The sequence below is a fragment of the Salvelinus fontinalis genome, chromosome 2 (assembly GCF_029448725.1).
Source record: "Salvelinus fontinalis isolate EN_2023a chromosome 2, ASM2944872v1, whole genome shotgun sequence".
Taxonomy (NCBI): Eukaryota; Metazoa; Chordata; class Actinopteri; order Salmoniformes; family Salmonidae; genus Salvelinus; species Salvelinus fontinalis.
The window spans coordinates 65815305-65958149 of NC_074666.1; the positions used below are offsets into that span (position 1 = coordinate 65815305).

The 142845-nt window shown below is 41.5% G+C and overlaps 10 protein-coding genes, 1 long non-coding RNA gene and 2 pseudogenes across 11 annotated transcripts; 6 read left to right on the forward strand and 7 right to left on the reverse strand.

The window, feature by feature from the left end:
• Positions 1–4902: 4902 nt before the first annotated feature.
• Positions 4903–6837, reverse strand: LOC129823575 (ferritin, middle subunit-like). Its single transcript, XM_055882418.1, has 4 exons — positions 6518–6837; positions 5967–6113; positions 5610–5735; positions 4903–5152 (listed from the first exon to the last, which is right to left on the reverse strand). The coding sequence occupies exons 1-4, from the start codon at positions 6617–6619 to the stop codon at positions 4997–4999; spliced, it is 531 nt and encodes a 176-aa protein (XP_055738393.1). The 5' UTR covers positions 6620–6837; the 3' UTR covers positions 4903–4996.
• Positions 6838–15378: 8541 nt separating this feature from the next.
• Positions 15379–17243, reverse strand: LOC129823560 (ferritin, middle subunit-like). Its single transcript, XM_055882392.1, has 4 exons — positions 16972–17243; positions 16432–16578; positions 16085–16210; positions 15379–15628 (listed from the first exon to the last, which is right to left on the reverse strand). The coding sequence occupies exons 1-4, from the start codon at positions 17071–17073 to the stop codon at positions 15473–15475; spliced, it is 531 nt and encodes a 176-aa protein (XP_055738367.1). The 5' UTR covers positions 17074–17243; the 3' UTR covers positions 15379–15472.
• Positions 17244–26034: 8791 nt separating this feature from the next.
• On the reverse strand, positions 26035–28080 carry LOC129823583 (ferritin, middle subunit-like). The gene is made up of 4 exons (XM_055882430.1): positions 27789–28080; positions 27229–27375; positions 26875–27000; positions 26035–26401 (listed from the first exon to the last, which is right to left on the reverse strand). Exons 1-4 carry the CDS (start codon positions 27888–27890, stop codon positions 26246–26248), a joined length of 531 nt encoding a protein of 176 aa, XP_055738405.1. The 5' UTR covers positions 27891–28080; the 3' UTR covers positions 26035–26245.
• A 2360-nt stretch (positions 28081–30440) lies between these two features.
• LOC129823589 (uncharacterized) lies at positions 30441–33760 on the forward strand. The gene is made up of 2 exons (XR_008754652.1): positions 30441–32626; positions 32955–33760. It is a non-coding gene; the product is annotated as an uncharacterized LOC129823589 (long non-coding RNA).
• A 2787-nt stretch (positions 33761–36547) lies between these two features.
• LOC129823548 (ferritin, middle subunit-like) lies at positions 36548–39442 on the forward strand (annotated as a pseudogene).
• A 19104-nt stretch (positions 39443–58546) lies between these two features.
• LOC129823554 (ferritin, middle subunit-like) lies at positions 58547–61768 on the reverse strand. Its single transcript, XM_055882381.1, has 4 exons — positions 61508–61768; positions 61065–61211; positions 59098–59223; positions 58547–58802 (listed from the first exon to the last, which is right to left on the reverse strand). The coding sequence occupies exons 1-4, from the start codon at positions 61613–61615 to the stop codon at positions 58647–58649; spliced, it is 537 nt and encodes a 178-aa protein (XP_055738356.1). The 5' UTR covers positions 61616–61768; the 3' UTR covers positions 58547–58646.
• A 9382-nt stretch (positions 61769–71150) lies between these two features.
• On the forward strand, positions 71151–73073 carry LOC129823568 (ferritin, middle subunit-like). The gene is made up of 4 exons (XM_055882404.1): positions 71151–71429; positions 71840–71986; positions 72218–72343; positions 72821–73073. The coding sequence occupies exons 1-4, from the start codon at positions 71328–71330 to the stop codon at positions 72974–72976; spliced, it is 531 nt and encodes a 176-aa protein (XP_055738379.1). The 5' UTR covers positions 71151–71327; the 3' UTR covers positions 72977–73073.
• Positions 73074–81300: 8227 nt separating this feature from the next.
• LOC129823611 (ferritin, middle subunit-like) lies at positions 81301–83214 on the reverse strand (annotated as a pseudogene).
• An 8830-nt stretch (positions 83215–92044) lies between these two features.
• On the forward strand, positions 92045–93855 carry LOC129823595 (ferritin, middle subunit-like). Its single transcript, XM_055882449.1, has 4 exons — positions 92045–92329; positions 92629–92775; positions 92999–93124; positions 93599–93855. The coding sequence occupies exons 1-4, from the start codon at positions 92222–92224 to the stop codon at positions 93752–93754; spliced, it is 537 nt and encodes a 178-aa protein (XP_055738424.1). The 5' UTR covers positions 92045–92221; the 3' UTR covers positions 93755–93855.
• Positions 93856–101095: 7240 nt separating this feature from the next.
• LOC129823601 (ferritin, middle subunit-like) lies at positions 101096–103120 on the forward strand. Its single transcript, XM_055882460.1, has 4 exons — positions 101096–101415; positions 101798–101944; positions 102174–102299; positions 102770–103120. The coding sequence occupies exons 1-4, from the start codon at positions 101314–101316 to the stop codon at positions 102923–102925; spliced, it is 531 nt and encodes a 176-aa protein (XP_055738435.1). The 5' UTR covers positions 101096–101313; the 3' UTR covers positions 102926–103120.
• A 15987-nt stretch (positions 103121–119107) lies between these two features.
• On the reverse strand, positions 119108–121864 carry LOC129823620 (ferritin, middle subunit-like). Its single transcript, XM_055882481.1, has 4 exons — positions 121564–121864; positions 121118–121264; positions 119646–119771; positions 119108–119352 (listed from the first exon to the last, which is right to left on the reverse strand). The coding sequence occupies exons 1-4, from the start codon at positions 121669–121671 to the stop codon at positions 119197–119199; spliced, it is 537 nt and encodes a 178-aa protein (XP_055738456.1). The 5' UTR covers positions 121672–121864; the 3' UTR covers positions 119108–119196.
• A 6400-nt stretch (positions 121865–128264) lies between these two features.
• LOC129823631 (ferritin, middle subunit-like) lies at positions 128265–130197 on the forward strand. Its single transcript, XM_055882492.1, has 4 exons — positions 128265–128586; positions 128980–129126; positions 129352–129477; positions 129952–130197. The coding sequence occupies exons 1-4, from the start codon at positions 128485–128487 to the stop codon at positions 130105–130107; spliced, it is 531 nt and encodes a 176-aa protein (XP_055738467.1). The 5' UTR covers positions 128265–128484; the 3' UTR covers positions 130108–130197.
• An 8901-nt stretch (positions 130198–139098) lies between these two features.
• LOC129823639 (ferritin, middle subunit-like) lies at positions 139099–140967 on the reverse strand. The gene is made up of 4 exons (XM_055882505.1): positions 140686–140967; positions 140147–140293; positions 139800–139925; positions 139099–139343 (listed from the first exon to the last, which is right to left on the reverse strand). Exons 1-4 carry the CDS (start codon positions 140785–140787, stop codon positions 139188–139190), a joined length of 531 nt encoding a protein of 176 aa, XP_055738480.1. The 5' UTR covers positions 140788–140967; the 3' UTR covers positions 139099–139187.
• Between the last annotated feature and the right edge of the window lie 1878 nt (positions 140968–142845).

Here is a 142845-nt window from a genome sequence, read left to right on the forward strand (position 1 = left end):
ACAATGGGTAGGCACTTGCTTTTTGATTTGTTTTTCAATAAAAGGTAGGCCTATGGCATACCCTCTCATACACCCTCAATTCCAGTACTGGTTTACACTTAATTAACAGTCCTTCACTGACTTGGAGGGAGGATATTTAAAGAGTGCATGGTGGGTGGAGGAATTGAACCACAAATCTATGGATATAGCAGCCTATAGTCTAATTCTGTCTGTCAAACAGGTAGAGCCACCTCTTATTTATGAAATAGAAAAGAATTAATAGGCTCCAACACAAAGCCCTCTTGTTGTTAGTGAAGTCTAATTAAAATGAAGATGGTTTAAATGATATATTCCTTCTACAATTTGCCTATTTTCAGCACCATCAGTTGTCCATTTCCAATTGATTGTGCCGCGACTGCTGCTTCAAGTTTCAGCACCACAATGTAAGTAACTAAAATCTGGCTTATTGTGATGTCAATAACTCAGATAAATACATAATGGCAAGAAACATATTGTTTTTCTTCAAATCAATTATAGTAGTAGCAAGCTATCAAAGTTGACCTCCGGTCCTCATCTTCACGCTCTCCTTCTCAAACTGAACAGAACATAGGCTATAGGTGAGTCCACGTGCAAGATATTGCATTTTTTTGGACTAGGAGGAATTATTTGACTCTCCTCCTGAACTGCCACTGTAGGCCTACACAGCACAGCATTGGTTAGCCTGCACAAAAAAACGGTTTTGATCAGCAAGGGCAGAGCAGGCCTCAGGCTTGGAATATCATTTGCAGTGAGTAATGCAGTCCAGTTTTATTTACGCAATCCCAGCAGCTATCTTAGAAATATAACTTTGCTCTGTGCTTCTCTGAGCATGCACTTCGTAGCCTATAGCCTACAGGCTATGAATCATTTGATTGAGACCACACTAAATAGCCTATAGGCACATTTCATATTTCACGCCCAGCAGAGAATCAGGTGGAATCGGGCACCGATATATAGCCTAAAAAGCAACTAATTCTTAAACACTGAGAAATATTGACATTTCATACATTTCAAATTACATGACCCTCCCCTGCACTAGATTTTAAAAATAGTAAACCCTCCTCTTGACTGAAATTGAAAAAGCATGACCCTCCCCTATTTTCCTCCAGGTACCCACCCTGTACATTTTTATCCATCTCTTAGCATTACAAATTAATCGTACTATAACTAAGAATGTTCTTAAGTTAAAGTTATAAACAGAAGTGATAGTAATACTGTAAATGATTAACCGTTGCAGAACTCTTTCGTTTGAAGTTCTGAAGGGTGACACAGCGTTTTTAGTCTGTACTCTTTCCCCTTCCCCCTCTATTTCTCTCCCTCCTTCCCACTCTTTCTCCTGTCATAACCTCCTGTTGGTTGTACTACAGTATGGACTGACTCAGGCTCTGCCCTGGCTGTATTTCTGCCTTGTCATTGTGACTCAGCATTCTGAGTCTCAAGCAGAGACGGAAGAGGAAGCAAGATGTTCACTCCCTCAATGGAAGTCAAGGACTAAGCAGACAGCTATCATCACCAAACCCCTTTGGTTTTCACACTCAATAGTTTCCCGTGTGTATCAAGAATGATCCACCTCCCATAGGGACATCCAGCCAATTTAACACAACTGTGGGAAGCATCCCTGTAGAACGCTGTCGACACCCTGTAGATCGAGTCCTTGCCCCAACGAGTTGAGGCTGTTCTGAGGGAAAAAGGGGAGTTTGCAACTCAATATTAAGAAGGTATTCTTAATGTTTTATACACTCAGTGTATATATACAGTGCCATAAAAAAGTATTTCCACCTTTCTGATTTTCTCTATTTTTGCATATTTTTGATACTGAATGTTATCAGATCTTCAACCAAAACCTAATATTAGATAAAGGGAACATGAGTTTACAAATAACAAAAAAAATGATACTTATTTTATTTATTTAATTAACCAAGTTACATGACACCTAATTCCCCTGTGTGAAAAAGTAACTTCCTCCTTACACTCAATAACTGGTATTGCCACCTTTAGCTGCAATGACTAAAAACAAATGCTCAATAACCATATGGATCCATATTATCAGGTAGGTGTGTTATTTAGCAATAAGCATGATATCCTGTATTATGGGGTTGTATGGGGTTGCACATCTACAATAACCCCAGTGTGCTAATCATTAGCTAGATCACTGGTTCTCAATCCTGGTCCTGGGGACCCAAAGGGGTGCACATTTTGAGTTTTTTCCCAAGCACTACACAGCTGATTCAAATCATCAAAGCCTTTTGATGAGTTGATCATTTGAATCAGCTGTGTAGAGATAGGGCAAAAACAAAAATGTGCACCCCTCAGGGCCAGGTTTGAGAACCAGTGAGCTTGATCATAAACTCAAAACATTATCTTGTTGCTAGCAACATAGGCTATTGCTGACTTGAATGTCCCAAACTTTCCACTGGTAGTCAGCCAAGGATGTATAAACACTGAATAATGTAGGCCTATCTGTTACAACGGAATCCTGTTACTGCCTACCATGCTATGTTGTTGTCTTAGGTCTCTCTTGTCGTGAAAGGCCTTTTGCCTTTTGGTAGGCCGTCATTATAACTAAGAATGTGTTCTTAACTGACTTGCCTAGTTAAATAAAGATTACAAATAAATAAAGCACTTCTTTGCAGCTTTTGACATTATTGATCATAATCCGCTGCTGGAAAAAGCGTAAGTGTTATGGCTTTACGTCACACAGGGTGTTCTTCAATGGAATCTTCTCCAACATAATCTAGTTAGAGTCAGGCATTCCCCAGAACAGCTGTCTAGGCCCCTTACTTTTTCAATCTTTACTAATGACTTGCCACTGGTGCTGAGTGAAGCCTGTGTGTCTATGTATGCTGATAACTCAACACCATACACATCAGCTACCACAGCAGGTGAAATCACTGCAACACTTAAGAGCTGCAGTCAGTTTCAGAATGGGTGGCAAGAAATAAGTTAGTCCTAAATACATGAATTTCAAAAACTAAAGGCATTGTATTTGGGACATAAAATTAAAACACGAAACCCTAAACCTCAACAACATCTTGTAATGGATAATGTGGAAATGTAACAAGTTGAGACTAAACTTCTGTCATGGTCAAAACATATTGATACAACAGTAGCTAAGATTGGGATAGGTCTGTCCATAATAAAGCACTGCTCTGCCTTCTTAACAACGCTATCAACAGGGTAGGTTCTACAGGCCCTTGTTTTGTTGCACCTGGACTACTGTCCAGTCGTGTGGTCAGATGCAACAAAAAAGGACTTATGAAAATTACAATTGGCCCAGAACTGGGCAGCACAGCTCACTCTTAAATGTACACAGAGAGCTAACATTAACATTATGAACGTCAATCTCTCATGGCTCAGAGTAGAGGAGAGATTGACTTCATCACTACTTGTATTTGTGAGAAGTATTGACATGTTGAATGCACTGAGCTGTCAGTTTAAACTACTAGCACACAACTCAGACACCAGTGCCTACCCCACAAGACATGCCACCAGGTCTCTTCACAGTCCCCAAGTCCAGGACAGACTATGGGGGGTGCACAGTACTACAGAGAGCCATGACATGGCTACTTTTCCACATCAAGTAACTCATGCAAGCAGTAAAATAAGATTTAAAAGAGATAAAAATACAACTTACAGGACAGCGGGGACTGTGAAGAGACACATATGCACTACAGACATAAACACATGGATTTTGTGTTGTAGATATATGGTAGTAGACTAGTGACCTGAGTGCAAACCCTTAATGTGTTGTGAAATTTGTTTATTAATGTAATGTTAGTTTTATTGTATAGAACTGCCTTTAATTTGTCAGACCCCATGAAGAGTAACTGCTGCCTTGACAGCAGCTAATTGGGACCCATAACAAATACAAATGTTGGTAAATTAAGGAATATGCAAATTAATCAGATGCCATCTAGTGGGTTTTTTGGTTGTCAGATTATCACAAATCTCTGGCCCGGTGTGGCCTTGTAAAATATATTTTCAAATAGAATGACAAAGTTGTGAAACTTTAACCTAAATATAAACCAACTTAGTACCGTACAAATGTACTCTATTTTACCATGTCAATACTTCCTGGTTGTAAATATTGGTGGCAATTATGACAAGTTAGACCATTTTCCCCTTTAACCAAATGGTTTATCCACTAGAAACTCATTTACTATATTAAAAACATCAATATTTGTCAGGTAAAGTTTTAAAGTTAAGCTTCCCAGTTAATTACCAAAATGAAAGTGTTCAGTAATTTCAGTCAATTACCAGTAGCTTTGCAACCATATGACAGCTCCAGTAAGACACTTATGGTGAATGAGAGGCTTGTAGAATCATTACTATTTTAGTATTCCGTTCATAGTTTGCTGTAGGGGAACTATTGGGCATTAAACAAAATGAGTAAATTCTTAGTAAGAGCTGAACTTCCATCACTAGAGAAATGCGCCATAACAGCTGGCTAACGGTTTTGATTGACCTCTAGGCCGTCTAATAAACTTGGAGTAAAGGTCTACGTCAACTGTGGTCACCCATTTTACTTCTATGGACCTAGAGTTGAGCACTTAATTGACATGGCACTATAACAAGATACGGTAGAGGACAGGCTCTGGTCAGAGGTAATGTCCTTTATAAACCTCATGTTAAACTTTCCCTATTGTTATGACCCTCAGTCACTGGTAGGTCTACAATTGTCAGTATTCATCACTAGGAATTTGAGATGCTCAGTAAGATGGAGCAAATAACCCAAATAGACTGATACAATATCCATTACTACAGGTCAACAATTAGAATAGAAACTTGTGATATTTTTTATTGTTTTACAAAATGCCTCGACTCAAATACAGTAGTGTTGTCAACAAAAACACCTCAATGTTACAGCTGTGCACTGCACCCGTTTAACACTCCCCTCCCTATAAATGCAAAGCCAGTAGGATCTATCAGAGAATGCAGGAATCCTGATCTGAGGCTGTAGCCTGGGGATGGAAGTGGTTTAGCTCTGGCCTCCCAGTGTGTGCTTGTCAAACAGGTACTCTGCCATCTTGTTGTTGACAGCATCCATCTTGGTGAGGTTGGTGATGTGGTCTCCCAGCTTCTTAATGGCCTCCACCTGCTCATTCAGATAATGGGTCTCCAGGAAGTCACACAGCTAGAGGGAAAACACAGGTCAGACAAGAGAATGACTACAGACTATTGTAGATACAGTAACACAAGAGCCTGGTGGTAATGGCATAAGTGCCGATAATAGGTTTCCAGCTTTTTTTTAACTAGGCAAGTCATTTAACACTTTCTTATTTACAATGACATCCTAACGTGTAACAGTGGGTTAACTGCTTTGTTCAGGGGCAGAATATATTTTTACCTGGTCAGATAGGGGATTCAAACTAGCAACCTTTGTTACTGGCCCAACGCTCTAACCCCTAGGCAACCTGCCGCCCTTTATGAATTAGCTGCATTGTGTGTATAGTGTGCATCTGTGAACTATTGTGTGCGTGTGAAGCAGCAGGTCACACTGTCATTAATCAGAGCTACAACAACCTGATCATCTCCTGAGACAGTACCTGTCTATGTGATACATACATGTGATGTGCGGTTCCTCAACTTACATGGGGGTCAACCTTGCCAGAGGCAATCTTGTGCAGGTCCAGCAGGGCCTGGTTCACATTCTTCTCCAGCTGCAGAGCACACTGCATGGCCTCAAGCCCATTGCCCCACTCATCACGATCTGGCTTCTACACAGGACAGAGTGAACACAGAAGTGTTAGGGACAACTAGTAGACATTAAGGTTAGGATAAAGTGAACAGAGTTACACCCCTCACACTCAGTTCAGTGGTTAGAGGCAGTATGCTCAGGACTACTCCAGGTTCTCTAGATCAACTCTGTAGACACTCCCCTCCATGAAGTAAAGACATTTCTATCAGTCTACAAACTAAAATGGGGTTTTCGCTGCTCAGGGGCTCACCTTGATGTCCTGGAGTAAAATGCGTCCACCTCTCTTGTTCTGGAAAGAGAGTAGCTTGTCGGCGTGCTCACGCTCCTCGTCGCTGTTCTCCTTGAAGAAATGCGCGAAGCCAGGCAGAGCCACATCGTCACGGGAGAAATAGAAAGCCTGGGTGGATAAACAAGACAGTGTGGTTAGAGAGAAAAAAAACATCCCAAACATGCATTCTGTTGTGGCAACTAAACTTGATGACAAAAAGCATGAATCAGTCTCGTCCTAGTCCGTAGTCTATTTGGTAACCTGACAATGAACCTGTCAATGAGTTGTTACGCGCTCTGTCCAAGGTAGGATAGATTACACAGTAGGATAGATTACAGGCTTAATTTGAATGTTACATCTACCTGAAACCTCAATAACAAAGTAAAACTCAAATATGAACTTCTGGGAGTTACATTTCTTGGCTCTTTAATTGTCTAGGCCTGTAGAAAAGTCATTTGAAAAATGGCATTTAGGCTCAGGAATAATAATACACAAGTAGATACACAAAACGGTCATCATAGTAGACTCCTTACCATTGAAGTGTAGGTGTAGGAGGCAAACATCTCCATGTTGATCATCCGGTTGATTGCAGCTTCGCAATCGTTGTGATAGTTCTGGCGGATCTGAGACTCCATTTTGGCAGATTTCCTTTTATATCAAAATGAAATGTACAAAAATAAATTTCCTTGGACTACTTTGCTATTACAGTTCAAGTAAGTGTTACGTTATAAATCCGCAATGTTCTATAATGCGGGACGAAGGCAGAGGAGTTCCGTTCAATCACTGTTGAAGCAAGAACTTCTTCATGTGTCTTCTCAGAACTGTGAACTGGAAGGAGCCTTGTTCGCTCTATTTATTGTTCCAAACGGAACGCGTCAGTGAAATCCACCCTCACAGAGCGTAGCCAATCACATTTAGAATTACAACAGGAACTAGGCGGATCATTTGACGACGAGCCCACTCATACACATGACCTAAAGCAAAGTGTATTTATTATATTGACAAGAGAGCCGAGTGACAACTCTAACAATGGAAATACATGTGCTCAACGATTGAAGACAGGCAAGATTCTAACCAATGAGAGGGCAGGTACGCGTGTAAACAACATGCACAACTAAACGTCGTTTTTCTCAAAGTTGCCGGAATGCCACGTGCATCCACATATAATATATGTGTTGGCGTTTGTAAAAGCTTTTGTAAAAGCTTAAACATTACGAAACTTCTATTCGATCAAAATCCTTAAGTAATTTGACACTGTGTTATATACCTACACACATAAACGGCCTTATCTCACGCGGACAGATTTTTGGCGGAGTAAATGCTCTCGCCTTGACCTCTTCATCTCGATCTGTTTTTTATTTATTTTTTTAACTTTGTTTATTACAAAGTAACATTTTATTGGAAACAACTAAAGCAGGAGTATCAGCCAAAAGCAATGCTACAGTGCAGGTCTAACTACAGCTGTTATTGTTGAAAAATGTGTGTGTGTTATATCATTAGAAGAAAATAGTAAGAATTTGAACACTCATTTTAATATTAGGCTAATTGAGAAATAGTCTACGACTACATTTGATTTAGGATATAAAAGGAGTTGAACTTTGAGACGCAGTTCTGTATACTTCTGTTTCATTCTCTAACAGCACATGTTTCAATCGCATATGTAGCTTAATTATTGACCTTTTCCAGAATGCAGTCAAAAGAAAAACTGTAGGGTTATCACACTTTTTCATATAATCTCAATGTTCAATATGAGGTATGGGAATACAGTAGTGGACAGAGAAAGAAATGCTGGCTTTTGTAGAAATGGTATTTGATGATACACCTTTTGGTTTCAAATGACATATTGTAGTTGACAAATGGTATATCAAAGTTGATTACATTAGCCTAGAAATAACTACACAAAATCAGCAGCTACATACATCTAACCATACATAGGTTATTAAGCTAAAACTGTGAAGTGGAAAACTTTTTACAGCTAATGAAAATCACAGACTACAGTAATAAAGTAACCTTCCTAACAACTTCAGTTCACATGACCTGATCTTCCACAACTGTTGACAGGGTGCTTTCAGGGTGCTGGGTTATTGCTCAATACATCCATGTAGTTGAAACATCATTGGTATTCATAAGAACTAGAGCTGTGTTCGAATACTCATACTAACCGCACTAACCATACTATTTGTGATGTATGTGGTTATTGGTCATAGTATGGATATAGTTAGTATGCCAAAAGTTCCCGGATGTCATACTAAATTAGCCAAAATACGAAGTATACAAGCAGTGGACATTATTTCCGTGCTTTCAGGGCCCATAATACAATTCTTCAGAAAACGGGCGTGGCCACACAACGTTTTCAGATTTTAAGAAAATAGCGGAAAATATGCAGCCGAAGTCAGACGAGAGCGGATACAATTTCATTGCTTTAACTAATTATGCCAAATGTTAAGAAAATGTTCAGCGATGTAATGAATTTTTAAATAAGTTACGTTACAATTCTTTAGCTACACTATCCTTATGAACCGCATAGCATATCATTGCAGTAGTATGTACCGTTATGTTAGCTAGCTACCTAACATCAATTTAGTTGGCTATTAAGACATCAGGCTTAGTAAGTGGTATAGTCATTGTGCGTTCTCAATGGACATTGTTAATTCGCTCTGGCTATCTACTCCGTAACACCCATTGAAAATAACCGGTGTCAGTAAACGTCTGCAAAAAAAATGGTATTAAATTGTTGCCAGCACCATAGTTACAGTCACCAATGCTCTGGATAACATGAAACAGCCTAACCAGCTTTGCTAGGGCGAGTAAAATGGTCAGAGTGAGGTGTTCTCTCATTTGTGTCTGGAAGTATCTAGCAAGCTAGCCAAAGTTAGCCAGTTATCTTGGGCGCTTGACTGCCGTTGTGAGGTCAAAACCCTACTCCTCGGCCAGAGCGTCCAGTGTGGGCTCTGAATGCTCAGAGAGCAAAACACTTTGAATTTACGAACGGACAATCTGACAAAGCTCTGAATTTACGAACGCCCAGAGCGTACTCTGGCACTCCAGATTGAATTTACAAACACATCCGAAACCGTATGATGTCTAGCTAGTAATTAGATTTGCTAACAAGCTAGCAAGAGGTTGTATAGCAACAGCATCAGCTTCCGGTAGACAGTCGAAGCGCTAGTAGGCTCAACTAAAAGTTTACCGTTCTTTTACAGTATCCTCAAATGTAACCTTTATTTAACTAGGCAAGTCAGTTAAGAACAAATTCTTATTTTCAATGACGGCCTACTCCAGCCAAACCCCGACGACGCTGGGCCCAATCATAGCCCAATTACAGGAGTACTATAGTGACGCCGCTTGCACTGAGATGCAGTGCCTTAGACCGCTGAGCCACTCGGGAGCCCTATGAACTAATTGTATATAGTATGCAGTATGTACTCATTAAGTATGTAGTATACAGCATGTTAGTATGGATATTCAAACACTACTTAGGTCTTCTGGGGCAGTATGCATCAAGCCTCTCAGAGTAAGAGTGCCGATTTAGGATCAGTTTGGACTTTTAGATCACATTGAATAACATTACATGGATGGGGAAGCTCCTCGGCCCAGCCTCTACTGATTTCCATCAACGGATCTCCATCAACTTGGATAAATACATCATGGGCAAGAAACATATTTATTTTCTTCAAATCAATTATAGTAGTAGCAAGCTATCAAAGTTGACCTCCGATCTTCATCTTCACGCTCTCCTTCTCAAACTGAACAGAACATAGGCTATAGGCTAGTCCACGTGCAAGATATTTCATTTTTTGGACTAGGCCTGATCAATAATAATTTTCGGAGGAACTATTTGACTCTCCTCCTGAACTGCCACTGTAGGCCTACACAGGACAACGTTGGTTAGCCTGCACAAAAAAAAGTTTTTGATCAGCAAGGGCAGAGCAGGCCTCAGGGTTGGAATATCCATTGCAGTGTGTAATGCAGTCTAGTTTGATTTACGCAATCCCAGCAGCTATCTTAGAAATATAACTTTGCTCTGTGCTTCTCTGAGCATGCAATTCGTAGCCTATAGGCTATGAATCAATTGATTGAGACCACGCTATATAGCCTATAGGCACACTTCATATTGCATTTCCAGCAGAGAGTCGGGTGGAATCAGGCATCGATATATAGCCTAATAAGCAACGAATTCTAAAACATTGAGAAATACTGAAATTTCTTCAATTACAAACTACATGACCCTCCCCTGGACTAGATTTTAAAAATACTAATCCCTCCCCTTGACTGAAATTGAAAAGGCATGACCCTCCCCCATTTTCCTCCAGGTACCCACCCTGTACATTTTTATCCATCTCTTAGCATTACAATTTTATCGTAAAAACTAAGAATGTTCTCAAGTTAAAGTTATAAACAGAAGTGATAGTAACACTGTAAATGATTAACCGTTACAGAACTCTTTCGTTTGAAGTTCTGAAGGGTGACACAGCGTTTTTAGTCTGTACTCTTTCCCCTTCCCCCTCTATTTCTCTCCCTCCTTCCCACTCTTTCTCCTGTCATAACCTCCTGTTGGTTGTAATACAGTATGGAATGACTCAGGCTCTGCCATGGCTGTATTTCTGCCTTGTCATTGTGACTCAGCATTCGGGAGTCTCAAGCAGAGACGGAAGAGGAAGCGAGATGTTCCACTTCCTCAATGGCTCTGTTTCAATGGAAGTCAAGGACTAAGCCGACAGCTATCGCATTGGTGTCTATGGAGAGCACCCCCCCCCCCCCCGCCCCCCTTAAGCAGACAGTGGTAAATGCCTAAATTAACTACCTTCATTTATCCACCATCTTTGGCCTGAAGGCCATTCTTTCCCACTATCATCGTGACAATGGTGGAAGGAGACTGGGTCTCATGACTGTGGAAACAGACTTGAGCGGTGGTGAGTGGGCGAAAACATGCTGAGTTTAGGGAAAAAAAGGGAAGAAGGAGAGAACAGCAGTAACATATACTATGTAACTTACTAAGGCATTTTTAAACAAATAGCTGTAATATGGTTGTTTCTGATGAACGTTGGAGGGAAAATACACCAACAACTTTCCTGATAATTTGGACAATATACCCCAATCACAATTCAAATAACAATATTTTTCAATATTACTTTAAACTGTTGGTCTAACTAACAGCTTTGAAAATCATCACCAAACCCCTTGGTTTTTCACACTCAGTAGTTTCCCGTGTGTATCAAGAATGATCCACCTCACATAGGGACATTCAGCCAATTTAACACAACTATGGGAAACATTGGAGTCAACATGGGCCAACATCCCTGTAGAACGCTTTCGACACCATTTAGATCGGGTCCTTGCCCCAACAAATTGAGGCTGTTCTGAGGGAAAAGATGAGTTTGCAATTCAATTCAATATTAGGAAGTTGTTCTTAATGTTTTATACACTCAGTGTATATATACAGTGCCGTAAAAAAGTATTTCCCCCTTTCTGGTTTTCTCTATTTTTGTTATCAGATCTTCAACCAAAACCTAATATTAGAGAAAGGGAACATAGGTTTACAAATAACCCAAAAAATTATACTTATTTTATTTATTTAATTAACCAAGTTACGCAACACCTAATTCCCCTGTGTGAAAAAGTAATTTCCCCCTTACAGTCAATAACTGGTATTGCCACCTTTAGCTGCAATGACTAAAAACAAATGCTCAATAACCATATGGGTCCATATTATCAGGAAGGTGTGTTATTTAGCAATAAGCATGATATCCTGTATAATGGGGTTGTATGGGGTTGCCCATCTACATTTACCCCAGTGTGCTAATCATTAGCTAGATCACTGGTTCTCAATCCTGGTCCTGGGGACCCAAAGGGGTGCACATTTTAGTTTTTTCCCAAGCACTACACAGCTGATTCAAATCATCAAAGCCTTTTGATGAGTTGATCATTTGAATCAGCTGTGTAGAGATAGGGCAAAAACAAAACTGTGCACCTCTTTGGGTCCCCAGGACCAGGTTTGAGAACCAGTGAGCTAGATCATAAACTCAAAACATTATCTTGTTGCTAGCAACATAGGCTATTGCTGACTTGACTGTCCCAAACTTTCCACTGGTACTCAGCCAAGGATGTATAAACACTGAATAATGTAGGCCTATCTGTTACAACGGACTCATGTTACTGCCTACCATGCTATGTTGTTGTCTTAGGTCTCTCTTGTCGTGAAAGGCCTTTTGCCTTTTGGTAGGCCGTCACTGTAACTAAGAATTTGTTCTTAACTGACTAGTCTAGTTAAATAAAGGTTAAAAATAAATAAAGCACTTCTCTGCAGCTTTTGACATTATTGATCATAATCCGCTGCTGGAAAAAGCATACGTGTTATGGCTTTACGTCCTAGGGTAAATTGTGGATCTAGAGTTACCTGTCTAACAGAACACACAGGGTGTTCTTTAATGGAATCTTCTCCAACATAATCTCGTTAGAGTCAGGCATTCCCCAGAGCAGCTGTCTAGGCCCCTTACTTTTTCAATCTAACTAATGACTTGCCACAGGTGCTGAGTGAAGTCTGTGTGTCTATGTATGCTGATGACTCAACACTATACACATCAGCTACCACAGCAGGTGAAATCACTGCAACACTTAAGAGCTGCAGTCAGTTTCAGAATGGGTGGCAAGAAATAAGTTAGTTCTAAATACATGATTTTCAAAAACGAAAGGAATTGTATTTGGGACATAAAATTAAAACACTAAACCCTCAACCTCAACCTCAACAACATCTTGTAATGGATAATGTGGAAATGTAACAAGTTGGGACTAAACTTCTGTCATGCTCAAAACATATTGATACAACAGTAGCTAAGATTGGGATAGGTCTGTCCATAATAAAGCACTGCTCTGCCTTCGTAACAACGCTATCAACAAGGTAGGTTCTACAGGCCCTTGTTTTGTCGCACCTGGACTACTGTCCAGTCATGTGGTCAGATGCAACAAAAAATGACTTAGGAAAATTACAATTGGCCCAGAACTGGGCAGCACAGCTCACCCTTAAATGTACACAGAGAGCTAACATTAATATTATGAACGTCAATCTCTCATGGCTCAGAGTAGAGATTGACTTCATCACTACTTGTATTTGTGAGAAGTATTGACATGTTGAATGCACCGAGCTGTCAGTTTAAACTACTAGCACGCAACTCAGACACCAGTGCATACCCCACAAGACATGCGACCAGGTCTCTTCACAGTCCCCAAGTCCAGGCCAGACAATGGGAGGTGCACAGTACTACAGAGAGCCATTACATGGCAACTATTCCACATCAAGTAACTCTTGCAAGCAGTAAAATAAGATTTAAAAATAGATAAAAATAAAACTTATGGGACAGCGGGGACTGTGAAGAGACACATATGCACTATAGACACACACACATGGATTTTGTGTTGTAGATATGTGGTAGTAGAGTAGTGGCCTGAGTGCAAACCCTTAATGTGTTGTGAAATCTGTTTAGTAATGTAATGTTAGTTTTATTGTATAGAACTGCCTTTAATTTGTCAGACCCCATGAAGAGTAACTGCTGCCTTGACAGCAGCTAATTGGGATCCATAACAAATACAAATGTTGGAAAAATAAGGACTATGCAATTTAATCAGATGCCATCTAGTGGCCTTTTTGGGTACATCAGATTAAAAATCTCTGGCCCTCTGTGGCCTTATGTAAAATATACACTGCTCAAAAAAATAAAGGGAACACTTAAACAACACAATGTAACTCCAAGTCAATCACACTTCTGTGAAATCAAACTGTCCACTTAGGAAGCAACACTGATTGACAATAAATTTCACATGCTGTTGTGCAAATGGAATAGACAAAAGGTGGAAATTATAGGCAATTAGTAAGACACCCCAAAAAAGGAATGGTTCTGCAGGTGGTGACCACACACCACTTCTCAGTTCCTATGCTTCCTGGCTGATGTTTTGGTCACTTTTGAATGCTGGCGGTGCTTTCACTCTAGTGGTAGCATGAGACGGAGTCTACAACCCACACAAGTGTCTCAGGTAGTGCAGTTCATCCAGGATGGCACATCAATGCGAGCTGTGGCAAAAAGGTTTGCTGTGTCTGTCAGCGTAGTGTCCAGAGCATGGAGGCGCTACCAGGAGACAGGCCAGTACATCAGGAGACGTGGAGGAGGCTGTAGGAGGGCAACAACCCAGTAGCAGGACCGCTACCTCCGCCTTTGTGCAAGGAGGTGCACTGCCAGGGCCCTGCAAAAATGACCTCCAGCAGGCCACAAAAGAACCATTCCTTTTTTGGGGGTGTCTTACTAATTGCCTATAATTTCCACCTTTTGTCTATTCCATTTGCACAACAGCATGTGAAATTTGTCAATCAGTGTTGCTTCCTATGTGGACAGTTTGATTTCACAGAAGTGTGATTGACTTGGAGTTACATTGTGTTGTTTAAGTGTTCCCTTTATTTTTTTGAGCAGTGTACTTTCAAATAGAATAACAAAGCTGTGAAACTTTACCCTAAATTCAAACCAAGTTAGTGAATACCATACAACTGTACTCAATTTACCATGTCAATACTTCTTGGTTGTAAATGTTGGTGGCAGTAGTGAAAAGAGAATAGTTGCATTGTTAATGAAAATGCCATTGCTGATTAAACAGTTCTCATTAGGCCATTTTCCCCTTTAACCAAATGGTTTATCCACTAGAAACTCAATTAGAATATGGACGTTAACGGCATTTTTTTTCTTCAGTTAAAGTATAAGTTTAGCTTGACTTAATTACCAAAATGAAAGTGTTCAGTAAGTTACCAGTAGCTTTGCAACCATATGACAGCTCCAATAAGCCCCTCATGGTGAACGAGAGGCTTGTAGAATCATTACTATTTTAGTATGCAGTTCAGTTTGCTGAAGGGGAATTATTGGGAATTAACTGAAATAAACAAATTGATTAGATGAATTTTTCAGTTAGAGCACAAATTCCATCACTAGAGAAATGTGGCATGACAGCTGGATAACAGCTTTGATTGACCTCTAGGCCATCTAATAAACTTGTGATGCAGAGTAAAGGTCTACATCAACTGTAGTTACCCATTTTACTCCTATGGACCGAGTTAACCCTTAATTGACATGGCACTAGAACAAGATACAGGAGAGGACACTCTGTGGTCAGAGGTAATGTCCTTTATAAACCTCTCCTATTGTTAGGACCCTCAGTCACCAATTATCAGTATTTACCGCCAGGAAACAAAGATACTCAGTAAGACGGCGCAAAGAACATGAATAGACAAATACAACAATTACAAAATAAAAACATATGATATTTTTTATTGTTTTACAAGATGCCTTGCCTCCAAAATACAGTAGTGTTGTCAACAAAAACACCAATGTTACAGCTGTGTTGCACTGCACCAGTTTAACACTCCCCTCCCTATAAATACAAAGCCAGTAGAATCTATCAGAGAAGCCAGGAGTCCTGGACTGAGGCTGTAGCCTGGGTAAGTAAGTGGTTTAGCTCTGGCCTCCCAGGGTGTGCTTGTCAAACAGGTACTCTGCCATCTTGTTGTTGACAGCATCCATCTTGGTGAGGTTGGTGATGTGGTCTCCCAGCTTCTTAATGGCCTCCACCTGCTCGTTCAGGTAATGGGTCTCCAGGAAGTCACACAGCTAAAGAGGGAAAACACAGGTCAGACAAGAGAATGACTAGACTATTGTAGATACATTAACACAAGAGCATGGTGGTAACAGCATAAGTGCAGATAATGTGTTCACAGCTTTAGTAACTAGGAAAGTCAGTTAATAAAAAAATTATTATTTACAATGACATGGAACAGTGGGTTAACTGCCTTGTTCAGGGGCAGAACATATTTACCTTGTCAGCTAGGGGATTCAATCCAGCAACCTTTGTTACTAGCCCAACGTCCTGACCACTAGGCAACCTGCCGCCCTTTATGCAAACTTATTCATTAGCTGCATTGTCTGTATAGTGTGCATCTGTGGACTATTGTGTGCGTGTGAAGCAGCAGGTCACACAAACCTGTGTCATTAGTTATCAGAGCTACAACCTGATCATCTCCTGAGACGGTACCTGTCATCTATGTGATGTGCAGTTACTCAACTTACATGGGGGTCAACTTTGTCAGAGGCAATCTTGTGCAAGTCCAACAGGGCCTGGTTCACATTCTTCTCCAGCTGCAGAGCACACTGCATGGCCTCCAGCCCATTGCCCCACTCATCACGTTCTGGCTTCTACACAGGACAGAGTGAACACAGAAGTGTTAAGGACTACTAGTAGATGTTACGGTTAGGATAAAGTGAACAGACCCCTCACACTCAGTTGAGTGGTAAGAGGCAGTATGTTCAGGACTACTCCAGGTTCTTCACTTAACTCGGTAGACACTCCTCCATGAAGTAAATACATTTCTATCAGTCTACAATCTAAATAGGGTTTTCGATGCTCAGGGGCTCACCTTGATGTCCTGGAGTAAAATGCGTCCACCTCTCTTGTTCTGGAAAGAGAGTAGCTTGTCGGCATGCTCGCGCTCCTCGTCGCTGTTCTCCTTGAAGAAATGCGCGAAGCCAGACAGAGCCACATCGTCACGGGAGAAATAGAAAGCCTGGGTGGATAAACAAGACAGTGTGGTTAGAGAGAAAAAAAAACATGCCAAACATGTATTCTGTTGTGGCAACTAAACTTGATGACAAAAGCATGAATCATTCTCGTCCTAGTCCGTAGTCTACTTGGTCACCTGATAATGAATCTGTCAAGGAGTTGTTACTCGCTCTGGCCAAGTTAGGATAGATTCCCGGCTTCATTTGAATACTATATCTACCTGGAGGCTCTTAATAGCCTAGCCAAGTAAAACTCAAATATGTACTTCACGGAGTTGAGATTCTTGCATATTCATTTTCTAGGCCTACAGAAAAGGCATGTGAAAAAAGCCATTTAAGCCCAGGCATTACAATACACGGGTAGATACACAAAACGGTAATCTTGGTAGACTCGTTACCATTGACGTGTAGGTGTAGGAGGCAAACATCTCCAAGTTGATCATCCGGTTGATGGCAGTTTCGCAATCGTGGTGATAGTTCTGGCGGATCTGAGACTCCATCTTGACAGATTATTTTATATCTAAATGAATGTTACAAAAATAAAGTTTCTTAAACTATTTTGCTATTACAGTTCAAGTAAGTGTTATGTTATCCAATCCGGAATGTTCTATAATGCGGGAGGAAGGCAGAGAAGTTCCGTTCAATCACTGCTGAAGCAAGAACTTCTTCATGCTTCTTCTCAGACTTGTGAATTGGAAGGAGCCTTGTTCGCGCTATTTATTGTTCCGAACGGAACGCGTCGGTGAAATCCACCCTCACAGAGCGTAGCCAATCACCTTTAGAATTACAACAGAAACTAGGCGGATCATTTGACTACGATCCCCTCATACACATGACCTAAAGCAAAGAGTATTTATTAGATTGACAAGAGAGCCGAGTGACCAATCTAACAATGGAAATACATGTGGTCAACGACTGAAGACAGGCAAGATCAGGTGGGACCATTCTAGCCAATGAAAGTGCAGGTACGCGTGTGAACAACACACAGAAATAAACGTCGTTTTGCTCAAAGTTGCCGGAATGCCACGTGCATCCACATATATTGCTACATTTGTAAAGCTTAAACAATACGAAACTTCGATCAAAATCCTCAAATAATTTGACACTCTTGTTATATACCTCCACACAAAAACGGGTTTATCTCACGCGGACAGATTTTGGGCGGAGTAAATGCTCTCGCCTCGACCTCTTCATCTTAATCTGTTTTAAAAAATGTACCTTGTTCTATGACATGCTTGGCATTTCTTTTTAAAGGATACGTTTGGGTGAGCATATAACGCGACCGTCTAGCATTCCAAAGGTTGCTTGTTTGAAACTCATCACAGACGACTTTAGCATTTTTGCTAATTAGAAACTTTGCAACTATTTACAACTTTTTAGTTACTTTGCCACTACTTAGCACGTTAGCTAAACCTTCCCCTAACCGTAACCCTTTAACCTAACTCCTGACCGTAACCTTAGACCTAACCTTAACTCTTAACCCCTAGCCTAGCTAACTTTAGCCACCTAGCTAATATATTTTATTTTTGAGATTCTTCAAATAGCCACCCTTTGCCTTGATGACAGCTTTGCACACTCTTGGCATTCTCTCAACCAGCTTCACCTGGAATGCTTTTCCAACAGTCTTGAAGGAGTTCTCACATATGCTGAGCACTTGTTGGCTGCTTTTCCTTCACTCTGCGGTCCGACTCATTCCAAACCATCTCAATTTTGTTGAGATCGGGGGATTGTAGAAGCCAGGTCATCTGATGCAGCACTCCATCACCCTCCTTCTTGGTAAAATAGCCCTTACACAGCCTGAAGGTGTGTTGGGTCATTGTCCTTTTGAAAAACAAATGATAGTCCCAGTAAGCCCAAACCAGATGGGATGGTGTATCGCTGCATAATGCTGTGGTAGCCATTCTGGTTAAGTGTTACCAGCACCCCCACACCATAACACCTCCTCCTCCATGCTTTACGGTGGGAAATACACATGCAGAGATCATCCGTTCACTCACAAAGATACGGCTGTTGGAACCAAAAATCTCCAATTTGTCTTCACTATTATTCTACAATGTAGAAAATAGTAAAATCAAAGAAAACCCTTGAATGAGTAGGTGTTCATAAACTTTTGACCGGTAGTGTATACATATTTTTTGTCTAATAAACACTACAAACAGGCTACCCGACCGCTCGGAGGCTTCCGCATGGTCCTAAAACACACTGTTGCCTCGTTTTGTATCACATTCCAATGATAAAACTAGTGAGATGGACAAAAATGAATGTCCCCCTGTCCCCAGTGAAATTTGCACACCTGCTTATTCCTGTCATAACCTCCTGTTGGTTCTACTACAGTATGTACTGACTCAGGCTATGCCCTGGCTGTATTTCTGCATTGTCATTGTGACTCAGCATTCTGGAGACCCAAACAGAGACGGAAGAGGAAGCAAGATGTTCACTCCCTCAATGGTTCTGTTTCAATGGAAGTCAAGGACTAAGCAGACCGCTATCGCATTGGTGTCTATGGAGATCCCCCCCTTAAGCAGACAATGGTGAATGGCCTGAGTGAACAACCTTCATTTACCCACCATCTTTGGCCTGAAGGCCATTCTTTTCCACTATCACCGTGACAATGGTGGAAGGAGACAAGGTCTCGTGACTGTGGAAACAGACTTGAGCGGTGATGAGTGGGCGAAAACGTTCTGAGACTAGGAAAAAAAGGGAAGGAGGAGAGAACAGCAGTAACATATACTATGTAACTTACTAAGGCATTTTTAAACAAAAAGCTGTAATATGGTTGTTTCTGATGAATGTTGGAAGGAAAATACACCAACAACTTTCCTGATCATTTGGCCAATATGCCCCAATCACAACTCAAGTAACAATATTTTTCAATATTACTTTAAACTGTTGGTCTAACTAACAGTTTAGAAAATCACCACCAAACCCCTTGGTTTGTAGATCGAGTCCTTGCCCCAACGAATTGAGGCTGTTCTGAGGGAAAAAGGGAAGTTTGCAACTCAATATTAGGAAGTTGTTCTTGATGTTTTATACACTCAGTGTATATATACAGTGCCATAAAAAAGTATTTTCCCCTTTCTGATTTTCTCTATTTTTGCATATTTTTGATGTTTTTGATGTTGATAACTGAATGTTATCAGATCTTCAACCAAAACCTAATATTAGATAATGGGAACATGAGTTTACAAATAACAAAAAAATGATACTTATTTTATTTATTTATTTAACCAAGTTACATAACACCTAATTCCCCTGTGTGAAAAAGTAATTTCCCCCTTACACTCAATAACTGGTATTGCCATCTTTAGCTGCAATGACTAAAAACAAATGCTCAATAACCATATGGGTCCATATTATCAGGAAGGTGTGTTATTTGGCAATAAGCATGAAATCCTGTATTATGGGGTTGTATGGGGTTGCCCATCTACATTTACCCCAGTGTGCTAATCATTAGCTAGATCACTGGTTCTCAATCCTGGTCCTGGGGACCCAAAGGGGTGCACATTTTAGTTTTTTCCCAAGCACTACACAGCTGATTCAAATCATCAAAGCCTTTTGAAGAGTTGATCATTTGAATCAGCTGTGTAGAGATAGGGCAAAAACAAAAATGCCCCGCCTTTGGGTCCCCAGGACCAGGTTTGAGAACCAGTGAGCTAGATCATAAACTCAAAACATTATCTTGTTGCTAGCAACATAGGCTATTGCTGACTTGACTATCCCAAACTTTCCACTGGAACTCAGCCAAGGATTTATAAACACTGAATAATGTAGGCCTATCTGTTACAACGGAATCCTGTTACTGCCTACCATGCTATGTTGTTGTCTTAGGTCTCTCTTTATGTAGTGTTGTGTTGTCTCTCTTGTCGTGAAAGGCCTTTTGTCTTTTGGTAGGCCGTCATTGTAACTAAGAATTTGTTCTTAACTGACTTGCCTAGTTAAATAAAGATTACAAATAAATAAAGCACTTCTCTGTAGCTTTTGACATTATTGATCATAATCTGCTGCTGGAAAAAGCGTAAGTGTAATGGCTTTACATCCCCTGCTATATTGTGGATCTAGAATTACCTGTCTAACAGAACACACAGGGTGTTCTTTAATGGAAATCTTCTCCAACATAATCTCGTTAGAGTCAGGCATTCCCCAGAGCAGCTGTCTAGGCCCCTTACTTTTTCAATCTTTACTAATGACTTGCCACTGGTAAGATTTAAAAAAGAGATAAAAATACAACTTATGGGACAGCGGGGACTGTGAAGAGACACATATGCACTATAGACACACACACATGGATTTTGTGTTGTAGATTTGTGGAAGTAGAGTAGTGGCCTGAGTGCAAACCTTTAATGTGTTGTGAAATCTGTTTAGTAATGTCATGTTAGTTTTATTGTATAGAACTGCCTTTAATTTGTCAAATCCCATGAAGAGTAACTGTTGCCTTGACAGCAGCTAATAGGGATCCATAACAAATACACATTTTGGTCAATTATGGAATATGCAAATGAATCAGATGCCATCTAGTGGGCTTTTTGGTTGTCAGATTATCAGAAATCTCTGGGCATGTGTGGCCTTATGTAAAATATATTGTCAAATAGAATGACAAAGCTGTGAAACTTTACCCTAAATATAAACCAACTTAGTGAGTACCATACAAATGTACTCAATTATTTTACCATGTCAATACTTCTTGGTTGTGAATGTTGGTGGCAGTTGTGAAAAGAAAAGAGTTGCATAGTTATTGAAAATGTCATTTCCATTTTTTTATTTCATCTTTATTTAACCAGGTAGGCTAGTTGAGAACAAGTTCTCATTTGCAACTGCGACCTGGCCAAGATAAAGCAAAGCAGTGTGACACAGACAACAACACAGAGTTACACATGGAGTAAACAATAAACAAGCCAATAACACAATAAACAAGTCAATGACACAGTAGAAAAAAGAAGGTCTATCTACAGTGTGTGCAAAAGGCATGAGGAGGTAGGCAATAAATAGGCCATAGGAGCGAATAATTACAATTTAGCAGATTAACACTGGAGGGATAAATGAGCAGATGATGTGTAAGTAGAGATACTGGTGTGCAAAAGAGCAGAAAAGTAAATAAAATAAAACAGTATGGGGATGAGGTAGGTAGATTGGGTGGGCTATATACAGATGGACTATGTACAGCTGCAGCGATCGGTTAGCTGCTCAGTTGTTGTTTAAAGTTGGTGAGGGAAATAAAAGTCTCCAACTTCTGCGATTTTTGCAATTTGTTCCAGTCACTGGCAGCAGAGAACTGGAAGGCGGCCAAATGAGGTGTTGGCTTTGGGGATGATCAGTGAGATATACCTGCTGGAACGTGTGCAACTGGTGGGTGTTGTTATCGTGACCAGTGAACTGAGATAAGGCGGAGCTTTACCTAGCATAGACTTATAGATTTTTTTATTTTTTTTATTTAACCTTTATTTAACCAGGTAGGCAAATTGAGAACACGTTCTCATTTACAATTGCGACCTGGCCAAGATAAAGCAAAGCAGTTCGACACATACAACAACACATAGTTACACATGGAGTAAAAACAAACATATAGTCAATAATACAGTGAAAAAAATAAATAATAATAAGTCTATATACAATGTGAGCAAGTGAGGTGAGATAAGGGAGGTGAAGGCAAACAGATATATGTACAAATAAATAAAAATATAAAAAGGCCATGGAGGCGAAGTGAGTACAACACAGCAAGTAAAATAAAAACTAAAAAAAAACACTGGAATGGTTGGTTTGCATTGGAAGAAAGTGCAAAGTAGAGACAGAAATAATGGGGTGCAAAGGAGCAAAATAAATTAATAAATAAATACAGTAGGTAAAGAGGTAGTTGTTTGGGCTAAATTGTAGATGGGTTATGTACAGGTGCAGTAATCTATGAGCTGCTCTGACAGCTGGTGCTTAAAGCTAGTGAGGGAGATAGGTGTTTCCAGTTTCAGAGATTTTTGTAGTTCGTTCCAGTCATTGGCAGCAGAGAACTGGAAGGAGAGGCGTCCAAAGGAAGAATTGGTTTTGGGGGTGACTAGAGAGATATACCTGCTGGAGCGTGTGCTACAGGTAGGTGCTGCTATGGTGACCAGCGAGCTGAGATAAGGGGGGACTTTACCTAGCAGGGTCTTGTAGATGACCTGGAACCAGTGGGTTTGGCGACGAGTATGAAGCGAGGGCCAGCCAACGAGAGTGTACAGGTCGCAGTGGTGGGTAGTATATGGGGCTTTGGTGACAAAACGGATGGCACTGTGATAGACTGCATCCAATTTATTGAGTAGGGTTTTGGAGGCTATTTTGTAAATGACATCACCGAAGTCGAGGATTGGTAGGATGGTCAGTTTTACAAGGGTATGTTTGGCAGCATGAGTAAAGGATGCTTTGTTGCGGAATAGGAAGCCAATTCTAGATTTGACTTTGGATTGGAGATGTTTGATGTGGGTCTGGAAGGAGAGTTTACAGTCTAACCAGACACCTAGGTATTTGTAGTTGTCCACATATTCTAAGTCAGAGCCGTCCAAAGTAATGATGTTGGACAGGCGGGCAGGAGCAGGCAGCGATCGGTTGAAGAGCATGCATTTGGTTTTACTTGTATTTAAGAGCAGTTGGAGGCCACGGAAGGAGAGTTGTATGGCATTGAAGCTCGCCTGGAGGGTTGTTAACACAGTGTCAAAAGAAGGGCCAGAAGTATACAGAATAGTGTCGTCTGCGTAGAGGTGGATCAGAGAATCACCAGCAGCAAGAGCGACATCATTGATGTAAACAGAGAAGAGAGTCGGTCCAAGAATTGAACCCTGTGGCACCCCCATAGAGACTGCCAGAGGCCCGGACAACAGACCCTCCGATTTGACACACTGAACTCTATCAGAGAAGTAGTTGGTGAACCAGGCGAGGCAATCATTAGAGAAACCAAGGCTGTCGAGTCTGCCAATGAGGATGTGGTGATTGACAGAGTCAAAAGCCTTGGCCAGGTCAATGAATACGGCTGCACAGTATTGTTTCCTATCGATGGCGGTTACGATATCGTTTATGACCTTGAGCGTGGCTGAGGTGCACCCATGACCAGCTCTGAAACCAGATTGCATAGCGGAGAAGGTGTGGTGTGATTCGAAATGGTCGGTAATCTGTTTGTTGACTTGGCTTTCGAAGACCTTAGAAAGGCAGGGTAGGATAGATATAGGTCTGTAGCAGTTAGGGTCAAGGGTGTCCCCCCCTTTGAAGAGGGGGATAACCGCAGCTGCTTTCCAATCTTTGGGGATCTCAGACGACACGAAAGAGAGGTTGAAGAGGCTAGTAATAGGGGTGGCAACAATTTCAGCAGATAGTTTTAGAAAGAAAGGGTCCAGATTATCTAGCCCGGCTGATTTGTAAGGGTCCAGATTTTGCAGCTCATTAAGAACCTCAGCTGACTGTATTTGGGAGAAAGAGAAATGGGGAAGGCTTGGGCGAGTAGCAGAGGGGAGGGCAGTGCTGTTGTCCGGGGTAGGGGTAGCCAGGTGGAAAGCATGGCCAGCCGTAGAAAAATGCTTATTGAAATTCTCAATTATAGTGGATTTGTCGGTGGTGACAGTGTTTCCTATCTTCAGAGCGGTTGGAAGCTGGGAGGAGGTGTTCTTATTCTCCATGGACTTTACGGTGTCCCAGAACTTTTTTGAATTTGTGTTGCAGGAAGCAAATTTCTGCTTGAAAAAGCTAGCCTTGGCTGTTCTAACTGCCTGTGTATATTGGTTTCTGGCTTCCCTGAAAAGTTGCATATCACGGGGGCTGTTCGATGCTAATGTTGGTTAAGGACAGTCAGGTCAGGAGAGAACCAAGGGCTATATCTGTTCCTGGTTCTAAATTTCTTGAATGGGGCATGCTTATTCAAGATGGTGAGGAAGGCATTTAAAAAAAATGACCAGGCATCCTCTACTGACGGGATGAGATCAATATCCTTCCAGGATACCCCGGCCAGGTCGATTAGGAAGGCCTGCTCGCTGAAGTGTTTCAGGGAGCGTTTGACAGTGATGAGTGGAGGTCGTTTGACCGCTGACCCATTACGGATGCAGGCAATGAGGCAGTGATCGCTGAGATCTTGGTTGAAAACAGCAGAGGTGTATTTGGAGGGCAAGTTTGTTAGGATGATATCTATGAGGGTACCCGTGTTTACGGAATTGGGGTGGTGACCTGGAGCCAGTGGGTCTGGTGACGAATATGTAGCGAGGGCCAGCCGACTAGAGCATACAGGTCGCAGTGGTGTGCTATAAGGTGATTTGGTAACAAAAATGATGGCACTGTGATAGACTGCATCCAGTTTTCTGAGTAGAGTGTTGGAGGCTATTTTGAAGATGACATCGCCCAAGTCGAAGATCGGTAAGTTAGTCAGTTTTACTAGGGTAAGTTTGGCGGCGTGAGTGGAGGCTTTGTTGCGAAATAGAAAGCCCGATTCTAGATTTGATTTTGGATTGGAGATGTTTAATATGAGTCTGGAAGGAGAGTTTAGTCTAGCCAGACACCTAGGTATTTATAGTTGTCCACATATTCTAGGCCGGAACCGTCCAGGATGGTGATGCTAGTCGTGCGGGTAGCGAACGGTTGACAAGCATGCATTTGGTTTTACTAGCGTTTAAGAGCCGTTGGAGGCCACGGAAGGAGTGTTGTATGGCATTGAGGCTCGTTTGGAGGTTAGTTAGCACTGTGTCCAAGGAAGGGCCAGAAGTATACAGAATGGTGTCGTCTGCGTAGAGGTGGATCAGGGAATCGCCCGCAGCAAGAGCAACATTGCTGATTACATTTCTCATTAGGCCAATTTCCCCTTTAACCAAATGGTCTATCCACTAGAAACTCATTTACTATATGGACACATTAAAAATGTCAATATTTGTCAGTTTAAGTATCAAAGTTTAGCTTGCCTGTTAATTACCAAAATTAGCGTTCAGTAAATTACCAGTAGCTTTGCAACCATATGACAGGTCCAATGAACCCCTTATGGTGAACGAGAGGCTTGTAGAATCATTACTATTTTAGTATTCCGTTCATAGTTTACTGTAGGGGAATTGTTGGGCATTACCAACTGAAATAAACAATGATTATAGATCAATTTCTCAGTAAGAGCCGAACGTCCATCACTAGAAAAATATGCCATAACAGCTGACTAACGGCTTTGATTGACCTCTAAGCCGCCTAATAAACTTGTGATGCACAGAGTAAAGGTCTATATCAACTGTAGTTACCCATTTTACTTTTATGGACCGAGTTGACAGTTAGACCCTTAATTGACATGGCACTAGAACAAGATACGGTAGAGGACACGCTCTGTGGTCAGATGTAATGCCATTTATAAACCTCCCCTATTGTTATGACCCAAGGTCACTAGTAGGTCTACAATCATCAGTATTTATCACTAGGAAATTGCGATGCTCAGTAAGACAAATAGACTGATACAACATCCATTACTCAGGTCAACAATTTGAAAAGAAACTTGAATGATATTTTTTATTCTTTTACAACATTCCTTGCCTCATATACAGTAGTGTTGTCAACAAAAACATCTCAATATTACAGCTGTGTTGCACTGCACCAGTTTAACACTCTCCCCCCCTATAAATGCAAAGCCAGTAGGATCTATCAGAGAAGGCAGGAGTCCTGGACTGAGGCTGGAGGCGGTAGCCTGGGGATGGAAGTGGTTTAGCTCTGGCCTCCCAGGGTGTGCTTGTCAAACAGGTACTCTGCCATCTTGTTTTTGACAGCATCCATCTTGGTGAGGTTGGTGATGTGGTCTCCCAGCTTCTTAATGGCCTCCACCTGCTCGTTCAGGTAATGGGTCTCCAGGAAGTCACACAGCTAAAGAGGGAAAACACAGGTCAGACAAGAGAATGACTACAGACTATTGTAGATACAGTAACACAAGAGCCTGGTGGTAGTGGCATAAGGGCAATTAATGTGTTTCCAGGTTTTTTAACTAGGAAAGTCAGTTAAGAACAAATTCTAATTTACAATGACATCCTAACGTGGAACAGTGGGTTAACTGCCTTGTTCAGTGGCAGAACATATTTTGACCTTGTCAGCTAGGGGATTCAATCCAGCAACCTTCGTTACTGGCCCAACGCTCTAACCACTAGGCAACCTGCCGCCCTTCATGCAAAATTATGTATTAGCTGCATTGTGTGTATAGTGTGCATCTGGACTATCGTGTGCGTGTGAAGAAGCAGGTCACACAAGCCTGTGTCATTAGTTATCAGAGCTACAACCTGATCATCTCCTGAGACAGTACCTGTCTTCTATGTGATACATACATGTGATGTTCCTCAACTTACATGGGGGTCAACCTTGCCAGAGGCAATCTTGTGCAGGTCCAGCAGGGCCTGGTTCACATTCTTCTCCAGCTGCAGAGCACACTGCATGGCCTCCAGCCCATTGCCCCACTCATCACGTTCTGGCTTCTACACAGGACAGAGTGAACACAGAAGTGTTTGGGACTACTAACAGACATTAAGGTTTCGATAAAGTGAACAGAGTTACACCCCTCACACTCAATTCAGAGGTTAGAGGTATGTTCAGGACTCCAGGTTCTATATATCAACTTAACGCTGTAAACACTCTCCTCCAAGAAGTAAAGACATGTATATCAGTCTACAATCTAAATGTGGTTTCGATGCTCAGGGGCTCACCTTGATGTCCTGGAGTAAAATGCGTCCACCTCTTTTGTTCTGGAAAGAGAGTAGCTTGTCGGCGTGCTCGCGCTCCTCGTCGCTGTTCTCCTTGAAGAAATGCGCGAAGCCAGACAGAGCTACATCGTCACGGGAGAAATAGAAAGCCTGGGCGGATAAACAAGACAGTGTAGTTAATAAAAGAAATATTACATCCTGAACGTGACTCGGCATTCTGATCTTGTTGTTGCAACTAAGCTTGATGACAAAGGCATGAATCAGTCCGGTCTGTAGTCTACTTGGTAACATGCCAATTAACCTGTTAATGAGTTGTTACGCGCTCTGGCCAAGGTAGAATAGATTCCCAACATCATTTTAATGTTATCTACCTGAAGGCTGTTAATAGCCAAGCCAACTAAAATTCAAATGTATACTTAACGGAGTTGAGTTTATCGGCTATTAATTGTCTAGGACTACAGAAGTCAGGTGAAAAAAATAAATTAAAAAAAAATGGCATTTAGGCCCAGCCATAATAATAAACAGGTAGATCAACAAAACGGTCATCTTGGTAGACTCCTTACCATTGAAGTGTAGGTGTAGGAGGCAAACATCTCCATGTTGATCATCCGGTTGATGGCAGTTTCGCAATCGTGATGATAGTTCTGACGGATCTGAGACTCCATCTTGGCAGATTTTCTTTTATATCTAAATGAAAGGTACAAAAATAGAGTTTCTAAGACTATTTTGGTATTATAGTTCAAGTAAGTGTTATGTTATCAATCCAGAATGTACTATACTGCAGCACGAAGGCAGAGGTGTTCCGTTCAATCACTGTTGAAGCAAGAACTTGTTCATGCGTCTTCCCAGACTTGTGAACTGGAAGGAGCCTTGTTCGCTCTATTTATTGTTCCCGAACGGAACGCGTCAGTGAAATCCACCCTTATAGAGCGTAGCCAATCGTAGCCAATCACCTTTAGAATTTCAACAGGAACTAGGCGGATCAGTTGATGACGATCCCACTCCTCAGGAGTGAATGTAACATCATTATCATTATTCAATAATTGTTTAATCCAAATAATGTTGTTGTCAAACCAGTCTTGGAAAAATAAAGACTTGTTTTTGTGTTTTATGTCTTTATTTTTCCAGATTGTATACTTATGTTCTTATGTCAGAAGATGTTGGAGTGAGTTAGAAGATTTTATCTTAAAATAAACGACTATTAATGTTACTCTGAGAGACTATGAGATTACGTTTTATTTTGATCCAAATTATATGGACCCTGATTTAACTTTCATTGTTCATTTGTTTATCTTTCATGGAAGATTCTTTATGCATAAAATGAAGTGGGCAGAGAACAAAGCCTTCTTCACATTATTTAAGATAGAATTTAAATATTATTTTGAAAAGATCAGTAAATTTAAAAACAAAGAAGCAATATGCACCATAGAGAGACTCATATCTCCCTCACTAACTTTAATCATCAGCTGTCAGAGCAGGTCACAGGTCATTGCACCTGTACATAGCCCATTTGTAAGTAGCCCATCCAACTACCTCATCCCCATATTGTTACTTATTTTTTTGCTCCTTTGCACCCCAGTATCTCTACTTGCACATTCATCTTCTGCAAATCTATTACTCCAGTGTTTAATTGCTAAATTGTAATCACTTCGCCACTACGGCCAATGTATTTCCCTACCTCCCTAATCATACCTCATTTGCACACACGATGTATAGATTTTTTTCTATTGTGTTATTGACTGTATGTTTGTTTATTCCATGTGTAACTCTGTGTTATTGTTTGTGTTGCACTGTTTTGCTTTATCTTGACTAGGTCGCAGTTGTAAATGAGAACTTGTTCTCAACTGGCCTACCTGGTTAAATAAAGGTGAAGTAAAAACATTAAATATAAAGTGTTTAACAAATTGAAAAGGAATCTTGATATGTAATACTCCTCCCTGTCTGTTAGGTTTATCTACTCGTCTTTGTATATTTTTTTGTATTGTTGTGTTCATAATAATAAATAAATATATATAAATAATAAAAAAATGACGATCCCACTCATACACATGATTTGAAGCAAAGATTATTTATTATATTGACAAGAGAGCCGAGTGACCACAATGGAAATACATGTCCTCAGTGATTGAAGACAGGAACAGATGGGGACCATTCTAGCCAATGAGAGGGCAGGTACGTGTGTGAACAACATGCACAACTAAACGTTGTTTTTCTCAAAGTTGCCGAAATGCCACGTGCATCCACATATATCAGTACATTTGTAAAAGCTTAAACATTACGAAACTTCTATTCAATCAAAATCCACAAGTAATTAGAAAATAAAACTGGCTTATCTCACACGGACAGATTTTGGGCGAAGTAAAAGCTCTCGCCTTGACTTATTCATCTCGGTCTGTTCTTATTTATTTTTTTACTTTGTTTGTTACAAAGTAACATTTTATTGGTAACACCTAAAGCAGTAGTATCAGGCAAAATGCCACAGTGCAGGTCTAACTACAGCGGTTATTGTTGAAAAATGTGTGTGTGTTATATCCTTAGAAGAAAATAAGAATAATTGGAATATTCATTCTAATATTAGGCTAATTGAGAAATAATCTATGTCTACATTTGATTTAAGATATAAAAGGAAATTAACTTTGAGACGCAGTTCTGTAAACTTCTGTTTCATTCTCTAAGAGCACATGTTTCAATAGCACATGTAGCTTAATTATTTACCTTTTCCAGAATGCAGTCAAAAGAAAAACTGTAGGGCTATCACACTTTTTCATATAAACTCAATGTTCAATATGAGGTATGGGAATACAGTAGTGGACAGAGAAAGAAAGGCTGGCTTTTATAGAAATGGTGTTTGATGATACACCTTTCGGTTTCAAGTGACATATTGTAGTTGACAAACGGTATATCAAAGTTGATTACATTAGCCTAGAAATAACTACACAAAATCAGTAGCTACATACATCTGGGCGAAGTAAAAATTTACGAAAGGACAATCTGACAACGCTCTGAATTTACGAACGTCCAGGGCGTACTCTGGCACTCCAGATTAACAAGCTAGCAAGAGGTTGCATATCAACAGCATAAGCTTCTGGAAGACAGGCGATGCGCTATTAAACTAAAATTATACCGTTCTTTTACAGTAAACTAAAATGTAACCTTTGTTTAAGTAGGCAAGTCAGTTAATAACATTTTTTTTTTAAATTGACAGCCTATTCCAGATTACGCTAGGCCCAATCACAGCCCGGTGTGATACATGCTGGATTTGAACCAGGTAGTATAGTGACGCCGCTTGAGATGCAGTGCCTTAGACCACTGCACCACTCGGGAGCACTATGAACTAATAGTATATGTTATGCAGTATGTACTCATTAAGTATGTAGTATATAGTATGTTAGTATGGGTATTCGAACACAGCTTAGGTCTTTTGGGGCAGTATGCATCAAGCCTCTCAGAGTAAGAGTGACGATTTAGGATCAGTTTTGCCTTTTAGATCACATTGAATAACATTACATTTACGGGGAAGCTCCTCCCCCCAGCCTTCACTGATTTATACAGCCCCTGGTCTTTCCTGGCCAAGTATGTAAGGTAGTGCCTCTACTCCAATTGTTTGAGAACAGGACCCCCTTTTTCCTAAAGTGTAATCCAAAACAGACTATCTATCAGTTTGTCATAGCTACTATCTAGGTTCATTGTTTGTTGAGAAATTATGAAGCTGCTTCAAATGGGGGTAAGGGTCTTCAACATAGATAATCCTTGAAGTATGTGCCCTAATCTCTGTTACTTTGATCAACTCTTCTAGGCTGAACCTCCCTTCATAGCGTAATGTTTTCATTATGAGTGCAAACAAAGTTTTGGAGACAATGAGTGGAAGCCTCTTCAGACTGTTGGAAGTGACAGTAGACTTATGCTTAAACCGGTGCTACAAAAAGGGCTGTGACATACTTGGCATTCCTTTTTTTTTGCGAAAAGGGACATCACTTTTTGACTAAATGATGTGTCGTGCTTAAAGGATAAGTGTGGGTGAGCATATAAGGCGAACGTCTAGCATCCCAATGGTTGCTTGTAACTCATCACAGGCAACTTTAGCTTTTTTTCTTCTAATTATCAACTTCGCAATGATTTACACATTTTTATCTACTTTGAAACTACTTAGCATGTTAGCTAACCCTTCCCCTAACCCTAACCGTAACCCTTTAACCTAACTCCTAACCTTAACCTTAGACCTAACCTTAACCCTTAACCCCTAGCCTAGCTAACTTTAGCCACCTAGGTAATGATAGCACCTAGCTACCGAGCTAACGTTAGCCACAACAAATTGGAATTCGTAATATATCATATGTTTAGCAATTCGTAACATATTGTACGAATTACAATTCGTAAAATATAATATGAAATGGATGATGGACATGCACAAATTAATACATACAATACAAAACATATCATACTAATTGGAGTATCTCAAATTTACTTTTACTATGTTACGTCTACCCCTGAGTCCAGGTTGTTCTAAGTGACCTTATTTTAGCAGAAGGGAAAACATAGAATTACAATTGAAATTGACAAAGAATTGTCTTAATTTTTTAATGCAAATCTCTTCTGTAATGTTCAACCCCGAGAACCTGTGTTAAGTTGTAAAAGTCATGAACTGGTCCATCATGTGACCAGCCGCACAAAGTTATAAACAGTAAGTAATACTGTAAATGGTTAACCATTACATAACTCTTTCTATTGAAGTTCTGAAGGGTGACACAGTGTTTTTAGTCTGACATATATTTATATTTTGGGGGGTTTGAATAAACACTGCAAACAGCCTTCCCGACTGCTCGGAGGCATCCGCATGGTCCTAAAGCACACAATTGCCTCGTTTTGTATCACATTCCAATGATAAAACTGGGGGGGGGGGGGACAAAAATGCATGTCCCCAGGGAAATTTGCACCCCTGCTTATTCCTGTCATAACCTCCTGTTGGTTCTACTACAGTATGTACTGACTCAGGCTCTGCCCTGGCTGTGTTTCTGCCTTGTCATTGTGACTCGGCATTCTGAAGTCTCAAGCAGAGACGGAAGAGGAAGCAAGACAGCCCACTCCTTCACCCCCCCCCCCCCCCACAATGGAAGTCAATTAACTAAGCAGACCACTATCACATTGTTGTCTGCTTAAGGAGCCACCTCCTTAAGCAGATAGTGGTAAACGGCCTGAGTGAACTATCTTAATTTATCCACCATCTTTGGTCTCAATGTAGTTCTGTTCCGTTATCACAGTGCCAGTGGTGGAAGGAGGTGCAGTTTTGTGACTGCAGAAACAAACATGAGGGGTGATGAATGGGCGAAGACCGGCTGATACCAGATTTGAAGAAAAGGAAAAACGAAGAGGGATAGAACAGCAGGAACATATACTATACTATGTAACTTACATATACTGTGTAACTTACTGAGACATTTTTAAACAAATAGCTGTGAATGGTTGTTTCTGGTGGCTGTGCTTTGGCAAAGTGGGTGGGGTTATATCCTTCCTGTTTGGCCCTGTCCGGGGGTATCATCGGATGGGGCCACAGTGTCTCCTGACCCCTCCTGTCTCAGCCTCCAGTATTTATGCTGCAGTAGTTTGTGTCGGGGGGCTAGGGCCAGTTGGTTATATCTGGAGTACTTCTCCTGTCTTATCCAGTGTCCTGTGTGAATTTAAGTATGCTCTCTCTAATTCTCTCCTTCTCTCTTTCTTTCTCTCTCTCGGAGGAGGACCTGAGCCCTAGGACCATACGTCAGGACTACTGGGCATGATGACTCCTTGCTGTCCCCAGTCCACCTGGCCTTGCTGCTGTTCCAGTTTCAACTGTTCTGCCTGCAGTTATGGAACCCCTACCTGTCCCAGACCTGCTGTTTTCAACTCTGAATGATCGGCTATGAAAAGCCAACTGACATTTATTCCTGATTATTATTTGACCATGCTTGTCATTTATGAACATTTTGAACATCTTGGCTCTCTCTATTTCTCTCCTCTCTTTCTTTCTCTCTCTCGGAGGAACTGAGCCCTAGGACCATACGTCAGGACCACCGGGCATGATGACTCCTTGCTGTCCCCAGTCCACCTGGCCTTGCTGCTGTCCCAGTTTCAACTGTTCTGCCTGCGGTTATGGAACCCCTACCTGTCCCAGACCTGCTGTTTTCAACTCTTAATTATCGGCTATGAAAAGCCAACTGACATTTATTCCTGATTACTATTTGACCATGCTTGTCATTTATGAACATTTTGAACATCTTGGCCATGTTCTGTTATAATCTCCACCCGGCACAGCCAGAAGAGGACTGGCCACCCCTCATAGCCTGGTTCCTCTCTAGGTTTCTTCCTAGGTTTTGGCCTTTCTAGGGAGTTTTTCCTAGCTACCGTGCTTCTACACCTGCATTGCTTGCTGTTTGGGGTTTTAGGCTGGGATTCTGTACAGCACTTCGAGATATTAGCTGATGTATGAAGGGCAATATAAAATAAACTTGATTGATTGATTGATTGAATTTAAGGGAAAATACAACAACTTTTCTGAAAATGTTGTCAATGTAGTAAATCAGAACTCAAATACCAATATTTTTCTATATTACTTTAAGCTGTTGGTCTAACTATAACAGTTCAGAAAGTCACCACCAATGTCAAAACCCGTTATTCTATTTATGTTGCCTTCACCATGTCTGGGTAGTACATGGTCTTGAAATTACTAATTTCTTTATATATATATATTGGTATTTTCTCTTTCTTTATTGAGATATCAAGTTATGAATGAGAAGGGGGTGACAGAAAGGTAGAGGAATACAGATATGAAGGCGTAGGTTTGAATCCATGCCGCAAAGGGACATGTGTGGTCCAGAGTCAGCAGCATTACCACTAGACCAGCAGGTACATTTTTCTTCTGGACCTTCTTTGGACACTGTGTTAAACCTCTTTGGGGTACGTGGGACGCTACCGTCCCACCTGGCCAACATCCGGTGAAATTGCAGAGAGCGAATTTAAATTACAAAAATCGTAATATTAAACTTTCATGAAAATACAAGTGTCATACGTCTTTTAAAAGCTTAACTTCTTGTTAATCCAGCCGCTTTGTCCGATTTCAAAAAGGCTTTACGGCGAAAGCACAACATGCGATTATCTGAGGACAGCGCCCCGCGCACAAAAGCATTACATACATTTTCCAACCAAGCAGAGGTGTCACGAATGTCAGAAACAGCGATAAAATAAATCACTTACCTTTGAAGATCTTCATCTGGTTCTTTTGTTTGATAAAGTCCTTCTTTATATCCCAAAAAGTCAGTTTAGTTGGCGCGCTTGACTCAGTAATCCACAGGTTTCCCTCGTTCAAAATGCATACAAATGAATCCTGTAAGTTACCAATAAACCTCGTCCAAACAAGTCAAACAACGTTTCTAATCAATCCTCAGGTACCCAAATATGTTAATAAACGAAAAATTTAAAACAGAGAATAGTATGTTCATTACCGGAGATAAATAACGAAGTGCATGCTCTCATCCACGCACCCGTGAAAACACTACAGCCAAAATGGGAGCCACTTACAAAAACTAAAAATTCTTGGAAATTTAAAAAAAAACAAGCCTGAAACTCTTTCTAAAGACTGTTGACATCTAGTGGAAGCCCTAGGAACTGCAGTCTGGGAGGTATTCCTTTTATATTCACATAGAGAGCCATTATAATCAGTGGTGAGCTCAACAACAACAACAAAAATTCTGGATGGATTCTCCTCGGGTTTTTGCCATCCAAATCAGTTCTGTTATACTCACAGACATTATTTTAACAGTTTTATAAACTTTAGAGTGTTTTCTATCCAATACTACAAATTCTATGCATATCCTAGCTTCTTGGCCTGAGTAACCGGTAGTTTACTTTGGGAACCTCATTCATCCAAACTTCCGAATACTGCCCCCTACCCCGAAGAAGTTAACTAACCTCCAGACGAGCTTCAATGCCATACAACTCTCCTTCTGTGGCCTCCAACTGCTCTTAAATGCAAGTAAAACTAAATGCATGCTCTTCAACCGATCACTGCCCGCTGCAGTAGTTTATGTGTCGGGGGGCTAGGGTCAGTCTGTTATATCTGGAGTATTTCTCCTGTCTTATCCGGTGTCCTGTGTGAATTTAAGAATGCTCTCTCTAATTCTCTCTTTCTTTCTTTCTTTCTCGCTCGGAGGACATGAGCCCTAGGACCATGCCTCAGGACTACCTGGCCTGATGACTCCTTACTGTCCCCAGTCCACCTGGCCGTGCTGCTGCGCCAGTTTCAACTGTTCTGCCTGCGGCTATGGAACCCTGACCTGTTCACTGTGATTACTATTATTTGACCATGCTCGTCATTTATGAACATTTGAACATCTTGGCCATGTTCTGTTATAATCTCCACCCGGCACAGCCAGAAGCGGACTGGCCACCCCTTATAGCCGGGTTCCTCTCTAGGTTTCTTCCTAGGTTTTGGCGTTTCTAGGGCTTCTAGTTTTTCCTAGCCACCGTGCTTCTACAGCTGCATTGCTTGCTGTTTGGGGTTTTAGGCTGGGTTTCTGTACAGCACTTTAAAATATCAGCTGATGTAAGAAGGGCTATATAAATCAATTGGATTTGATTTGATTTATTTTAGGGGGTGCCCATGGAGCTGGGGATCAGAAATGTCCCGTGCGAGAGAAGCAGGTTGAGGTTTCCAGGGTTAGAGTAATGCAGAAGTTGTCATATGCTGAGGCAGTTAAGAAGTAGAGGAAGATGGGTCAAGGGGGAGAGATCCAAAGAGGAGGGGTGTGAGGAGTAGATCTGTACCAGTACAGAGGGATAACCCAACAAGTGATATATGTTTCAGTAAGATTGGATTTTTGTCATTTATAGTAATGGTTATCAACGGTACTGCAGGGATGGAACGTAAAGTCGCAGGAAATAGAGGTTGTGGTGGCAGCTGCAGAGAGGTATTTGGGTGTGCGAGTGTAACCGATGTGAAATGGCTAGCTAGTTAGCAGTGGTGCTGCTTTGATTTGACTTATTTTGAGTTGCAAGGTGTGTTAAGTGGTGGTGTCCCATCCTTTCATGCTGTTGGCCTGAAGTAGGACTAAAGAGATGTAAATAGTGGAGTATGGTAAAAAAAATAAAACATTGTAAGTGTAGTTTTAGATGGTAGGGTATTTGTTGTATTTTTTGTTGTTGTGGTTGTTGATATTTTTTTTTTTTAAGCAAAGTATAAGGGAGCTATACTCCAGTCTAGTAGGTATCGATAATGCAACATTTATTGGATGCCAACATGCCGTCAAATCTCATCGAAGAAGAGGGTCGATTTCACTGACGCGGTCCGCTCGGAACAATAAATAGAGCGAACAAGGCCCCTTCCAGTTCACAACTCTGGGAAGACTCATGAAGAACTTCTTGCTTCAACAGTGATTGAACGGAACTCTTCTGCCCGCCTCCCGCGCTATATAACATTCCGGATTGTTAAAGTAACACTTCCTTGAACTGTCTTAGTAAAATAATATAAGAATCTCTATTTTTGTACCGTTAATTTTAAATGAAAATGGAGTCTCAGGTCCGCCAGAATTATCACCACGATTGCGAAGTTGCAATCAACCGGATGATCAACATGGAGATGTTTGCCTCTTATACCTACACTTCAATGGTAAGGTGTATACCAAGATTACCGTTTTGTTCATCTACCTGTGTATTATTATGCCTGGGTTTAAATATTTTCTGTACGCCTAGGCAATTAACAGCCTTGAGGTAGACCTATCATTCAAATAAAGTTGATAAATATATCATTGGACAGAGCGTATCGCCTTGACAGGTCAATTGGTAGGTTACCAAGTAGGCTAATGATTTTCCGCATCATATTGCTGTGTCAATCATGCTTAGATCCCTCAATAATAGAACGAGTCACGTTTGACATGTGTTTCTAAACAATTTTTTCTGTCCACGCAGGCTTTTTATTTCTCCCGTGACGATGTGGCTCTGCCTGGCTTCGCGCATTTCTTCAAGGAGAACAGCGACGAGGAGCGGGAGCACGCCTACAAGCAACTCTCCTTCCAGAACGAGAGGTGGACGCATTTTACTCCAGGACATCAAGGTGAGCGCCTGAGGGTCGAAAAAATATTTGCATTGTTTTTGTTGCGCTGTATACAAACGTAAACTTCTTCATAGAGGGTTCTCTGGTTGAAATGGTTCTTGTCTCAGTTGAAAAGGTTCTACCTGAAACCAGGTGGTTTATCTAGAATCTATGGCAAGAAGTCTAAAGAAGCCTTTATATTCAATCTAGAGCCTTTTTTCCCTAATACTGTTAACTTCAATGGTTTTTGGATGAGTTGTCATTCATGTTAATACTGAGATCAGTGCAAGGCACGTCCTATGTGGCTGCCCTGGTATTAGAGCAAGGTGGCCAGAGGAGATAATGTCCTGACTACTTAGGCCTGAACACACTGCTTCCATTCCTTCATAACCACTGAAAGAGCACGAGGGGTTTAACTCCACTTAAACTCTCCCAATGTTAATATAATATATGCTCACTGGACTGTTTCAAATCAAATTTTATTGGTCACGTGCACTGACTACAACAGGTTTAGACTTTACGATGACCTGCAGAGTTGGTAACACGATGACCTGCAGTAAATGGTAACACAAAGAATAACAAGGCTATATACAAGTACTGAGACAATATGCAGGGGTACAAGGTAGTTGAGAGAATACAGTACATACATGTAGGTAAGGGGTTAAAGTGACTAGGCAATCAGGATGTGTGACTGGTGTCAATATGTGTGGGGGGGTGAAGCCTAGGGAGTGTAAAATAAGTGGTTAAACACATCTACTCAGACCCCTGTTTGCCTCCAGAACAGACGGAATTATTTGGGGCATTCTACAAGGTGTCTGAAACATTCCACAGGGATGTTGGTCCATGCTGACACAATGGCATCAGGCAGTTGCTGCAGATTGTACGGCGATATAGTCATGCTGTGACCAGCCTGTTCCATCTCATCCCAAAGATTCTCTATTGGTTGGAGGTCTGGGGACTGCGTAGTAAACTGAACTCGCTGTTCCAGGCAATGATTTCCACTCAATTGCCCACTGGAGGCACTTGTTTTTAGCTGATAGGAGTGTTACCCGGTGTGGTCGCGTGCTGCAATAGCCCATCAGTGAGAAGGATGGACGAGTTGTGTGTTCTGGAAATCTTTCACGTTGCAAGCGCTATGATCCGTTGAGTGAGCCACACCGGACCATGATATGTGCTTCATAATATCTAGCCTATGTGGTTCATAGTGACTGTTAAAATGACTATCTTGGTCTTTCTGCGTTGTTTCCAGTTTGTCAGATACTGATTTAACGGTTGACTTTTAATTATGTCTAGAAACATCTGCTAGTAGTCCCTAACCCTCCTGTGTTCACTCTGTCCTTTGTAGAAGCCAGAACGTGATGAGTGGGGCAATGGGCTGGAGGCCATGCAGTGTGCTCTACAGCTGGAGAAGAATGTGAACCAGGCCCTGCTGGACCTGCACAAGATTGCCTCTGACAAGGTTGACCCCCATGTAAGTTATGAGCAACCGCACGTCACATAGAATACAGGTACTGTCCCAGGAGATGATCAGGCTGTAACTCTGCTAACTAATTACACTGGATTGTGTGACCTGCCTCTACACACACACACACACACACACACACACACACACACACACACACACACACACACACTAGTCCACAGACGCACGGATGCTCACTATACACACAATGCCGCTCATGCAGGAGTTAGACAGCTGCAAACACCTCATTATCTGCACTTATGCCATTACCACCAGGCTCTTGTGTTACTGTATCTACATTAGTCTGTAGTCATTATCTTTTCTGACCTCTTTTCCCTCTTTAGCTGTGTGACTTCCTGGAGACCCATTACCTGAATGAGCAGGTGGAGGCCATTAAGAAGCTGGGAGACCACATCACCAACCTCACCAAGATGGATGCTGTCAACAACAAGATAGCAGAGTACCTGTTTGACAAGCACACCCTGGGAGGCCAGAGCTAAAACACTTCCATCCCCAGGCTATGGCCTCAGTCCAGGACTCCTGCCTTCTCTAATAGATCCTACTGGCTTTGCATTTATAGGGAGGGGAGAGTGTTAAACTGGTGCAGTGCAACACAGCTGTATCATTGAGATGTTTTGACAACACTACTCTATTTTGGAGGCATCTTGTAAAACAATTAAAATAATCTCACTAAAGTTTGATATTTTCTATGTGTTGACCTGTAGTAATGAATGTTGTATCAGTCTATTCAGGTTCTTTGCTCTGTCTTACTGAGCATCTCAATTTCCTGGTGATAAATACTGACAATTGTAACCTTACTAGTGACTGGTTCATAACAATAGGGAAAGTTTAACATGAGGTTTTTTAAAGGACATTACCTCTGACCACAGAGGGCACTATTCCAAGATATGTTATATACACCATGTCAATTAAGGGCCCAACTGTCAACTCTTTACTCATAAAAGTGAAATGGGTAACTACAGTCAATGTGGACCTTTTCTCTGCATCTCAAAAGGGTACATTAGATGGCCTAGAGGTCAATCAAACCCTTGCCTCCTGCTCAGTAAATTCACATGGTGCGTTTCTCCAGTGGTGTAAGTTCGGCTCTTACTGAGAAATTAATCTTTAATCATTTTGTTTTTCAGTTTAATGCCCAATAGTTCCCCTACAGCAAACTATGAACTGAATACTAAAATATTAATGATTCGACAAGCCTCTCGTTCACCATAAGGGTCATATGGTTGCAAAGATACTTGTAATTTACTGAAATTACTGAACACTTTAATTTTGGTAATTAACAGGCAAGCTGAACTAAAAAATAGATGTTATTAATATAGTAACTGAGTTTCTAGTGGATAGACTATTTGTTCAATTGGGAAAATGGTCTAATGAGAAGTCTAATCAGCAATACCATTTTTAATAACTGCAACTATTTTCTTTTCACAACTACCACCAAATTTCACAACCAAGAAGTATTGACATGGTAAAATAATTGAGTGCATTTGTATGGTACTCACTAAGTTGGTTTATATTTAGGGTAAAGTATCACAGCTTTGTCATTCTATTTGACATATTTTACATAAGGCCACACAGGCCCAGAGATTTCTGACTACCAAAAAGCCCACTAGATGGCATCTGATTCATTTGCATATTCCATAATTGACCAAAATGTGTATTTGTTATGGATCCCTATTAGCTGCTGTCAAGGCAACCGTTACTCTTCATGTGGTTTGACAAATTAAAGGCATTTCTGTACAATAAAACTAACATTACATTACTAAACAGATTTCACAACACATTAAGGGTTTGCACTCAGGCCACTACTCTACCACATATCTACAACACAAAATCCATGTGTGTGTGTCTATAGTGCATATGTGTCTCTTCACAGTCCCCGCTGTCCCATAAGTTGTATTTTTATCTCTTTTTAAATCTTACCAGTGACAAGTCATTAGTAAAGATTGAAAAAGTAAGGGGCCTAGACAGCAGCTCTGGGGAATGCCTGACTCTAACGAGATTATGTTGGAGAAGATTTCCATTAAAGAACACCCTGTGTGTTCTGTTAGACAGGTAACTCTAGATCCACAATATAGCAGGGGATGTAAAGCCATTACACTTATGCTTTTTCCAGCAGCAGATAGCCTATGTTGCTAGCAACAAGATAATGTTTTGAGTTTATGATCTAGCTCACTGGTTCTCAAACCTGGTCCTGGGGACCCAAAGGCGGGGCATTTTTGTTTTTGCCCTATCTCTACACAGCTGATTCAAATTATCAACTCTTCAAAAGGCTTTGATGATTTGAATCAGCTGTGTAGTGCTTGGGAAAAAACTAAAATGTGCACCCCTTTGGGTACCCTGGACCAGGATTGAGAACCTCTGATCTAGCTAATGATTAGCACACTGGGGTAAATGTAGATAGGCAACCCCATAATACAGGATTTCATGCTTATTGCCAAATAACACACCTGCCTGATAATATGGACCCATATGGTTATTGAGCATTTGTTTTTAGTCATTGCAGCTAAAGATGGCAATACCAGTTATTGAGTGCAAGGGGGAAATTACTTTTTCACACAGGGGAATTAGGTGTTATGTAACTTGGTTAAATAAATAAATAAAATAAGTATCATTTTTTTTGTTATTTGTAAACTCATGTTCCCTTTATCTAATATTAGGTTTTGGTTGAAGATCTGATAACAAAAATAGAGAAAACCAGAAAGGGGAAAATACTTTTTACGGCACTGTATATATACACTGAGTGTATAAAACATTAAGAACAACTTCCTAATATTGAATTGCAAACGCATCTTTTTCCCTCAGAACAGCCTCAATTCGTTGGGGCAAGGACTCGATCTACAAACCAAGGGGTTTGATGATGATTTTCTAAACTGTTAGTTAGACCAACAGTTTAAAGTAATATTGAAAAATATTGTTACTTGAGTTGTGATTGGGGTATATTGGCCAAATGATCAGGATAGTTGTTGGTGTATTTTCCCTCCAATTTTATCAGAAGCAACCATATTACAGCTATTTGTTTAAAATGCCTTAGTAAGTTTCATAGTATGTTACTGCTGTTCTCTCCTCCTTCCCTTTTTTTCCTAGTCTCAGAACGTTTTCGCCCACTCATCACCGCTCAAGTCTGTTTCCACAGTCATGAGACCTGGTCTCCTTCCACCATTGTCACGGTGATAGTGGAAAAGAATGGCCTTCAGGCCAAAGATGGTGGGTAAATGAAGGTTGTTCACTCAGGCCATTCACCATTGTCTGCTTAGGGGGGGGGGGGGGGGGGGGGGGGGTATCTTCATAGACACCAATGCAATAGCTGTCTGCATTGTCCTTGACTTCCATTGAAACAGAACCATTGAGGGAGTGAACATCTTGCTTCCTCTTCCGTCTCTGCTTGAGACTCAGAATGCTGAGTCACAATGACAAAGCAGAAATACAGCCAGGGCATAGCCTGAGTCAGTCCATACTGTATTACAACCAACAGGAGGTTATGACAGGAGAAAGAGTGGGAAGGAGGGAGAGAAATAAGAATAGATGGGAAAGGGGAAAGATTACAGATTAAAAACGCTGTGTCACCCTTCAGAACTTCAAAAGAAAGAGTTCTGCAACGGTTAATCATTTACAGTATTACTATCACTTCAGTTTATAACTTTAACTTGAGAACATTCTTAGTTTTTACGATGAAATTGTAATGCTAAAAGATGGATAAAAATGCACAGGGTGGGTACCTGGAGGAAAATAGGGGAGGGTCATGCTTTTTCAATTTCAGTCAAGAAGAGAGTTTACTATTTTTTTTAATCTAGTGCAGGGGGGGTCATGTCATTTGAAATGTATGGAATTCCAATATTTCTCAGTGTTTACGAATTAGTTGCTTTTTAGGCTATATATTGATGCTCGATTCCACCTGATTCTCTGCTGGGCGTGAAATATGAAGTGTGCCTATAGGCTATTTAGCGTGGTCTCAATGAAACGATTCATAGCCTATAGGCTATAGACTACGAAGTGCATGCTCAGAGAAGCACAGAGCAAAGTTATATTTCTAAGATAGCTGCTGGGATTCTGTAAATTAAGCTAAACTGCATTACACACTGCAATGGATATTCCAACCCTGAGGCCTGCTCTGCCCTTGCTGATCAAAACCTTTTTTTGTGCTGTGAAGGCCTACAGTGGCAGTTCAGGAGGAGAGTCAAATAATTCCTCCTAAAATTATTTTTGATCAGGCCTAATCCAAAAAATGCAATATCTTGCATGTGGACTAGCCTATAGCCTATGTTCTGTTCACTTTGAGAAGGAGAGCATTTGAGGACCGGAGGTCAACTTTGATAGCTTGCTACTACTATAATTGATTTGAAGAAAAACAATGTTTATGGCCCACGATGTATTTATCCAAGTTATTGACATCACAATAAGCCAGATTTAAGTTACTTACATTGTGGTGCTGAAACTTGAAGCAGCAGTCGCGGCACAATCAAGTGGAAATGGACAACTGATGGTGCTGAAAATTGGCAAATGAATAATTAATTTAAACGGTCTTCATTTTAATTAGACTTTACTAACAACAAGAGGGCTTTGTGTTGGAGCCTATTTCTTCTTTTCTATTTCAGAAATAAGAGGTGGCTCTACCTGTTTGACAGACAGAATTAGACTATAGGCTGCTATATCCATAGATTTGTGGTTCAATTCCTCCACCCACCATGCACTCTTTAAATAACAGCCCTTCACTGACTTGGAGGGAGGCTAAGTTAAAACCAGTACTGGAATTGAGAGGGTATGAGAGGGTATGCCATAGGCCTACCTTTTATTGAAAAAAATGTTAAAAAGCAAGTGCCTACCTATTGTTATCTTAAAATTTGGAATAAAATAAAACAGGTCCCATTACATACAGTGATCTATAACAGCACTTTGGTCCTTTATGCGTTATGCAAAAAAACAACCTGAAATTACCCTGGAAAGACATGACTTCGATCCAAATGGGAATATCATTGTTCTGTGTCGGTAGTCCTACTGTCTGGGGTGGAAAGGAAGGCCTAACTTTTGAAAGAAAGTACCATACTCAGATTCCTAACAGGGACAGTTCCGTTGCAAACAAGACACACTGATTTGGCATTGGAGAAATATGATAAGATCACTGGTGGGGCAAACTCCCCCCCCAAAATGTAGATGCATGCCAGCAAAGCACTAAACAATACATTCATTGCACTATAACGGTGACCAAACTGTTAGGGCCTAAATAAAGCTGTTCCAACAGCAGTCCCAACACCTCACCACTGCTACACCTGGCAGCAATACAGTTCATTCAGCCTCAATTACTGCCTTTATTAAAAACAGATAGCTGGTATGGCTGACTTGCCATATCAGTTGTTTCTACTGACAATTGAGAAGTACAAATGATGGCATAAGGGGACGACGAGCGGATAAGAGGCAATGCGTAATTTCGATTAAGACATTAATGTGCGAAGTAGGACGAACGTAGTCAATATAACTATTTGGTTAGCACTTTTGAAATGTACAGCGGCAGAATTCTGAACATGGGCAGTTCTTACAGTATTCTCCCTGTGCACTAAGTCAGAACCGTAGGATAAACAAAGGGGGCATATAAGCAGACAATGAAAGCTCTGACAATATTTGATGATGACATTTCTCTAAAACAGGCTATAGGCTACATGTGCACCACCAAGTGAGAATAGTAGGCTAAGTTATGAGGGGGGAAAGGACCCAAATATTAGAGTAAGGGACATGGGCTACTAACAGCTTACTATACAACATACACTTGGTATTACTTTCTTAGCTACAGTATGCATATCTCTCTGGCATATTACATAATTTATGCAGCAGCATACAAGGCCTTCCCGGACTCACCTGTTTGTGCTGTGCTCACATGAACAGGAAGGTGGTGCGGCGGTCCTTCGTGGGCAAATTTTGTCATCAAAGTCTGGCATTCTCTGGATTTATGGTGCTTTCAAGACAACTGGAAACTCTACAAAAAAACAAGGTCGAATCAGGAAGTCAGGGATCTTCAGGTCGTTGCTCTAGAAAGATGCTTGAGTTCCCGACTTGGAATTCCAAGTTGGATGACCGTTCAAAACGTATTTTCCCAGTCTGAGCTTTCTGAGTTCCAAGTTTCCAGTTGTTTTGAACTCGGCCAATGACATGGCCAATGTTGAATGTTTACCTTACCCCAGACTTGGACCACACACAAACTCCACTGAATAGTAGGCTAGTGATTGCTTTGCAATGCTTGCAGTTAGCTACGGATTCCTTCCAAACCACTCATTGTTGATTTTGTGATTACCAATTTGTTGTGCAATGTTTATGTCCAATGGCCGATTAGCACCGATACGTTTTATCTAGAATTTCTCTTCAGAATTTCCTTCATATGACAAGGATTGAAAATGATTTGCCGGTAGATTGTCAACTTAATTCATGATAATGATTGCTAGCTTGCTAACTAAGATTTTGAAAGTTTGATGTTGACATGATCATTCCAATCAAAGCTATGGTAGATATAACGTTATTTGAGGTAATTTTATCTGCGGTCAATGACCTTGAGCCTTCTTAGATGGGCACTTCTAATTTAAATATATGGCAGCACCCAAGGGGCCTGAGTTTCCGAGCTGTCCACATGAGTGACAGAACACTGAGCCAATCATGGCGCAAGTAGAGAACATTACCAACCCCTACGCTCTGTATTTTCTGGCTGCCCCACCACCACTACAGAAAGCACTGAGCTAGGCGGAAACACCTGCATTTTGGAGCTGCCTTAATCAAGAAAGGCACATTTTTCTCGGACCTGCAAATACGATGATACTCATGCAATGCTTTTACTATGAATTAGATCTTTTCACCCTTACTCTTGTCCATAGGGGTCTGTGAACACACAACCTTCTGCCCTGCAGACCTGTGCACTATAAAAATTCCTGCGTTGCCATGTAATGCTGACAGGACGAAGGACAGTTTCTAAAATGGCCTATCTAAGGCTCTGGTGTCTCCAAGAGGTGAGGTTAAACTGTAAGGATGTTCTGTTATCCACTTTGTGTTAATAATTTTTGGGTTATGAGGAGTCACTTGTTTTATTCTCAAGCGTTCATGGAGGGTTTAAGTAAAATATAATTTGCTGAAGGTAGAGACATCCATTTTCATTTCAGAGATGTCTGATTTTCTCTGTAACCCTTATTATAAATAACGTTTACTCCTGCAGTCGGCCCTTCTGCTATAACAAGGTCACTTTGAATGTGTGAGGGTTGCAGCTGACTAACAACAGTTCATAAGGGTTGCTGCTGACTAGCAACAGTTGAGATGAAAGCAAATACAGGAACATTTGTCCTTTTGTGATACTATGAAACTGACTCAAAATCTCAATCCTCCTGATCTGAATCATGGATTACTATCTCTCCTAAGCATGACACACAATTTGGTCAAAAAGTGATGTCACTTATTGCAAAGAAAAGGAATGCTAGGTAGGTCACAGGCCTTTTGCAACACTGGTTTAAGCATACAGTAAGACTGTCACTCCCAAAAGTCTGAAGGGGCTTTGTCTCATTGTCTCCAAAACATTAGGCTAAAAAGTTAGGTTCAATCTAAGAGTTGGTCAAAGTAACAGAGAGCAGAGCACACACTTCAAGGGCTTTCTATGTTCAAAGACCCTTTCCCCCATTTGAAGCATTGTTTAAATGTTTAAATAAGCAATAAACCTAGATAGTAGCTATGACAAACTAATAGAGACAGTTTTGGGTTACACATTTGAAAAAGGGGGATCGTGTTCTCAAAATCAAATCAAATCAAATCAAATTTATTAGTCACATACACATGGTTAGCAGATGTTAATGCGAGTGTAGCGAAATGCTTGTGCTTCTGGTTCCGACAATGCAGTAATAACAACAAGTAATCTAACCTAACAATTCCGCAACTACTAATATGTACATAAAGATATATGAATGAGTGATGGTACAGACGGCATAGGCAAGGTGCAGTAGATGGTATAGAGTACGGTATATACCTATGAGATGAGTACTGTAGGGTATGTAAACATAAAGTGGCATAGTTTAAAGTGGCTAGTGGTACATGTATTACATAAAGATGGCAAGATGCAGTAGATGATATAGAGTACAGTATATACATATACATAAGAGATGTGTAATGTAGGGTATGTAAACATTATATTAGGTGGCATTGTTTAAAGTGGCTGGTGGTACATTTTTACATAATTTCCATCAATACCCATTTTTAAGGTGGCTGGAGCTGAGTCAGTTTGTTGGCAGCGGCCGCTAAATGTTAGTGGTGGCTGTTTAACAGTCTGATGGCCTTGAGATAGAAGCTGTTTTTCAGTCTCTCGGTCCCTGCTTGGATGCACCTGTACTGACCTCGCCTTCTGGATGATAGCGGGGTGAACAGGTAGTGGCTTGGGTGGTTGTTGTCCTTGATGATCTTTATGGCCTTCCTGTGACATCGGGTGGTGTAGGTGTCCTGGAGGGCAGGTAGTTTGCCCCGGGTGATGCGTTCTGCCGACCTCACTACCCTCTGGAGAGCCTTACGGTTGTGTGCGGAGCAGTTGCCGTACCAGGCGGTGATACAGCCCGACAGGATGCTCTCGATTGTGCATCTGTAGAAGTTTGTGAGTGCTTTTGGTGACAAGCCGAATTTCTTCAGCCTCCTGAGGTTGAAGAGGCGCTGCTGCGCCTTCTTCACAACGCTGTCTGTGTGGGTGGACCAATTCAGTTTGTCCGTGATGTGTACACCGAGGAACTTAAAACTTTCCACCTTCTCCACTACTGACCCGTCGATGTGGATAGGGGGGAGCTCCCTCTGCTGTTTCCTGAAGTCCACAATCATCTCCTTTGTTTTGTTGACGTTGAGTGTGAGGTTATTTTCCTGACACCACACTCCGAGGGCCCTCACCTCCTCCCTGTAGGCCGTCTCGTCGTTGTTGGTAATCAAGCCTACCACTGTAGTGTCGTCCGCAAACTTGATGATTGAGTTGGAGGCGTGCATGGCCACGCAGTCGTGGGTGAACAGGGAGTACAGGAGAGGGCTCAGAACGCACCCTTGTGGGGCCCCAGTGTTGAGGATCAGCGGGGTGGAGATGTTGTTACCTACCCTCACCACCTGGGGGCGGCCCGTCAGGAAGTCCAGGACCCAGTTGCACAGGGCGGGGTCGAGGCCCAGGGTCTCGAGCTTGATGACGAGTTTGGAGGGTACTATGGTGTTAAATGCTGAGCTGTAGTCGATGAATAGCATTCTCACATAGGTATTCCTCTTGTCCAGATGGGTTAGGGCAGTGTGCAGTGTGGTTGCGATTGCGTCGTCTGTGGACCTATTGGGTCGGTAAGCAAATTGGAGTGGGTCTAGGGTGTCCGGTAGGGTGGAGGTGATATGGTCCTTGACTAGTCTCTCAAAGCACTTCATGATGACGGAAGTGAGTGCTACGGGGCGGTAGTCGTTTAGCTCAGTTACCTTAGCTTTCTTGGGAACAGGAACAATGGTGGCCCTCTTGAAGCATGTGGGAACAGCAGACTGGGCTAAGAATTGATTGAATATGTCCGTAAACACACCAGCCAGCTGGTCTGCGCATGCTCTGAGGACGCGGCTGGGAATGCCGTCTGGGCCTGCAGCCTTGCGAGGGTTAACACATTTAAATGTTTTACTCACCTCGGCTGCAGTGAAGGAGAGCCCGCAGGTTTTGGTAGTGGGCCGTGACAGTGGCACTGTATTATCCTCAAAGCGGGCAAAAAAGGTATTTAGCCTGTCTGGGAGCAAGACATCCTGATCCGCGACGGGGCTGCTTTTCTTTTTGTAATCCGTGATAGACTGTAGACCCTGCCCCATACCCCTTGTGTCTGAGCTGTTGAATTGCGATTCAATTTTGTCTCTGTACTGGGACTTAGCCTGTTTGATAGCCTTGCGGAGAGAATAGCTACACTGTGTGTATTCGGTCATGTTTCCGGTCACCTTGCCCTGGTTAAAAGCAGTGGTTCGCGCTTTCAGTTTCACGCGAATGCTGCCGTTAATCCACGGTTTCTGGTTTGGGAATGTTTTAATCGTTGCTCTGGGTACGACATCGTCAATGCACTTCCTAATGATCTCGCTCACCGAATCTGCATATTCATCATTGTTGTTGTTGGACGCCGTGCGGAACATATTCCAATCCGCGTGATCAAAGCAGTCTTGAAGCGTGGATTCAGATTGGTCGGACCAGCGTTGAACAGACCTGAGCACGGGAGCTTGTAGTTTTAATTTCTGTTTGTAGGCTGGAATCAACAAAATGGAGTCGTGGTCAGCTTTTCCGAAAGGAGGGCGGGGGAGGGCCTTATATGCGTCGCGGAAGTTAGTATAACAATGGTCCAGAGTTCTGCCAGCCCTGGTCGGACAATCGATGTGCTGATAGAATTTAGGGAGTTTTGTTTTTAGATTAGCCTTGTTAAAATCCCCAGCTACGATGAATGCAGCCTCAGGGTGTGTGGTTTCCAGTTTACAGAGAGTCAGATAGAGTTCGTTCAGGGCCATCGATGTGTCTGCTTGGGGGGGAATATATACGGCTGTGATTATGACCGAAGTGAATTCCCTTGGTAGATAATGCGGTCTACATTTGATTGTGAGGAGTTCTAGATCAGGTGAACAGAATGACTTTAGTTCCTGAGTGTTGTTATGATGGTCACACCACGTCTCGTTAATCATGAGGCATACCCCCCCGTCCCTCTTCTTACCAGAAAGATGTATGTTTCTGTCTGCGCGATGCGTGAAGAAACCAGCTGGCTGCACCGACTCCGTTAGCGTCTTTTCAGTTAGCCATGTTTCCGTGAAGCAGAGCACGTTGCAATCCCTGATGTCTCTCTCGAATGTTACCCGTGCTCGGATTTCATCGACCTTATTCTCAAGAGACTGGACATTGGCGAGTAGTATGCTAGGGAGTGGAGCGCGATGTGCTCGTCTCCGAAGCCTGACCAGGAGACCGCTACGTTTGCCCCTTTTTCGGCGTCGTGTAGCTTCGCCGGCTGGGATCAGGTCCATTGTATTGGGTGGAAGGCAAGACACTGGATCCGTTTCGGGAAAGTCATATTCCTGGTAGGAAGGGTGGTTAGTTGACGTTAATCGTATATTCAGTAGTTCCTCCTGGCTGTATGTAATGAAACTTAAGATCACCCGGGGTACCAATGTAAGAAATAACACATTCTCAAACATCTGGGTGAGCATACTAGGCCATGACAGACTAGAGGTTGTTTAAATGTTTCAAGTCTGTTGTCAGAACAGGAGTGCTGATATAGGATCAGGTCCTCCCTGTCCATGTAATCGTATATATATGTATACATTTTTTGACAAAAAAACATGGCATAAAAACAATTTACAACTTAACATTTACATGCTGTCATGTATTCACAGGGAGCCAGGAAGCAGGTGCAGAAGGAGAGTTTAATAACAATGTTGCAAAGCAAATGAACAAAATAGGGGATGTGTACTGAACATGAAAACAAAACAATACTGCCTAATGACTGAGGCTACTGAGGGCTAAATAAATGGAAGCTAATCAAGGTGATGAGGAAGTCCAGGTGTGCCTAAAAATGGTTGCCAGGGCCCATGGTTAGTAGACCAGTAAAGTTGAGCACTGGAGAGAGGGAGCGGGAGTAGGTGTGACAGTATCCCCCTCCAGACGATGCCGGCCAGGAGGACGGCCCTAGGGCGAAGAGAAGGCCGGTCCGGACGGTGGAGATGGAAATCCTGGACAATGTTGGGGTCCAGGATGTCGTCCGCCGAAACCCAACATTTCTCCTCTGGGCCACACCCCTCCCAGTCCACCAGATACTTAAGCTGACGTCGGGAGTCCAGTAGGGACCTGGCGGCATAAGTAGGGGTCCCATCGATGTTCAGTTGAGGCGGAGGGGTGTCACGGGGGATGCATCAGCCAGTGGACCAGGAACCACCTACCTGAGGAGGGAAACATGGCAAAAGGGTGAGATCTGGTAGTTTGTGGGGAGTTGAAAATGTTACCTCATTGACCCTCCGGAGGACCGTGAAGGGCCCCACAAACTGGGGGGCTCAGCTTCCGTCAGGGCAGGCGGAGTGGAAAGTTCCTTGTGGAGAGCCAGATGCGATCACCAGGATGGCACACAGGAGCCACACTGCGGTGGCGGTCTGCCTGATCCTTCTGACGGCGGACTGCGTGCCGGAACCACTCGTCAACTGCAGGGGCCTCGGTCTGGCTCGGAGTCCACAGAGCCAGGGCCGACTGATTTCCCAGAATGCACTGGAAGGGAGTCAGCCCAGTGTAGGAGTGACAAAGTGAGTTCTGGCTGTACTCCGCCTAGAGAAAGAACCAGGCCCACTCTCCCTGTCGGTCATGGCAGTGACTCCCTAGGAACCTCCCCAGCTCCTGGTTGGTCCTTTCTACCTGCCCGTTGGACTGAGGCCGGTACCCGGATGTGAGATTGGCCGTGGCCCCCAGCTTCTACATGAAGGCTCTCCATAATCGCTACATGAATTGGTGGCCACGGTCGGAGACGATGTCCTCTGGAAGGCCATAGTGCTGGAAGACCTGCTGGAAGACCTCCTCAGCGACCTGGAGAGCGGCAGGGAGACCAGAGGGATAAAATGGCAGGATTTGGAGAATCTGTACACAACAACCATAACAGTGGTGAAACCATTAGACGGGGGGAAACGAAGTCTATGGACAGATGAGACCAGGGCCGCTGAGGCACGGGAAGGGGAAGTAGTTTCCCTGCTCGAGCGTGCCGGGGGGATTCGGTTTGGGCACATATGGAGCAGGAGTTGATATAGCAGGCAATGTCCTGCGCCAAGGTGGGCCACCAGTACTTTTCAGAGAGGGATTGGATAGTGCAGGTGATACCTGGGTGTCCAGTGGCGAGGAATGTGTGTGCCCAGGTCAACAGCCGATCACTTACCCCTGTGGTGACGTAGATGCGTTCTGGAGTGCCGGTAGCAGGAGCGGATTCCTTCCCCAGAGCCTGGCGGATGTCCACATCTACGTCACAAATCACAGGGCCAATGATACGGGAGGATCGACTGATGGGCTGGAGGGCACTTTCAGGACTCTCAACTGGTGTGGAACCACAGGTTACAGGAAAGGTCTTCCGGCATCCTGGTACCCAGGCAGTGATTTTCATCCTCGACCAGAAGATGGTGGGGTTATGACATTGGAGCCACGGGGTGCCAAGGAGGACTTTGTGATGATGACTTGCAGTGATGATGACTTGCAGTGATGTGCAGTGATGATAAGGAAGGGAAGGCTTTCCTGGTGCATGGGTCCCATGGTGGGGGTGAGTGGTGCTGTAATGCGTGTGATTGTGCCAGATGTGTGTGTGATTGAAGTCCACAATCATCTCCTTTGTCTTGATCACGTTGAGTGTAACTCTCCTTCTGATAATACTGCACTTCTCCTGAGATACGTCTTGCTCTTGCCTTGTCAAGGGACGTCATTTAACCGGCTGTCACAATCTCCTTTCAATCAGCACAAACCCCTCGGGCTTCACGCAATGCTTCCCTAACCTGGACGACTCTGATCCAATATTGCGCCACCCTATGGGACTCCTGATCACGGCCGGTTGTGATACAGCCCGGGATCAAACCAAGGTCTGTAGTGACGCCTCTAGCACTGATATGTAGTGCTTCAGACCACTGTGCCACTCGGGTGCCCAATATAGTCAATCAGAACTCAAAGACCAATATTTTTCTGTATTACTTTAAACTCTTGGTCTAACTATAACAGTTCAGAAACTCACCACTAAACCCATCACGCAGGCTTGACAGAGACATTTTGGCTTTTGTAAAAATGGTATTTGATGGTACATCTTTCGGTTTCAAATGACATATTGTAGTTGACAAATGGTCTATCAAAGTTGAGCACATTAGCCTCCAAATAACTACACAAAATCAGTAGCTACATACATCTAACCATACATAGGTTATTAAGCTAAAAATGTGAAGTGGAAAACTTTTTACAGCTAATGAAAATCAAAGACTATAGTAATAAAGTAACCTTCCTAACAACTTCAGTTCACATGACCTGATCTTCCACAACTGTTGACAGGGTGCTTTCAGGGTGCTGGGTTATTGCTCAATACAGCCATGTAGTTGAAACGTCATTGTTATTCATAAGAACTAGGTCTTCTGGGGCAGTATGTATCAAACGTCTCAGTGCTGATTTAGTTTCAGTTTTTGTCTTTTAGATCATATTGAATAACATTACATCTAATCCTTTCTGACAACAGGCTTGATACCTTTATACAGCCTCTGGTCTTTCCTGGCCCAGTATGTAAGGTAGTACCTCTACTCCAATTGTTTGAGAACAGGACCCCCTTTTTCTTAAAATGTAATCCAAAACAGACTCTATCTATCAGTTTGTCATACCTAGTATCTAGGTTCATTGTTTGTTGAGAAATTATGAAGCTGCTTCAAATGGGGGTAAGGATCTTCAACATAGATAATCCTTGAAGTATGTGCCCTGCTTTCTGTTACTTTGATCAACTGTTCTAGGCTGAACCTCACTTTATAGCGTAATGCTTTCATTATGAGTGCAAACAAAGTTTTGGAGACAATGAGACGAAGCCTCTTCAGACTGTTGGGAGTGACAGTAGACTTATGCTTAAAATGGTGCTACAAAAGGGCTGTGACATACTTGGCATTCTTTCTATTTTGGTGAAAAGTGACATCACTTTTTGACTAAATGATGTGTCATGCTTAAATGATAAGTTTGCTTGTTTGAAACTCATCACTGACAACTTTAGCATTTTAGCTAACCTTTCCCCAAACATTAAACATTTAATCTAAATCCTAACCTTAACATTAGACCTAACCCTAACTTTAACCCCTAACCCCTAGCCTAGCTAACATTAGCCACCTAGCCACCAACCTAATGTTAGCCACAACAAATTGGAATTCGTAACATATCATATGTTTTGCAAATTCCTAACATATTGTACAAATTGCAGTTCGTAACCTATCATACAAATGGATGATGGACTTCCACAAATGAATACATACCATACAAAACATATCATACTAATTGGAGTATGCCAGATTTACATTTACTATGTAACATCTACCCCTGAGTCCAGGTTGTTCTAAGTGACCTTGTTTTAGCAGAAGTGTAAACAGAGCATTAAAATAGCATTTTACAAAGTATTTTCTTATTTTCTAATGCAAATCTTTTCTGTAATGTTCAACCCAGAGAACATGTGTTAAGTTGTCACGACCGGGTCCATCATGTGACCAGATGCAAAAAGTTATAAACAGTAAGTAATACTGTAAATGGTTAACCATTACGTAACTCTCAGTGCTAGAAGCGTCACTACAAACCCTGGTTCGATTCCAGGCTGTATCACAACCGGCCGTGATTGGGAGTTCCACAGGGTGGCACACAATTGGCCTAGCGCCGTCCGGGTTAGGGTTTTGGTAGGCTGTCATTGTAAATAAGAATTTGTTCTTAACTGACTTGCCTAGTTAAATAAAAGTTAAATAAAAAAAGAACAAATTCTTATTTTACAATGACGGTCTACCCTGGCCAAACTCTCCCCTAACCCGGACGATCCTGGTCCAATTGGCTCCCGAGTGGTGCAGTGACTGCATCTCAGTGCAAGAGTGCAAGAGGTGGTTCGGTCCCTGGCTCAAATCCAGGCTGTATTACATCCGGCTGTGATTGGGAGTCCTATAGGGCGGCGCACAATTGACCCAGTGTCGTCCAGGTTAGGCCGTCATTGTAAATAAGAAGTTGTTCTTAACCGACTTGCCTAGTTAAATAAAGGTCAAAACATTATAAATATTTAATACAGAAACATTTAAAAAAAAAAATTAAACACTTCTTTGCAGCTTTTGATTGATCATAATCTGCTGCTGGAAAAAGCGTAAGTGTTATGGCTTTACATCCCCTGCTATATTGTGGATCTAGAGTTACCTGTCTAGCAGAACACAGAGGGTGTTCTTTAATGGAATCCTCTCCAACATAATCTAGTTAGAGTTAGGCATTCCCCAGAGCAGCTGCCTAGGCCCCTTATTTGTTCTATCTTTACTAATGACTTGCCACTGGCGCTGAGTGAAGCCTGTGTGTTTATGTATGCTGATGACTCAACACTATACACATCAGCCACCACAGCAGGTGTAATCACTGCAACACTTAAGAGCTGCAGTCAGTTTCAGAATGGGTGGCAAGAAATAAGTTAGTCCTAAATATATGAATTTCAAAAACTAAAGGCATTGTATTTGGGACCTAAAATTGAAACACTAAACTTAAACTAAATCCTGTAACGAATAATGTGGAAATGTAACAAGTTGAGGAGACTAAACTTATTGGAGTTACCCTGGATTGTAAACTGTCATGGTCAAAACATATTGATAAGGGGCCTCCCGGGTGGCGCAGTGGTCTAGGCGCAGTGGTCTAGGGCACTGCATCGCAGCGCTAGCTGTGCCACCAGAGACTCTGGGTTCGCGCCCAGGCTCTGTCGCAGCCGGCCGCGACCAGGAGGTCCGTGGGGCGGCGCACAGGGTTTGGGAGGGTTTGGCCGGTAGGGATATCCTTGTCTCATCGTGCACCAGCGACTCCTGTGGCGGGCCAGGTGGCGGGCCAACGGGCTAAGCAAGGGGGCCAGGTGCACGGTGTTTCCTCCGAGCGCTGTGTTAAGCAGTGCGGCTTGGTTGGGTTGTGCTTTGGAGGACGCATGGCTTTCGACCTTAGTCTCTCCCGAGCCCGTACGGGAGTTGTAGCGATGAGACAAGATAGTAATTACTAGCGATTGGATACCATGAAAATTGGGGAGAAAAGGGGGTAAATATAATTTTTTTAAACATATTGATACAACAATAACTAAGATGGGGAGAGGTCTGTCCATAATAAAGCACTGCTCTGCCTTCTTAACAACTAACAACTAGGGTCCTACAGGCCCTAGTTTTGTCGCACCTGGACTACTGTCCAGTCGTGTGGTCAGGTGCCACAAAGAGGGACTTAGGAAAAATACAATTGGCCAAGAACTGGGCAGCACGGCTCACCCTTAAATGTACACAGAGAGCTAACATTAATATGCATGTCAATCTCTCATTGCTCAAAATAGAGGAGATTTACTTAATCACTACTTGTATTTGTGAGAAGTTTTGACATGTTGAATGCACCGAGCTGCCAGTTTAAACTACTAGCACCCCACAAGACATGCCACCAGGTCTCTTCACGGTACCTAAGTCCAGAACAGACTATGGGAGGTGCACAGTACTACATAGAGCCATGACATGGCTACTATTCCACATCAAGTAACTCAAGCAAGCAGTAAAATCTTATTTAAAAAGAGATTAAAACATAATAACATATTCAGTATAGACACACATGGATTTTGTGTTGTAGATATGTGGTAGAGTAGTGGTCTGAGGGCAAACACTTGTGTTGTGAACTCTGTTTTGTAATGTTATTTTTATTGTATAGAACTGCCTTTTCTTTGCTGAACCCCAGAAAGAGTAACTGCTGCCTTGACAGCAGCTAATAGGGATCCATAACAAACACAAATGTTTGAAATTTCAAGGAATATGTCATTTGATCAGGTGCCATCTAGTGACCTTTTTGCGTACTTCAGATTATCACAAATCTCTGGCCCTTTGTGTGGCCTTATCACATGTAAAATATACTTTAAAATAGAATGACAAAGCCGCAAAACATTACCCTAAATATAAACCATCAACTTAGTGAAAAGCGTTACCTTTATTTAAAAAAGATGTAATCAATTATTTTACATTGTCAGTATTTCATGGTTGTAAATGTTGGTGGTAGTTGTGTAAAGAAAAATGGATGAGTTGGAGAATTATTGGAAATGTCATTGTTGATAAAACACTTCATTACAACTCTCCTTCATTACAACTTCCATACAACTTTCTTTCCGTGGACTCCAACTGCTCTTAAATACAAGTAAAACTAAATGCATGCTCTTCAACCGATCGCTGCCTGCACCTGCCCGCCCGTCCAGCATCACTACTCTGGACGGCTCTGACTTAGAATATGTGGACAACTACAAATACCTAGGTGTCTGGTTAGACTGTAAACTCTCCTTCCAGACTCACATCAAATATCTCCAATCCAAAGTTCAATCTAGAATTGGCTTCCTATTTCGCAACAAAGCATCCTTCACTTATGCTGCCAAACATACCCTCGTAAACTGACCATCCTACCGATCCTCGACTTCAGCGATGTCATTTACAAAATAGCCTCCAATACTCTACTCAATAAATTGGATGCAGTCTATCAAAGCCCCATATACTACCCACCACTGCGACCTGTACGCTCTCGTTGGCTGGCCCTCGCTTCATACTCGTCGCCAAACCCACTGGCTCCAGGTCATCAACAACACCCTGCTAAGTAAAGTCCCCCCTTATCTCAGCTCACTGGTCACCACAGCAGCACGCGCTCCAGCAGGTATATCTCTCTGGTCACCCCCAAAGCCAATTCCTCCTTTGGCCACCTCTCCAGTTCTCTGCTGCCTATGACTGGAACAAACTACAAAAATCTCTGAAACTGGAAACACTTATCTCCCTCAATAGCTTTAAGCACCAGCTTTCAGAGCAGCTCACAGATTACTGCACCTGTACATAGCCCATCTATATTTTAGCCCCAACAACTTCTTCCCCTACTGTATTTTGCTCCTTTGCACTCCATTATTTCTATTTCGCATATTCTTCCACTGCAAATCTACCATTCCAGTGTTTTACTTGCTATATTGCATTTACTTTATCACCATGGACTTTTTTGCCTTTACCTCCATTCTCACCTCATTTGCTCACATTGTATATAGACTTAATTTTCTACTGTATTATTGACTGTTTAGTTTAACTCCATGTGTAACTGTTTGTGTCAAACCGCTTTGCTTCACCTTGGCCAGGTCGCAATTGTAAATGAGAACTTATTCTCAATTTACCTACCTGGTTAAAGGTAAAATAAAAATGTGGCTATTTTCCCCTTCATCCATCTGGTATATCAACTAGAAACCCATGCACTACATGGACACATAAAAAATATTTTTAAAGTATAAATTACCGAAGTTAGATTGCCAGTTAATTACCAAAATGAAAGTGGTCAGTAATTTCAGTAGCTTTGCAACCATATGACAGCTCCAATAATCCGCTTATGGTGAACGAGAGGCTTGTAGAATCATTGCTATTTTAGTATTCAGTTCATAATTTTCTGTTGGGGAACTATTGGGCATTAAACTGAAAAACAAAATGATTAAAGATTAATTTCTCAGTAAGAGCCAAACTTCCCATCACTAGAGAAATGCGCCATATGAATTTACTGAGCAGGAGGCAAGGGTTTGATTGACCTCTAGGCCATCTAATGTATCCTTTTAATATGCAGAGTAAAGGTCCACATAAGCTGTAGTTACCCATTTCACTTTTATGGGTAAAGAGTTGACAGTTGGGCCCTTATTGACATGGTGTATATAAAATCTTGTAATAGTGCCCTCTGTGGTCAGAGGTAATGTCCTTATTGACATGGTGTATATAAAATCTTGTAATAGTGCCCTCTGTGGTCAGAGGTAATGTCCTTTATAAACCTCATGTTAAACTTTCCCTATTGTTATGACCCTCAGTCACTAGTAGGGCTACAAATGTCAGAATTTATCACTGGGTATTGAGATGCTCAGTAAGTCGGAGCAAAGAACCTGAATAGACTGATACAACATTCATTACTACAGGTCAACACTTAGAAAACAAACTGTAGTGAGATTATTTTAATTGTTTTACAAGATGCCTCCAACATACAGTAGGGTTGTCAGCAAAATATCTCAATGTTACAGCTGTGTTGCACTGCACCAGTTTAACACTCTCCCCTCCCTATAAATGCAAAGCCAGTAGGATCTATTAGAGAAGGCAGGAGTCCTGGACTGAGGCTGGAGGCAGTAGCCTGGGGATGGAAGTGGTTTAGCTCTGGCCTCCCAGGGTGTGTTTGTCAAACAGGTACTCTGCCATCTTGTTGTTGACAGCATCCATCTTGGTGAGGTTGGTGATGTGGTCTCCCAGCTTCTTAATGGCCTCCACCTGTTCGTTCAGATAATGAGTCTCCAGGAAGTCACACAGCTAAAGAGGGAAAACACAGGTCAGACAAGAGAATGACTACAGACTATTGTAGATACAGTAACACAAGAGCCTGGTGGTAATGGCATAAGTGCAGATAATGAGGTGTTTGCAGCTGTCTAACTCCTGCATGAGCTGCATTGTGTGTATAGTGTGCATCCGTGCGTCTGTGGACTAGTGTGTATATAGAGGCTGGTCACACAATCCAGTGTAATTAGTTAGCAGAGTTACAACAACCTGATCATCTCCTGGGACAGTACCTGTATTCTATCTGATTTGCGGTTCCACCATAACTTACATGGGGGTCAACCTTGTCCGAGGCAATCTTGTGCAGGTCCAGCAGGGCCTGGTTCACATTCTTCTCCAGCTGCAGAGCACACTGCATGGCCTCCAGCCCATTGCCCCACTCATCACATTCTGGCTTCTACACAGGACAGAGTGAACACAGAAGTTTTAGGGACAACTAGCAGATGTTTCTAGACATTAAAGGTAAACAGTAAATTCAGTATATCTCAAGATGGAGTCATTTTAACAGTCAATATGTACAACCACATAAGCTAGAGTTTATGAAGCACATCATGGGTCCGGTGTGGCTCAGTCGATAGATCATGGCGCTTGCAACGCCGAAGGTTTACAGAACCCCAGCTCAGAACACACAACTTGTCCATCCTTCTCACAGATGGGCTATTGCAGCAGACAACCACACGCCTATCAGCTAAAAACAAGTGGCTCCAGTGGGAAATTGAGTGGAAATCATTGCCTGGAACAGCGAGTTCAGTTTACTGCGCAGTCCCCAGACCTCAAACCAATAGAGAATCTTTGTCATGAGATGAGATTGCCAGCAGCATACCACCCTGCATACCACTGCTGGCTTGCTTCTGAAGCTAAGCAGGGTTGGTCCTGGTCAGTCCCTGGATGGGAGACCAGATGCTGCTGGAAGTGGTGTTGGAGGGCCAGTAGGAGGCACTCTTTCCTCTGGTCTAAAAAATATCCCAATGCCTCAGGGCAGTGATTGGGGACACTGCCCTGTGTAGGGTGCCGTCTTTCGGATGGGACGTTAAACGGGTGTCCTGACTCTCTGAGGTCATTAAAGATCCCATGGCACTTATCGTAAGAGTAGGGGTGTTAACCCCGGTGTCCTGGCTAAATTCCAAATCTGGCCCTCAAACCATCATGGTCACCTAATAATCCCCAGTTTACAATTGGCTCATTCATCCCCCTCCTCTCCCCTGTAACTATTCCCCAGGTCGTTGCTGCAAATGAGAACGTGTTCTCAGTCAACTTACCTGGTAAAATAACGGTAAAATAAATGAATAAATAAAATAAAGATGGAACAGGCTGGTCACAGCATGACTATATCACCGTATAATCTGCAGCAACTGCCTGATGCCATCGTGTCAGCATGGACCAACATCCCTGTGGAATGTTTCAGACACCTTGTAGAATGCCCCAAATAATTCAGTCTGTTCTGGAGGCAAACAGGGGTCTGAGTAGATGTGTTTAACCACTTATTTCGCACTCACTAGACTTCACCACGACACACACTACATAAGCCCACAGACAAGCATATTGACACCAGTCACATATCCTGATTGCCTAATAACTTCTACCCCTTACCTAAATGTATGTACTATATTCTCAACTACCTTGAGAATATAGTACCTACATGTCTCAATACATCTTGTATATAGCCTTTTTATTCTTTGTGTTACCATATCCTTTTTTATTTAGTAAGTATGTCTTGACTCTGCATTGTTGGGAATGGTCTCGTTAGTACGCATGTCACTGTAGTCAACACCTGTTGTGTTCGGTGCACATGACCAATAAAATTTGTTTTGAAACAGTCCAGTGAGCATATATTATATTAACATTGGGAGAGTTTGGATGGAGTTACACCCCTCGTGCTCTTTCAGTGGTTATGAAGGAATGGAGGCAGTGTGTTCAGGCCTAAGTAGTCAGGACATTATCTCCTCTGGCCACCTTGCTCTAATACCAGGGCAGCCACATAGGGCGTGCCTTAGAATGAACTCAGTATTAACATGAATGACTACTCATCCAAAAACCCTTGAAGTTAACAGTATTGGGGAAAAAAGGCTCTAGATTGAATATAAAGGCTTCTTTAGACTTCTTGCCATAAATTCTAGATAAACCACTTGGTTCCAGGTAGAACCATTTCAACCAGAGAACCCTTTATGAAGAAGTTTACATTTGTATACAGCGCAACAAAAACAATGCAGATGTGTTTTTCGACGCTCAAACGCTCACCTTGATGTCCTGAAGGACAATGCGTCCACCTCTCTTGTTCTGGAAGGAGAGTTGCTTGTCGGCGTGCTCCCGCTCCTCGTCGCTGTTCTCCTTGAAGAAATGCGCGAAGCCAGGCAGAGCCACATCGTCACGGGAGAAATAGAAAGCCTGGGTGGACAGACAAAGTTGTTTAGAAACACATGTCAAACGTGACTCATTCCATTATTGAGGGATCTAAGCATGATTGACACAGCAATATGATGCGGAAAATCATTAGCCTGCTTGGTAACCTCCCAATTAACCTGTCAAGGCGATACGCTCTGTCCAATGATATATTTATCAACTTTATTTGAATGATAGGTCTACCTCAAGGCTGTTAATTGCCTAGGCGTACAGAAAATATTTAAACCCAGGCATAATACACAGGTAGATGAACAAAACGGTCATCTTGGTATACACCTTACCATTGAAGTGTAGGTATAAGAGGCAAACATCTCCATGTTGATCATCCGGTTGATTGCAACTTCGCAATCGTGGTGATAATTCTGGCGGACCTGAGACTCCATTTTCATTCAAAATTAACGGTACAAAAATAGAGATTCTTATATTATTTTACTAAGACAGTTGTAAGAAATTGTATTAGATATTGGTAACTTGTTTTAACAACTTCTCAACATTAGCTATAGTTGACACAACATACACACTCCCTCTTTCTCTTGGACATATGCTGGACTCATTAGACATATACACGACACCCACAACTCCCCTCCCCCATGACAATCACACAGACACACCCAACCCATGGTTGGACCTCAGGACAAAGAACTATGTCAGGAACCAATGGAACGTGGACACCAGGCCTGATCAGGACTACCCAAGACCCAGATCGACCAATCGGAAGGCCGGACTCGCAGATCTACCTACTTTGCTTGTTGTCTATATAGTACTGTACAATTCTGGAAACTGCCCTCTTTCCCGGACGATTCAATAGGAATCAGACAGAAAGAGCCTTGCTGCAAGATTTTACTAAGATATCTTTACATGTAATTAAACGGCCTTATTATAAAATTATCCACCTCGTCCTATTGTCTCCTCTTGTTCTCCTGTCAACAGTAAACGTTTTACTAACACAGTTCAAGGAAGTGTTACTTTAACAATCCGGAATGTTATATAGCGCGGGAGGCGGGCAGAAGAGTTCCGTTCAATCACTGTTGAAGCAAGAAGTTCTTCATGAGTCTTCCCAGAGTTGTGAACTGGAAGGGGCCTTGTTCGCTCTATTTATTGTTCCGAGCGGACCGCGTCAGTGAAATCGACCCTCTTCTTCGATGAGATTTGACGGCATGTTGGCATCCAATAAATGTTGCATTATCGCTACCTACTAGACTGGAGTATAGCTCCCTTATACTTTGCTTTAAAAAAAAAAAAATCAACAACCACAACAACAAAAAATACAACAAATACCCTACCATCTAAAACTACACTTACAATGTTTTATTTTTTTTACCATACTCCACTATTTACATCTCTTTAGTCCTACTTCAGGCCAACAGCATGAAAGGATGGGACACCACCACTTAACACACCTTGCAACTCAAAATAAGTCAAATCAAATTTTATTAGTCACATGCGTCAAATACAACAGGTAGACCTTACAGTGAAATGCTTATTTACGAGCCCCTAACCGACTGTGCAGTTAAAAAATACAGATAAGAATAAGATATAAAACGCCTCTGATGTCAAGTGTAACAGTTTAATTTTAGACCGTCCCCTCGCCCAGACCCAGGCGCAAACCAGGGACCTTCTGCATACATCATCAACAGTCACCCACGAAGAATCGTTACCCATCGCTCAAAAAAGGCCGTGGCCCTTGCAGAACAAGGGGAACCACTACTTCAAGGTCTCAAAGCGAGTGACGTCACCGTTTGAAAGGCTGTTAGTGCGCACCACTGCTAACTAGCTAGCCATTTCACATCGGTTACACTCGCACACCCAAATACCTCTCTGCAGCTGCCACCACAACCTCTATTTCCTGCCACTTTACGTTCCATCCCTGCAGTACCGTTGATAACCATTACTATAAATGCCAAAAATCCAATCTTACTGAAACATATATCACTTGTTGGGTTATCCCTCTGTGCTGGTACAGAACTACTCCACACCCCTCCTCTTTGGATCTCTCCCCCTTGACCCATCTTCCTCTACTTCTTAACTGCCTCAGCATATGACAACTTCTGCATTACTCTAACCCTGGAAACCTCAACCTGCTTCTCTCGCACGGGACATTTCTGATCCCCAGCTCCATGGGCACCCCCTAAAATAAATCAAATCAAATCCAATTGATTTATATAGCCCTTCTTACATCAGCTGATATTTTAAAGTGCTGTACAGAAACCCAGCCTAAAACCCCAAACAGCAAGCAATGCAGCGGTAGAAGCACGGTGGCTAGGAAAAACTCCCTAGAAAGGCCAAAACCTAGGAAGAAACCTAGAGAGGAACCCGGCTATAAGGGGTGGCCAGTCCGCTTCTGGCTGTGCCGGGTGGAGATTATAACAGAACATGGCCAAGATGTTCAAATGTTCATAAATGACCAGCATGGTCAAATAATAGTAATCACAGTGAACAGGTCAGGGGTCCATAGCCGCAGGCAGAACAGTTGAAACTGGCGCAGCAGCACGGCCAGGTGGACTGGGGACAGTAAGGAGTCATCAGGCCAGGTAGTCCTGAGGCATGGTCCTAGGGCTCATGTCCTCCGAGAGAGAAAGAAAGAAAGAGAGAATTAGAGAGAGCATTCTTAAATTCACACAGGACACCGGATAAGACAGGAGAAATACTCCAGATATAACAGACTGACCCTAGCCCCCCGACACATAAACTACTGCAGCGGGTAGTGATCGGTTGAAGAGCATGCATTTAGTTTTACTTGCATTTAAGAGCAGTTGGAGGCCACAGAAGGAGAGTTGTATGGCATTGAAGCTCGTCTGGAGGTTAGTTAACTTCTTTGGGGTAGGGGGCAGTATTCGGAAGTTTGGATGAATGAGGTTCCCAAAGTAAACTACCGGTTACTCAGGCCAAGAAGCTAGGATATGCATAGAATTTGTAGTATTGGATAGAAAACAATCTAAAGTTTATAAAACTGTTAAAATAATGTCTGTGAGTATAACAGAACTGATTTGGATGGCAAAAACCCGAGGAGAATCCATCCAGAATTTTTTTGTTGTTGTTGAGCTCACCACTGATTATAATGGCTCTCTATGTGAATATAAAAGGAATACCTCCCAGACTGCAGTTCCTAGGGCTTCCACTAGATGTCAACAGTCTTTAGAAAGAGTTTCAGGCTTGTTTTTTGAAAAATTTCCAAGAATTTTTAGTTTTTGTAAGTGGCTCCCATTTTGGCTGTAGTGTTTTCACGGGTGCGTGGATGAGAGCATGCACTTCGTTATTTATCTCCGGTAATGAACATACTATTCTCTGTTTTAAATTTGTTCGTTTATTAACATATTTGGGTACCTGAGGATTGATTAGAAACGTTGTTTGACTTGTTTGGACGAGGTTTATTGGTAACTTACAGGATTCATTTGTATGCATTTTGAACGAGGGAAACCTGTGGATTACTGAGTCAAGCGCGCCAACTAAACTGACTTTTTGGGATATAAAGAAGGACATTATCAAACAAAAGAACCAGATGAAGATCTTCAAAGGTAAGTGATTCATTTTATCGCTGTTTCTGACATTCGTGACACCTCTGCTTGGTTGGAAAATGTATGTAATGCTTTTGTGCGCGGGGCGCTGTCCTCAGATAATCGCATGTTGTGCTTTCGCCGTAAAGCCTTTTTGAAATCGGACAAAGCGGCTGGATTAACAAGAAGTTAAGCTTTTAAAAGACGTATGACACTTGTATTTTCATGAAAGTTTAATATTACGATTTTTGTAATTTAAATTCGCTCTCTGCAATTTCACCGGATGTTGGCCAGGTGGGACGGTAGCGTCCCACGTACCCCAAAGAGGTTTAACACAGTGTCCAAAGAAGGTCCAGAAGAAAAATGTACCTGCTGGTCTAGTGGTAATGCTGCTGACTCTGGACCACACATGTCCCTTTGCGGCATGGATTCAAACCTACGCCTTCATATCTGTATTCCTCTACCTTTCTGTCACCCCCTTCTCATTCATAACTTGATATCTCAATAAAGAAAGAGAAAATACCAATATATATATATAAAGAAATTAGTAATTTCAAGACCATGTACTACCCAGACATGGTGAAGGCAACATAAATAGAATAACGGGTTTTGACATTGGTGGTGACTTTCTGAACTGTTATAGTTAGACCAACAGTTTAAAGTAATATAGAAAAATATTGGTATTTGAGTTCTGATTTACTACATTGACAACATTTTCAGAAAAGTTGCTGTATTTTCCCTTAAATTCAATCAATCAATCAATCAATCAAGTTTATTTTATATTGCCCTTCATACATCAGCTAATATCTCGAAGTGCTGTACAGAATCCCAGCCTAAAACCCCAAACAGCAAGCAATGCAGGTGTAGAAGCACGGTGGCTAGGAAAAACTCCCTAGAAAGGCCAAAACCTAGGAAGAAACCTAGAGAGGAACCAGGCTATGAGGGGTGGCCAGTCCTCTTCTGGCTGTGCCGGGTGGAGATTATAACAGAACATGGCCAAGATGTTCAAAATGTTCATAAATGACAAGCACGGTCAAATAGTAATCAGGAATAAATGTCAGTTGGCTTTTCATAGCCGATAATTAAGAGTTGAAAACAGCAGGTCTGGGACAGGTAGGGGTTCCATAACCGCAGGCAGAACAGTTGAAACTGGGACAGCAGCAAGGCCAGGTGGACTGGGGACAGCAAGGAGTCATCATGCCCGGTAGTCCTGACGTATGGTCCTAGGGCTCAGTTCCTCCGAGAGAGAGAAAGAAAGAGAGGAGAGAAATAGAGAGAGCCAAGATGTTCAAAATGTTCATAAATGACAAGCATGGTCAAATAATAATCAGGAATAAATGTCAGTTGGCTTTTCATAGCCGATCATTCAGAGTTGAAAACAGCAGGTCTGGGACAGGTAGGGGTTCCATAACTGCAGGCAGAACAGTTGAAACTGGAACAGCAGCAAGGCCAGGTGGACTGGGGACAGCAAGGAGTCATCATGCCCAGTAGTCCTGACGTATGGTCCTAGGGCTCAGTTCCTCCGAGAGAGAGAAAGAAAGAGAGAAGGAGAGAATTAGAGAGAGCATACTTAAATTCACACAGGACACTGGATAAGACAGGAGAAGTACTCCAGATATAACCAACTGGCCCTAGCCCCCCGACACAAACTACTGCAGCATAAATACTGGAGGCTGAGACAGGAGGGGTCAGGAGACACTGTGGCCCCATCCGATGATACCCCCGGACAGGGCCAAACAGGAAGGATATAACCCCACCCACTTTGCCAAAGCACAGCCACCAGAAACAACCATTCACAGCTATTTGTTTAAAAATGTCTCAGTAAGTTACACAGTATATGTAAGTTACATAGTATAGTATATGTTCCTGCTGTTCTATCCCTCTTCGTTTTTCCTTTTCTTCAAATCTGGTATCAGCCGGTCTTCGCCCATTCATCACCCCTCATGTTTGTTTCTGCAGTCACAAAACTGCACCTCCTTCCACCACTGGCACTGTGATAACGGAACAGAACTACATTGAGACCAAAGATGGTGGATAAATTAAGATAGTTCACTCAGGCCGTTTACCACTATCTGCTTAAGGAGGTGGCTCCTTAAGCAGACAACAATGTGATAGTGGTCTGCTTAGTTAATTGACTTCCATTGTGGGGGGGGGTGAAGGAGTGGGCTGTCTCGCTTCCTCTTCCGTCTCTGCTTGAGACTTCAGAATGCCGAGTCACAATGACAAGGCAGAAACACAGCCAGGGCAGAGCCTGAGTCAGTACATACTGTAGTAGAACCAACAGGAGGTTATGACAGGAATAAGCAGGGGTGCAAATTTCCCTGGGGACAGGGGGACATGCATTTTTGTCCACCCCCCCAGTTTTATCATTGGAATGTGATACAAAACGAGGCAATTGTGTGCTTTAGGACCATGCGGATGCCTCCGAGCAGTCGGGAAGGCTGTTTGCAGTGTTTATTCAAACCCCCCAAAATATAAATATATATGTCAGACTAAAAACACTGTGTCACCCTTCAGAACTTCAATAGAAAGAGTTATGTAATGGTTAACCATTTACAGTATTACTTACTGTTTATAACTTTGTGCGGCTGGTCACATGATGGACCAGTTCATGACTTTTACAACTTAACACAGGTTCTCGGGGTTGAACATTACAGAAGAGATTTGCATTAAAAAATTAAGACAATTCTTTGTCAATTTCAATTGTAATTCTATGTTTTCCCTTCTGCTAAAATAAGGTCACTTAGAACAACCTGGACTCAGGGGTAGACGTAACATAGTAAAAGTAAATTTGAAATACTCCAATTAGTATGATATGTTTTGTATTGTATGTATTAATTTGTGCATGTCCATCATCCATTTCATATTATATTTTACGAATTGTAATTCGTACAATATGTTACGAATTGCTAAACATATGATATATTACGAATTCCAATTTGTTGTGGCTAACGTTAGCTCGGTGGCTAGGTGCTATCATTACCTAGGTGGCTAAAGTTAGCTAGGCTAGGGGTTAAGGGTTAAGGTTAGGTCTAAGGTTAAGGTTAGGAGTTAGGTTAAAAGGTTACGGTTAGGGTTAGGGGAAGGGTTAGCTAACATGCTAAGTAGTTTCAAAGTAGATAAAAATGTGTAAATCATTGCGAAGTTGATAATTAGAAAAAAAAAGTTGCCTGTGATGAGTTACAAGCAACCATTGGGATGCTAGACGTTCGCCTTATATGCTCACCCACACTTATCCTTTAAGCACGACACATCATTTAGTCAAAAAGTGATGTCCCTTTTCGCAAAAAAAAAGGAATGCCAAGTATGTCACAGCCCTTTTTGTAGCACCGGTTTAAGCATAAGTCTACTGTCACTTCCAACAGTCTGAAGAGGCTTCCACTCATTGTCTCCAAAACTTTGTTTGCACTCATAATGAAAACATTACGCTATGAAGGGAGGTTCAGCCTAGAAGAGTTGATCAAAGTAACAGAGATTAGGGCACATACTTCAAGGATTATCTATGTTGAAGACCCTTACCCCCATTTGAAGCAGCTTCATAATTTCTCAACAAACAATGAACCTAGATAGTAGCTATGACAAACTGATAGATAGTCTGTTTTGGATTACACTTTAGGAAAAAGTGGGTCCTGTTCTCAAACAATTGGAGTAGAGGCACTACCTTACATACTTGGCCAGGAAAGACCAGGGGCTGTATAAATCAGTGAAGGCTGGGGGGAGGAGCTTCCCCGTAAATGTAATGTTATTCAATGTGATCTAAAAGGCAAAACTGATCCTAAATCGTCACTCTTACTCTGAGAGGCTTGATGCATACTGCCCCAAAAGACCTAAGCTGTGTTCGAATACCCATACTAACATACTATATACTACATACTTAATGAGTACATACTGCATAACATATACTATTAGTTCATAGTGCTCCCGAGTGGTGCAGTGGTATAAGGCACTGCATCTCAAGCGGCGTCACTATACTACCTGGTTCAAATCCAGCATGTATCACACCCGGCTGTGATTGGGCCTAGCGTAATCTGGAATAGGCTGTCAATTAAAAAAAAAAAATGTTATTAACTGACTTGCCTACTTAAACAAAGGTTACATTTTAGTTTACTGTAAAAGAACGGTATAATTTTAGTTTACTAGCGCATCGCCTGTCTTCCAGAAGCTTATGCTGTTGATATGCAACCTCTTGCTAGCTTGTTAATCTGGAGTGCCAGAGTACGCTCTGGACGTTCGTAAATTCAGAGCGTTGTCAGATTGTCCTTTCGTAAATTTTTACTTCGCCCAGATGTATGTAGCTACTGATTTTGTGTAGTTATTTCTAGGCTAATGTAATCAACTTTGATATACCGTTTGTCAACTACAATATGTCACTTGAAACCGAAAGGTGTATCATCAAACACCATTTCTACAAAAGCCAGCCTTTCTTTCTCTGTCCACTACTGTATTCCCATACCTCATATTGAACATTGAGTTTATATGAAAAAGTGTGATAGCCCTACAGTTTTTCTTTTGACTGCATTCTGGAAAAGGTAAATAATTAAGCTACATGTGCTATTGAAACATGTGTTCTTAGAGAATGAAACAGAAGTTTACAGAACTGTGTCTCAAATTTAATTTACTTTTATATCTTAAATCAAATGTAGACATAGATTATTTCTCAATTAGCCTAATATTAGAATGAATATTCCAATTATTCTTATTTTCTTCTAAGGATATAACACACACACACATTTTTCAACAATAACCGCTGTAGTTAGACCTGCACTGTGGCATTTTGCCTGATACTACTGCTTTAGGTGTTACCAATAAAATGTTACTTTGTAACAAACAAAGTAAAAAAATAAATAAGAACAGACCGAGATGAATAAGTCAAGGCGAGAGCTTTTACTTCGCCCAAAATCTGTCCGTGTGAGATAAGCCAGTTTTATTTTCTAATTACTTGTGGATTTTGATTGAATAGAAGTTTCGTAATGTTTAAGCTTTTACAAATGTACTGATATATGTGGATGCACGTGGCATTTCGGCAACTTTGAGAAAAACAACGTTTAGTTGTGCATGTTGTTCACACACGTACCTGCCCTCTCATTGGCTAGAATGGTCCCCATCTGTTCCTGTCTTCAATCACTGAGGACATGTATTTCCATTGTGGTCACTCGGCTCTCTTGTCAATATAATAAATAATCTTTGCTTCAAATCATGTGTATGAGTGGGATCGTCATTTTTTTATTATTTATATATATTTATTTATTATTATGAACACAACAATACAAAAAAATATACAAAGACGAGTAGATAAACCTAACAGACAGGGAGGAGTATTACATATCAAGATTCCTTTTCAATTTGTTAAACACTTTATATTTAATGTTTTTACTTCACCTTTATTTAACCAGGTAGGCCAGTTGAGAACAAGTTCTCATTTACAACTGCGACCTAGTCAAGATAAAGCAAAACAGTGCAACACAAACAATAACACAGAGTTACACATGGAATAAACAAACATACAGTCAATAACACAATAGAAAAAAATCTATACATCGTGTGTGCAAATGAGGTATGATTAGGGAGGTAGGGAAATACATTGGCCGTAGTGGCGAAGTGATTACAATTTAGCAATTAAACACTGGAGTAATAGATTTGCAGAAGATGAATGTGCAAGTAGAGATACTGGGGTGCAAAGGAGCAAAAAAATAAGTAACAATATGGGGATGAGGTAGTTGGATGGGCTACTTACAAATGGGCTATGTACAGGTGCAATGACCTGTGACCTGCTCTGACAGCTGATGATTAAAGTTAGTGAGGGAGATATGAGTCTCTCTATGGTGCATATTGCTTCTTTGTTTTTAAATTTACTGATCTTTTCAAAATAATATTTAAATTCTATCTTAAATAATGTGAAGAAGGCTTTGTTCTCTGCCCACTTCATTTTATGCATAAAGAATCTTCCATGAAAGATAAACAAATGAACAATGAAAGTTAAATCAGGGTCCATATAATTTGGATCAAAATAAAACGTAATCTCATAGTCTCTCAGAGTAACATTAATAGTCGTTTATTTTAAGATAAAATCTTCTAACTCACTCCAACATCTTCTGACATAAGAACATAAGTATACAATCTGGAAAAATAAAGACATAAAACACAAAAACAAGTCTTTATTTTTCCAAGACTGGTTTGACAACAACATTATTTGGATTAAACAATTATTGAATAATGATAGCCAACTATATGATTATCAAGAATTCATGAGAACACACAATGTTACATTCACTCCTGAGGAGTGGGATCGTCATCAACTGATCCGCCTAGTTCCTGTTGAAATTCTAAAGGTGATTGGCTACGCTCTATAAGGGTGGATTTCACTGACGCGTTCCGTTCGGGAACAATAAATAGAGCGAACAAGGCTCCTTCCAGTTCACAAGTCTGGGAAGACGCATGAACAAGTTCTTGCTTCAACAGTGATTGAACGGAACACCTCTGCCTTCGTGCTGCAGTATAGTACATTCTGGATTGATAACATAACACTTACTTGAACTATAATACCAAAATAGTCTTAGAAACTCTATTTTTGTACCTTTCATTTAGATATAAAAGAAAATCTGCCAAGATGGAGTCTCAGATCCGTCAGAACTATCATCACGATTGCGAAACTGCCATCAACCGGATGATCAACATGGAGATGTTTGCCTCCTACACCTACACTTCAATGGTAAGGAGTCTACCAAGATGACCGTTTTGTTGATCTACCTGTTTATTATTATGGCTGGGCCTAAATGCCATTTTTTTTTAATTTATTTTTTTCACCTGACTTCTGTAGTCCTAGACAATTAATAGCCGATAAACTCAACTCCGTTAAGTATACATTTGAATTTTAGTTGGCTTGGCTATTAACAGCCTTCAGGTAGATAACATTAAAATGATGTTGGGAATCTATTCTACCTTGGCCAGAGCGCGTAACAACTCATTAACAGGTTAATTGGCATGTTACCAAGTAGACTACAGACCGGACTGATTCATGCCTTTGTCATCAAGCTTAGTTGCAACAACAAGATCAGAATGCCGAGTCACGTTCAGGATGTAATATTTCTTTTAACTACACTGTCTTGTTTATCCACCCAGGTTTTCTATTTCTCCCGTGACGATGTGGCTCTGTCTGGCTTCGCGCATTTCTTCAAGGAGAACAGCGACGAGGAGCGCGAGCACGCCAACAAGCTACTCTCTTTCCAGAACAAAAGAGGTGGACGCATTTTACTCCAGGACATCAAGGTGAGCCCCTGAGCATCGAAACCACATTTAGATTGTAGACTGATATACATGTCTTTACTTCTTGGAGGAGAGTGTTTACAGCGTTAAGTTGATATATAGAACCTGGAGTGGTCCTGAACATACCTCTAACCTCTGAATTGATTTTGAGGGGTGTGTGTCTGTTCACTTTATCCTAACCTTAATGTCTGTTAGTAATCCCTAACACTTCTGTGTTCACTCTGTCCTGTGTAGAAGCCAGATCGTGATGAGTGGGGCAATGGGCTGGAGGCCATGCAGTGTGCTCTAAAGCTGGAGAAGAATGTGAACCAGGCCCTGCTGGACCTGCACAAGATTGCCTCTAACAAGGTTGACCCCCATGTAAGTTATGAGGAACCGCACATCACATGTATGTATCACATAGAAGACAGGTACTGTCTCAGGAGATGATCAGGTTGTAGCTCTGATAACTAATGACACAGGCTTGTGTGACCTGCTTCTTCACACGCACACGATAGTCCAGATGCACACTATACACACAATGCAGCTAATACATAATTTTGCATGAAGGGCAGCAGGTTGCCTAGTGGTTAGAGCGTTGGGCCAGTAACGAAGGTTGCTGGATTGAATCCCCTAGCTGACAAGGTCAAAATATGTTCTGCCACTGAAGGCAGTTAACCCACTGTTCCACGTTAGGATGTCTTTGTAAATTAGAATTTGTTCTTAACTGACTTTCCTAGTTAAAAAACCTGGAAACACATTAATTGCCCTTATGCCGCTACCACCAGGCTCTTGTGTTACTGTATCTACAATAGTCTGTAGTCATTCTCTTGTCTGACCTGTGTTTTCCCTCTTTAGCTGTGTGACTTCCTGGAGACCCATTACCTGAACGAGCAGGTGGAGGCCATTAAGAAGCTGGGAGACCACATCACCAACCTCACCAAGATGGATGCTGTCAACAACAAGATGGCAGAGTACCTGTTTGACAAGCACACCCTGGGAGGCCAGAGCTAAACCACTTCCATCCCCAGGCTACGGCCTCCAGCCTCAGTCCAGGACTCCTGGCTTCTCTGATAGATTCTACTGGCTTTGTATTTATAGGGAGAGGAGTGTTAAACTGGTGCAGTGCAACAAAGCTGTAACATTGGTGTTTTTGTTGACAACACTACTGTATTTTGGAGGCAAGGCATCATTTAAAACAAAAAATATCACAAGTTTTTATTTTGTAATTGTTGTAATGGATGTTGTATTTGTCTATTCATGTTCTTTGCGCTGTCTTACTGAGTATCTTTGTTTCCTGGCGGTAAATACTGACAATTGTTGACTTACCAGTGACTGAGGGTCCTAACAATAAGAGGTTTATAAAGGACATTACCTCTGACCACAGAGTGTGTCCTCTCCTGTATCTTGTAATAGTGCCATGTCAATTAAGGGGTCAACTCGGTCCATAGGAGTAAAATGGGTAACTACAGTTGATGAAGACCTTTACTCTGCATCACAAGTTTATTAGACGGCCTAGAGCTCAATCAAAGCCGTTAGCCAGCTTTTATGGCACATTTATCTAGTGATGGAATTTTGGCTCTAACTGAGAAATTCATCTTTAATCATTTTGTTTATTTCAGTTTAATGCCCAATAATTCCCCTTAAGCAAACTGAACTGCATACTAAAATAGTAATGATTCTACAAGCCTCTCGTTCACCATGAGGGGCTTATTGGAGCTGTCATATGGTTGCAAAGCTACTGGTAACTTACTGAAATAACTGAACTTTCATTTTGGTAATTAAGTCAAGCTAAACTTATACTTTAACTGATGAAAAAAAAATGACAATGTCCATCTTCTAAATGAGTTTCTAGTGGATAAACCATTTGGTTAAAGGGGAAAATGGCCTGATGAGAACTGCCTAATCAGCAATGGCATTTTCATTAACAATGCAACTATTCTCTTTTCACAACTGCCACCAACATTTACAACCAAGAAGTATTGACATGGTAAATTGAGTACAGTTGTATGGTATTCACTAACTTGGTTTGAATTTAGGGTAAAGTTTCACAGCTTTGTCATTCTATTTGACAATATATTTTACATAAGGCCACAGAGGGCCAGAGATTTTTAATCTGATGTACCCAAAAAGGCCACTAGATGGCATCTGATTAAATTGCATAGTCCTTAATTTTCCAACATTTGTATTTGTTATGGATCCCAATTAGCTGCTGTCAAGGCAGCATTTACTCTTCACGGGGTCTGACAAATTAAAGGCAGTTCTATACAATAAAACTAACATTACATTACTAAACAGATTTCACAACACATTAAGGGTTTGCACTCAGGCCACTACTCTACTACCACATATCTACAACACAAAATCCATGTGTGTGTGTCTATAGTGCATATGTGTTTCTTCACAGTCCCCGCTGTCCCATAAGTTTTATTTCTTATCTGTAAATCTTATTTTACTGCTTGCATGAGTTACTTGATGTGGAATAGTTACCATGTAATTGCTCTCTGTAGTACTGTGAAGAGACCTGGTGGCATGTCTTGTGGGGTAGGCACTGGTGTCTGAGTTGCGTGCTAGTAGTTTAAACTGACAGCTCGGTGCATTCAACATGTCAATACTTCTCACAAATACAAGTAGTGATGAAGTCAATCTCTACTCTGAGCCATGAGAGATTGACGTTCATAGTATTAATGTTAGCTCTCTGTTTACATTTAAGGGTGAGCTGTGCTGCCCAGTTCTGGGCCAATTGTAATTTTCCTAAGTCATTTTTTGTTGCATCTGACCACATGACTGGACAGTAGTCCAGGTGCGACAAAACAAGGGCCTGTAGAACCTACCTTGTTGATAGCGTTGTTACGAAGGCAGAGCAGTGCTTTATTATGGACAGACCTATCCCAATCTTAGCTACTGTTGTATCAATATGTTTTGAGCATGACAGAAGTTTAGTCTCAACTTGTTACATTTCCACATTATCCATTACAAGATGTTGTTGAGGTTGAGGGTTTAGTGTTTTAATTTTATGTCCCAAATACAATTCCTTTCGCTTTTGAAAATCATGTATTTAGAACTAACTTATTTCTTGCCACCCATTCTGAAACTGACTGCAGCTCTTAAGTGTTGCAGTGATTTCACCTGCTGTGGTAGCTGATGTGTATAGTGTTGAGTCATCAGCATACATAGACACACAGACTTCACTCAGCACCTGTGGCAAGTCATTAGTTAGATTGAAAAAGTAAGGGGCCTAGACAGCTGCTCTGGGGAATGCCTGACTCTAACGAGATTATGTTGGAGAAGATTCCATTAAAGAACACCCTGTGTGTTCTGTTAGACAGGTAACTCTAGATCCACAATTTAGCCTAGGACGTAAAGCCATAACACTTACGCTTTTTCCAGCAGCGGATTATGATCAATAATGTCAAAAGCTGCAGAGAAGTGCTTTATTTATTTTTAACCTTTATTTAACTAGGCTAGTCAGTTAAGAACAAATTCTTAGTTACAGTGACAGCCTACCAAAATGCAAAAGGCCATTCACGACAAGAGAGACCTAAGACAACAACATAGCATGGTAGGCAGTAAAATGAGTCCGTTGTAACAGATAGGCTTACATTATTCAGTGTTTATACATCCTTGGCTGAGTACCAGTGGAAAGTTTGGGACAGTCAAGTCAGCAATAGCCTATGTTGCTAGCAACAAGATAATGTTTTGAGTTTATGATCTAGCTCACTGGTTCTCAAACCTGGTCCTGGGGACCCAAAGAGGTGCACATTTCTGTTTTTGCCCTATCTCTACACAGCTGATTCAAATGATCAACTCATCAAAAGGCTTTGATGATTTGAATCAGCTGTGTAGTGCTTGGGAAAAAACTAAAATGTGCACCCCTTTGGGTCCCCAGGACCAGGATTGAGAACCAGTGATCTAGCTAATGATTAGCACACTGGGGTAAATGTAGATGGGCAACCCCATACAACCCCATAATACAGGATATCATGCTTATTGCTAAATAACACACCTTCCTGATAATATGGACCCATATGGTTATTGAGCATTTGTTTTTAGTCATTGCAGCTAAAGGTGGCAATACCAGTTATTGAGTGTAAGGGGGAAATTACTTTTTCACACAGGGGAATTAGGTGTTGCATAACTTGGTTAATTAAATAGATAAAATAAGTATAATTTGTTTTGTTATTTGTAAACCTATGTTCCCTTTATCTAATATTAGGTTTTGGTTGAAGATCTGATAACAAAAATAGAGAAAACCAGAAAGGGGGAAATACTTTTTTACGGCACTGTATATATACACTGATTGTATAAAACATTAAGAACAACTTCCTAATATTGAGTTGCAAACACACATTTTTCCCTCAGAACAGCCTCAATTCGTTGGGGCAAGGACTCGATCTAAAGGGTGTCGAAAGCGTTCTACAGGGATGTTGGCCCATGTTGACTCCAATGCTTCCCACAGCATTGTCCCTATGTGAGGTGGATCATTCTTGATACACACGGGAAACTACTGAGTGTGAAAAACCAAGGGGTTTGGTGATGATTTTCTAAACTGTTAGTTAGACCAACAGTTTAAAGTAATATTGAAAAATATTGTTATTTGAATTGTGATTGGGGTATATTGTCCAAATTATCAGGAAAGTTGTTGGTGTATTTTCCCTCCAACGTTCATCAGAAACAACCATATTACAGCTATTTGTTTAAAAATGCCTTAGTAAGTTACATAGTATATGTTACTGCTGTTCTCTCCTTCTTCCCTTTTTTTCCCTAAACTCAGCATGTTTTCGCCCACTCACCACCGCTCAAGTCTGTTTCCACAGTCATTAGACCCAGTCTCCTTCCACCATTGTCACGAGGATAGTGGGAAAGAATGGCCTTCAGGCCAAAGATGGTGGATAAATGAAGGTAGTTAATTTAGGCATTTACCACTGTCTGCTTAAGGGGGGCGGGGGGGGGGGGGTGCTCTCCATAGACACCAATGCGATAGCTGTCGGCTTAGTCCTTGACTTCCATTGAAACAGAGCCATTGCGGAAGTGGAACATCTCGCTTCCTCTTCCGTACAGCATGTACAGGGTGGGTACCTGGAGGAAAATGGGGGAGGGTCATGCCTTTTCAATTTCAGTCAAAGGGAGCGATTAGTATTTTCAAAATCTAGTCCAGGGGAGGGTCATGTAGTTTGTAATTGAAGAAATTTCAGTATTTCTCAATGTTTTAGAATTCGTTGCTTATTAGGCTATATATCGATGCCTGATTCCACCCGACTCTCTGCTGGAAATGCAATATGAAGTGTGCCTGTAGGCTATTTAGCGTGGTCTCAATCAATTGATTCATAGCCTATAGGCTACGAAGTGCATGCTCAGAGAAGCACAGAGCAAAGTTATATTTCTAAGATAGCTGCTGGGATTGCATAAATCAAACTAGACTGCATTACACACTGCAATGGATATTCCAACCCTGAGGCCTGCTCTGCCCTTGCTGATCAAAAACGTTTTTTTTTGTGCGGGCTAAACAACGTTGTGCTGTGTAGGCCTACAGTGGCAGTTCAGGAGGAGAGTCAAATAGTTCCTCCGAAAATTATTATTGATCAGGCCTAGTCCAAAAAATGAAATATCTTGCACGTGGACTAGCCTATAGCCTATGTTCTGTTCAGTTTGAGAAGGAGAGCGTGAAGATGAAGATCGGAGGTCATCTTTGATAGCTTGCTACTACTATAATTGATTTGAAGAAAATAAATATGTTTCTTGCCCATGATGTATTTATGCAAGTTGATGGAGATCAGTTGATGGAAATCAGTGGAGGCTGGGGGGAGGAGCTTCCCCATCCATGTAATGTTATTCAATGTGATCTAAAAGTCCAAACTGATCATAAATCGGCACTCTTACTCTGAGAGGCTTGATGCATACTGCCCCAGAAGACCTAAGTAGTGTTCGAAAACCCATACTAACATGCTGTATACTACAGAACACACAGGGTGTTCTTTAATGGAATCTTCTCCAACATAATTCGTTAGAGTCAGGCATTCCCCAGAGCAGCTGTCTAGGCCCCTTACTTTTTCAATCTAGCTAATGACTTGGCACAGGTGCTGAGTGAAGTCTGTGTGTCTATGTATGCTGATGACTCAACACTATACACATCAGCTACCACAGCAGGTGAAATCACTGCAACACTTAAGAGCCGCAGTCAGTTTCAGAATGGGTGGCAAGAAATAGGTTAGTTCTAAATACATGAATTTCAAAAACGAAAGGAATTGTATTTGGGACATAAAATTAAAACACTAAACCCTCAACCTCAACAACATCTTGTAATGGATAATGTGGAAATGTAACAAGTTGAGACTAAACTTCTGTCATGCTCAAAACATATTGATACAACAGTAGCTAAGATTGGGATAGGTCTGTCCATAATAAAGCACTGCTCTGCCTTCGTAACAACGCTATCACTAAGGTAGGTTCTACAGGCCTTTCTTTTTTTGCACCTGGACTACTGTCCAGTCATGTGGTCAGATGCAACAAAAAAGGACGTAGGAAAATTACAATAGAATAGGCCCAGAACTGGTTAGCACAGCTCACTCTTAAATGTACACAGAGAGCTAACATTAACATTATGAACATCAATCTCTCATGGCTCAGAGTAGAGGAGAGATTGACTTCATCACTACTTGTATTTGTGAGAAGTATTGACATGTTGAATGCACCGAGCTGTCAGTTTAAACTACTACCACACAACTCAGACACCAGTGCATTCCCCACAAGACATACCACCAGGTCTCTTCACAGTCGCCACATCCAGTACAGAGTATGGGAGGTGCACAATACTACATAGAGCCATGACATGGCTACTATTCCACATCAAGTAACTCATGCAAGCAGTGAAGTAAGATTTAAAAAGAGATGAAAATACAATTTATGGGACAGCGGGGACTGTGAAGAGACACATATGCACTATAGACACACACACATGGATTTTGTGTTGTAGATATGTGGTAGTAGAGTAGTGGCCTGAGTGCAAAACATTGTGTTTCGAAACCTGTTTAGTAATGTTAGTTTTATTGTATAGAACTGCCTTTAATTTGTCGAACCCCATGAAGAGTAACTGCTGCCTTGACAGCAGCTAATAGGGATCCATAACAAATACAAATGTTGGTCAATTAAGGAATATGCAAATAGGAATATTTCAATCTAGCTAATGACTTGGCACAGGTGCTGAGTGAAGTCTGTGTGTCTATGTATGCTGATGACTCAACACTATACACATCAGCTACCACAGCAGGTGAAATCACTGCAACACTTAAGAGCCGCAGTCAGTTTCAGAATGGGTGGCAAGAAATAGGTTAGTTCTAAATACATGAATTTCAAAAACGAAAGGAATTGTATTTGGGACATAAAATTAAAACACTAAACCCTCAACCTCAACAACATCTTGTAATGGATAATGTGGAAATGTAACAAGTTGAGACTAAACTTCTGTCATGCTCAAAACATATTGATACAACAGTAGCTAAGATTGGGATAGGTCTGTCCATAATAAAGCACTGCTCTGCCTTCGTAACAACGCTATCACTAAGGTAGGTTCTACAGGCCTTTCTTTTTTTGCACCTGGACTACTGTCCAGTCATGTGGTCAGATGCAACAAAAAAGGACGTAGGAAAATTACAATAGAATAGGCCCAGAACTGGTTAGCACAGCTCACTCTTAAATGTACACAGAGAGCTAACATTAACATTATGAACATCAATCTCTCATGGCTCAGAGTAGAGGAGAGATTGACTTCATCACTACTTGTATTTGTGAGAAGTATTGACATGTTGAATGCACCGAGCTGTCAGTTTAAACTACTACCACACAACTCAGACACCAGTGCATTCCCCACAAGACATACCACCAGGTCTCTTCACAGTCGCCACATCCAGTACAGAGTATGGGAGGTGCACAATACTACATAGAGCCATGACATGGCTACTATTCCACATCAAGTAACTCATGCAAGCAGTGAAGTAAGATTTAAAAAGAGATGAAAATACAATTTATGGGACAGCGGGGACTGTGAAGAGACACATATGCACTATAGACACACACACATGGATTTTGTGTTGTAGATATGTGGTAGTAGAGTAGTGGCCTGAGTGCAAAACATTGTGTTTCGAAACCTGTTTAGTAATGTTAGTTTTATTGTATAGAACTGCCTTTAATTTGTCGAACCCCATGAAGAGTAACTGCTGCCTTGACAGCAGCTAATAGGGATCCATAACAAATACAAATGTTGGTCAATTAAGGAATATGCAAATGAATCAGATGCCATCTAGTGGGCTTTTATTTTCAGATTATCAGAAATCTCTGGGCCTGTGTGGCCTTATGTAAAATATATTGTCAAATAGAATGACAAAGCTGTGTAACTTTAACCAAAATATAAATGTTAGTTAGTACATACAAATGTACTCAGACATTTTACCATGTCAATACTTCTTGGTTGTAAATGTTGGTGGCAGTTGTGAAAAGAAAATAGTTGCATAGTTATTGAAAATGCTATTGCTGATTAGTTCTCATTAGGCCATTTTCCCCTTTAACCACATGGTTTATCCACTAGAAACTCATTTACTATATTAAAAACATCAATATTTGTCAAGTTTTAAAGTTAAGCTTTCCTGTTAATTACCAAAATGAAAGTGTTCAGCAATTTCAGTAAATTACCAGTAGCTTTGCAACCATATGACAGCTCCAATAAGACCCTTATGGTGAACGAGAGGCTTGTATGATCATTACTATTTTAGTATTCCGTTCATAGTTTGCTGTAGGGGAACTATTGGGCATTAAAAATTATTAGAGTAAATTCTCATTAAGAGCCGAACTTCCATCACTAGAGAATTGCGCCATAACAGCTGGCTAACGGCTTTGATTGACCTCTAGGCCGTCTAATAAACTTGATGCAGAGTAAAGGTCTACGTCAACTGTAGTAACCCATTTTACTTCTATGGACCTAGAGTTGGGCACTTAATTGACATGGCACTATAACAAGATACGGTAGAGGACACGCTCTGTGGTCAGAGGTAATGTCCTTTATAAACCTCATGTTAAACGTTACCCTATTGTTATGACCCTCAGTCACTAGTAGGTCTACAACTGTCAGTGATCAGCACTGGGTATTGAGATGCTCAGTAGGACAGAGCAAAAAAACAATCAACTGATACAACATCCATTACTACAGGTCAACAATTAGAAAAGATACTTTAATGATATTTTTTATACTTTTACAACATGCCTTGCCTCAAATACAGTAGTGTTGTCAACATAAACACCTCAATTATACAGCTGTGTTGCACTGCACCAGTTTAACACTCCCCTCCATATAAATGCACAGCCAGTAGGATCCATCAGAGAACGCAGGAGTCCTGGACTGAGGCTGGATGCCGTAGCCTGGGGATGGAAGTGGTTTAGCTCTGGCCTCCCAGGGTGTGCTTGTCAAACAGGTACTCTGCCATCTTGTTGTTGACAGCATCCATCTTGGTGAGGTTGGTGATGTGGTCTCCCAGCTTCTTAATGGCCTCCACCTGCTCGTTCAGGTAATGAGTCTCCAGGAAGTCACACAGCTAAAGAAGGAAAACACAGGTCAGACAAGAGAATGACTAGACTATTGTAGATACAGTAACACAAGAGCCTGGTGGTAATGGCATAAGTGCAGATAATGTGTTTCCAGCTTTTCTTTAACAAGGCAAGTCAATTAGGATGTCATTGTAAATAAGAATGTTAACGTGGAACAGTGGGTTTACTGCCTTGTTCAGGGGCAGAACATATTTTTACCTTGTCAGCTAGGGGATTCAAACCAGCAACCTTTGTTACTGGCCCAACGCTTTAACCACTAGGCAACCTGCCGCCCTTTATGCAAACGTATGCATTAGCTGCATTGCGTGTATAGTGTGCATCTGGACTATTGTGTGCGTGTGAAGCAGCAGGTCACACAATCCTTTGTCATTAGTCAGCTCTACAACAACCTGGTCAGCTCCTGATCAGCACCTGTCTTCTATGTGATACATACATGTGATGTGCAGTTCCTCATAACTTACATGGGGGTCAACCTTGCCAGAGGCAATCTTGTGCAGGTCCAGCAGGGCCTGGTTCACATTCTTCTCCAGCTGCAGAGCACACTGCATGGCCTCCAGCCCATTGCCCCACTCATCACGATCTGGCTTCTACACAGGACAGAGTGAACACAGAAGTGTTAGGGACTACTAGCAGACATTAAGGTTAGGATAAAGTGAACAGAGTTACACCCCACACTCAGTTCAGTGGTTAGAGACAGTATGTTCAAGACCACTCCAGGTTCTCTAGATCAACTCTGTAGACACTCTCCTCCATGAAGTAAAGACATTTCTATCAGTCTACAATCTAAATGTGTTTGATGCTCAGGACTCACCTTGATGTCCTGGAGTAGAATGCGTCCACCTCTTGTTCTGGAAAGAGAGTAGCTTGTCGGCGTGCTCGCGCTCATCCTCGCTGTTCTCCTTGAAGAAATGCGCGAAGCCAGACAGAGCCACATCGTCACGGGAGAAATAGAAAGCCTGGGTGGATAAACAAGACAGTGTGGTTAGAAAAAAAGACATGCCAGACATGACAGCATTATGTTCTTGTTGTGGCAACTAAACTAGATGACAAAGGCATGAATCAGTATAGTCTAGTCCGTAGTCTACTTGGTAACCTGACAATTAAACTGTCAATGAGTCTTTATGCGCTCTGTCCAAGGTAGGATAGATTTCCGGCTTCATTTGGATGCTATATCTCCCTGAAAACTCTTAATAGCCTAAACAAGTCAAACTAAAATATGTACTTCACGGAGTTGAATTCATTGGCTATTAATTGTCTAGGACTACAGAAAAGTCAGGTGAAAAGTGGCATTTAAGCTCAAGCAAAATAACAGGTAGATCAACAAAACGGTCATCTTAGTAGACTCCTTACCATTGACGTGTAGGTGTAGGAGGCAAACATCTCCATGTTGATCATCCGGTTGATTGCAGCTTCACAATCGTTGTGATAGTTCTGGCGGATCTGAGACTCCATTTTGGCAGATTTTCTTTTATATCAAAATGAACGGTACAAAAATAGAGTTTCTAAGACTATTTTGGTATTATAGTTAAAGTGTTATGTTACCAATCCGGAATGTTCTATAATGCGGGACGAAGGCAGAGGAGTTCCGTTCAATCACTGTTGACGCAAGAACTTCTTCATGCGTCTTCTCAGACTTGTGAACTGGAAGGAGCCTTGTTCGCTCTATTTATTGTTCCCGAACGGAACGCGTCAGTGAAATCCACCCTTATAGAGCGTAGCCAATCACCTTTAGAATTTCAACAGGAACTAGGCGGATCATTTGATGACGATCCCACTCCTCAGGAGTGAATGTAACATTGTGTTGTCTCATGAATTCTTGATAATCATATAGTTGGCCATCATTATTCAATAATTGTTTAATCCAAATAATGTTGTTGTCAAACCAGTCTTGGAAAAATAAAGACTTGTTTTTGTGTTTTATGTCTTTATTTTTCCAGATTGTATACTTTTGTTCTTATGTCAGAAGATGTTGGAGTGAGTTAGAAGATTTTATCTTAAAATAAACGACTATTAATGTTACTCTGAGAGACTATGAGATTACGTTTTATTTTGATCCAAATTATATGGACCCTGATTTAACTTTCATTGTTCATTTGTTTATCTTTCATGGAAGATTCTTTATGCATAAAATTAAGTGGGCAGAGAACAAAGCCTTCTTCACATTATTTAAGATAGAATTTAAATATTATTTTGAAAAGATCAGTAAATTTAAAAACAAAGAAGCAATATGCACCATAGAGAGACTCATATCTCCCTCACTAACTTTAATCATCAGCTGTCAGAGCAGGTCACAGGTCATTGCACCTGTACATAGCCCATTTGTAAGTAGCCCATCCAACTACCGCATCCCCATATTGTTACTTATTTTTTTGCTCCTTTGCACCCCAGTATCTCTACTTGCACATTCATCTTCTGCAAATCTATTACTCCAGTGGTTAATTGCTAAATTGTAATCACTTCGCCACTACGGCCAATGTATTTCCCTACCTCCCTAATCATACCTCATTTGCACACACGATGTATAGATTTTTTTCTATTGTGTTATTGACTGTATGTTTGTTTATTCCATGTGTAACTCTGTGTTATTGTTTGTGTTGCACTGTTTTGCTTTATCTTGACTAGGTCGCAGTTGTAAATGAGAACTTGTTCTCAACTGGCCTACCTGGTTAAATAAAGGTGAAGTAAAAATATTAAATATAAAGTGTTTAACAAATTGAAAAGGAATCTTGATATGTAATACTCCTGTCTGTTAGGTTTATCTACTCGTCTTTGTATATTTTTTTGTATTGTTGTGTTCATAATAATAAATAAATATATATAAATAATAAAAAAATGACGATCCCACTCATACACATGATTTGAAGCAAAGATTATTTATTATATTGACAAGAGAGCCGAGTGACCACAATGGAAATACATGTCCTCAGTGATTGAAGACAGGAACAGATGGGGACCATTCTAGCCAATGAGAGGGCAGGTACGTGTGTGAACAACATGCACAACTAAACGTTGTTTTTCTCAAAGTTGCCGAAATGCCACGTGCATCCACATATATCAGTACATTTGTAAAAGCTTAAACATTACGAAACTTCTATTCAATCAAAATCCACAAGTAATTAGAAAATAAAACTGGCTTATCTCACACGGGCAGATTTTGGGCGAAGTAAAAGCTCTCGCCTTGACTTATTCATCTCGGTCTGTTCTTATTTATTTTTTTACTTTGTTTGTTACAAAGTAACATTTTATTGGTAACACCTAAAGCAGTAGTATCAGGCAAAATGCCACAGTGCAGGTCTAACTACAGCGGTTATTGTTGAAAAATGTGTGTGTGTGTTATATCCTTAGAAGAAAATAAGAATAATTGGAATATTCATTCTAATATTAGGCTAATTGAGAAATAATCTATGTCTACATTTGATTTAAGATATAAAAGGAAATTAACTTTGAGACACAGTTCTGTAAACTTCTGTTTCATTCTCTAAGAGCACATGTTTCAATAGCACATGTAGCTTAATTATTTACCTTTTCCAGAATGCAGTCAAAAGAAAAACTGTAGGGCTATCACACTTTTTCATATAAACTCAATGTTCAATATGAGGTATGGGAATACAGTAGTGGACAGAGAAAGAAAGGCTGGCTTTTGTAGAAATGGTGTTTGATGATACACCTTTCGGTTTCAAGTGACATATTGTAGTTGACAAACGGTATATCAAAGTTGATTACATTAGCCTAGAAATAACTACACAAAATCAGTAGCTACATACATCTGGGCGAAGTAAAAATTTACGAAAGGACAATCTGACAACGCTCTGAATTTACGAACGTCCAGAGCGTACTCTGGCACTCCAGATTAACAAGCTAGCAAGAGGTTGCATATCAACAGCATAAGCTTCTGGAAGACAGGCGATGCGCTAGTAAACTAAAATTATACCGTTCTTTTACAGTAAACTAAAATGTAACCTTTGTTTAAGTAGGCAAGTCAGTTAATAACAATTTTTTTTTTTAATTGACAGCCTATTCCAGATTACGCTAGGCCCAATCACAGGCGGGTGTGATACATGCTGGATTTGAACCAGGTAGTATAGTGACGCCGCTTGAGATGCAGTGCCTTAGACCACTGCGCCACTCGGGAGCACTATGAACTAATAGTATATGTTATGCAGTATGTACTCATTAAGTATGTAGTATATAGTATATATATAGTATATATATATAGTATGTTAGTATGGGTATAGGTCTTTTGGGGCAGTATGCATCAAGCCTCTCAGAGTAAGAGTGACGATTTAGGATCAGTTTTGCCTTTTAGATCACATTGAATAACATTACATTTACGGGGAAGCTCCTCCCCCCAGCCTTCACTGATTTATACAGCCCCTGGTCTTTCCTGGCCAAGTATGTAAGGTAGTGCCTCTACTCCAATTGTTTGAGAACAGGACCCCCTTTTTCCTAAAGTGTAATCCAAAACAGACTATCTATCAGTTTGTCATAGCTACTATCTAGGTTCATTGTTTGTTGAGAAATTATGAAGCTGCTTCAAATGGGGGTAAGGGTCTTCAACATAGATAATCCTTGAAGTATGTGCCCTAATCTCTGTTACTTTGATCAACTCTTCTAGGCTGAACCTCCCTTCATAGCGTAATGTTTTCATTATGAGTGCAAACAAAGTTTTGGAGACAACGAGTGGAAGCCTCTTCAGACTGTTGGAAGTGACAGTAGACTTATGCTTAAACCGGTGCTACAAAAAGGGCTGTGACATACTTGGCATTCCTTTTTTTTTGCGAAAAGGGACATCACTTTTTGACTAAATGATGTGTCGTGCTTAAAGGATAAGTGTGGGTGAGCATATAAGGCGAACGTCTAGCATCCCAATGGTTGCTTGTAACTCATCACAGGCAACTTTTTTTTTCTAATTATCAACTTCGCAATGATTTACACATTTTTATCTACTTTGAAACTACTTAGCATGCTAGCTAACCCTTCCCCTAACCCTAACCGTAACCTTTTAACCTAACTCCTAACCTTAACCTTAGACCTAACCTTAACCCTTAACCCCTAGCCTAGCTAACTTTAGCCACCTAGGTAATGATAGCACCTAGCCACCGAGCTAACGTTAGCCACAACAAATTGGAATTCGTAATATATCATATGTTTAGCAATTCGTAACATATTGTACGAATTACAATTCGTAAAATATAATATGAAATGGATGATGGACATGCACAAATTAATACATACAATACAAAACATATCATACTAATTGGAGTATCTCAAATTTACTTTTACTATGTTACGTCTACCCCTGAGTCCAGGTTGTTCTAAGTGACCTTATTTTAGCAGAAGGGAAAACATAGAATTACAATTGAAATTGACAAAGAATTGTCTTAATTTTTTAATGCAAATCTCTTCTGTAATGTTCAACCCCGAGAACCTGTGTTAAGTTGTAAAAGTCATGAACTGGTCCATCATGTGACCAGCCGCACAAAGTTATAAACAGTAAGTAATACTGTAAATGGTTAACCATTACATAACTCTTTCTATTGAAGTTCTGAAGGGTGACACAGTGTTTTTAGTCTGACATATATATTTATATTTTGGGGGGTTTGAATAAACACTGCAAACAGCCATCCCGACTGCTCGGAGGCATCCGCATGGTCCTAAAGCACACAATTGCCTCGTTTTGTATCACATTCCAATGATAAAACTGGGGGGGGGGGGGGGGGGGGACAAAAATGCATGTCCCCCTGTCCCCAGGGAAATTTGCACCCCACCTTATTCCTGTCATAACCTCCTGTTGGTTCTACTACAGTATGTACTGACTCAGGCTCTGCCCTGGCTGTGTTTCTGCCTTGTCATTGTGACTCGGCATTCTGAAGTCTCAAGCAGAGACGGAAGAGGAAGCGAGACAGCCCACTCCTTCACCCCCCCCACAATGGAAGTCAATTAACTAAGCAGACCACTATCACATTGTTGTCTGCTTAAGGAGCCACCTCCTTAAGCAGATAGTGGTAAACGGCCTGAGTGAACTATCTTAATTTATCCACCATCTTTGGTCTCAATGTAGTTCTGTTCTGTTATCACAGTGCCAGTGGTGGAAGGAGGTGCAGTTTTGTGACTGCAGAAACAAACATGAGGGGTGATGAATGGGCGAAGACCGGCTGATACCAGATTTGAAGAAAAGGAAAAAGGAAGAGGGATAGAACAGCAGGAACATATACTATACTATGTAACTTACATATACTGTGTAACTTACTGAGACATTTTTAAACAAATAGCTGTGAATGGTTTTTTCTGGTGGCTTTGCTTTGGCAAAGTGGGTGGGGTTATATCCTTCCTGTTTGGCCCTGTCCGGGGGTATCATCGGATGGGGCCACAGTGTCTCCTGACCCCTCCTGTCTCAGCCTCCAGTATTTATGCTGCAGTAGTTTTTGTCTGGGGGCTAGGGCCAGTTGGTTATATCTGGAGTACTTCTCCTGTCTTATCCAGTGTCCTGTGTGAATTTAAGTATGCTCTCTCTAATTCTCTCCTTCTCTCTTTCTTTCTCTCTCTCGGAGGAGGACCTGAGCCCTAGGACCATACGTCAGGACTACTGGGCATGATGACTCCTTGCTGTCCCCAGTCCACCTGGCCTTGCTGCTGTTCCAGTTTCAACTGTTCTGCCTGCAGTTATGGAACCCCTACCTGTCCCAGACCTGCTGTTTTCAACTCTGAATGATCGGCTATGAAAAGCCAACTGACATTTATTCCTGATTATTATTTGACCATGCTTGTCATTTATGAACATTTTGAACATCTTGGCTCTCTCTATTTCTCTCCTCTCTTTCTTTCTCTCTCTCGGAGGAACTGAGCCCTAGGACCATACGTCAGGACTACCGGGCATGATGACTCCTTGCTGTCCCCAGTCCACCTGGCCTTGCTGCTGTCCCAGTTTCAACTGTTCTGCCTGCGGTTATGGAACCCCTACCTGTCCCAGACCTGCTGTTTTCAACTCTTAATTATCGGCTATGAAAAGCCAACTGACATTTATTCCTGATTACTATTTGACCGTGCTTGTCATTTATGAACATTTTGAACATCTTGGCCATGTTCTGTTATAATCTCCACCCGGCACAGCCAGAAGAGGACTGGCCACCCCTCATAGCCTGGTTCCTCTCTAGGTTTCTTCCTAGGTTTTGGCCTTTCTAGGGAGTTTTTCCTAGCCACCGTGCTTCTACACCTGCATTGCTTGCTGTTTGGGGTTTTAGGCTGGGATTCTGTACAGCACTTCGAGATATTAGCTGATGTATGAAGAGCAATATAAAATAAACTTGATTGATTGATTGATTGAATTTAAGGGAAAATACAACAACTTTTCTGAAAATGTTGTCAATGTAGTAAATCAGAACTCAAATACCAATATTTTTCTGTATTACTTTAAACTGTTGGTCTAACTATAACAGTTCAGAAAGTCACCACCAATGTCAAAACCCGTTATTCTATTTATGTTGCCTTTACCATGTCTGGGTAGTACATGGTCTTGAAATTACTCATTTCTTTATATATATATTGGTATTTTCTCTTTCTTTATTGAGATATCAAGTTATGAATGAGAAGGGGGTGACAGAAAGGTAGAGGAATACAGATATGAAGGCGTAGGTTTGAATCCATGCCGCAAAGGGACATGTGTGGTCCAGAGTCAGTAGCATTACCACTAGACCAGCAGGTACATTTTTCTTCTGGACCTTCTTTGGACACTGTGTTAAACCTCTTTGGGGTACGTGGGACGCTACCGTCCCACCTGGCCAACATCCGGTGAAATTGCAGAGAGCGAATTTAAATTACAAAAATCGTAATATGAAACTTTCATGAAAATACAAGTGTCATACGTCTTTTAAAAGCTTAACTTCTTGTTAATCCAGCCGCTTTGTCCGATTTCAAAAAGGCTTTACGGCGAAAGCACAACATGCGATTATCTGAGGACAGCGCCCCGCGCACAAAAGCATTGCATACATTTTCCAACCAAGCAGAGGTGTCACGAATGTCAGAAACAGCGATAAAATAAATCACTTACCTTTGAAGATCTTCATCTGGTTCTTTTGTTTGATAATGTCCTTCTTTATATCCCAAAAAGTCAGTTTAGTTGGCGCGCTTGACTCAGTAATCCACAGGTTTCCCTCGTTCAAAATGCATACAAATGAATCCTGTAAGTTACCAATAAACCTCGTCCAAACAAGTCAAACAACGTTTCTAATCAATCCTCAGGTACCCAAATATGTTAATAAACGAAAAATTTAAAACAGAAAATAGTATGTTCATTACCGGAGATAAATAACGAAGTGCATGCTCTCATCCACGCACCCGTGAAAACACTACAGCCAAAATGGGAGCCACTTACAAAAACAAAAAATTCTTGGAAATTTTTCAAAAAACAAGCCTGAAACTCTTTCTAAAGACTGTTGACATCTAGTGGAAGCCCTAGGAACTGCAGTCTGGGAGGTATTCCTTTTATATTCACATAGAGAGCCATTATAATCAGTGGTGAGCTCAACAACAACAAAAAAATTCTGGATGGATTCTCCTCGGGTTTTTGCCATCCAAATCAGTTCTGTTATACTCACAGACATTATTTTAACAGTTTTATAAACTTTAGAGTGTTTTCTATCCAATACTACAAATTCTATGCATATCCTAGCTTCTTGGCCTGAGTAACCGGTAGTTTACTTTGGGAACCTCATTCATCCAAACTTCCGAATACTGCCCCCTACCCCGAAGAAGTTAACTAACCTCCAGACGAGCTTCAATGCCATACAACTCTCCTTCTGTGGCCTCCAACTGCTCTTAAATGCAAGTAAAACTAAATGCATGCTCTTCAACCGATCACTGCCCGCTGCAGTAGTTTATGTGTCGGGGGGCTAGGGTCAGTCTGTTATATCTGGAGTATTTCTCCTGTCTTATCCGGTGTCCTGTGTGAATTTAAGAATGCTCTCTCCAATTCTCTCTTTCTTTCTTTCTCTCTCGGAGGACATGAGCCCTAGGACCATGCCTCAGGACTACCTGGCCTGATGACTCCTTACTGTCCCCAGTCCACCTGGCCGTGCTGCTGCGCCAGTTTCAACTGTTCTGCCTGCGGCTATGGACCCCTGACCTGTTCACTGTGATTACTATTATTTGACCATGCTGGTCATTTATGAACATTTGAACATCTTGGCCATGTTCTGTTATAATCTCCACCCGGCACAGCCAGAAGCGGACTGGCCACCCCTTATAGCCGGGTTCCTCTCTAGGTTTCTTCCTAGGTTTTGGCCTTTCTAGGGAGTTTTTCCTAGCCACCGTGCTTCTACAGCTGCATTGCTTGCTGTTTGGGGTTTTAGGCTGGGTTTCTGTACAGCACTTTAAAATATCAGCTGATGTAAGAAGGGCTATATAAATCAATTTGATTTGATTTGATTTATTTTAGGGGGTGCCCATGGAGCTGGGGATCAGAAATGTCCCGTGCGAGAGAAGCAGGTTGAGGTTTCCAGGGTTAGAGTAATGCAGAAGTTGTCATATGCTGAGGCAGTTAAGAAGTAGAGGAAGATGGGTCAAGGGGGAGAGATCCAAAGAGGAGGGGTGTGAGGAGTAGATCTGTACCAGCACAGAGGGATAACCAAACAAGTGATATATGTTTCAGTAAGATTGGATTTTTGGCATTTATAGTAATGGTTATCAACGGTACTGCAGGGATGGAACGTAAAGTCGCAGGAAATAGAGGTTGTGGTGGCAGCTGCAGAGAGGTATTTGGGTGTGCGAGTGTAACCGATGTGAAATGGCTAGCTAGTTAGCAGTGGTGCGCACTAACAGCCTTTCAAACGGTGACGTCACTCGCTTTGAGACCTTGAAGTAGTGGTTCCCCTTGTTCTGCAAGGGCCACGGCCTTTGTGGAGCGATGCGTAACGATGCTTCGTGGGTGACTGTTGATGATGTATGCAGAAGGTCCCTGGTTTGCGCCCGGGTCTGGGCGAGGGGACGGTCTAAAATTAAACTGTTACACTTGACATCAGAGGCGTTTTATATCTTATTCTTATCTGTATTTTTTAACTGCACAGTCGGTTAGGGGCTCGTAAATAAGCATTTCACTGTAAGGTCTACCTGTTGTATTTGACGCATGTGACTAAGAAAATTTGATTTGACTTATTTTGAGTTGCAAGGTGTGTTAAGTGGTGGTGTCCCATCCTTTCATGCTGTTGGCCTGAAGTAGGACTAAAGAGATGTAAATAGTGGAGTATGGTAAAAAAAAAAAAAACATTGTAAGTGTAGTTTTAGATGGTAGGGTATTTGTTGTATTTTTTGTTGTTGTGGTTGTTGATTTTTTTTTTTTAAAGCAAAGTATAAGGGAGCTATCCTCCAGTCTAGTAGGTAGCGATAATGCAACATTTATTGGATGTCAACATGCCGTCAAATCTCATCGAAGAAGAGGGTCGATTTCACTGACTCGGTCCGCTCGGAACAATAAATAGAGCGAACAAGGCCCCTTCCAGTTCACAACTCTCGGAAGACTCATGAAGAACTTCTTGCTTCAACAGTGATTGAACGGAACTCTTCTGCCCGCCTCCCGCGCAATATAACATTCCGGATTGTTAAAGTAACACTTCCTTGAACTGTCTTAGTAAAATAATATAAGAATCTCTATTTTTGTACCGTTAATTTTGAATGAAAATGGAGTCTCAGGTCCGCCAGAACTATCACCACGATTGCGAAGTTGCAATCAACCGGATGATCAACATGGAGATGTTTGCCTCTTATACCTACACTTCAATGGTAAGGTGTATACCAAGATTACCGTTTTGTTCATCTACCTGTGTATTATTATGCCTGGGTGTAAATATTTTCTGTACGCCTAGGCAATTAACAGCCTTGAGGTAGACCTATCATTCAAATAAAGTTGATAAATATATCATTGGACAGAGCGTATCGCCTTGACAGGTTAATTGGGAGGTTACCAAGCAGGCTAATGATTTTCCGCATCATATTGCTGTGTCAATCATGCTTAGATCCCTCAATAATGGAATGAGTCACGTTTGACATGTGTTTCTAAACAACTTTGTCTGTCCACCCAGGCTTTCTATATCTCCCGTGACGATGTGGCTCTGCCTGGCTTCGCGCATTTCTTCAAGGAGAACAGCGACGAGGAGCGCGAGCACGCCGACAAGCTACTCTCTTTCCAGAACAAGAGAGGTGGACGCATTTTACTCCAGGACATCAAGGTGAGCCCCTGAGCATCAAACACATTTAGATTGTAGACTGATAGAAATGTCTTTACTTCATGGAGGAGAGTGTCTACAGAGTTTATCTAGAGAACCTGGAGTGGTCTTGAACATACTGTCTCTAACCACTGAACTGAGTGTGGGGTGTAACTGTTCACTTTATCCTAACCTTAATGTCTGCTAGTAGTCCCTAACACTTCTGTGTTCACTCTGTCCTGTGTAGAAGCCAGATCGTGATGAGTGGGGCAATGGGCTGGAGGCCATGCAGTGTGCTCTGCAGCTGGAGAAGAATGTGAACCAGGCCCTGCTGGACCTGCACAAGATTGCCTCTGGCAAGGTTGACCCCCATGTAAGTTATGGTGGAACCACATCACATGTATGTATCACATAGAAGACAGATACTGTCTCAGGAGCTGACCAGGTTGTTGTAGATCTGACTAATGACAAAGGATTGTGTGACCTGCTGCTTCACACGCACACAATAGTCCAGATGCACACTATACACGCAATGCAGCTAATGCATACGTTTGCATAAAGGGCGGCAGGTTGCCTAGTGGTTAAAGCGTTGGGCCAGTAACAAAGGTTGCTGGATTGAATCCCCTAGCTGACCAGGTAAAAATATGTTCTGCCCCTGAACAAGGCAGTTAAGCCACTGTTCCACGTTAACATTCTTATTTACAATGACATCCTAATTGACTTGCCTTGTTAAAGAAAAGCTGGAAACACATTATCTGCACTTATGCCATTACCACCAGGCTCTTGTGTTACTGTATCTACAATAGTCTAGTCATTCTCTTGTCTGACCTGTGTTTTCCTTCTTTAGCTGTGTGACTTCCTGGAGACTCATTACCTGAACGAGCAGGTGGAGGCCATTAAGAAGCTGGGAGACCACATCACCAACCTCACCAAGATGGATGCTGTCAACAACAAGATGGCAGAGTACCTGTTTGACAAGCACACCCTGGGAGGCCAGAGCTAAACCACTTCCATCCCCAGGCTACGGCATCCAGCCTCAGTCCAGGACTCCTGCGTTCTCTGATGGATCCTACTGGCTGTGCATTTATATGGAGGGGAGAGTGTTAAACTGGTGCAGTGCAACACAGCTGTATAATTGAGGTGTTTATGTTGACAACACTACTGTATTTGAGGCAAGGCATGTTGTAAAAGTATAAGAAATATCATTAAAGTATCTTTTCTAATTGTTGACCTGTAGTAATGGATGTTGTATCAGTTGATTGGTTTTTTGCTCTGTCCTACTGAGCATCTCAATACCCAGTGCTGATCACTGACAGTTGTAGACCTACTAGTGACTGAGGGTCATAACAATAGGGAAAGTTTAACATGAGGTTTATAAAGGACATTACCTCTGACCACAGAGCGTGTCCTCTACCGTATCTTGTTATAGTGCCATGTCAATTAAGTGCCCAACTCAACTCTAGGTCCATAGAAGTAAAATGGGTTACTACAGTTGACGTAGACCTTTACTCTGCATCAAGTTTATTAGACGGCCTAGAGGTCAATCAAAGCCGTTAGCCAGCTGTTATGGCGCAATTCTCTAGTGATGGAAGTTCGGCTCTTACTGAGAATTTACTCTAATAATTTTGTTTAATGCCCAATAGTTCCCCTACAGCAAACGATGAACGGAATACTAAAATAGTAATGATCATACAAGCCTCTCGTTCACCATAAGGGTCTTATTGGAGCTGTCATATGGTTGCAAAGCTACTGGTAATTTACTGAAATTGCTGAACACTTTCATTTTGGTAATTAACAGGGAAGCTTAACTTTAAAACTTGACAAATATTGATGTTTTTAATATAGTAAATGAGTTTCTAGTGGATAAACCATGTGGTTAAAGGGGAAAATGGCCTAATGAGAACTAATCAGCAATAGCATTTTCAATAACTATGCAACTATTTTCTTTTCACAACTGCCACCAACATTTACAACCAAGAAGTATTGACATGGTAAAATGTCTGAGTACATTTGTATGTACTAACTAACATTTATATTTTGGTTAAAGTTACACAGCTTTGTCATTCTATTTGACAATATATTTTACATAAGGCCACACAGGCCCAGAGATTTCTGATAATCTGAAAATAAAAGCCCACTAGATGGCATCTGATTCATTTGCATATTCCTTAATTGACCAACATTTGTATTTGTTATGGATCCCTATTAGCTGCTGTCAAGGCAGCAGTTACTCTTCATGGGGTTCGACAAATTAAAGGCAGTTCTATACAATAAAACTAACATTACTAAACAGGTTTCGAAACACAATGTTTTGCACTCAGGCCACTACTCTACTACCACATATCTACAACACAAAATCCATGTGTGTGTGTCTATAGTGAATATGTGTCTCTTCACAGTCCCCGCTGTCCCATAAATTGTATTTTCATCTCTTTTTAAATCTTATTTCACTGCTTGCATGAGTTACTTGATGTGGAATAGTAGCCATGTCATGGCTCTATGTAGTACTGTGCACCTCTCATAGTCTGTACTGGATGTGGGGACTGTGAAGAGACCTGGTGGCATGTCTTGTGGGGTATGCACTGGTGTCTGAGTTGCGTGCTAGTAGTTTAAACTGACAGCTCGATGTATTCAACATGTCAATACTTCTCACAAATACAAGTAGTGATGAAGTCAATCTCTACTCTGGGCCATGAGAGATTGACGTTCATAATGTTAATGTTAGCTCTCTGTACATTTATGGGTGAGTCGTGCTGCCCAGTTCTGGGCCAATTGTAATTTTCCTACGTCCTTTTTTGTTGCATCTGACCACATGACTGGACAGTAGTCCAGGTGCAACAAAAGAAAGGCCTGTAGAACCTACCTTAGTGATAGCGTTGTTACGAAGGCAGAGCAGTGCTTTATTATGGACAGACCTATCCCAATCTTAGCTACTGTTGTATCAATATGTTTTGACCATGACAGAAGTTTAGTCTCAACTTGTTACATTTCCACATTATCCATTACAAGATGTTGTTGAGGTTGAGGTTTAGGGTTTTAATTTTATGTCCCAAATACAATTCCTTTCGTTTTTGAAATTCATGTATTTAGAACTAACTTATTTCTTGCCACCCATTCTGAAACTGACTGCGGCTCTTAAGTGTTGCAGTGATTTCACCTGCTGTGGTAGCTGATGTGTATAGTGGTGAGTCATCAGCATACATAGACACACAGACTTCACTCAGCACCTGTGCCAAGTCATTAGCTAAATTGAAAAAGTAAGGGGCCTAGACAGCTGCTCTGGGGAATGCCTGACTCTAACGAGATTATGTTGGAGAAGATTCCATTAAAGAACACCCTGTGTGTTCTGTAGTATACAGCATGTTAGTATGGGTATTCGAACACTACTTAGGTCTTCTGGGGCAGTATGCATCAAGCCTCTCAGAGTAAGAGTGCCGATTTATGATCAGTTTGGACTTTTAGATCACATTGAATAACATTACATGGATGGGGAAGCTCCTCCCCCCAGCCTCCACTGATTTCCATCAACTGATCTCCATCAACTTGCATAAATACATCATGGGCAAGAAACATATTTATTTTCTTCAAATCAATTATAGTAGTAGCAAGCTATCAAAGATGACCTCCGATCTTCATCTTCACGCTCTCCTTCTCAAACTGAACAGAACATAGGCTATAGGCTAGTCCACGTGCAAGATATTTCATTTTTTGGACTAGGCCTGATCAATAATAATTTTCGGAGGAACTATTTGACTCTCCTCCTGAACTGCCACTGTAGGCCTACACAGCACAACGTTGTTTAGCCCGCACAAAAAAAAACGTTTTTGATCAGCAAGGGCAGAGCAGGCCTCAGGGTTGGAATATCCATTGCAGTGTGTAATGCAGTCTAGTTTGATTTACGCAATCCCAGCAGCTATCTTAGAAATATAACTTTGCTCTGTGCTTCTCTGAGCATGCACTTCGTAGCCTATAGGCTATGAATCAATTGATTGAGACCACGCTAAATAGCCTATAGGCACACTTCATATTGCATTTCCAGCAGCGAGTCGGGTGGAATCAGGCATCGATATATAGCCTAATAAGCAACGAATTCTAAAACATTGAGAAATAGTGAAATTTCTTCAATTACAAACTACATGACCCTCCCCTGGACTAGATTTTGAAAATACTAATCCCTCCCCTTGACTGAAATTGAAAAGGCATGACCCTCCCCCATTTTCCTCCAGGTACCCACCCTGTACATGCTGTACGGAAGAGGAAGCGAGATGTTCCACTTCCGCAATGGCTCTGTTTCAATGGAAGTCAAGGACTAAGCCGACAGCTATCGCATTGGTGTCTATGGAGAGCACCCCCCCCCCCCCCCCCCGCCCCCCTTAAGCAGACAGTGGTAAATGCCTAAATTAACTACCTTCATTTTTCCACCATCTTTGGCCTGAAGGCCATTCTTTCCCACTATCCTCGTGACAATGGTGGAAGGAGACTGGGTCTAATGACTGTGGAAACAGACTTGAGCGGTGGTGAGTGGGCGAAAACATGCTGAGTTTAGGGGAAAAAAGGGAAGAAGGAGAGAACAGCAGTAACATATACTATGTAACTTACTAAGGCATTTTTAAACAAATAGCTGTAATATGGTTGTTTCTGATGAACGTTGGAGGGAAAATACACCAACAACTTTCCTGATAATTTGGACAATATACCCCAATCACAATTCAAATAACAATATTTTTCAATATTTCTTTAAACTGTTGGTCTAACTAACAGTTTAGAAAATCATCACCAAACCCCTTGGTTTTTCACACTCAGTAGTTTCCCGTGTGTATCAAGAATGATCCACCTCACATAGGGACAATGCTGTGGGAAGCATTGGAGTCAACATGGGCCAACATCCCTGTAGAACGCTTTCAACACCCTTTAGATCGAGTCCTTGCCCCAACGAATTGAGGCTGTTCTGAGGGAAAAAGATGCGTTTCCAATTCAATATTAGGAAGTTGTTCTTAATGTTTTATACACTCAGTGTATATATACAGTGCCGTAAAAAAGTATTTCCCTCTTTCTGGTTTTCTCTATTTTTGTTATCAGATCTTCAACCAAAACCTAATATTAGATAAAGGGAACATAGGTTTACAAATAACAAAAAAAAATTGTACTTATTTTATCTATTTAATTAACCAAGTTATGCAACACCTAATTCCCCTGTGTGAAAAAGTAATTTCCCCCTTACACTCAATAACTGGTATTGCCACCTTTAGCTGCAATGACTAAAAACAAATGCTCAATAACCATATGGGTCCATATTATCAGGAAGGTGTGTTATTTAGCAATAAGCATGATATCCTGTATTATGGGGTTGTATGGGGTTGCCCATCTACATTTACCCCAGTGTGTTAATGATTAGCTAGATCACTCGTTCTCAATCCTGGTCCCGGGGACCTAAAGGGGTACACATTTTAGTTTTTTCCCAAGCACTACACAGCTGATTCAAATCATCAAAGCCTTTTGATGAGTTGATCATTTGAATCAGCTGTGTAGAGATAGGGCAAAAACAGAAATGTGCACCTCTTTGGGTCCCCAGGACCAGGTTTGAGAACCAGTGAGCTAGATCATAAACTCAAAACATTATCTTGTTGCTAGCAACATAGGCTATTGCTGACTTGACTGTCCCAAACTTTCCACTGGTACTCAGCCAAGGATGTATAAACACTGAATAATGTAAGCCTATCTGTTACAACGGACTCATTTTACTGCCTACCATGCTATGTTGTTGTCTTAGGTCTCTCTTGTCGTGAAAGGCCTTTTGCCTTTTGGTAGGCCGTCATTGTAACTAAGAATTTGTTCTTAACTGACTAGCCTAGTTAAATAAAGGTTAAAAATAAATAAAGCACTTCTCTGCAACTTTTGACATTATTGATCATAATCCGCTGCTGGAAAAAGCGTCATTTTTATGGCTTTACATCCCCTGCTATATTGTGGATCTAGAGTTACCTGTCTAACATACTTAATGAGTACATACTGCATACTATATACAATTAGTTCATAGGGCTCCCGAGTGGCGCAGCGGTCTAAGGCACTGCATCTCAGTGCAAGCGGCGTCACTATAGTACTCCTGTAATTGGGCTATGATTGGGCCCAGCGTCGTCGGGGTTTGGCTGGAGTAGGCCGTCATTGAAAATAAGAATTTGTTCTTAACTGACTAGCCTAGTTAAATAAAGGTTACATTTAAGTATACTGTAAAAGAACGATAAACTTTTAGTTGAGCCTACTAGCGCTTCGACTGTCTACCGGAAGCTGATGCTGTTGCTATACAACCTCTTGCTAGCTTGTTAGGAAAACTAATTACTAGCTAAACATCATACGATTTCGGATGTGTTTGTAAATTCAATCTGGAGTGCCAGAGTACGCTCTGGGCATTAGTAAATTCAGAGCTTTGTCAGATTGTCCGTTTGTAAATTCAAAGTGTTTTGCTCTCTGAGCATTCAGAGCCCACACTGGACGCTCTGGCCGAGGAGTAGGGTTGATCCGAGCGTTCTGACCTCACAACGGCAGTCAAGCGCCCAAGATAACTGGCTAACTTTGGCTAGCTTGCTAAATACTTCCAGACACAAATGAGAGAACACCTCACTCTGACCATTTTACTCGCCCTAGCAAAGCTGGTTAGGCTGTTTTCATGTTATCCAGAGCATTGGTGACTGTAACTATGGTGCTGGCAACAATTTAATGTTGCCAATTTGGTGTTACGCAGTATATAGCCAGAGCGAATTAACAATGTCCATTGAGAACGCACAATGACTATACCACTTACTAAGCCTGATGTCTTAATAGCCAACTAAATTGATGTTAGGTAGCTAGCTAACATAACGGTACATACTACTGCAATGATATGCTATGCGGTTCGTAAGGATAGTGTAGCTAAAGAATTGTAACGTAACTTATTTTAAAATTCATTACATCGCTGAACATTTTCTTAACATTTGTCATAATTAGTTAAAGCAATGAAATTGTATCCGCTCTCGTCTGACTTCGGCTGCATATTTTCCGCTATTTTCTTAAAATCTGAAGTTCTTATGAACTCTAGTTCTTATGAATACCAATGATGTTGCAACTACATGGATGTATTGAGCAATAACCCAGCACCCTGAAAGCACCCTGTCAACAGTTGTGGAAGATCAGGTCATGTGAACTGAAGTTGTTAGGAAGGTTACTTTATTACTGTAGTCTGTGATTTTCATTAGCTGTAAAAAGTTTTCCAATTCACAGTTTTAGCTTAATAACCTATGTATGGTTAGATGTATGTAGCTGCTGATTTTGTGTAGTTAATTCTAGGCTAATGTAATCAACTTTGATATACCATTTGTCAACTACAATATGTCATTTGAAACCGAAAGGTGTATCATCAAATACCATTTCTACAAAAGCCTTTCTTTCTCTGTCCACTACTGTATTCCCATACCTCATATTGAACATTGAGCTGATATTTAAAAAAGTGTGATAACCCTACAGTTTTTCTTTTGACTGCATTCTGGAAAAGGTCAATAATTAAGCTACATATGCTATTGAAACATGTGCTCTTAGAGAATGAAACAGAAGTTTACAGAACTGCGTCTCAAAGTTCAACTCCTTATATATCCTAAATCAAATGTAGTCAGTAGACTATTTCTCAATTAGCCTAATATTAGAATGAGTGTTCAAATTCTTCCTATTTTCTTCTAATGATATAACACACACACATTTTTCAACAATAACCGCTGTAGTTAGACCTGCACTGTAGCATTGCTTTTGGCTGATACTCCTGCTTTAGTTGTTTCCAATAAAATGTTACTTTGTAATAAACAAAGTTTAAAAAACTACAAAAAAACAGATCGAGATGAAGAGGTCAAGGCGAGAGCATTTACTCCGCACAAAATCTGTCCGCGTGAGATAAGGCCGTTTATGTGTGTAGGTATATAACAGAGTGTCAAATTACTTAAGGATTTTGATCGAATAGAAGTTTCGTAATGTTTAAGCTTTTACAAAAGCTGTTACAAACGCCAACACATATATTATATGTGGATGCACGTGGCATTCCGGCAACTTTGAGAAAAACGACGTTTAGTTGTGCATGTTGTTTACACGCGTACCTGCCCTCTCATTGGTTAGAATCTTGCCTGTCTTCAATCGTTGAGCACATGTATTTCCATTGTTAGAGTTGTCACTCGGCTCTCTTGTCAATCTAATAAATACTCTTTGCTTTAGGTCATGTGTATGAGTGGGCTAGTCGTCAAATGATCCGCCTAGTTCCTGTTGTAATTCTAAATGTGATTGGCTACGCTCTGTGAGGGTTGATTTCACTGACGCGTTCCGTTTGGAACAATAAATAGAGCGAACAAAGCTCCTTCCAATTCACAAGTCTGAGAAGACGCATGAAGAAGTTCTTGCTTCAACAGTGATTGAACGGAACTCCTCTGCCTTCGTCTTGATTATAGAACATTGCGTATTTATAACGTAACACTTAACTGTAATAGCAAAGTAGTCCAAGGAACTTTATTTTTGTACATTTCATTTTGATATAAAAGGAAATCTGCCAAAATGGAGTCTCAGATCCGCCAGAACTATCACAACGATTGCGAAGCTGCAATCAACCGGATGATCAACATGGAGATGTTTGCCTCCTACACCTACACTTCAATGGTAAGGAGTCTACTATGATGACCGTTTTGTGTATCTACTTGTGTATTATTATTCCTGAGCCTAAATGCCATTTTTCAAATGACTTTTCTACAGGCCTAGACAATTAAAGAGCCAAGAAATGTAACTCCCTGAAATTCATATTTGAGTTTTACTTTGTTATTGAGTTGAGGTAGATCTAACATTCAAAGGAAGCCTGTAATCTATCCTACCTTGGACAGAGCGCGTAACAACTCATTGACAGGTTCATTGTCAGGTTACCAAAGACTACGGACTAGGACGAGACTGATTCATGCTTTTTGTCATCAAGTTTAGTTGCCACAACAGAATGCATGTTTGGGATGTTTTTTTCTCTCTAACCACACTGTCTTGTTTATCCACCCAGGCTTTCTATTTCTCCCGTGACGATGTGGCTCTGCCTGGCTTCGCGCATTTCTTCAAGAAGAACAGCGACGAGGAGCGTGAGCACGCCGACAAACTACTCTCTTTCCAGAACAAGAGAGGTGGACGCATTTTACTCCAGGACATCAAGGTGAGCCGCTGAGCAGCGAAAACCCCATTTTAGATTTTTGACTGATAGAAATGTCTTTACTTCATGGAGGAGAGTGTACAGAGTTGATCTAGAGAATCTGGAGTAGTCCTGAACATACTGCCTCTAACCACTGAACTGAGTGTGAGGGGTGTAACTCTGTTCACTTTATCCTAACCTTAATGTCTACTAGTAGTCCCTAACACTTCTGTGTTCACTCTGTCCTGTGTAGAAGCCAGATCGTGATGAGTGGGGCAATGGGCTGGAGGCCATGCAGTGTGCTCTGCAGCTGGAGAAGAATGTGAACCAGGCCCTGCTGGACCTGCACAAGATTGCCTCTGGCAAGGTTGACCCCCATGTAAGTTGAGGAACCGCACATCACATCTGTGTATCACATAGAAGACAGGTACTGTCTTGGGAGATGATCAGGTTGTTGTATCTCTGATGATTAATGACACAGGATTGTGACCTGCTGCTTCACACGCACACAATAGTTCACAGATGCACACTATACACACAATGCAGCTAATGCATGAAGGGCGGCAGGTTGCCTAGGGGTTAGAGCGTTGGGCCAGTAACAAAGGTTGCTGGATTGAATCCCCTATCTGACCAGGTAAAAATATGTTCTGCCCCTGAACAAAGCAGTTAACCCACTGTTACGCGTTAGGATGTCAATGTAAATAAGAATTTGTTAAATGACTTGCCTAGTTAAAAAAAAGCTGGAAACTTATTATCTGCACTTATGCCATTACCACCAGGCTCTTGTGTTACTGTATCTACAATAGTCTGTAGTCATTCTCTTGTCTGACCTGTGTTTTCCCTCTTTAGCTGTGTGACTTCCTGGAGACTCATTACCTGAACGAGCAGGTGGAGGCCATTAAGAAGCTGGGAGACCACATCACCAACCTCACCAAGATGGATGCTGTCAAAAACAAGATGGCAGAGTACCTGTTTGACAAGCACACCCTGGGAGGCCAGAGCTAAACCACTTCCATCCCCAGGCTACCGCCTCAGTCCAGGATTCCTGCATTCTCTGATAGCTCCTACTGGCTTTGCATTTATAGGGAGGGGAGTGTTAAACTGGTGCAGTGCACAGCTGTATCATTGGGGTGTTTATGTTGACAACACTACTGTATTTGAGTCGAGGCATTTTGTAAAACAATAAAAAATATCACTTAAGTTTCTATTCTAATTGTTGACCTGTAGTAATGGATGTTGTATCAGTCTATTTGGGTTCTTTGCTCTGTCTTACTGAGCATCTCAAATTCCTAGTGATAAATACTGACAATTGTAGACCTGCTAGTGACTGAGGGTCATAACAATAGGGAAAGTTTAACATGAGGTTTATAAAGGACATTACCTCTGACCACAGAGCGTGTCCTCTAGCGTATCTTGTTAAAGTGCCATGTCAATTAAGGGCCCAACTGTCAACTCGAGGTCAATAGAAGTAAAATGGGTGACTACAGTTGACGTAGACCTTTACTCCAAGTTTATTAGACGGCCTAGAGGTCAATCAAAACCGTTAGCCAGCTGTTATGGCGCATTTCTCTAGTGATGGAAGTTCAGCTCTTACTAGGAAATGACTCTAATCATTGTGTTTAATGCCCAATAGTCCATACAGTAAACTATGAACTGCATACTAAAATAGTAATGATTCTACAAGCCTCTCGTTCACCATAAGGTTTTTATTGGCGCTCTCATATGGTTGCAAAGCTACTGGTAATTGACTGAAATAACTGAACACTTTCATTTTGGTAATTAACAGGCAAGCTTAACTTTAAAACTTAACCTGACAAATATTGATGTTTTTAATATAGTAAATGAGTTTCTAGTGGATAAACCATTTGGATAAAGGGGAAAATGGTCTAACTTTTCATAATTGCCACCAATATTTACAACCAGGAAGTATTGACATGGTAAAATAATTGAGTACATTTGTACGGGACTAAGTTGGTTTATATTTAGGTTAAAGTTTCTCAACTTTGTCATTCTATTTGACATATTTCACAAGGCCACACAGGGCCAGAGATTTGTGATAATCTGACAACCAAAAAACCCACTAGATGGCATCTGATACATTTGCATATTCCTTTATTTACCAACATTTGTATTTGTTATGGATCCCAATTAGCTGCTGTCAAGGCAGCAGTTACTCTTCATGGGGTCTGACAAATTAAAGGCAGTTCTATACAATAAAACTAACATTACATTACTAAAAAGATTTCCCAACACATTAAGGGTTTGCACTCAGGTCACTAGTCTACTACCACATATCTACAACACAAAATCCATGTGTTTATGTCTGTAGTGCATATGTGTCTCTTCACAGTCCCCACTGTCCCATAAGTTGTATTTTTATCTCTTTTTAAATCTTTTTTTACCGCTTGCATGAGTTACTTGATGTGGAATAGTAGCCATGTCATGGCTCTCTGTAGTACTGTGCACCCCCCATAGTCTGTCCTGGACTTGGGGACTGTGAAGAGACCTGGTGGCATGTCTTGTGGGGTAGGCACTGGTGTCTGAGTTGTGTGCTAGTAGTTTAAACTGACAGCTCAGTGCATTCAACATGTCAATACTTCTCACAAATACAAGTAGTGACGAAGTCAATCTCTCCTCTACTCTGAGTCATGAGAGATAGACATTCATAATATTAATGTTAGCTCTCTGTGTACATTTAAGGGTGAGCTGTGCTGCCCAGTTCTGGGCCAATTGTAATTTTCAACTCCTTTTTTGTTGCATCTGACCACATGACTGGACAGTAGTCCAGGTGCAACAAAACAAGGGCCTGTAGAACCTACCCTGTTGATAGCGTTGTTAAGAAGGCAGAGCAGTGCTTTATTATGGACAGACCTATCCCAATCTTAGCTACTGTTGTATCAATATGTTTTTACCATGACAGAAGTTTAGTCTCAACTTGTTACATTTCCCCATTATCCATTACAAGATGTTGCAGTTGAGGGTTTAGTGTTTTATGTCCCAAATACAATGTCTTTAGTTTTTAAAATTCATGTATTTAGGACTAACTTATTTCTTGCCACACATTCTGAAACTGACTGCAGCTCTTAAGTGTTGTAGTGATTTCACCTGCTGTGGTAGCTGATGTGTATAGTGTTGAGTCATCAGCATACATAGACACACAGGCTTCACTCAGCACCAAGTCATTAGTAAAGATTGAAAAAGTAAGGGGCCTAGACAGCTGCTCTGGGGAATGCCTGACTCCAACTAGATTATGTTGGAGAAGATGTTGGAGATTCCATTGAAGAACACCCTGTGTGACGTAAAGCCATAACACTTACGCTTTTTCCAGCAGCGGATTATGATCAATAATGTCAAAAGCTGCAGAGAAGTGCTTTATTTATTTGTAATCTTTATTTAACTAGGCAAGTCAGTTAAGAACACATTCTTAGTTACAATGACGGCCTACCAAAAGGCAAAAGGCCTTTCACGACAAGAGAGACAACACAACACTCCATAAAGAGAGACCTAAGACAACAACATAGCATGGTAGGCAGTAACAGGATTCCATTGTAACAGATAGGCCTACATTATTCAGTGTTTATACATCATTGGCTGACTACCAGTGGAAAGTTTGGGACATTCAAGTCAGCAATAGCCTATGTTGCAAGCAACAAGATAATGTTTTGAGTTTATGATCTAGCTCACTGGTTCTCAAACCTGGTCCTGGGGAACCAAAGGGGTGCACATTTTTGTTTTTGCCCTATCTCTACACAGCTGATTCAAATGATCAACTCATCAAAAGGCTTTGATGATTTGAATCAGCTGTGTAGTGCTTGGGAAAAAACTAAAATATTCACCCCTTTGGGTCCCCAGGACCAGGTTTGAGAACCAGTAATCTAGCTAATGATTAGCACACTGGGGTAAATGTAGATGGGCAACCCCATACAACCCCATAATACAGGATATCATGCTTATTGCTAAATAACACACCTACCTGATAATATGGATCCATATGGTTATTGAGCATTTGTTTTTAGTCACTGCTGCTAAAGGTGGCAATACCAGTTATTGAGTGTAAGGGGGAAATTACTTTTTCACACAGGGGAATTAGGTGTTGTGTAACCTGGTTAATTAAATAAATAAAATAAGCATCATTTTTTTGTTATTTGTAAACTCATGTTCCCTTTATCTAATATTAGGTTTTGGTTGAAGCTCTGATAACATTCAGTATCAAAAATATGCAAAAATAGAGAAAATCAGAAAGAGGGAAATACTTTTTTACGGCACTGTATATATACACTGAGTGTTTAAAACATTAAGAACAACTTCCTAATATTGAGTTGCAAACACATCTTTTTCCCTCAGAACAGCCTCAATTTGTTGGGGCAAGGACTCGATCTACAGGGTGTCGACAGCGTTCTACAGGGATGTTGGCCCATGTTGACTCCAATGTTTCCCATAGTTGTGTTAAATTGGCTGAATGTCCCTATGGGAGGTGGATCATTCTTGATACACACGGGAAACTATTGAGTGTGAAAACCATGGGGTTTGGTGATGATTTTCTAAACTGTTAGTTAGACCAACAGTTTAAAGTAATATTGAATAATATTTTTACTTGAGTTGTGATTGGGGTATATTGGCCAAATGATCAGGAAAGTTGTTGGTGTATTTTCCCTCCAACATTCATCAGAAACAACCATATTACAGCTATTTGTTTAAAATGCCTTAGTAAGTTACATAGTATGTTACTGCTGTTCTCTCCTTCTTCCCTTTTTTCACTAAACTCAGCATGTTTTCGCCCACTCAACACCGCTCAAGTCTGTTTCCACAGTCATGAGACCCAGTCTCCTTCCACCATTGTCACGATGATGTCACGATGTCTTTGACATTCAGAGTCTGAGATACAATCTGCTATAGTGGAGGAGGCAAAAAATGTAATTTGCGGTCCTTCGTGGGCAAATTTTGCCATCAAAGTCTGGCATTCTTTGGATTTATGGTGCTTTCAAGACAATTGGAAACTCTACAAAAAACAAGGTTGAATCATGAAGTCAGTGATCTTCAAGTCGGAGCTCTAGAAAGATGCCTGAGTTCCCGACTTGGAATTCCAAGTTGGATGACCGTTCAAAACGTATTTTCCCAGTCTGAGCTTTCTGAGTTCCCAGTTGTCTTAAACTCACTGAAGTCTGAGATTTCCCAGTTCCAAGTTTCCAGTTGTTTTGAACTCGGCTAATGGCATGGCCAATGTTGAATGTTTATCCTTTTAAGCTTGGAAAAGAGAACCTTAACCCCAGTCTTGGACCACACACCAACTCCACTGAATAGTAGGCTAGTGATTGCTTTGCAATGCTTGCAGTTAGCCACTGATTACTTCCAAACCACTCATTGTTGAATTTGCGATTACCAAATTGTTGTGCAATGTTTATGTCCAATGGCCGATTAGCACCGATACGTTTTATCTATAATTTCTCTTCAAAATTTCCTTCATATGACAAGGATTGAAAAGGATTTTCTAGTATGATGACTGCTAGCTTGCTAACTAAGATTTTGAAAGTTTGATGTTGACATGATCATTCCAATCAAAGCTACGGTAGATATAATGTGATTTGACGTCATTTTATCTGCGGTCAATGACCTTGAGTCTTCTTAGATGGGCACTTCTAATGTAACTATATGGCAGCACCCAAGGGGCTTGAATTTCCAAGATCTCCCCATACATTTTTCTGTGACGTAGTGTCCCCATGAGTGACAGAACACTGAGCCAATCATGGCGCAAGTAGAGAACATTACCAACCCCTGCGCTCTGTATTTTCTGGCTGCCCCACCACCACCACAGAAAGCACTGAGCTAGCCGGAAACACCTGCATTTTGGAGCTGCCTTACTGAAGAAAGCAAAAAAAGAGACAATGTTTGTATGTGGCTTTATTAACTCAATGCTTTTTCTTTTTTGTACATTGTTTGCAAACTGATACGTGACACGTATTAATGCCAGAATAACATGCAAAACAGGTGAGGCTCAAACAAAGATAAACATGAAAAACAAAGCTGCCCTGAATGACAGGTCATCACTGGATAAAATGAACACATAGGGCAATCTCCATGTCCATTCTTAGCCTATAATTTGAGTACTTTGTGTAGTATAAAAAAATATTCTGCCAATATGTACTATTACGTAGAGTTGCATGAAATGTTTATAAAGGCACATTTTTCTCGGACCTGCAAATACGATGATAGACTCATGCAATGCTTTTACTATAAATTAGAATTTCCACCCTTACTCTTGTCCATAGGGGTCTGTGAACACACAACCTTCTGCTCTGCAGACCTGTGCACTATCAAAATTCCTGTGTTGCCATGTAATGCTGACAGGACGAAGGACAGTTTCTAAAATGGCCTATCTAAGGCTCTGGTGTCTCCAAGAGGTGAGGTTAAACTGTAAGGATGTTCTGTTATCCACTTTGTGTTAATCATTTTTTGGGTTATGAGGAGTCACTTGTTTTATTGTCAAGAGTTCAGGGAGGGTTTAAGTAAAATATAATTTGCTGAAGGTAGAGACATCCATTTTCATTTCAGAGATGTCCGATTTTCTCTGTGTAACCCTTATTATAAATAACGTTCACTCCTGCAGTTGGCCCTTCTGCTATAAGAAGGTCACTTTGAATGAGTGAGGGTTGCAGCTGACTAACAACAGTTCATAAGGGTTGCTGCTGACTAGCAACAGTTGAGATGACAGCAATTACAGGAACATTTGTCCTTTTGTGATACTATGAAACTGACTCAAAATCTCAATCCTCCTGATCTGAATCATGGATTACTATCTCTCCTAAGCATGACACATAATTTGGTCAAAAAGTGATGTCACTTATCGCAAAGAAAAGGAATGCTAGGTAGGTCACAGCCCTTTTGCAACACTGGTTTAAGCATACAGTAAGACTGTCACTCCCAAAAGTCTGAAGGGGCTTCGTCTCATTGTCTCCAAAACATTAGGCTATAAAGTTAGGTTCAATCTAAGAGTTGGTCAAAGTAACAGAGAGCAGAGCACACACTTCAAGGGCTTTCTATGTTCAAAGACCCTTTCCCCCATTTGAAGCATTGTTTAATTTTTAAACAAGCAATAAACCTAGATAGTAGCTATGACAGACTAATAGAGACGGTTTTGGGTTACATATTTGAAAAAGGGGGATTGTGTTCTCAAACATCTGGGTGAGCATACTAGGCCATGACAGACTAGAGGTCGTTTAAATGTTTCAAGTCTGTTGTCAGAACAGGAGTGCTGATATAGGATCAGGTCCTCCCTGTCCATGTAATCGTATATATGTATACATTTTTTGACAAAAAAACATGGCATAAAAACAATTTACAACTTAACATTTACATGCTGTCATGTATACACAGGGAGTCAGGAAGCAGGTGCAGAAGGAGAGTTTAATAACAATGTTGCAAAGCAAATGAACAAAATAGGGGATGTGTACTGAACGTGAAAACAAAACAATACTGCCTAATGACTGAGGCTACTGAGGGCTAAATAAATGGAAGCTAATCAAGGTGATGATGAAGTCCAGGTGTGCGTAATGATGGGGAGCAGGTGTGCCTAAAAATGGTTGCCAGGGCCCATGGTTAGTAGACCGGTAAAGTTGAGCACTGGAGAGAGGGAGCGGGAGTGTGACAGTACCCCCCTCCCAACAATGCCGGCCAGGAGGACGGCCCTAGGGCGAAGAGAAGGCCGGTCCGGATGGCGGAGATGGAAATCCTGGACAATGTTGGGGTCCAGGATGTTGTCCACCGAAACCCAACATTTCTCCTCTGGGCCGCACCCCTCCCAGTCCACCGGGTACTTAAGCTGACGTCGGGAGTCCAGTAGGGACCTGGCGGCATAAGTAGGGGTCCCATCGATGTTCAGTTGAGGCGGAGGGGTGTCACAGGGAGGCATCAGCCAGTGGACCAGGAACCACCTACCTGAGGAGGTAAACATGACAAAAGGGTGAGATCTGGTAGTTTGTGGGGAGTTGAAAATGTTACCTCATTGACTCTCCGGAGGACCGTGAAGGGTCCCACAAACTGGGGGGCTCAGCTTCCGGCAGGGCAGGCGGAGCGGCAAGTTCCTTGCGGAGAGCCAGATGCGATCACCAGGATGGCACACAGGAGCCACACTGCGGTGGCGGTCTGCCTGATCTTTCTGACGGCGGACTGCGTGCCGGAACCACTCGTCAACTGCAGGGGCCTCGGTCTGGCTCGGAGTCCACAGAGCCAGGGCCGACTGATTTTCCAGAATGCACTGGGGAGTCAGCCCAGGGAGTCAGCCCGGTGTAGGAGTGACAAAGTGAGTTCTGGCTGTACTCCGCCTAGGGAAAGAATCGGGCCCACTCTCCCTGTCGGTCATGGCAGTGACTCCCTAGGAACCTCCCCAGCTCCTGGTTGGTCCTTTCTACCTGCCCGTTGGACTAAGGTCGGTACCCGGATGTGAGATTGGTCGGAGACGATGTCCTCTGGAAGGCCATAGTGCTGGAAGATCTGCTGGAACAGTGCCTCGGCGACCTGGAGAGCGGTAGGGAGACCAGGGGGATAAAATGGCAGGATTTGGAGAATCTGTACACAACAACCATAACAGTGGTGAAACCATTAGACGGGGGGAAACAAAGTCTATGGACAGATGGGACCAGGGCCGCTGAGGCACGGGAAGGGGAAGTAGTTTCCCTGCTGGAGCGTGCCGGGGGGATTCGGTTTGGGCACATATGGAGCAGGAGTTGATATAGCAGGCGATGTCCTGCGCCAAGGTGGGCCACCAGTACTTTTCAGAGAGGGATTGGATAGTGCGGGTGATACCTGGGTGTCCAGCGATGAGGAATGTGTGTGCCCAGGTCAACAGCCGATCACTTACCCCCGTGGTGACGTAGATGCGTCCTGGAGTGCCGGTAGCAGGAGCGGATTCCTTCCCCAGAGCCTGGCGGATGTCCATATCTACGTCACAAATCACAGGGCCAATGATACGGGAGGACCGACTGATGGGCTGGAGGGCACTTTCAGGACTCTCAACTGGTGTGGAACCACAGGTTACAGGAAAGAAGGTCTTCCGGCATCCTGGTACCCAGGCAGTGATATTCATCCTCGACCAGGAGATGGTGGGGTTATGACATTGGAGCCACGGGGTGCCAAGGAGGACTTTGTGATGATGACTTTGTGCAGTGATGATAAGGAAGGGAAGGCTTTCCTGGTGCATGGGTCCCATGGTGGGGGTGAGTGGTGCTGTAATGTGTGTGACTGTGCCAGATGTGTGTGTGATTGAAGTCCACAATTATCTCCTTTGTCTTGATCACGTTGAGTGTAACTCTCCTTCTGATAATACTGCACTTCTCTTGAGATACGTCTTGCTCTTGCCTTGTCAAGGGACGCCATTTAACCGGCTGTCACAATCTCCGTTCAATCAGCACAAACCCCTCGGGCTTCACGCAATGCTTCCCTAACCTGGACGACTCTGATCCAATATTGCGCCACCCTATGGGACTCATGATCACGGCCGGTTGTGATACAGCCCGGGATCAAACCAGGGTCTGTAGTGACGCCTCTAGCACTGATATGTAGTGCTTCAGACCACTGTGCCACTCGGGAGCCCAATATAGTCAATCAGAACTCAAAGACTAATATTTTTCTGTATTACTTTAAACTTTTGGTCTAACTACAACAGTTCAGAAACTCACCACCAAACCCGTCACGCAGGCTTGACAGAGACATTTTGGCTTTTGTAAAAATGGTATTTGATGATACATCTTTCGGTTTCAAATGACATATTGTAGTTGACAAATGGTCTATCAAAGTTGAGCACATTAGCCTCCAAATAACTACACAAAATCAGTAGCTACATACATCTAACCATACATAGGTTATTAAGCTAAAACTGTGAAGTGGAAAACTTTTTACAGCTAATGAAAATCAAAGACTATAGTAATAAAGTAACCTTCCTAACAACTTCAGTTCACATGACCTGATCTTCCACAATTGTTGACAGGGTGCTTTCGGGGTGCTGGGATATTGCTCAATACAGCCATGTAGTTGAAACATCATTGTTATTCATAAGAACTAGGTCTTCTGGGGCAGTATGTATCAAACGTCTCAGTGCTGATTTAGTTTCAGTTTTTGTCTTTTAGATCATATTGAATAACATTACATCTAATCCTTTCTGACAACAGGCTTGATACCTTTATACAGCCCCTGGTCTTTCCTGGCCTAGTATGTAAGGTAGTGCCTCTACCCCAATTGTTTGAGAACAGAACCACCTTTTTCCTAAAATGTAACCTCAACAGGTTATCCTGTTAAGGATAGAGGGCGCTATTTTCACTTTGGGGAAAAATCGTGCCCAATTTAAACGGCCTCGTACTCTATTCTTGCTCGTAAAATATGCATATTATTATTACTATTGGATAGAAAACACTCTCAAGTTTCTAAAACCGTTTGAATTATATCTGTGAGTAAAACAGAACTCATTTTGCAGCAAACTTCCTGTCAGAAAGTGAAAAATCTGAAATCGAGGCTCTGTTCCAGGGCCTCCCTATCAATTTGCTTGAAATTTATGACTATACATGCACTTCATACGCCTTCCACTAGATGTCAATAGGCTGTGAGAGGTGAAATGGGGTTTCTAGGTATTTCTATGCTCAAAAGAGAGAGCTTGGAATGACATGACCCCGAATTCCTTTATTCAGGAAGACGCATAAAGGTCATCAGTATTGGCTTCTGAAAAGCATTCGCTATAGACGTCTAATATCTCCGGCTTTGATTTTATTTGATAAATGTGATAATATCATCGTAAAGTATGTTTTTTCAATATAGTTTAATCAGATTATTGATTTTTTTTCGGGAGTTTTGGCGTGTTCCGTTCTCTGCGTTTGTTCACGAAGGAGAGTTTAGCGCCACTTGGCTAGTTTTGCTTGCTAAATCGAGAGGGAAAAAGGCCATTCTAAAACCAAACAACAATTGTTCTGGACAAAGGACCCATTGTACAACATTCTGATGGAAGATCATCAAAAGTAGGACCCATTTATGATGTTTTTTCATATATCTGTCGAACATGTTTACTATTAGTTTGCGCCCAGATTTTGGGCGCTCTCTCGCTATAACGTAAGCTGCATGTCGTACTGAAGTTATTTTTAGAATTCTAACACGGCGATTGCATTAAGAACTAGTGTATCTATCATTTCCTATACAACATGTATTTTTTAGTAAAGTTTATGAATAGTTATTTGGTCAGAATAGGTGAGTGTCAGAAATATATCCGGACATTCTGGGAAAAAGATGCTAAGTTTTCACAATGTATAACCACGGATTTCAGCTCTAAATAGGCACATTTTCGAACAAACCATATATGTATTGTGTAATATGATGTTATAGGACTGTCATCTGATGAAGTTTATGAAGGTTAGTGAAATAATTAATATCTTTTGCTGGTTTTGTCGCTATCAATACTGTTGCCATGAATCAATGCTGTTGTGTGGTAGGCTATTGTAGTAAGCTAATATAATGCTATATTGTGTTTTCGCTGTAAAACACTTAAAAAAATCGGAAATATTGGCTGGATTCACAAGATGTTTGTCTTTCATTTGCTGTACACCATGTATTTTTCAGAAATGTTTTATGATGAGTATTTAGGTATTTCACGTTGGTCTCTATAATTACTCTGGCTGCTTCAGTGCTATTTTTGATGGTAGCTGTTATGGTAGCTGCAATGTAAAACTGATTTATACCTCAAATATGCACATTTTTCAAACAAAACATAGATTTATTGTATAACATGTTATAAGACTGTCATCTGATGAAGTTGTTTCTTGGTTAGTTTGGTTGGTTCTTGGTTAGTTTGGTTGGTTATGTGTAAGCTACCTGTGCTGTGAAAAATGTCTGTGCTTTTTTGTATTTGGTGGTAAGCTAACATAAATATACGTGGTGTTTTCGCTGTAAAACATTTTAAAAATCGGACATGTTGACTGGATTCACAAGATGTTTATCTTTCATTTGCTGTATTGGACTTGTTAATGTGTGAAAGTTAAATATTTCTAAAAAATATCTTTTGAATCTCGCGCTCTGCCTTTTCAGTGGAATGTGGGAGGAGTGGCGCTAGAGGAACCCCTGTCCTAGACAGGATAACATTACATCTAATCCTTTCTGACAACAGGCTTGATACCTTTATACAGCCCCTGGTCTTTCCTGGCCTAGTATGTAAGGTAGTGCCTCTACTCCAATTGTTTGAGAATAGGACCCCCTTTTTCCTAAGATGTAATCCAAAACAGACTATCAGTTTGTCATAGCTACTATCTAGGTTCATTGTTTGTTGAAAAATTATGAAGCTGCATCAAATGGGGGTAAGGGTCTTCAACATAGATAATCCTTGAAGTATGTGCCCTGCTTTCTGTTACTTTGATCAACTGTTCTAGGCTGAACCTCACTTTATAGCGTAATGCTTTCATTATGAGTGCAAACAAAGTTTTGGAGACAATGAGACTAAGCCTCTTCAGACTGTTGGGAGTAGACATGCTTAAAATGGTGCTACAAAAGGGCTGCGACATACTTGGAATTCTTTCTTTTTTGGTGAAAAGTGACATCACTTTTTGACTAAATGATGTGTCATGCTTAAAGGATAAGTTTGCTTGTTTGAAACTCATCACTGACAACTTTAGCATTTTAGCTAACCTTTCCCCTAACCTTAAACGTTTAATCTAAATCCTAACCGTAACCTTAGACCTAACCCTAACTTTAACCCCTAACCCCTAGCCTAGCTAACATTAGCCACATAGCCACCGACCTAACGTTAGCCACAACAAATTGGAATTCGTAACCTATCATATGTTCTGCAAATTCCTAAGATATTGTACAAATTGCAGTTCGTAACATATCATACGAAATGGATGATGGACTTCCACAAATGAATACATACCATACAAAACATATCATACTAATTGGAGTATCCCAGATTTACATTTACTATGTTACGTCTACCCCTGAGTCCAGGTTGTTCTAAGTGACCTTGTTTTAGCAGAAGGGTAAACAGAGCATTAAAATAGCATTTTACAAAGTATTTTCTTATTTTTTTTTATGTAATGCTTTTCTGTAATGTTCAACCCAGAGAACATGTGTTAAGTTGTCACGACCGGGTCCATCATGTGACCAGATGCAAAAAGTTATAAACAGTAAGTAATACTGTAAATGGTTAACCATTACATAACTCTCAGTGCTAGAGGCGTCACTACAAACCCTGGTTCGATTCCAGGCTGTATCACAACCGGCCGTGATTGGGAGTCCCACAGGGTGGCACACAATTGGTCTAGCGCCGTCCGGGTTAGGGTTTGGCCATGCTTGGCCGTCATTGTAAATAAGAATTTGTTCTTAACTGACTTGCCTAGGTAAATTAAAAGTTAAATAAAAAAAGAACAAATTCTTATTTTACAATGACGGCCTACCCCGGCCAAACTCTCCCCTAACCCGGACGATCCTGGTCCAATTGGCTCCCGAGTGGTGCAGTGTTCTAAGGCACTGCATCTCAGTGCAAGAGGTGTCACTACAGTCCCTGGTTCAAATCCAGGCTGTATTACATCTGGCTGTGATTGGGAGTCCCACAGGGCGGCGCACAATTGACCCAGTGCCGTCCAGGGTAGGTCGTCATTGTAAATAAGAAGTTGTTCTTAAACGACTTGCCTAGTTAAATAAAGGTCAAAAAATTCTAATTATTTAATACAGAAACATGAATTTAAAAAAATTAAACACTTCTTTGCTGCTTTTGACGTTATTGATCATAATCTGCTGCTGGAAAAAGCGTATGTGTTAGGGCTTTATTGTGGATCTAGAGTTACCTGTCTAACAGAACACAGAGGGTGTTCTTTAATGGAATCTTCTCCAACATAATCTAGGTAGAGTCAGGCATTCCCCAGAGCAGCTGTCTATGCCCCTTATTTTTTCAATCTTTACTAATGACTTGCCACTGGCGCTGAGTGAAGCCTGTGTGTCTATGTATGCTGATGACTCAACACTATACACATCAGCTACCACAGCAGGTGTAATCACTGCAAACCTTAAGAGCTGCAGTAAGTTTCAGAATGGGTGGCAAGAAATAAATTATTCCTAAATACATGAATTTCAAAAACTAAAGGCATTGTATTTGGGACCTAAAATTGAAACACTAAACCTCAACTAAGTCTTGTAATGAATTATGTGTAAATGTAACAAGTTGAGGAGACTAAACTTATTGGAGTTACCCTGGATTGTAAACTGTCATGGTCAAAACATATTGATACAACAATAACTAAGATGGGGAGAGGTCTGTCCATAATAAAGCACTGCTCTGCCTTCTTAACAACACTATCAACAAGGTAGGTCCTACAGGCCCTAGTTTTGTCGCACCTGGACTACTGTCCAGTCGTGTGGTCAGGTGCCACAAAGAGGGACTTAGGAAAAACAAAATTGGCCAAGAACTGGGCAGCACGGCTCAACCTTAAATGTACACAGAGAGCTAACATTATTGTGCATGTCAATCTCTCATTGCTCAAAGTAGAGGAGATTGACTTCATCCCTACTTGTATTTGTGAGAAGCATTGACATGTTGAATGCACTGAGCTGTCGGTTAAACTACTAGCACACAACTCAGACACCACCCCACAAGACATGCCACCAGGTCTCTTCACAGTCCCCAAGTCCAGAACAGACTATGGGAGGTGCACAGTACTACATAGAGTCATGACATGGCTACTATTCCACATCAAGTAACTCAAGCAAGCAGTAAAATCATATTTAAAAAGAGATTAAAACATAATAACATATTCAGTATAGACACACATGGATTTTGTGTTGTAGATATGTGGTAGAGTAGTGGTCTGAGGGCAAACACTTGTGTTGTGAACTCTGTTTTGTAATGTTATTTTTATTGTATAGAACTGCCTTTTCTTTGCTGAACCCCAGAAAGAGTAACTGCTGCCTTGACAGCAGCTAATAGGGATCCATAACAAACACAAATGTTTGAAATTTCAAGGAATATGTCATTTGATCAGATGCCATCTAGTGGCATTTTGCGTACTTCAGATTTTCACAAATCTCTGGTCTTTGTGTGGCCTTATCACATGTAAAATATACTTTAAAATAGAATGACAAAGCCGCAAAACATTACCCTAAATATAAACCATCAACTTAGTGAAAACAGTTACCTTTATTTAAAAAAGATGTCATCAATTATTTTGTTGTAAATGTTGGTGGCAGTTGTGTAAAGAAAAATGGATGAGTTGGAGAATTATTGGAAATGTCATTGTTGATAAAACACTTCATTACAACTTCCATACAACTCTCCTTCCGTGGCCTCCAACTGCTCTTAAATACAAGTAAAACTAAATGCATGCTCTTCAACCGATCGCTGCCTGCACCTGCTGGCCCGTCCAGCATCACTACTCTGGACGGCTCTGACTTAGAATATGTGGACAACTACAAATACCTAGGTGTCTGGTTAGACTGTAAACTCTCCTTCCAGATTCACATCAAACATCTCCAATCCAAAGTTAAATCTAGAATTGGCTTCCTATTTCGCAACAAAGCATCCTTCACTTATGCTGCCAAACATACCCTCGTAAAACTGACCATCCTACCGATCCTCGATTTCGGCGATGTCATTTACAAAATAGCCTCCAATACCCTACTCAATAAATTGGATGCAGTCTATCACAGTGCCATAAGTTTTGTCACCAAAGCCCCATATACTCTCCACCACTGCGACCTGTACGCTCTCGTTGGCTGGTCCTCGCTTCATACTCGTCGCCAAACCCACTGACTCCAGGTCATCTACAAGACCCTGCTAAGTCCCCCCTTATCTCAGCTTGCTGGTCACCATAGCAGCACGCGCTCCAGTAGGTATATCTCTCTGGTCACTCCAAGCCAATTCCTCCTTTGGCCGCCTCTCCAGTTCTCTGCTGCCAATGACTGGAACTAACCTCAAAAATCTTTGAAACTGGAAACACTCATCTCCCTCACTAGCTTTAAGCACCAGCTGTCAGAGCAGCTCACAGATTACTGCACCTGTACATGGCCCATCTATAATTTAGCCCAAACTACCCCTTCCCCTACTGTATTTATTTTGCTCTTTTGCACGCCATTATTTCTACTTTGCACATTCTTTCACTGCAAATCTACCATTCCAGTGTTTTACGTGCTATATTGCATTTACTTTGTCACCATGGCCTTTTTACCTCCCTTCTCACATTGTATATAGACTTACTTTTCTACTGTATTATGGACTGTTTGTTTTACTCCATGTGTAACTGTTGTCGAACTGCTTTGCTTCATCTTGGCCAGGTCACAATTGTGAATGAGAACTTTTTCTCAACTTGCCTACCTGGTTAAAGGTGAAATAAATCAAATTTGTCCATTTTCCCCTTCAACCATTTGGTATATCCACTAGAAACCCATGCACTATATGGACACATGAAAAATACATATTTTCAGTTTAAAGTATAATTTACCAAAGTTAGATTGCCTGTTAATTACCAAAATGAAAGTGTTCATTAAGTTACCAGTAGCTTTGCAACCATATGACAGCTCCAATAAGACCCTTAAGGTGAACGAGAAGCTTGTAGAATCATTACTATTTTAGCATTCTAGTAGTTTGCTGTATGGGAACTATTTGGCATTAAACTGAGAAACAAAATGATTAAAGATTAATTTCTCAGTAAGAGCCAAACTTCCATCACTAGAGAAATGCGCCATATGAATTTACTGAGCAGGAGGCAAGGGTTTGATTGACCTCTAGGCCATCTAATGTATCCTTTTAATATGCAGAGTAAGAGTCCACATAAGCTGTAGTTACCCATTTCACTTTTATGGGTAAAGAGTTGACAGTTGGGCCCTTATTGACATGGTGTATATAACATCTTGTAATAGTGCCCTCTGTGGTCAGAGGTAATGTCCTTTAAAAAACCTCATGTTAAACTTTCCCTATTGTTATGACCCTCAGTCACTAGTAGGGCTACAAATGTCAGAATTTATCACTGGGTATTGAGATGCTCAGTAAGACGGAGCAAAGAACCTGAATAGACTGATACAACATTCATTACTACAGGTCAACACTTAGAAAACAAACTATAGTGAGATTATTTTAATTGTTTTACAAGATGCCTCCAACATACAGTAGGGTTGTCAGCAAAATATCTCAATGTTACAGCTGTGTTGCACTGCACCAGTTTAACACTCTCCCCTCCCTATAAATGCAAAGCCAGCAGGATCTATCAGAGAAGGCAGGAGTCCTGGACTGAGGCTGGAGGCCATAGCCTGGAGATGGAAGTGGTTTAGCTCTGGCCTCCCAGGGTGTGCTTGTCAAACAGGTACTCTGCCATCTTGTTGTTGACAGCATCCATCTTGGTGAGGTTGGTGATGTGGTCTCCCAGCTTCTTAATGGCCTCCACCTGCTCATTCAGGTAATGGGTCTCCAGGAAGTCACACAGCTAAAGAGGGAAAACACAGGTCAGACAAGAGAATGACTACAGACTATTGTAGATACAGTAACACAAGAGCCTGGTGGTAATGGCATAAGTGCAGATAATGAGGTGTTTGCAGCTGTCTAACTCCTGCATGAGCTGCATTGTCTGTATAGTGTGCATCCGTGCGTCTGTGGACTAGTGTGTATATAGAGGCTGGTCACACAATCCAGTGTAATTAGTTAGCAGAGTTACAACAACCTGATCATCTCCTGGGACAGTACCTGTATTCTGTGATTTGCGGTTCCACCATAACTTACATGGGGGTCAACCTTGTCCGAGGCAATCTTGTGCAGGTCCAGCAGGGCCTGGTTCACATTCTTCTCCAGCTGCAGAGCACACTGCATGGCCTCCAGCCCATTGCCCCACTCATCACGTTCTGGCTTCTACACAGGACAGAGTGAACACAGGAGGGTTAGGGACTACTAGCAGATGTTTCTAGACATAATTAAAAGTCAACAGTAAATTCAGTACATCTCAAGATGGAGTCATTTTAACAGTCAATATGTACAACCACATAAGCTAGAGTTTATGAAGCACATCATGGGTCCGGTGTGGCTCAGTCGATAGATCATGGCGCTTGCAACGCCGAAGGTTTACAGAACCCCAGCTCAGAACACACAACTCGTCCATCCTTCTCAAGGATGGGCTATTGCAGCAGACAACCACACGCCTATCAGCTAAAAACAAGTGGCTCCAGTGGGCAATTGAGTGGAAATCATTGCCTGGAACAGCGAGTTCAGTTTACTGCGCAGTCCCCAGACCTCAAACCAATAGAGAATCTTTGGGATGAGATGGAACAGGCTGGTCACAGCATGACTATATCACTGTACAATCTGCAGCAACTGCCTGATGCCATCGTGTCAGCATGGACCAACATCCCTGTGGAACATTTCAGACACCTTGTAGAATGCCCCAAATAATTCAGTCTGTTCTGGAGGCAAACAGGGGTCTGAGTAGATGTGTTTAACCACTTATTTCGCACTCACTAGACTTCACCACAACACACACTACATAAGCCCACAGACAAGCATATTGACACCAGTCACATATCCTGATTGCCTAATCACTTCTACCCCTTACCTAAATGTATGTACTATATTCTCAACTACCTTGAGAATATAGTACCTACATGTCTCAATACTTCTTGTATTAGCCTTTTTATTCTTTGTGTTACCATATCCTTTTTTATTTAGTAAGTATGTCTTGACTCTGCATTGTTGGGAATGGTCTCGTAAGTACGCATGTCACTGTAAAGTCGACACCTGTTCTGTTCAGTGCACATGACCAATAAAATTTGTTTTGAAACAGTCCAGTGAGCATATATTATATTAACATTGGGAGAGTTTGGATGGAGTTACAACCCTCGTGCTCTTTCAGTGGTTATGAAGGAATGGAGGCAGTGTGTTCAGGCCTAAGTAGTCAGGACATTATCTCCTCTGGCCACCTTGCTCTAATACCAGGGCATCCACATAGGACGTGCCTTGCACTGATCTCAGTATTAACATGAATGACAACTCATCCAAAACAACTTGAAGTTACAATATTAGGAAAAGGAGGCTCTAGATTGAATATAAAGGCTTCTTTAGACTTCTTGCCATAAATTCTAGATAAACCACTTGGTTCCAGGTAGAACCTTTTCAACCAGAGAACCTTCTATGAAGAAGGTTTACATTTGTATACAGCGCAACAAAAACGATGCAAATGTGTTTTTCGACGCTCAAACGCTCACCTTGATGTCCTGAAGGACAATGCGTCCACCTCTCTTGTTCTGGAAAGAGAGTTGCTTGTAGGCGTGCTCCCGCTCTTCGTCGCTGTTCTCCTTGAAGAAATGCGCGAAGCCAGGCAGAGCCACATCGTCACGGGAGAAATAGAAAGCCTGCGTGGACAGACAAAGTTGTTTAGAAACACATGTCAAACGTGTCTCGTTCTATTATTGAGGAATCTAAGCATGATTGACACAGCAATATGATGCGGAAAATCATTAGCCTACTTGGTAACCTACCAATTGACCTGTCAAGGCGATACGCTCTGTCCAATGATATATTTATCAACTTTATTTGAATGATAGGTCTACCTCAAGGCTGTTAATTGCCTAGGCGTACAGAAAATATTTAAACCCAGGCATAATAATACACAGGTAGATGAACAAAACGGTAATCTTGGTATACACCTTACCATTGAAGTGTAGGTATAAGAGGCAAACATCTCCATGTTGATCATCCGGTTGATTGCAACTTCGCAATCGTGGTGATAATTCTGGCGGACCTGAGACTCCATTTTCATTCAAAATTAACGGTACAAAAATAGAGATTCTTATATTATTTTACTAAGACAGTTCAAGGAAGTGTTACTTTAACAATCCGGAATGTTATATAGCGCGGGAGGCGGGCAGAAGAGTTCCGTTCAATCACTGTTGAAGCAAGAAGTTCTTCATGAGTCTTCCCAGAGTTGTGAACTGGAAGGGGCCTTGTTCGCTCTATTTATTGTTCCGAGCGGACCGCGTCAGTGAAATCGACCCTCTTCTTCGATGAGATTTAACGGCATGTTGGCATCCAATAAATGTTGCATTATCGCTACCTACTAGACTGGAGTATAACTCCCTTATACTTTGCTTTAAAAAAAAAAAATCAACAACCACAACAACAAAAAATACAACAAATACCCTACCATCTAAAACTACACTTACAATGTTTTTTTTTTTTTTTTTACCATACTCCACTATTTACATCTCTTTAGTCCTACTTCAGGCCAACAGCATGAAAGGATGGGACAGGACCACTTAACACACCTTGCAACTCAAAATAAGTCAAATCAAATTTTATTAGTCACATGCGTCAAATACAACAGGTAGACCTTACAGTGAAATGCTTATTTACGATTCCCTAACCGACTGTGCAGTTAAAAAATACAGATAAGAATAAGATATAAAACGCCTCTGATGTCAAGTGTAACAGTTTAATTTTAGACCGTCCCCTCGCCCAGACCCAGGCGCAAACCAGGGACCTTCTGCATACATCATCAACAGTCACCCACGAAGCATCGTTACCCATCGCTCCACAAAGGCCGTGGTCCTTGCAGAACAAGGGGAACCACTACTTCAAGGTCTCAAAGCGAGTGACGTCACCGTTTGAAAGGCTGTTAGTGCGCACCACTGCTAACTAGCTAGCCATTTCACATCGGTTATACTCGCACACCCAAATACCTCTCTGCAGCTGCCACCACAACCTCTATTTCCTGCGACTTTACGTTCCATCCCTGCAGTACCGTTGATAACCATTACTATAAATGCCAAAAATCCAATCTTACTGAAACATATATCACTTGTTGGGTTATCCCTCTGTGCTGGTACAGATCTACTCCTCACACCCCTCCTCTTTGGATCTCTCCCCCTTGACCCATCTTCCTCTACTTCTTAACTGCCTCAGCATATGACAACTTCTGCATTACTCTAACCCTGGAAACCTCAACCTGCTTCTCTCGCACGGGACATTTCTGATCCCCAGCTCCATGGGCACCCCCTAAAATAAATCAAATCAAATCCAATTGATTTATATAGCCCTTCTTACATCAGCTGATATTTTAAAGTGCTGTACAGAAACCCAGCCTAAAACCCCAAACAGCAAGCAATGCAGCTGTAGAAGCACGGTGGCTAGGAAAAACTCCCTAGAAAGGCCAAAACCTAGGAAGAAACCTAGAGAGGAACCCGGCTATAAGGGGTGGCCAGTCCGCTTCTGGCTGTGCCGGGTGGAGATTATAACAGAACATGGCCAAGATGTTCAAAATGTTCATAAATGACAAGCATGGTCAAATAGTAATCAGGAATAAATGTCAGTTGGCTTTTCATAGCCGATAATTAAGAGTTGAAAACAGCAGGTCTGGGACAGGTAGGGGTTCCATAACCGCAGGCAGAACAGTTGAAACTGGGACAGCAGCAAGGCCAGGTGGACTGGGGACAGCAAGGAGTCATCATGCCCGGTAGTCCTGACGTATGGTCCTAGGGCTCAGTTCCTCCGAGAGAGAGAAAGAAAGAGAGAAGGAGAGAATTAGAGAGAGCATACTTAAATTCACACAGGACACTGGATAAGACAGGAGAAGTACTCCAGATATAACCAACTGGCCCTAGCCCCCCGACACAAACTACTGCAGCATAAATACTGGAGGCTGAGACAGGAGGGGTCAGGAGACACTGTGGCCCCATCCGATGATACCCCGGGACAGGGCCAAACAGGAAGGATATAACCCCACCCACTTTGCCAAAGCACAGCCACCAGAAACAACCATTCACAGCTATTTGTTTAAAAATGTCTCAGTAAGTTACACAGTATATGTAAGTTACATAGTATAGTATATGTTCCTGCTGTTCTATCCCTCTTCGTTTTTCCTTTTCTTCAAATCTGGTATCAGCCGGTCTTCGCCCATTCATCACCCCTCATGTTTGTTTCTGCAGTCACAAAACTGCACCTCCTTCCACCACTGGCACTGTGATAACAGAACAGAACTACATTGAGACCAAAGATGGTGGATAAATTAAGATAGTTCACTCAGTCCGTTTACCACTATCTGCTTAAGGAGGTGGCTCCTTAAGCAGACAACAATGTGATAGTGGTCTGCTTAGTTAATTGACTTCCATTGTGGGGGGGGGTGAAGGAGTGGGCTGTCTCGCTTCCTCTTCCGTCTCTGCTTGAGACTTCAGAATGCCGAGTCACAATGACAAGGCAGAAACACAGCCAGGGCAGAGCCTGAGTCAGTACATACTGTAGTAGAACCAACAGGAGGTTATGACAGGAATAAGCAGGGGTGCAAATTTCCCTGGGGACAGGGGGACATGCATTTTTGTCCCCCCCCCCCAGTTTTATCATTGGAATGTGATACAAAACGAGGCAATTGTGTGCTTTAGGACCATGCGGATGCCTCCGAGCAGTCGGGAAGGCTGTTGGCAGTGTTTATTCAAACCCCCCAAAATATAAATATATATGTCAGACTAAAAACACTGTGTCACCCTTCAGAACTTCAATAGAAAGAGTTATGTAATAGTTAACCATTTACAGTATTACTTACTGTTTATAACTTTGTGCGGCTGGTCACATGATGGACCAGTTCATGACTTTTACAACTTAACACAGGTTCTCGGGGTTGAACATTACAGAAGAGATTTGCATTAAAAAATTAAGACAATTCTTTGTCAATTTCAATTGTAATTCTATGTTTTCCCTTCTGCTAAAATAAGGTCACTTAGAACAACCTGGACTCAGGGGTAGACGTAACATAGTAAAAGTAAATTTGAGATACTCCAATTAGTATGATATGTTTTGTATTGTATGTATTAATTTGTGCATGTCCATCATCCATTTCATATTATATTTTACGAATTGTAATTCGTACAATATGTTACGAATTGCTAAACATATGATATATTATGAATTCCAATTTGTTGTGGCTAACATTAGCTCGGTGGCTAGGTGCTATCATTACCTAGGTGGCTAAAGTTAGCTAGGCTAGGGGTTAAGGGTTAAGGTTAGGTCTAAGGTTAAGGTTAGGAGTTAGGTTAAAAGGTTACGGTTAGGGTTAGGGGAAGGGTTAGCTAACATGCTATGTAGTTTCAAAGTAGATAAAAATGTGTAAATCATTGCGAAGTTGATAATTAGAAAAAAAAAGCTAAAGTTGCCTGTGATGAGTTACAAGCAACCATTGGGATGCTAGACGTTCGCCTTATATGCTCACCCACACTTATCCTTTAAGCACGACACATCATTTAGTCAAAAAGTGATGTCCCTTTTCGCAAAAAAAAAGGAATGCCAAGTATGTCACAGCCCTTTTTGTAGCACCGGTTTAAGCATAAGTCTACTGTCACTTCCAACAGTCTGAAGAGGCTTCCACTCATTGTCTCCAAAACTTTGTTTGCACTCATAATGAAAACATTACGCTATGAAGGGAGGTTCAGCCTAGAAGAGTTGATCAAAGTAACAGAGATTAGGGCACATACTTCAAGGATTATCTATGTTGAAGACCCTTACCCCCATTTGAAGCAGCTTCATAATTTCTCAACAAACAATGAACCTAGATAGTAGCTATGACAAACTGATAGATAGTCTGTTTTGGATTACACTTTAGGAAAAAGGGGGTCCTGTTCTCAAACAATTGGAGTAGAGGCACTACCTTACATACTTGGCCAGGAAAGACCAGGGGCTGTATAAATCAGTGAAGGCTGGGGGGAGGAGCTTCCCCGTAAATGTAATGTTATTCAATGTGATCTAAAAGGCAAAACTGATCCTAAATCGTCACTCTTACTCTGAGAGGCTTGATGCATACTGCCCCAAAAGACCTAAACTGTGTTCGAATACCCATACTAACATACTATATACTACATACTTAATGAGTACATACTGCATAACATATACTATTAGTTCATAGTGCTCCCGAGTGGCGCAGTGGTCTAAGGCACTGCATCTCAAGCGGCGTCACTATACTACCTGGTTCAAATCCAGCATGTATCACACCTGGCTGTGATTGGGCCTAGCGTAATCTGGAATAGGCTGTCAATTAAAAAAAAAAAATGTTATTAACTGACTTGCCTACTTAAACAAAGGTTACATTTTAGTTTACTGTAAAAGAACAGTATAATTTTAGTTTACTAGCGCATCGCCTGTCTTCCAGAAGCTTATGCTGTTGATATGCAACCTCTTGCTAGCTTGTTAATCTGGAGTGCCAGAGTACGCTCTGGACGTTCGTAAATTCAGAGCGTTGTCAGATTGTCCTTTCATAAATTTTTACTTCGCCCAGATGTATGTAGCTACTGATTTTGTGTAGTTATTTCTAGGCTAATGTAATCAACTTTGATATACTGTTTGTCAACTACAATATGTCACTTGAAACCGAAAGGTGTATCATCAAACACCATTTCTACAAAAGCCAGCCTTTCTTTCTCTGTCCACTACTGTATTCCCATACCTCATATTGAACATTGAGTTTATATGAAAAAGTGTGATAGCCCTACAGTTTTTCTTTTGACTGCATTCTGGAAAAGGTAAATAATTAAGCTACATGTGCTATTGAAACATGTGCTCTTGGAGAATGAAACAGAAGTTTACAGAACTGCGTCTCAAAGTTAATTTCCTTTTATATCTTAAATCAAATGTAGACATAGATTATTTCTCAATTAGCCTAATATTAGAATGAATATTCCAATTATTCTTATTTTCTTCTAAGGATATAACACACACACATTTTTCAACAATAACCGCTGTAGTTAGACCTGCACTGTGGCATTTTGCCTGATACTACTGCTTTAGGTGTTACCAATAAAATGTTACTTTGTAACAAACAAAGTAAAAAAATAAATAAGAACAGACCGAGATGAATAAGTCAAGGCGAGAGCTTTTACTTCGCCCAAAATCTGTCCGTGTGAGATAAGCCAGTTTTATTTTCTAATTACTTGTGGATTTTGATTGAATAGAAGTTTCGTAATGTTTAAGCTTTTACAAATGTACTGATATATGTGGATGCACGTGGCATTTCGGCAACTTTGAGAAAAACAACGTTTAGTTGTGCATGTTGTTCACACACGTACCTGCCCTCTCATTGGCTAGAATGGTCCCCATCTGTTCCTGTCTTCAATCACTGAGGACATGTATTTCCATTGTGGTCACTCGGCTCTCTTGTCAATATAATAAATAATCTTTGCTTCAAATCATGTGTATGAGTGGGATCGTCATTTTTTTATTATTTATATATATTTATTTATTATTATGAACACAACAATACAAAAAAATATACAAAGACGAGTAGATAAACCTAACAGACAGGGAGGAGTATTACATATCAAGATTCCTTTTCAATTTGTTAAACACTTTATATTTAATGTTTTTACTTCACCTTTATTTAACCAGGTAGGCCAGTTGAGAACAAGTTCTCATTTACAACTGCGACCTAGTCAAGATAAAGCAAAACAGTGCAACACAAACAATAACACAGAGTTACACATGGAATAAACAAACATACAGTCAATAACACAATAGAAAAAAATCTATACATCGTGTGTGCAAATGAGGTATGATTAGGGAGGTAGGGAAATACATTGGCCGTAGTGGCGAAGTGATTACAATTTAGCAATTAAACACTGGAGTAATAGATTTGCAGAAGATGAATGTGCAAGTAGAGATACTGGGGTGCAAAGGAGCAAAAAAATAAGTAACAATATGGGGATGAGGTAGTTGGATGGGCTACTTACAAATGGGCTATGTACAGGTGCAATGACCTGTGACCTGCTCTGACAGCTGATGATTAAAGTTAGTGAGGGAGATATGAGTCTCTCTATGGTGCATATTGCTTCTTTGTTTTTAAATTTACTGATCTTTTCAAAATAATATTTAAATTCTATCTTAAATAATGTGAAGAAGGCTTTGTTCTCTGCCCACTTCATTTTATGCATAAAGAATCTTCCATGAAAGATAAACAAAAGAACAATGAAAGTTAAATCAGGGTCCATATAATTTGGATCAAAATAAAACGTAATCTCATAGTCTCTCAGAGTAACATTAATAGTCGTTTATTTTAAGATAAAATCTTCTAACTCACTCCAACATCTTCTGACATAAGAACATAAGTATACAATCTGGAAAAATAAAGACATAAAACACAAAAACAAGTCTTTACTTTTCCAAGACTGGTTTGACAACAACATTATTTGGATTAAACAATTATTGAATAATGATGGCCAACTATATGATTATCAAGAATTCATGAGAACACACAATGTTACATTCACTCCTGAGGAGTGGGATCGTCATCAACTGATCCGCCTAGTTCCTGTTGAAATTCTAAAGGTGATTGGCTACGCTCTATAAGGGTGGATTTCACTGACGCGTTCGGTTCGGGAACAATAAATAGAGCGATCAAGGCTCCTTCCAGTTCACAAGTCTGAGAAGACGCATGAAGAAGTTCTTGCGTCAACAGTGATTGAACGGAACTCCTCTGCCTTCGTCCCGCATTATAGAACATTCCGGATTGGTAACATAACACTTTAACTATAATACCAAAATAGTCTTAGAAACTCTATTTTTGTACCGTTCATTTTGATATAAAAGAAAATCTGCCAAAATGGAGTCTCAGATCCGCCAGAACTATCACAACGATTGTGAAGCTGCAATCAACCGGATGATCAACATGGAGATGTTTGCCTCCTACACCTACACGTCAATGGTAAGGAGTCTACTATGATGACCGTTTTGTTGATCTACCTGTTATTTTGCTTGAGCTTAAATGCCACTTTTCACCTGACTTTTCTGTAGTCCTAGACAATTAATAGCCAATGAATTCAACTCCGTGAAGTACATATTTTAGTTTGACTTGTTTAGGCTAATAAGAGTTTTCAGGGAGATATAGCATCCAAATGAAGCCGGAAATCTATCCTACCTTGGACAGAGCGCATAAAGACTCATTGAGAGTTTAATTGTCAGGTTACCAAGTAGACTACGGACTAGACTATACTGATTCATGCCTTTGTCATCTAGTTTAGTTGCCACAAGAACATAATGCTGTCATGTCTGGCATGTCTTTTTCTCTCTAACCACACTGTCTTGTTTATCCACCCAGGCTTTCTATTTCTCCCGTGACGATGTGGCTCTGTCTGGCTTCGCGCATTTCTTCAAGGAGAACAGCGAGGAGGAGCGCGAGCACGCCGACAAGCTACTCTCTTTCCAGAACAAGAGAGGTGGACGCATTTTACTCCAGGACATCAAGGTGAGCCCCTGAGCATCAAACACATTTAGATTGTAGACTGATAGAAATGTCTTTACTTCATGGAGGAGAGTGTCTACAGAGTTTATCTAGAGAACCTGGAGTGGTCTTGAACATACTGTCTCTAACCACTGAACTGAGTGTGGGGTGTAACTCTGTTCACTTTATCCTAACCTTAATGTCTGCTAGTAGTCCCTAACACTTCTGTGTTCACTCTGTCCTGTGTAGAAGCCAGATCGTGATGAGTGGGGCAATGGGCTGGAGGCCATGCAGTGTGCTATGCAGCTGGAGAAGAATGTGAACCAGGCCCTGCTGGACCTGCACAAGATTGCCTCTGGCAAGGTTGACCCCCATGTAAGTTATGAGGAACTGCACATCACATGTATGTATCACATAGAAGACAGATACTGTCTCAGGAGCTGACCAGGTTGTTGTAGATCTGACTAATGACAAAGGATTGTGTGACCTGCTGCTTCACACGCACACAATAGTCCAGATGCACACTATACACACAATGCAGCTAATGCATACGTTTGCATAAAGGGCGGCAGGTTGCCTAGTGGTTAAAGCGTTGGGCCAGTAACAAAGGTTGCTGGATTGAATCCCCTAGCTGACCAGGTAAAAATATGTTCTGCCCCTAAACAAGGCAGTTAACCCACTGTTCCACGTTAACATTCTTATTTAAATGACATCCTAATTGACTTGCCTTGTTAAAGAAAAGCTGGAAACACATTATCTGCACTTATGCCATTACCACCAGGCTCTTGTGTTACTGTATCTACAATAGTCTAGTCATTCTCTTGTCTGACCTGTGTTTTCCTTCTTTAGCTGTGTGACTTCCTGGAGACTCATTACCTGAACGAGCAGGTGGAGGCCATTAAGAAGCTGGGAGACTACATCACCAACCTCACCAAGATGGATGCTGTCAACAACAAGATGGCAGAGTACCTGTTTGACAAGCACACCCTGGGAGGCCAGAGCTAAACCACTTCCATCCCCAGGCTACGGCATCCAGCCTCAGTCCAGGACTCCTGCGTTCTCTGATGGATCCTACTGGCTGTGCATTTATATGGAGGGGAGTGTTAAACTGGTGCAGTGCAACACAGCTGTATAATTGAGGTGTTTATGTTGACAACACTACTGTATTTGAGGCAAGGCATGTTGTAAAAGTATAAGAAATATCATTAAAGTATCTTTTCTAATTGTTGACCTGTAGTAATGGATGTTGTATCAGTTGATTGGTTTTTTGCTCTGTCCTACTGAGCATCTCAATACCCAGTGCTGATCACTGACAGTTGTAGACCTACTAGTGACTGAGGGTCATAACAATAGGGTAACGTTTAACATGAGGTTTATAAAGGACATTACCTCTGACCACAGAGCGTGTCCTCTACCGTATCTTGTTATAGTGCCATGTCAATTAAGTGCCCAACTCAACTCTAGGTCCATAGAAGTAAAATGGGTTACTACAGTTGACGTAGACCTTTACTCTGCATCAAGTTTATTAGACGGCCTAGAGGTCAATCAAAGCCGTTAGCCAGCTGTTATGGCGCAATTCTCTAGTGATGGAAGTTCGGCTCTTACTGAGAATTTACTCTAATAATTTTGTTTAATGCCCAATAGTTCCCCTACAGCAAACGATGAACGGAATACTAAAATAGTAATGATCATACAAGCCTCTCGTTCACCATAAGGGTCTTATTGGAGCTGTCATATGGTTGCAAAGCTACTGGTAATTTACTGAAATTGCTGAACACTTTCATTTTGGTAATTAACAGGGAAGCTTAACTTTAAAACTTGACAAATATTGATGTTTTTAATATAGTAAATGAGTTTCTAGTGGATAAACCATGTGGTTAAAGGGGAAAATGGCCTAATGAGAACTAATCAGCAATAGCATTTTCAATAACTATGCAACTATTTTCTTTTCACAACTGCCACCAACATTTACAACCAAGAAGTATTGACATGGTAAAATGTCTGAGTACATTTGTATGTACTAACTAACATTTATATTTTGGTTAAAGTTACACAGCTTTGTCATTCTATTTGACAATATATTTTACATAAGGCCACACAGGCCCAGAGATTTCTGATAATCTGAAAATAAAAGCCCACTAGATGGCATCTGATTCATTTGCATATTCCTTAATTGACCAACATTTGTATTTGTTATGGATCCCTATTAGCTGCTGTCAAGGCAGCAGTTACTCTTCATGGGGTTCGACAAATTAAAGGCAGTTCTATACAATAAAACTAACATTACTAAACAGGTTTCGAAACACAATGTTTTGCACTCAGGCCACTACTCTACTACCACATATCTACAACACAAAATCCATGTGTGTGTGTCTATAGTGAATATGTGTCTCTTCACAGTCCCCGCTGTCCCATAAATTGTATTTTCATCTCTTTTTAAATCTTATTTCCCTGCTTGCATGAGTTACTTGATGTGGAATAGTAGCCATGTCATGGCTCTATGTAGTACTGTGCACCTCTCATAGTCTGTACTGGATGTGGGGACTGTGAAGAGACCTGGTGGCATGTCTTGTGGGGTATGCACTGGTGTCTGAGTTGCGTGCTAGTAGTTTAAACTGACAGCTCGATGTATTCAACATGTCAATACTTCTCACAAATACAAGTAGTGATGAAGTCAATCTCTACTCTGGGCCATGAGAGATTGACGTTCATAATGTTAATGTTAGCTCTCTGTACATTTATGGGTGAGTCGTGCTGCCCAGTTCTGGGCCAATTGTAATTTTCCTACGTCCTTTTTTGTTGCATCTGACCACATGACTGGACAGTAGTCCAGGTGCAACAAAAGAAAGGCCTGTAGAACCTACCTTAGTGATAGCGTTGTTACGAAGGCAGAGCAGTGCTTTATTATGGACAGACCTATCCCAATCTTAGCTACTGTTGTATCAATATGTTTTGACCATGACAGAAGTTTAGTCTCAACTTGTTACATTTCCACATTATCCATTACAAGATGTTGTTGAGGTTGAGGTTTAGGGTTTTAATTTTATGTCCCAAATACAATTCCTTTCGTTTTTGAAATTCATGTATTTAGAACTAACTTATTTCTTGCCACCCATTCTGAAACTGACTGCGGCTCTTAAGTGTTGCAGTGATTTCACCTGCTGTGGTAGCTGATGTGTATAGTGGTGAGTCATCAGCATACATAGACACACAGACTTCACTCAGCACCTGTGCCAAGTCATTAGCTAAATTGAAAAAGTAAGGGGCCTAGACAGCTGCTCTGGGGAATGCCTGACTCTAACGAGATTATGTTGGAGAAGATTCCATTAAAGAACACCCTGTGTGTTCTGTAGTATACAGCATGTTAGTATGGGTATTCGAACACTACTTAGGTCTTCTGGGGCAGTATGCATCAAGCCTCTCAGAGTAAGAGTGCCGATTTATGATCAGTTTGGACTTTTAGATCACATTGAATAACATTACATGGATGGGGAAGCTGCTCCCCCCAGCCTCCACTGATTTCCATCAACTGATCTCCATCAACTTGCATAAATACATCATGGGCAAGAAACATATTTATTTTCTTCAAATCAATTATAGTAGTAGCAAGCTATCAAAGATGACCTCCGATCTTCATCTTCACGCTCTCCTTCTCAAACTGAACAGAACATAGGCTATAGGCTAGTCCACGTGCAAGATATTTCATTTTTTGGACTAGGCCTGATCAATAATAATTTTCGGAGGAACTATTTGACTCTCCTCCTGAACTGCCACTGTAGGCCTACACAGCACAACGTTGTTTAGCCCGCACAAAAAAAAACGTTTTTGATCAGCAAGGGCAGAGCAGGACTCAGGGTTGGAATATCCATTGCAGTGTGTAATGCAGTCTAGTTTGATTTACGCAATCCCAGCAGCTATCTTAGAAATATAACTTTGCTCTGTGCTTCTCTGAGCATGCACTTCGTAGCCTATAGGCTATGAATCAATTGATTGAGACCACGCTATATAGCCTATAGGCACACTTCATATTGCATTTCCAGCAGAGAGTCGGGTGGAATCAGGCATCGATATATAGCCTAATAAGCAACGAATTCTAAAACATTGAGAAATACTGAAATTTCTTCAATTACAAACTACATGACCCTCCCTTGGACTAGATTTTGAAAATACTAATCGCTCCCCTTGACTGAAATTGAAAAGGCATGACCCTCCCCCATTTTCCTCCAGGTACCCACCCTGTACATTTTTATCCATCTCTTAGCATTACAATTTTATCGTAAAAACTAAGAATGTTCTCAAGTTAAAGTTATAAACAGAAGTGATAGTAACACTGTAAATGATTAACCGTTACAGAACTCTTTCGTTTGAAGTTCTGAAGGGGAACACAGCGTTTTTAGTCTGTAATCTTTCCCCTTTCCCATCTATTCCTATTTCTCTCCCTCCTTCCCACTCCTTCTCCTGTCATAACCTCCTGTTGGTTCTAATACAGTATGGAATGACTCAGGCTCTGCCCTGGCTGTATTTCTGCCTTGTTATTGTGACTCAGCATTCGGGAGTCTCAGGCAGAGACGGAAGAGGAAGCGAGATGTTCCACTTCCGCAATGGCTCTGTTTCAATGGAAGTCAAGGACTAAGCCGACAGCTATCGCATTGGTGTCTATGGAGAGCACCCCCCCCCCCCGCCCCCCTTAAGCAGACAGTGGTAAATGCCTAAATTAACTACCTTCATTTATCCACCATCTTTGGCCTGAAGGCCATTCTTTCCCACTATCCTCGTGACAATGGTGGAAGGAGACTGGGTCTAATGACTGTGGAAACAGACTTGCGCGGTGGTGAGTGGGCGAAAACATGCTGAGTTTAGGGAAAAAAAGGGAAGAAGGAGAGAACAGCAGTAACATATACTATGTAACTTACTAAGGCATTTTTAAACAAATAGCTGTAATATGGTTGTTTCTGATGAACGTTGGAGGGAAAATACACCAACAACTTTCCTGATAATTTGGACAATATACCCCAATCACAATTCAAATAACAATATTTTTCAATATTACTTTAAACTGTTGGTCTAACTAACAGTTTAGAAAATCATCACCAAACCCCTTGGTTTTTCACACTCAGTAGTTTCCCGTGTGTATCAAGAATGATCCACCTCACATAGGGACAATGCTGTGGGAAGCATTGGAGTCAACATGGGCCAACATCCCTGTAGAACGCTTTCGACACCCTTTAGATCGAGTCCTTGCCCCAACGAATTGAGGCTGTTCTGAGGGAAAAAGGTGTGTTTCCAATTCAATATTAGGAAGTTGTTCTTAATGTTCTATACACTCAGTGTATATATACAGTGCCATAAAAAAGTATTTCCCCCTTTCTGGTTTTCTCTATTTTTGTTATCATTTACATTTTACATTTACATTTAAGTCATTTAGCAGACGCTCTTATCCAGAGCGACTTACAAATTGGTGCATTCACCTTATGACATCCAGTGGAACAGCCACTTTACAATAGTGCATCTAGATCTTTTAAGGGGGGGGGGGGGGGGGGGGGGGGGGGCAGAAGGATTGCTTTATCCTAGGTATTCCTTGAAGAGGTGGGGTTTCAGGTGTCTCCGGAAGGTGGTGATTGACTCCGCTGTCCTGGCATCGTGAGGGAGTTTGTTCCACCATTGGGGTGCCAGAGCAGCGAACAGTTTTGACTGGGCTGAGCGGGAACTGTACTTCCTCAGTGGTAGGGAGGTGAGCAGGCCAGAGGTGGATGAACGCAGTGCCCTTGTTTGGGTGTAGGGCCTGATCAGAGCCTGAAGGTACTGAGGTGCCGTTCCCCTCACAGCTCCGTAGGCAAGCACCATGGTCTTGTAGCGGATGCGAGCTTCAACTGGAAGCCAGTGGAGAGAGCGGAGGAGCGGGGTGACGTGAGAGAACTTGGGAAGGTTGAACACCAGCCGGGCTGCGGCGTTCTGGATGAGTTGTAGGGGTTTAATGGCACAGGCAGGGAGCCCAGCCAACAGCGAGTTGCAGTAATCCAGACGGGAGATGACAAGTGCCTGGATTAGGACCTGCGCCGCTTCCTGTGTGAGGCAGGGTCGTACTCTGCGGATGTTGTAGAGCATGAACCTACAGGAACGGGCCACCGCCTTGATGTTGGTGGAGAACGACAGGGTGTTGTCCAGGATCACGCCAAGGTTCTTAGCGCTCTGGGAGGAGGACACAATGGAGTTGTCAACCGTGATGGCGAGATCATGGAACGGACAGTCCTTCCCCGGGAGGAAGAGCAGCTCCGTCTTGCCGAGGTTCAGCTTGAGGTGGTGATCCGTCATCCACACTGATATGTCTGCCAGACATGCAGAGATGCGATTCGCCACCTGGTCATCAGAAGGGGGAAAGGAGAAGATTAATTGTGTGTCGTCTGCATAGCAATGATAGGAGAGACCATGTGAGGTTATGACAGAGCCAAGTGACTTGGTGTATAGCGAGAATAGGAGAGGGCCTAGAACAGAGCCCTGGGGGACACCAGTGGTGAGAGCGCGTGGTGAGGAGACAGATTCTCGCCACGCCACCTGGTAGGAGCGACCTGTCAGGTAGGACGCAATCCAAGCGTGGGCCGCGCCGGAGATGCCCAACTCGGAGAGGGTGGAGAGGAGGATCTGATGGTTCACAGTATCGAAGGCAGCCGATAGGTCTAGAAGGATGAGAGCAGAGGAGAGAGAGTTAGCTTTAGCAGTGCGGAGCGCCTCCGTGATACAGAGAAGAGCAGTCTCAGTTGAGTGACTAGTCTTGAAACCTGACTGATTTGGATCAAGAAGGTCATTCTGAGAGAGATAGCAGGAGAGCTGGCCAAGGACGGCACGTTCAAGAGTTTTGGAGAGAAAAGAAAGAAGGGATACTGGTTATCAGATCTTCAACCAAACCTAATATTAGATAAAGGGAACATAGGTTTACAAATAACAAAAAAAATTATACTTATTTTATCTATTTAATTAACCAAGTTATGCAACACCTAATTCCCCTGTGTGAAAAAGTAATTTCCCCCTTACACTCAATAACTGGTATTGCCACCTTTAGCTGCAATGACTAAAAACAAATGCTCAATAACCATATGGGTCCATATTATCAGGAAGGTGTGTTATTTAGCAATAAGCATGATATCCTGTATTATGGGGTTGTATGGGGTTGCCCATCTACATTTACCCCAGTGTGCTAATCATTAGCTAGATCACTGGTTCTCAATCCTGGTCCTGGGGACCCAAAGGGGTGCACATTTTAGTTTTTTCCCAAGCACTACACAGCTGATTCAAATCATCAAAGCCTTTTGATGAGTTGATCATTTGAATCAGCTGTGTAGAGATAGGGCAAAAACAAAACTGTGCACCTCTTTGGGTCCCCAGGACCAGGTTTGAGAACCAGTGAGCTAGATCATAAACTCAAAACATTATCTTGTTGCTAGCAACATAGGCTATTGCTGACTTGACTGTCCCAAACTTTCCACTGGTACTCAGCCAAGGATGTATAAACACTGAATAATGTAAGCCTATCTGTTACAACGGACTCATTTTACTGCCTACCATGCTATGTTGTTGTCTTAGGTCTCTCTTGTCGTGAATGGCCTTTTGCATTTTGGTAGGCTGTCACTGTAACTAAGAATTTGTTCTTAACTGACTAGCCTAGTTAAATAAAGGTTAAAAATAAATAAAGCACTTCTCTGCAGCTTTTGACATTATTGATCATAATCCGCTGCTGGAAAAAGCGTAAGTGTTATGGCTTTACGTCCTAGGCTAAATTGTGGATCTAGAGTTACCTGTCTAACAGAACACACAGGGTGTTCTTTAATGGAATCTTCTCCAACATAATCTCGTTTGAGTCAGGCATTCCCCAGAGCAGCTGTCTAGGCCCCTTACTTTTTCAATCTAACTAATGACTTGCCACAGGTGCTGAGTGAAGTCTGTGTGTCTATGTATGCTGATGACTCAACACTATACACATCAGCTACCACAGCAGGTGAAATCACTGCAACACTTAAGAGCCGCAGTCAGTTTCAGAATGGGTGGCAAGAAATAAGTTAGTTCTAAATACATGATTTTCAAAAACGAAAGGAATTGTATTTGGGACATAAAATTAAAACACTAAACCCTCAACCTCAACAACATCTTGTAATGGATAATGTGGAAATGTACAAGTTGAGACTAAACTTCTGTCATGCTCAAAACATATTGATACAACAGTAGCTAAGATTGGGATAGGTCTGTCCATAATAAAGCACTGCTCTGCCTTCGTAACAACGCTATCAACAAGGTAGGTTCTACAGGCCCTTGTTTTGTCGCACCTGGACTACTGTCCAGTCATGTGGTCAGATATAACAAAAAATGACTTAGGAAAATTACAATTGGCCCAGAACTGGGCAGCACAGCTCACCCTTAAATGTAAACAGAGAGCTAACATTAATATTATGAACGTCAATCTCTCATGGCTCAGACTAGAGATTGACTTCATCACTACTTGTATTTGTGAGAAGTATTGACATGTTGAATGCACCGAGCTGTCAGTTTAAACTACTAGCACGCAACTCAGATACCAGTGCATACCCCACAAGACATGCCACCAGGTCTCTACACAGTACTACAGAGAGCAATTACATGGTAACTATTCCACATCAAGTAACTCATGCAAGCAGTAAAATAAGATTTACAGATAAAAAATAAAACTTATGGGACAGCGGGGACTGTGAAGAGAACATATGCACTATAGACACACACACATGGATTTTGTGTTGTAGATATGTGGTAGTAGAGTAGTGGCCTGAGTGCAAACCCTTAATGTGTTGTGAAATCTGTTTAGTAATGTCATGTTAGTTTTATTGTATAGAACTGCCTTTAATTTGTCAGACCCCATGAAGAGTAACTGCTGCCTTGACAGCAGCTAATTGGGATCCATTACAAATACAAATGTTGGAAAATTATGGACTATGCAATTTAATCAGATGCCATCTAGTGGCCTTTTTGGGTACATCAGATTAAACATCTCTGGCCCTCTGTGGCCTTATGTAAAATATATTGTCAAATAGAATGACAAAGCTGTGAAACTTTACCCTGAATTCAAACCAAGTTAGTGAATACCATACAACTGTACTCAATTTACCATGTCAATACTTCTTGGTTGTAAATGTTGGTGGCAGTTGTGAAAAGAGAATAGTTGCAGTTATTGACAATGCCATTGCTGATTAGACAGTTCTCATTAGGCCATTTTCCCCTTTAACCAAATGGTTTATCCACTAGAAACTTATTTAGAAGATGAACATTAACGTCATTTTGTTTTCTTCAGTTAAAGTATAAGTTTAGCTTGACTTAATTACCAAAATGAAAGTTCAGTTATTTCAGTAAGTTACCAGTAGCTTTGCAACCATATGACAGCTCCAATAAGCCCCTCATGGTGAACGAGAGGCTTGTAGAATCATTACTATTTTAGTATGCAGTTCAGTTTGCTTAAGGGGAATTATTGGGCATTAAACTGAAATAAACAAAATGATTAAAGATGAATTTCTCAGTTAGAGCCAAAATTCCATCACTAGATAAATGTGCCATAAAAACTGGCTAACGGCTTTGATTGACCTCTAGGCCGCCTAATAAACTTGTGATGCAGAGTAAAGGTCTACATCAACTGTAGTTACCCATTTTACTCCTATGGACCAAGTTGACATGGCACTATAACAACATACAGGAGAGGACACACTCTGTGGTCAGAGGTAATGTCCTTTATAAACCTCTCCTATTGTTAGGACCCTCAGTCACTGGTAAGTCAACAATTGTCAGTATTTACCGCCAGGAAACAAAGATACTCAGTAAGACGGCGCAAAGAACATGAATAGACAAATACAACAATTAAAAAATAAAAACTTGTGATATTTTTTATTGTTTTACATGATGCCTTGCCTCCAAAATACAGTAGTGTTGTCAACAAAAACACCAATGTTACAGCTTTGTTGCACTGCACCAGTTTAACACTCCCCTCCCTATAAATACAAAGCCAGTAGAATCTATCAGAAAAGCCAGGAGTCCTGGACTGAGGCTGGAGGCCGTAGCCTGGGGATGGAAGTGGTTTAGCTCTGGCCTCCCAGGGTGTGCTTGTCAAACAGGTACTCTGCCATCTTGTTTTTGACAGCATCCATCTTGGTGAGGTTGGTGATGTGGTCTCCCAGCTTCTTAATGGCCTCCACCTGCTCGTTCAGGTAATGGGTCTCCAGGAAGTCACACAGCTAAAGAGGGAAAACACAGGTCAGACAAGAGAATGACTAGACTATTATAGATACCACCATGCTCTTGTGTTAATGTAACAGCATAAGTGCAGATAATGTGTTCACAGCTTTAGTAACTAGGAAAGTCGGTTAATAAAAAGTATTATTTACAAAGACATGGAACAGTGGGTTAACTGCCTTGTTCAGGGGCATAACCTATTTTTACCTTGTCAGCTAAGGGATTCAATCCAGCAACCTTTGTTACTAGCCCAACGCTCTGACCACTAGGCAACCTGCCGCCCTTTATGCAAACTTATGCATTAGCTGCATTGTCTGTTTAGTGTGCATCTGTGGACTATTGTGTGCGTGTGAGGCAGCAGGTCACACAAACCTGTGTCATTAGTTATCAGAGCTACAACCTGATCATCTCCTGAGACAGTACCTGTCTTCTATGTGATGTGCAGTTCCTCAACTTACATGGGGGTCAACTTTGTCAGAGGCAATCTTGTGCAAGTCCAGCAGGGCCTGGTTCACATTCTTCTCCAGCTGCAGAGCACACTGCATGGCCTCCAGCCCATTGCCCCACTCATCACGTTCTGGCTTCTACACAGGACAGAGTGAACACAGAAGTGTTAAGGACTACTAGTAGATGTTACGGTTAGGATAAAGTGAACAGACCCCTCACACTCAGTTGAGTGGTAAGAGGCAGTATGTTCAGGACTACTCCAGGTTCTTCACTTAACTCGGTAGACACTCCTCCATGAAGTAAATACATTTCTATCAGTCTACAATCTAAATGGGGTTTTCGCTGGTCAGGGGCTCACCTTGATGTCCTGGAGTAAAATGTGTCCACCTCTCTTGTTCTGGAAAGAGAGTAGCTTGTCGGCGTGCTCGCGCTCCTCGTCGCTGTTCTCCTTGAAGAAATGCGCGAAGCCAGACAGAGCCACATCGTCACGGGAGAAATAGAAAGCCTGGGTGGATAAACAAGACAGTGTAGTTAGAGAGAAAAAAAACATGCCAAACATGCATTCTGTTGTGGCAACTAAACTTGATGACAAAAGCATGAATCAGTCTCGTCCTAGTCCGTAGTCTACTTGGTCACCTGATAATGAATCTGTCAAGGAGTTCTTACTCGCTCTGGCCAAATTAGGATAGATTCCCGGCTTCATTTGAATACTATATCTACCTGGAGGCTCTAATTAGCCTAGCCAAGTAAAACTCAAATATGTACTTCACGGAGTTGAGATCCTTGCCTATTCATTTTCTAAGCCTACAGAAAAGTCATGTGAAAAAAGCCATATAAGCCCAGGCATTACAATACACGGGTAGATACACAAAACGGTAATCTTGGTAGACTCGTTACCATTGACGTGTAGGTGTAGGAGGCAAACATCTCCAAGTTGATCATCCGGTTGATGGCAGTTTCGCAATCGTGGTGATAGTTCTGGCGGATCTGAGACTCCATCTTGACAGATTATTTTATATCTAAATGAATGTTACAAAAATAGAGTTTCTTAAACTATTTTGCTATTACAGTTCAAGTAAGTGTTATGTTATCCAATCCGGAATGTTCTATAATGCGGGACGAAGGCAGAGGAGTTCCGTTCAATCACTGCTGAAGCAAGAACTTCTTCATGCGTCTTCTCAGACTTGTGAACTGGATGGAGCCTTGTTCGCTCTATTTATTGTTCCAAACGGAACGCGTCAGTGAAATCCACCCTCACAGAGCGTAGCCAATCACCTTTAGAATTACAACAGAAACTAGGCGGATCATTTGACTACGATCCCCTCATACACATGACCTAAAGCAAAGAGTATTTATTAGATTGACAAGAGAGCCGAGTGACCAATCTAACAATGGAAATACATGTGCTCAACGACTGAAGACAGGCAAGATCAGGTGGGACCATTCTAGCCAAATGAAAGTGCAGGTACACGTGTGAACAACACACAGAACTAAACGTTGTTTTGCTCAAAGTTGCCGGAATGCCACGTGCATCCACATATATTACTACATTTGTAAAGCTTAAACAATACGAAACTTCGATCAAAATCCTCAAGTAATTTGACACTCTTGTTATATACCTCCACACAAAAACGGGTTTATCTCACGCGGACAGATTTTGGGCGGAGTAAATGCTCTCGCCTCGACCTCTTCATCTTAATCTGTTTTAAAAAATGTACCTTGTCTATGACATGCTTGGCATTTCTTTTTAAAGGATACGTTTGGGTGAGCATATAACGCGACCGTCTAGCATTCCAAAGGTTGCTTGTTTGAAACTCATCACAGACGACTTTAGCATTTTTGCTAATTAGTAACTTTGCAACTATTTACAACTTTTTAGTTACTTTGCCACTACTTAGCACGTTAGCTAAACCTTCCCCTAACCGTAACCCTTTAACCTAACTCCTGACCTTAACCTTAGACCTAACCTTAACTCTTAACCCCTAGCCTAGCTAACTTTAGCCACCTAGCTAATATATTTTATTTTTGAGATTCTTCAAATAGCCACCCTTTGCCTTGATGACAGCTTTGCACACTCTTGGCATTCTCTCAACCAGCTTCACCTGGAATGCTTTTCCAACAGTCTTGAAGGAGTTTTCACATATGCTGAGCACTTGTTGGCTGCTTTTCCTTCACTCTGCGGACCGACTCATTCCAAACCATCTCAATTTTGTTGAGATCGGGGGATTGTAGAAGCCAGGTCATCTGATGCAGCACTCCATCACCCTCCTTCTTGGTAAAATAGCCCTTACACAGCCTGGAGGTGTGTTGGGTCATTGTCCTTTTGAAAAACAAATGATAGTCCCAGTAAGCCCAAACCAGATGGGATGGTGTATCGCTGCATAATGCTGTGGTAGCCATTCTGGTTAAGTGTTACCAGCACCCCCACACCATAACATCTCCTCCTCCATGCTTTACGGTGGGAAATACACATGCAGAGATCCTCCGTTCACTCACAAAGATACGGCTGTTGGAACCAAAAATCTCCAATTTGTCTTCACTATTATTCTACAATGTAGAAAATAGTAAAATTAAAGAAAACCCTTGAATGAGTAGGTGTTCATAAACTTTTGACCGGTAGTGTATACATATTTTTTGTCTAATAAACACTACAAACAGGCTACCCGACCGCTCGGAGGCTTCCGCATGGTCCTAAAGCACACTGTTGCCTCGTTTTGTATCACATTCCAATGATAAAACTGGTGGGATGGACAAAAATGAATGTCCCCCTGTCCCCAGTGAAATTTGCACACCTGCTTATTCCTGTCATAACCTCCTGTTGGTTCTACTACAGTATGTACTGACTCAGGCCATGCCCTGGCTGTATTTCTGCATTGTCATTGTGACTCAGCATTCTGGAGACCCAAACAGAGACGGAAGAGGAAGCAAGATGTTCACTCCCTCAATGGTTCTGTTTCAATGGAAGTCAAGGACTAAGCAGACCGCTATCACTTTGGTGTCTATGGAGACCCCCCCCCCCCCCCCCCCCCTTAAGCAGACAATGGTGAATGGCCTGAG

Excerpts from the sequence above, each read along its gene's own strand:
- LOC129823575 (XM_055882418.1), bottom strand. The coding sequence starts at position 6,619 with ATGGAGTCTCAGATCCGCCAGAACTATCACAACGATTGCGAAGCTGCA. Across the intron at positions 6,114-6,517 it reads CCTACACCTACACTTCAATG|GCTTTCTATTTCTCCCGTGA; the intron begins GTAAGGAGTCTA and ends TTATCCACCCAG. Across the intron at positions 5,153-5,609 it reads CTGGCAAGGTTGACCCCCAT|CTGTGTGACTTCCTGGAGAC; the intron begins GTAAGTTGAGGA and ends TTTTCCCTCTAG.
- LOC129823560 (XM_055882392.1), bottom strand. The coding sequence starts at position 17,073 with ATGGAGTCTCAGATCCGCCAGAACTATCACCACGATTGCGAAACTGCC. Across the intron at positions 16,579-16,971 it reads CCTACACCTACACGTCAATG|GCTTTCTATTTCTCCCGTGA; the intron begins GTAACGAGTCTA and ends TTATCCACCCAG. Across the intron at positions 15,629-16,084 it reads CTGACAAAGTTGACCCCCAT|CTGTGTGACTTCCTGGAGAC; the intron begins GTAAGTTGAGTA and ends TTCCCTCTTTAG.
- LOC129823583 (XM_055882430.1), bottom strand. The coding sequence starts at position 27,890 with ATGGAGTCTCAGATCCGTCAGAACTATCATCACGATTGCGAAACTGCC. Across the intron at positions 27,376-27,788 it reads CCTACACCTACACTTCAATG|GCTTTCTATTTCTCCCGTGA; the intron begins GTAAGGAGTCTA and ends TTATCCGCCCAG. Across the intron at positions 26,402-26,874 it reads CTGGCAAGGTTGACCCCCAT|CTGTGTGACTTCCTGGAGAC; the intron begins GTAAGTTGAGGA and ends TTCCCTCTTTAG.
- LOC129823554 (XM_055882381.1), bottom strand. The coding sequence starts at position 61,615 with ATGAAAATGGAGTCTCAGGTCCGCCAGAATTATCACCACGATTGCGAA. Across the intron at positions 59,224-61,064 it reads TTGTCCTTCAGGACATCAAG|AAGCCAGAATGTGATGAGTG; the intron begins GTGAGCGTTTGA and ends TGTCCTGTGTAG. Across the intron at positions 58,803-59,097 it reads CGGACAAGGTTGACCCCCAT|CTGTGTGACTTCCTGGAGAC; the intron begins GTAAGTTATGGT and ends TTCCCTCTTTAG.
- LOC129823568 (XM_055882404.1), top strand. The coding sequence starts at position 71,328 with ATGGAGTCTCAGATCCGTCAGAACTATCATCACGATTGCGAAACTGCC. Across the intron at positions 71,430-71,839 it reads CCTACACCTACACTTCAATG|GTTTTCTATTTCTCCCGTGA; the intron begins GTAAGGAGTCTA and ends TTATCCACCCAG. Across the intron at positions 71,987-72,217 it reads TTTTACTCCAGGACATCAAG|AAGCCAGATCGTGATGAGTG; the intron begins GTGAGCCCCTGA and ends TGTCCTGTGTAG.
- LOC129823595 (XM_055882449.1), top strand. The coding sequence starts at position 92,222 with ATGAAAATGGAGTCTCAGGTCCGCCAGAACTATCACCACGATTGCGAA. Across the intron at positions 92,330-92,628 it reads CTTATACCTACACTTCAATG|GCTTTCTATATCTCCCGTGA; the intron begins GTAAGGTGTATA and ends CTGTCCACCCAG. Across the intron at positions 93,125-93,598 it reads CTGGCAAGGTTGACCCCCAT|CTGTGTGACTTCCTGGAGAC; the intron begins GTAAGTTATGGT and ends TTCCTTCTTTAG.
- LOC129823601 (XM_055882460.1), top strand. The coding sequence starts at position 101,314 with ATGGAGTCTCAGATCCGCCAGAACTATCACAACGATTGCGAAGCTGCA. Across the intron at positions 101,945-102,173 it reads TTTTACTCCAGGACATCAAG|AAGCCAGATCGTGATGAGTG; the intron begins GTGAGCCGCTGA and ends TGTCCTGTGTAG. Across the intron at positions 102,300-102,769 it reads CTGGCAAGGTTGACCCCCAT|CTGTGTGACTTCCTGGAGAC; the intron begins GTAAGTTGAGGA and ends TTCCCTCTTTAG.
- LOC129823620 (XM_055882481.1), bottom strand. The coding sequence starts at position 121,671 with ATGAAAATGGAGTCTCAGGTCCGCCAGAATTATCACCACGATTGCGAA. Across the intron at positions 121,265-121,563 it reads CTTATACCTACACTTCAATG|GCTTTCTATTTCTCCCGTGA; the intron begins GTAAGGTGTATA and ends CTGTCCACGCAG. Across the intron at positions 119,353-119,645 it reads CGGACAAGGTTGACCCCCAT|CTGTGTGACTTCCTGGAGAC; the intron begins GTAAGTTATGGT and ends TTCCCTCTTTAG.
- LOC129823631 (XM_055882492.1), top strand. The coding sequence starts at position 128,485 with ATGGAGTCTCAGATCCGCCAGAACTATCACAACGATTGTGAAGCTGCA. Across the intron at positions 128,587-128,979 it reads CCTACACCTACACGTCAATG|GCTTTCTATTTCTCCCGTGA; the intron begins GTAAGGAGTCTA and ends TTATCCACCCAG. Across the intron at positions 129,478-129,951 it reads CTGGCAAGGTTGACCCCCAT|CTGTGTGACTTCCTGGAGAC; the intron begins GTAAGTTATGAG and ends TTCCTTCTTTAG.
- LOC129823639 (XM_055882505.1), bottom strand. The coding sequence starts at position 140,787 with ATGGAGTCTCAGATCCGCCAGAACTATCACCACGATTGCGAAACTGCC. Across the intron at positions 139,926-140,146 it reads TTTTACTCCAGGACATCAAG|AAGCCAGAACGTGATGAGTG; the intron begins GTGAGCCCCTGA and ends TGTCCTGTGTAG. Across the intron at positions 139,344-139,799 it reads CTGACAAAGTTGACCCCCAT|CTGTGTGACTTCCTGGAGAC; the intron begins GTAAGTTGAGGA and ends TTCCCTCTTTAG.